Source organism: Oenanthe melanoleuca, chromosome 1, assembly GCF_029582105.1.
Source record: "Oenanthe melanoleuca isolate GR-GAL-2019-014 chromosome 1, OMel1.0, whole genome shotgun sequence".
Lineage (NCBI taxonomy): Eukaryota > Metazoa > Chordata > Aves > Passeriformes > Muscicapidae > Oenanthe > Oenanthe melanoleuca.
Genome location: NC_079333.1, coordinates 71,796,927 through 71,904,097, shown reverse-complemented (window position 1 = coordinate 71,904,097; position 107,171 = coordinate 71,796,927). Strand labels below are relative to the sequence as shown.

The window sequence follows — 107,171 nt, the reverse complement described above, 5'->3', positions numbered from 1 at the left end:
TAACCCAGCTCTCATTCAGGTTCCCTACAATAGGAATTCATCCTCCTGGCCTTAACAGCGAGGGAGGCTTTCTAGCACATCCCAGATTTTGTCTCGAGGAATTTGACTCGCCCTCTTTTGCTCAGGGGCTGAAGCCGGGCTCGGTGCACTTGTTGGGAGCTATTTTCTCATCGGCGGAGTCAGAGACCGAATTAGTCACCGATCCTTTGTTTTGATGTTACAGCCCTTCTTTCTCCTGTGCGACGCTGCAGAAGGACTCGCTGGGGTCTATGGGACAAGCCACCTGCACTTCCTTAGCTCCAGGGTGCTTTTGACACGCGTGGGCAGTAACTGCTGATCCCGAGAGCGAGAGAGCGCTGGTAGAGGCTGCTCGTTTATTTCGGACTGATGAAGAGCTTACCTCTCAGGGAAAAAAAAGGGTGTCTATTAACTGTTTATTAATGCGTCTTAATAACCGAAATTATCTCAATAGCATAGAGCTCGGGAGTAAGAACCATTAAATCTGTTCATGTTTTAAGAGGGATCAGCCTGAACAGAAATCAATTAGCACCGCAGACAAAACCAAGCCCTTCTAAAGACAAGTGTCACTGCATTTTCAGCATACTTCGGGAGTTAATCGCTAGTGCCGACCCCGTTCCGTCCCTACGCTGAAACATTTCAGCATGAGGAGGCGCTGACAGCTCTCAGCGGGATAACCTTGGGAAAAGTCCCCATCACCAGGAGGGAGTTATCCCTCCTTGGTCTCCCCGTCACACCAGCTGAGGGAGTCCCACGCAATCCCACGCCGCAGTTTGGGGCCAGCAGCGCAATTGGGCTGGGATGCAAACGTATCTCCTCTCCGCATCCGCCCCGTCTGCTCGGGTGGGCGTCCCGGGGGGAGACGGGCCCGCCCCGCCGGGGCTGGACACGGGCTCGGTGACCGCACCGTGTCCCTCGCCGCTGTCCGTGGCATCGTTTGCCCTGGAGCGGGTGGCACAGCACGGCAGCGCCGGGCGCTTCCCCCTCGGGCAGCCCGACGGGGCGGCTGCGGCTCGGTCCCGCACAATGCCCGGCCCCGGGAGCAGCGGCGGCCGTGCCTCCCCCCGAGGTGGCCGGTGCTCTGTCACCGCCCCCTCGTCCCCCCGTGCCTCCCCCCGCGGCTCCCGCCGCCTCCGTGCCAGCCCCGGCCCCGCCACGCCACCCCGGCGACAGACCGTGGCGACCCAGGAATGCCGGGGGGCGTCGGGGGAAGCCGAGGACAGAGATCCGCGTGTCTTTGCTGATCGCTGTGCGGTCGGCTGAGGGTCTCCGAGGGCATTCAGAGTCTCGGGGCTCGCCGTGCCGCGATGGTGACCCCCGCCCCGCCGCGGGGTGCCGCGCTGCACCTCACCCGTTCAGGGGCTGACACCCCTTGGATAGGCTTGGTTTGTTTCCTCAGAAATAAAAAAAACCCAAACCAAACAGGAAAACCGTAACCCAGCCCTGTAGAGGAGGGCACGTAACTTCGGGATTTCCCCTGTGGGACCTGTTGAGGATTTTTAATGGCTAAATTCAGCGTGGCAGTCTAAAACCATGGGAGCAGGTCAGGAGAGCCCCTGCTATGGCACCCTGGACGCGGATTCATGGATTCTTGGATTCTCCCCGTGACCTGATCTCTGCACTGTCAGCATCTAGCCTGCCTACAAGCACCCGAGACGCCAAACCAGGCAAGCCCCAGTTTTCCCCCTGCCCCCTGTTCCCCCGCTTTGCTCCTGCTAGGCAGAGTAGCTGTCACCCAGGAGACGTGTCTCCAGCTCTTGGCCGTGCCGCAGTAGGGAGAATTTCCAGCTACTGCCTCCCTTCTGCTCCACCTGGCCATGGGGTACTGGAGGTGAGGGCCTTCCCCTCATGGGGACACTTGGAGGGTGAGATCTAGCCACAGGAGATGGAAAAGCTTAGAGATGAAGAAAAGTGAATTTAAGGCGTTCCTGCTGCAGCCGTTCTGGGGTTCTGCTCCTCGGCTGTTTCACATCCATATCTCTTATTAGTTAGTCATGGGTTAAAATGCAGACATTGTTCCGAGTGCAGAACTCCAGTGGATGCTTCAGATCTGGGTCAAACGAGTGATTTCAGGCCCTGATGCTCAGCTTCAGAAAGATGCCTAGCTGCAGGAAATGGGCGTCAGAGGCGTGTGTTTCCCGGGAGCCTCCTTTGCAAATCCCGGTGTGGACTCCATCAGCAGCTTTGGCCCCCGCCTTTCCTGAGCCACCCTTCTGAATGCACGTTCTCGAGTATCGCCGGGCAAGAAGGTTTCATTAACACCTGCTGTTAATTGCCCAAGTCTGGCTGGTGGTTGGGCTATATGGTCATTTCTTGACGGGCCTTTCTTGACCTTGTTACTGTAATTACCAAAGAATAAAGGTATGTTTGAAATTTGTTTCTATGGCCTGAATATTCTGCATACAGGATAACTTATACTTGCTCCTGCATCTCATCATCAGCATAATTTAACAATTAGCAAGCCAGCATTAGAATTGTCCAGGAACCAGTATTGCTGGCCAATATTGACTGAAACATTCATATAAACAATGCCCATTCATACATACTTGCACAAATCAAATTCTATTATCACATGCAGAAAAACTGACTACACAAAGGCAATGTTAAGTCTGATATTTTCCTGTATTTTGAACATAACCTCATACACCTTACAATTTCCAAATGTAAAGGCAATCAGAATGCAACTGCATCAGGTTTATAATGGTCACAGATGAAAGAAAATGGGGCAAATTCAGACTACACTAAGGAAAATGACATCTCTTCCACAGATTTCACCAGGACCAGGCTTTTACCCAACTTTTTCCTTTCTTTATTTTTTTTTCTCCTTGTTTATGCCTTGTAATAAATTAATTCATTTCTGGGCTCCAAACTCTTCAGAGGGTCATAAATCCTGATGAAAACATGCTCCTTCTTGAAGTTGCACCTGGATCACTTTTAGAAACATTTTTTTAAGTTCATGTAGAAGCTCTTTACTGATTAATAAAGTAAAATGTTGAAGAGGGTACTGGATTAAATGAAAATTTAGTCTTTCATTTGCATCTCATAAGTATTCTTGAGAATGGTCTTTTTCTGACATGGATTAATGACAAATTTGGCTCCTGGATGACCAACTAGGACAAATTACTTAAAGATTACTGCTAGAAACAATTGCTGAAGACAAATTTACTTTTTTCCCCGCCCTCATTTATTTGCTCTGGAATCCTCAATAACAATTTATATTACATCAAATAAGATGTACCCAAGGCAAGTTATTTCTAAATTTTACCTCTAGCTTGTGAAGAAGAAAAAGATCTCTCATTTTTGAAGGGCTCAGGTATAAGATTGTGAGGTTTTAGGGAAAGCTTATTCTTTATGAGGCACTCTTTTTGAAGGTATTGCTCCCAAATGATGACTGAAATTTTTATCAGTTTCCAAAACTCACATTTAAAAGAAAACATTCGTTTCTCTTGTGCTTCTTTTCTAGAAGGGGAGTTAAGACTTCTACTGAAATATTTATTTATGATTGGCTGTGGAGCAGCAATGATAACCTCAGAGCAAGTCTGCCTTAGTCAGCTTTTATTATACTTCTGACAAACGTGCCCGTCCCCTGGGAACAGACCACAAAGAGCTGAGCATCTAGTACCAAACAAATACTAGTTACAGCTGCAAAGGAGCCAATATCCCACCTTGCTAAATACCTCCTCTTGATGGCAGAAGATATTCCAACCAACCTCCTCCCTGGGACATGCCACCTGTGCCTGCTCCTGAAGGCTTTCCAGCCAGCTTGTTCAATTTTTGGTTTTTTATCATCCTCTTCAGAGTCTCAGCTGCCCCTGACACCTGCAGCCACACTTTCCAGGCTTTATTTCTTTCAGGCTTTTTAGACTCACCTCTTTTACCCTCTTTCCTTTACCTATCCCTTCCCTGGTGACTCCAGAGAAGATGGCTTCATCTATCACCTTCACTGTGACAGCACAGAATATTACTCTTTACTCAGATTCTGTCTTTTACTTGCTTTCAAAATATTTTATGCTGGTTTTAACATACCAGCATTACTTCAGCATAGCTCAGAGCAAGCTCCTGCTTTCTCAGGCTTTGAGTATTTTCCTTCACTGCCCTCCATTGATTAATATTCCTACACACATCTGAATCTTGACCTGCCCTTATTGTCATTCAAACCAAACCCCAGTCAAGTTTTACATAATTTAGATTAATGAAAATTCCTTCAACAAATAGACTTTTTTTATTTTTCCTCAACCCTGGTATAGCAGTGCACACGTGTCCTTGACCCGTGACCATCTACTCTTGTGCTTTCCTTCTCTGCACCTCCTTTGCTCCACACAGCTATCAGCTGTTTCAACACAACTGCTCTGCTAGCATTGACAATTGTGTGTTTAACAGCATCTTTTACCTTAACTATAGTGTTGCTGTAGGAGCTTCTGCCTTTGCAGTACTTTTGATAACATCTTTGATGACTCATTGATTTAGTTTACCTCTCAAGCATCTACATCTTTGCCCAGTTCTCAGGTAAGGAGCATCCTGTGAGATTAGCTGTACAGTGTACTCCTCCTAATCTCTCCTTAAAATTGACTTCTCTGATTGCACCAGTGAAACCAACAGAATCAAGGCAGTTGATGGGTTGGATGGCTGTTCTTTGTGATAGGAATGATTATTTCCTCATCCTCTTTGCACAGGCCATCACACACCAGGCTTGTTCACTCTCCAGTGCCAGGAAAGTGTCTCAGGTTGCATGCCCAGTAGAGCCAGCACAGTTTTCAGACTCAAAATAAGCATAGATTCAAGCACGGACACAATTTATTTTATATATATTTATACATAACTTTCATCTTAGTAAAAAATGTTTTTCCACAGCCTGGGCATTTTTAGAGAAATAAATTCCCTTTAGAACACCAAAATATAGTGCTTCCTAGTAAAAAAGATATACCTTGCATCTTGAAATTGGTGAGGTAAATGCTGTTCTTTCATGGGCTTCATCAAGGCACTGTCCCCAGGCCTCTGTGGAAGCTCCCAGAACGTGTGGCTGAGAGACATTTCCTCCACCCAAACAAACCCTAAGGCATGACCCTAGAGCTTGGGCTCTGAATGCCAGCTCTGCAAGAGACAGTGGGGATGATCATAAAGATAGGGAGCCTAAGTTCAGATCAGTATTTTCAGGGCTGAATGCCAGGGATGGTGTTTTCCAGGATTTCACAATGGAAAAAGTCTTATCCAGGACACCACCACACATGAGCTTTATGGGGCATTACTCTTCTGCATTATGAAAAATGCTTGTGTCATGTTTAGACAAATGCTCCACAAATAGGATTCTGAGACACAGTGTTGGTCCCAGACCACTGAAGGTCCATTCCCATTTCCAAAGGTAACAGATCCTCCCTAACTTAAGATTATTTTGAATGTTTTCAAGGAATTCTGACAATGGACATAAGGGTGAGCTCAAGTCCAAATTTATTTTGCCTCTGGCTGGGGACAAGCATAGGCTTTAAGCAAACCCAAGAAAGCCATGAGACAGGAAGCTGAGGGTGCATGAGATTCTTCTGAGGACCAACAACACACAAGAGAAAATGATGCACTGAATGGGAAGCCATGCAGTCACACAGTTGTGACCCTCACAGAGTTTGGATGTACAGTATCAAAGGATGCAGGAGGGGAAGAGAACATAAAGCTCCCTTCACCCCTTTAAGAAATCCATACTCACAAAAGCTGAAGTTCCATCACTTTTACATTGTAATTCCACCTGCATTTTATCTGCAAGATAAATCTATTTCCTACCTGTAGATTTTTTTACAAATCCAAATGAAGACTTTCTCATCATCATGCTGTCATTCAAAGAAGCAACATTCCCATGGAAGGTAAGGGCCTCCAAGGAATCACACTCAACCATATATAAAAGTTGGATATATATATGTAAATTGTTATGTATATAAATTATTTTTATTAATATATTGATGTAAATAGTAACATCAAACCAAGATCTTGATCTTGTGCATTTCTAGGGTGTTTGAGTTAACAGCAATACAGAACAAAATACAAAATTGTTGACTTTACCAAAACGCCATATCTGAATATTGAGTAAGTTATGTTGCCTTTACTTAATCTTCTTTACTCTTATCTGTTTATTTGGCATTGCTTCTATTCCCTCCTATTTTTCTTTTTTATCACATTCATCACTGATATCAACAGGAGAGGGAAAGGTATAAGCAGGTGCAATATGCAGCACTCCTCTCAGGACTCCATCTAGATGATATGTCCATGTGCTCTATCTCCCCTGGGCATGCCGACATTTGTGTGGAGTTGTGGATTATGGCTGGAAATAGGTCTAATTTTTGGAACTATGTTCAAGATCTGTCCAAAACTTTTCCTTGGATTGGAAGACTCATCTCTATGTCTGATTCACAGGATTGGGGAATCTTTCCCTCTGGAATCGCCAGACTGGGTTTTCCTCCTTTACCCAACTACCCATTTCCATAATAAAGGACCGTGAGATCATCTTCCCTCAACCAGATTTTCCTGAATTTGTCCAAAGAGATAAGCTGTTTTCGGGAGGGGACCACCAGAGAGCCCTACATAAGCACACTGTCGGCGAGTGCAACCTCTTCTCCATTATGAAACCAGCCTGAAAATCACAATGTGTGTCCATGAGATGGAAAATCTGGCAGAGGTGGAAGAAGAAACATTCTATCAGCAGTGATCTGGCAGAATGTGATTTTTTTTTTTTTTTTTAATGGATTTTTTTTAGAGCAGGATCATTCTGACAGAACAGGCTAGGGATGAAATTTTCACCAAAACTAGTTTGGGGATGAGGTTCTCACGAGTTATCCGAGGAAATAAATGCGTGGGGATGTTGCCCCCGTGGGATGGCTGGCAGCAGCTGGGCAGCAGAAGGGCCACAGTGCCAGACTGTGTCTGCTCAGCCCTGAACCCCAGGAGCTGCCCGTGCTGCAGAGGGCACGCTGGAGTGCCTGGAGCTGGCAGCGCCGGGCAGACCACGGGCAGAGGGGCCAGCCCCGCAGGGGGAGCGCTCAGTGCGCTGCTCAGAGCTCAGCCCCACGGCTCAGAGGGGCTCAGCCCTTCCTGGCAGCAGCAGGGAGATGCCGAGGGTGGGGAGCGGCGGGGTCGGGTACAGCAGCCCGGCCGGGACCGCCCCGACGGGCGGGGAGCGCAGGGCGGCGGGGCGGGGGCAGCCTGCTCCGGGCTCACCCCGAGCATCCTCACAGCCCAAATGTGCGCTTCAGACCGCCTGGGGACGGGGCAGCCTGCTCCGGGCTCATCCTGAGCATCCTCACAGCCCAAATGTGCGCTTCAGGGCGTCTGGGGACGGGGCAGCCTGCTCCGGGCTCATCCTGAGCATCCTCACAGCCCAAATGTGCGCTTCAGGGCGTCTGGGGACGGGGCAGCCTGCTCCGGGCTCATCCTGAGCATCCTCACAGCCCAAATGTGCTCTTCAAGGCGTCTGGGGACGGGGCAGCCTGCTCCGGGCTCACCCCGAGCATCCTCACAGCCCAAATATGCGCTTCAGGGCGCCTGGGGACATGCTTTGAAAAGATGCCCGGGGTGCGTGGACACGGTCTGGGATGAGACATCTGCGCTGTCTCTCTCCCTTCCGCCCCTTCCCGAAGAGGCAGATCCGTGCGAGGGCTCGCTGGCCCAGCCCCTCTCCCCCGCCTCCCGGGCGATGTGCTGATAAGGCTGCGCGCCCCACCGCCTTCCTGCTGCTGCCCCAGCCCTGCCAGGGACACACAGCTTCCACGGGCAGAGAGGTTCACAGTGTAATGAACGGCTTTATCGTCGCTGGTATCTTTACAACTGCTTAGATGACTTTTTAATTGTGGCTTAATGCATTTAATTATGACAACTCTTCCCCATTTTCAAGTATGATGTATTAATATTACAGATCATTAACATTGCTAAATTACTGTAATGACACAGAGTCCTCAGTGTCCCAGTTAAACAGAAAAAAGACCCGCTCTTCTCATTTGGCTCTTTTGTTATTTGCCTTATAGGAAATTCATGCACGATTCTTGAGTCTCTAAAGCATGTACGAGAGGCTGCTGCTCCTGCTACTTGCACCCTCCTTACTAAATTATTGATAGAGAAAATCCCCCATGTAAAACTTCCTGAGCCCGAGACACAGCACAGGAGCTAATATTGTCTTTCTAATATCCACTTCATCAATGTAAAAGTTAGAAAGCCTCGGCTCTTGAGCGGGTCCCCCCCCTCCCCTCCTTCATAATTAGAGCAGACCGTATTTAACATCTGCAAAATAGTCATGCTTATAAGGAATGAGAAATGCGAGATGTTCCATTCTGTTTGCAATGGTTAGACCGTTTTAATCTCTTAACTTCAATATATGTCCTCTAGCAGGCTATACTTCTTGGATTTCATTTTTAGATCCTTAAGGCTGCATATATCTGTCAAACAGACATAATGAATTTAAAGTGCTAATGCCTAGAAGACCAGAAAAACATTGAAATATATCCTCGGATGATTAAATTACCACCTCTAGCTACTTTACCTTCTTATGTCCAAACAGATTTCCCTTTTTACTTACCAAGTACCGGATCTGGGAGATGTGGAAGATGTAATTTCATGGTAAAAAAAAAAAAAAAAAAAAAGGAAAATGAAAAAAAAAATAAAAATCAAACCAGCCCAACCCCAAACCAACCCATGTACGGATCTTTAGTTTAGACAAGCACTTTTTTTTTTTTTTTTTTTTTTTTTTTTTTTTTAACATGGTTTCAGATATGTGCCTATAAGATAGGACTTGCCACTGACTGGAGGTATTTTTCAATTACACCCGAGCTCCAGGGAAAGCCTGGGGTGGGAGCCCGTGACCGTGCAGCGCTCACCTCACCTACGGCTGGGGAAAGAGGGCATGAGGTGCAGGGATGCAGGCGCGCCCGACGGCGGGAGCGGAGCTCTCCCTGCCCTGCCCCTCCCGGGGCTGCCCTGCTCCCCCCGAGCGGGACAGCCCCGCCGGGTCCCCACAAGGGGTTTGCTGAGGGGATTCGGGGCGATCCCAGCCCCGAGGGTGCCGCGCATCCGCGAGGGACCGGCGAGTCTGGGGACAGCGGGGACAGGGAAGGCGAGCAGATTTGTCGCGCTTTGAAATGAAACGTTATAATCCCTCCAACAATCCTGTTGACTGTGAGCTGTAGCGCCGGGAGTACAACACGGTGGAGGGAAGGAAAAAAAAAAATAAAAAAGATACATTGTTGGATAAACAGCTCCTTATAGGTAAAAACTGAATGGGCCAAATAGATGAATAAGGCGACACAATGGAAGGGGGGGTGGTGAAAGGAAACGAGTCGGTGGCAGTGGAAGAAAAAGGTAAAAGTGAAAAGAGGAGACAAAAGGAGAGAAAAGAAAAAAATGTAGATGAGTGAGACAAAAAAGCAAAGAGAAAAAGAAAAGAGAACAAGAGGGGGAAAGAAGTAATATTTTCCTTGATAAAAATGCACAAAAGGGAAGATGAACTTTGTTCTTTTTCTCTTTCTACTCTCCTCTCTCTTTCTGCTTTTCGCCTCGCAGCACGCCAGCCTAAGCTGAGAGCTGTAATGTCATTAAATTGCAAATGCTTTTTCATTTCCGACACACACTGTTTACTTATCTGGCAAAAACATATGTTGGAAGGAATCCGTTAAATTCTGCCCATTGCCTTGGGTAAAAGTGCAATGGAAACGGACCCACTGAGCTTCTTCTTTCTTCTTCTTTTAGCACTTCCCTTATCTACAAGACTGCTTCGCAGAAAACTGGCTAGTTCAATGAAAAATGAAGATACAGCAGGAGATTAGAGAAGAACACTGAGCAAAAAATTCCTGGAGAGAGGGTCACTCCATTGCAAATGATTTCACTCCTCTAGATCTGCATAAATTACTATTTTTAAGGCATCTCCAAAGTCTGTATATTTTTCTCACTCTGTCAAACATTTAATTTCACGCCCCGTGTTCTGAATATGCTAAAATGCATATCTCTGATGCACCTTTAAGCCAGAAAAACGAATGCAAAATTGAAGATAAAATGATGTGATTTGCACTACAAGCCTATTACTTGAGGTATTTACATATAGTTTACCTCTGCAGTTCTGAGAATGATTTATTAAAAAAAAAAATCTGGATTAAGCTCGTATAAATATGTATAAATCTTTGTTTAGAAAATAGATTTTGCAGCTGTTGTGTCAAAAAGTTCTTTAAGATTCTGTGAAGAATTTTCCTTTCAGCCTGCTTTAAAAAAGAGGGGAAAAGGACAGTATTTGACATCCTGCTTTGGCAGGAAGGAAACCACACACACACACACAAACACACATACGTTCAGACATTCAGGATTTTTCTAAAGACTCGTTTTGTTTGTTGTTTGTTTTTGTTACTGGGGTTTTATTTTTTTTTTTCCTTATTTCACAGTTATCTTCCTAAACTTCTCTGCTCACACCCTCTCCCCCTCATCACTCGCTGGGACCGCGCTCTGGGTTTTCCCGAGCTCGTGAAACAGCGGGTCAGGTGTATGGAAATAATGGCAGGCTGGGAGAAAAAAAAAAAAAAAAAAAAAAAAAAAAAGGAAAAAAAGAAAAAAACATAGAAAGAAGAGAGATAAATCATGGCGGGAGGACGGCGGCAGGGTGCTCGGCAGCCCGGCCGTGCCGGTCCCGCGGGGCCGGGGCCGCTCCCCGCCGCTTCCCGGGGCTGCGGCCGCGGCACAAGGGCCCCCCCTGGCGGCACGGCCCGGCACGGCACGGCACGGCACGGCACGGGACGGCACGGCACGGCACGAACCGGCATGAACCGGCACGGCACGGACCAGCATGGCACGGCACGGGACGGCCCGGCCCGGCCCGGCCCGGCCCGGCCCGGCACGGCCCGGCACGGACCAGCACGGCACGGCACGGCACGGACCAGCATGGCACGGCCCGGCCCGGCCCGGCACGGCACGGCACGGCACGGCACGGCACGGCACGGCACGGCACGGCACGGACCAGCATGGCACTGACCGGCACGGCACGGCACTGACCGGCACGGCACGGACCGGCACGGCACGGCACGGCACTGCACGGCACGGCACGGCACGGCACGGACCGGCACGGCACGGCACGGCACGGCACGGCCCGGCACGGCACGGCACGGCCCGGCACGGCACGGCAAGGCACGGCACGGCACGGCACGGCACGGCACGGCACGGCACGGCACGGCACGGACCAGCATGGCACGGCACGGCCCGGCACGGCACGGCACTGACCGGCACGGCACGGCACGGCACGGCACGGCACTGACCGGACCGGCACGGCACGGCACGGCACGGTCCCGCTCCTTCCGAACCCCGCCGGGCCCCGGGCACTCCGCCCGCAGCCGCCTCCCCGGCAGAGACGCTTCCATTCGCGGGGACGTTCCTTCTCCGTGCATGCAGACCCGCGCGTTGAGGAGCGATGTGGCCCCTGCACGACCACAGCCGTGCCTCATGGAATTAACCGGGACAGACTTCCGAGCCAGCTTCTCAGTCACCACACCGCTTGTATTTCTTTCCCTCTGGAACACAACAGCCGTGGCTGGGGGTGAGGTGTGCGGGGAGCGAGGGCGTTTGCTTGGGAAAGCCTCATACTCGACAGGGACTTTTCAGATAACTCCAAGGTTAATTTAAGACCTGGCCACGAAATCTAGACCCTGAATAATACATGAATTGCAACAATTCCACCAGGACATGGTGACCGGGAAGCCGTTTCTTCCTGCCCTGGTTCTATCATCCTAGTTTGATCTCCAGAACAGAAACCCTAGGTTTGCTGCTTCCCCCATCACAGAACTTACCAAGTCACAACAGCAACATCTGCACACACGCACACCGCTGCACATTCTCTGGTAACAGACCTCAGAGATAAGAACCTGAAACTCACTGTCTACATATCTCAAACCCAGTAGCAGAAAAAGCCTTTTTTTTTTTTTTTTTTTTTTTTTCTTTGAAGGTGATCAACCCTTCTGGTAAGCTCATGGCCGTTCCCCCCTTGGAAATACGGCGGGATGATGGCAGTTCTCAGCTCCTCTCCTGTCATTGAGAAAAGGCTCCATGCTTTGTCCAGGGTCAGTGCTGGGATGACTCAGGCTACTGACTGTGCCACACAGGTTGCTGACCTGGAGAGATGGAGACCAGGTTTGAGCTCATCCCTTGCCCCCACAAAAGTAGAAAGGAAAGGAAACCCAAACATATTCAATTCCTGAGAAGCAGCAACAATCCTCATGTCCTGATCAGTGGCAATAGCATGGCAGTGAAGGGTCCTGAAGGCCACTGCTTCACATTTGAACAGGACAAAAGTAAAGGCAGGAGGGAAATTCAGGCTTTATTTTAGACAGTGAAGATCTGCTTCACAGATTTCTCAGAAACAGGTCTGTCAAATATCAGGTACATAGTACTCAAACTCAGTTACTTGTAAGTGGCAGAAAGATGAAACCAAGATGTAGAGGACAACCAAGTCTCACATGCCATGTAACCCTTTAAATACATCGAGGTGATAGAAGCAGGGTCCCCCTGCTGCAACAGCAGAACCCTCGTCCCTCTGCAATGGCCACTTGTGTGAAGGAAGATTGTGACCTCTCTTCAGGCAGGGCTGCTTTGCTGAAGGTCCACAGGCTCAGCAGTCCAGTGAAATCCTGTAGCCCATCACCTCCATTCCACACCACTCTTTCAAAAGGAATTTATTAATTTCTAACTCCCCAGCATATTCTGCTCTTTGTGTGTCAGGACTTTGGGTCTGTATCATCATTACTACACCAAGATTAGTCTTCTGAAGGTCTTAATCCTCACTGAAATAACTGGAAGAGCTACAGTTTGTCAGGGCAGTGATGGCACTAAGTCAGGTTTCTGTCACTTGAAGTTGAGGTTATTTTGGTGAAATCCCTCACAGTGGAAGCTGGCTTTGTGTGAAGGAACAGATACATACTGTGATGTTTGCACTGAGGGTACAGCTGCACGGGTACCTGTGGAGGAGCTATCAAGAACCCAAGCAGCTCTACAGAGCAGGGCAGGCAAATGATCAGATCATGGCACTGAACTAACATTTGTAAAAGTGTTGTATTTCTCAGAGACCTGGAAAGCCACAAATACCCTTAGAGGCTCCAAGGGACACATCAGTGATGGAGAGACAGATGGTTCATCTTCTCCTACCAGTTTGCAAATGGAAAGAGGGTGAGGGGAATAACAGGGGAATAATCCTGATGATATCCAGTTTAAGACACAGTACTACCCCATCCCTCACCATGTGGAGGATCAAAGCTTTGTTACTCCAGAGAGTTTGTCACCACTTGCTTGGTCTTCAGCGGTCAGCAGAGGCTTCCTACCCTTGGCATGAAGGCCAGAGATGAGCAGCTACCATGGCCCCAGAAGATGAAATGTTTCGAAAGTATCTGTTGATGCTGCTCATCTTTTCTACCTTGTAAAATATAAATTGTAACCCTTTTCCAAATTCCTCCTAACTTCCCGGCCTGGCACTAGCTCCAAATAATTTTAGTTCCTTTCCATGAAAAGGCAGCAAAGTAGCCCTGTCAGTGGGAACTTCCCACGTTTTACACCAAACTCACTACTCTGCTGTGCTTCAATACAGCACTATAGATATTAATATCCCTGATCCGACTGAATCCTGTGTAGTCTATCACAGGAATACGTATCTGAGCTCAGGGTAGTATTGCCATATGCAGCGTGAGGAACCTTCCATATGGTTTCTGAAAAGTGGTTACAGCACACGTGCACCAGGCACTTTTCAAAGTAAAACAGATCTGTTCATTTTTATTTTCAAAATACCAAAGCAGTAAAATCATGTAATTGAGTAATCACTTGCCAAATTTCCTTTTTTTAATCTAATCTATTTTGAGTTTCATCAGAGCCAAAATGCAAATTAAACTGGTAAGGTTCCAAGGTTTTTTTTCCCCCTTCCCTTTTAGAAAACACAATTTAAGGTAATCATAAGTAAAGAAATCTAAAAACCCCATTTGTTTTGTATGCTGTAAACTTTGGAAAACATGTTTCAGCCTGAAGTAAATTTTCATAGGTAATAGGTTACATAGAAGTCTTATGTAAATTTTGATCTCTTCTTAACAACTCCAATGTTCATTTTATAAAATTTGATTTGAAAATAATGCCATTGTTTTATAAGAGGCTGGAAGGGTGAGAAACTAAGCAAAAAAAAGTATACACTAACAAGGTGCACATACACTCTTACAGCTGCAGCTACTATTTTAAACAAGGAGAGATTCCTGAGATACCTTGTTTTCAGATCCATTCATTCATTTTTTGGAGGGGGCTGTTGCAAGAGCCTTAGAAGCCAAACTCGCTGACCAGGCTGGACAATCTCAGGAGCACTTGACCGCAGGGTGGGACCGATCCTCACCATCCCACCAGAGCCTCCCCAAGTCACGCATCTCAGCAGATTGACCGGCTGAGAGATAAAGGCAGCCTTCCAGAGTACTGCTGCTGGAACCTTTGCTCTCTGGGCTGCACATGTTTGGATTAAGTCTCTCCTCACCCACAGGCAGACCTTGTGAAAAGCCATGTGATGTCCTTAGTTGCCTTCTACCCACAGTGTTACTATCTGTTGAAAAAAATGGCACCCACTCCAGTCGTGTCTGTTTTCATGGTTTTTCTCTCCTCAAAAATACTTCCTTAAACTGAGGGCTGCTTGTGATGCCTCCCAGCTCCTTTTTAAGCCTGCAAAGGAACCACTTTAATTCAAGTTAAAATACTTTAAAACAGCTGAAGTTTGCCCTTTGCTGGAACCCCCCTACCCCTAACAATACACTCCTGTTTTAAGACAGGAGCTGAGGGCAGGGACAGTCCAACCCTGAGCATGAAAAATGCAGCAGAAGACAGAGAAGAGAGACATGGAGGAATTACAAGGCTGACAGCTTGTAAAAGACTGGTCAACCTTGCAGCTGGCTTTCTAAAGGAGCTCTGGCCTCTCTTCAGTGTACCTTTCCTACCCCAACCCCAGCAGTGTCACCAGCACCCCTCAAAATTTGATGAACTTGGTTTGGTGGGTTAAAACCACTGAGAACTAAATAGTTTCTTCTTTGGCTGCTGCTAAAGGCAGAATTTTTTTACCAGTTTAACTCCTTGACTCCTCTCTCAAACTGTGAGGTGACAGCCAGTACCAGTTCAAGGGAAGCGAAGCAGTGTGCAGCCAGGGGAACAGGGACTCTATTTTTAACAGCTAACAGCCCAAATTAGCTGCAATGTCAAACCACACCCTCAGGTCTCTGATGGCTATGGAGACTAGAAAGATGACACAGAGGGCAAAGGAGAGACAGGAAACGCGCAAAATCAAAACAGGCCGGGGATAAAGAGAGTACACACATAGTACATGCAAAGCAGGGGCTGGACTGCCAGTGTTGATCGTGGGAACAGATGGAGAGATAGAGAGAGAAATGACACCCATTACACTCAAAATCATATGTATGAGAGAGGGGGAGAGGGGAGGGCAGAGAGAGAGAGCACAGTGTGAGAGAGAATTCGCAAGGCAGGAAATAGATTTGCAGCAAATAGTGGTTTAAGGAAAACTAGAATCGGAACTCAGCATTCACTGAAAAACCACAGCCTGGTCAGATGAGTGCAGTTAGAAAAGGACCCTTTGAAAACCTAGTTAATAGTTTCTCTTTTAATGTTTGACATTGGCAAAAACCTGCTCTTTGTACATTGTGCAGTCACACAGAGTTAAAATGTACAGCCTAATACCAGTGTTGGCCAGCCCCGTAAACATTTATTCTATCATTTAAGAGGCAGAACATTGCACAGAATAAACTAAAGCCAAATCAAATAAAGCATTCTTCCAGTTCTGTAGAGGACTGAGATGCAAACAAAAAGATTTTGATACTTCCATGGCTTTCCACTGGCACAGGAATCATAAAGAAATATTCATTTAGATCTGGCTATAAACGTTTATCTTGTGTGGGAGGTCTTAGTATTGTAATATGTATTAGAAACTTGGTATTTTTCCAATCAAGTCTTTCCACTTCCATTTACATATATTTAATTGTAAATATTCATTTTCCTACCTGAAGCACTTTAAATAAATATACAATAAACACAGTCTACATGGAAAAGGAGTGAACAGCTGAGGAGACTTGTCATGAGCCCCAAAACTGCTCCAGCCTCCACATTGCTGCTCAAGAGCAATGCAGGATGATCCTTCCTAAGAGTTTGTGGGGGGTCTTGTAGATTGAGTTGGTGATCTCACCCTTTTGTCTACTGCACTGAGATCCTCCCTCCCAACCAACAAATCACAGCTGACACAAACTGCCATCTGTGCCAGCAAAAGAGGTGATGACTGGCCAGGTGAAGCCCTCTTTGCACAGAGAAGCAGATTTCTTCAGAGCACAACCAACTTCAGTTTGCAGTCTTGTCAATACACACTCCTATTTTGCAAGCACTGAAACACACAGGCAATAGACTGAGCAGAAACTGTAACCCCGACTTTATTTAAAACGGAACTGCACAATGCACAGAAACTCTCAGGTGAGATGTTGTCCTCTGGCCTCCACAGTGCTGCTCACCTTGGTCAGCAGGGGCAGGGGGACCCTGCTTCAGCCCCAGGCAGCAATGAGCTGTCAGGGAGCCTGGAACTGCGGCAGCTCTCCCCAAAAATTCCACAGGTGCGTGGCAGCTTTTGGCAGGCACAACCCCACACCTCGCACACACTGGAGCCATGGGGGCACTGGAGGAGTGCTTCTGTCCACTGCACTCACCTAATGCAGACCTGATTCATGCAAAACTCCCAGTTTGTGACAGAAAACAAGTTTGGTTTTTTTTTTTTTTTCTGGTGACAGCACATTTTACAAGTATAGTTTTCAAGCTGGGATGCATGGATTGAAGACAACTGGAAAAAAGCTGGAAGCTATTTTTTCAAGATGAAGTTATGAAATCAAATTGATAGAATGGGTAACAGTGTGGATAAGCATGAAAAAACAAGGTGTTATCAGCTGTTCTTCCAGGAGATGTAAGTTAGAAGGATGAGAGAGACTTTTACATACTTGAACCACTCCTCAGGCATGATCAGAGGCAGTAAGTTTCACAGAGTACAGGTTAAGTATGAAACTTTGTCCATTAGTAATACCTGAATACTTCCCCCCCTCCAAGAGATCTTGCACCAAATTTACTGAATATCACTGCAGTCGTGGTGATGTACTGCTAGAGTGTGCATTAACTTTTTAATAACACCAAACTGGTGAGTACTGGTTATCTGCTAAGAGATCTGGGAACCTGTGAAGAGACCCTTTGTACCACTTACCACGAGAAAGTGATACTTCATTGCTACAGTTACAGTAATAGCAAAATTAAAATCTATTTTCAAGTAACTGAATCCAATGCCAAACTAAGAAACTAATGTTACCTGTTGGGGCAGTGGGAATGTGGGTATTGGGGTATGGGGCAATGTGGGAAAGATGCAAGAGACAACACCTTACATTTCATGCTTACACTAATGATTCATGATTTGTTGTGAGGTATATTTATAAACTGAAAATAAGGTAAGTGGTATCATAATACTGACCAAGTCAAGTCAGAAGAACTACAGGAAGTAAGACAGTACTTCTGGAGAATAAAACAAATGGAGTGTCTCTTCTGAAAGTGACATAGACCTTTTTTTGCATAGATTAAAACTTCTATCATGACGGATCATAAACTGTAACATAGTACTTGTGTCTATCAGAAAATTCTATTTTATGTATGAATTTGAAGTCTTATACACGAGGACAGATAGAACTCTTTTACTACATTATTGGAGACTTATCAAAAACAGGATGCTTTTTTCCTGAGAAGATGAAAAGTACAGAGATAAGCAGGGAAATAAAGACTGAAGTTTTAACCAATAATATTTTTGTGTGGTTATCAGAGGAATGTAATAATTAATCTTTTAATCATTCTGAAGATTGTGTGAAATCATAATATCTCATCTCTTCCAGCCTCAACCTGCCATTCTTGATCTGAATTACAAACAATAAGAAAGGAGATGATTTAATGAGCAACTTTGTCATGTTGCCATTTTGCCTTAGTCAAAGGCAAATACCTAGTTTTGCCTCTGAACTAAAATGGAGCAGACTTATGTTTCAACTATGCTAAAAACTGAGGCAAAGATAAATGGAAAAGTTAGGGCTATTTTAAAGCTAGAATCAGTGTATTCACATTTGCACAGAGACATAATCAAATACACACTGTTAAAAAGAAGCAAACACTGATTTACTAGAAAATAAAATCCACTTTGTGAAGAAACACATGTATGAAACTAAGGTAAACCTAAAAAGAAAAATTTCACTCACAATGGCAATAGGTATGAACTTACTATAAAAGAAAAAAGTGTCAGCATGATTTAATCATACTCTATAAATAGGCACTTCAATAAAGTATATATTTACACTGGCTTTCTGAATGCTAGGGCATCACAAAGTAGAATGGCTTTATTACAATGGATGGAAGATGGCAACTACTTAGAACCCAGTGCCAACATGGATTATAACAAATCCAGTGAGTATTTTGTTTTTCAATTATTCATAGAAAATTTAATCCTGATTAAGTATCCTTGGGCAGGAATTCATGGGTAGTTGATGACTGAAACCAACATTTATTTGAAATGCTTCTGTTAATTTAATCTGTGTATATGGCTTAATTATGATTGAATCCTCAATGTAACAGAAATGAATTATATCAGGATTAAAATTCTAGTACCACATCGCCCATTCCATTTTCTTTGCCTTTTTTTTTTCCTCCTTTAAAAGATGCAAGGCTGCTGTTTTAATTACCTTTATGTTGCTATGTATTCTAAGCCTCAAAAACTGTTTAGACCTTGATTACTGGATGAAATTTTTAGTTACATTTACTTTTTTTTTTTTAAGAAGGAAGATATAAACCCTATTTACATTTCCATTAGAATTTTAACCAGTATAAACATTAGATGCAAAAAAGGCTTTTCTTTTACACCCATGATAAAGGAAAGTTCCTTGCAGTCAGTTGTGAACATTTTACATATGTTTTCTAGATTTTTCTCCCTCCTTTCTTTCCCCATCTTTTACACTGATACATGAAATGCATTTTCTCTAAGGGATGAAAATAAAAATTCCTTGTACTCATCGTTATGCATCACACCAATTTCACAACTGGCCTATTTGAAACTTGTTGGAGCATGTAGATATTTTACGAACTGCATTTATAAGACCTTCAAATCTAGTATTGACACAAAGTAAGGGCATTTTTGGTCTCCGTGAAAGGGAGAGAAAAGATTCATTGTACTCTTCTGTGATACAGCTCAGCATCATTTGTTAAACAGTATCTATAAAACTCTTCAGATTAGGAATTCTTACACTCCACAATATTTTTAACACATTAATCTAGGAATCTTGTCAGACCAAAGGTCTGTGAAGTGCTTTGATATATATTATCACTCAGTTTTCCAGTGAAACCAATGTATCATACACTTGTGACAAAAATACCTGTATATTCAAGTCATTATTGCACATTTATTACATAATATATTCTTCCCAAACATCTCAGAAGTGATGTCTATTTTTATGTCCAGAGGGTACTGTTAGTGGCAATGTCACTGATGACAGTGAAGATACTTCCCAATATAGACTATGAGATAGAAAAAGTCTGTAGAGGATAACCATGGAGATGCTCTGACAGAGGATAACACCTATGGTAATAATCTAGAGACAAGAAAAGAGAGAAAAAGAAATAGTAAGTGAAAAAAACCCTCTCACTAAACAAGACACAATAAATTTCTATCAGCATGAGTGCTGGAGGTTTAACTCCAAACCTTTTAATACTGCTGCAGTTAAAAAAGATTTGAACGTGCATTTTAAGTCCAGGAATCAGACTCTCACACCTGGGTGTTTTTAAATCAGTAGATAGCCCAGGGCAAGTCACATAACCCTTCTGGCAGTCTCTGTTCTGGGGAATTTCAGACTTGCAATTCACCACCCATGCAGTTTCACAAGCAGAGGTGATGTTTAGATATTCTATTCTTACAACAAACAGAGTGGGGGAAAAAAAAAAAAGAAAGCTTGGAAACACTTTGCACTAGCACAATCATGGAGCTGAGGATAGTGATTGATAAATCTCACTTAGCCAGATCTCTTTCAGTTCAAGTCTCTTCATCTCTAAAAGCTGTGTAAGGCTGTATTTATTGAATGGCTAAAGGTGTAACTTGTTTCTGAGAAAGCACAAGTCTTCAGTTTATGTACAGACAGTCCTTTAAAACATGCATTTTTCTTAAATATGATATTTATTGATTGTGCATTTTATTGTAATGAGGTGCATTTGAAGAAGCGAACACAGCTGAATTATCATCGTGTAGGAACTGCAGCTGCACATAATGGTTAAAAAGTTGCTCAAATGAAAGAGCAACTGTAGTCTTCCTTTAGTAAGTTCACAATCTAAAAAAACTGCAAAAATACTAGTTTACTGATCCCATCTCTAGAGACTGTCCTGCTGCCCTGAGGATGTTTTCATCAAGCAAAAAAAAAAAAGCCTCTTCATTGTAACTCTAGAGGAATCAATTTTTTTCTGCCTAGATTTCCTTTTTTTTAAAATCAAACAGTATTTAATTTGTTATTTATATTTAATAAAACATTTTTCTTTCCCTTACATATCCTCTACACCAATAAAAGCTCATTTTCTGAATATATTTGCATACAAATGCACAGATGGTTATAAGCATAAAGAAAAGAAGCAAACCCTGTGCTGGAATGAGGTAGTCAATCACCTGAGAATAGTGGTGCACTTCATCTGAACATGGCAGGCTCCACATACATGGAGTTCTCCAGCTCCCAATACATTTAAGCAACCGAGAAACTCAGTGAGTCCACCTTTGTTTTTAACTGTTTAGAGCTTACAAACCAAACAACATATTACACAGACTTCTTGATCTAGAGAATAGTTCAGCTACAGGTTCCCTGACCTATTTAGCCACACAAAGCTTTTAAAGGATGAAGACTAAAAAGCAAACAACAAAAAAAAATCCACTGATTTATCTTTCTACTCCCTTTGTTAAAAGGATCCCCAAGCTGTTTTTAATTAAAAGCAAACAAGCAAACAATAAAACAAAACACCCCCTCCACATTTTCCTTTGACTTAACAATCTCCCCCTCTCCCTCCCTTAACCTAGAAATGATTACCCTTAGATGATTTGAGCCCTGTATGCCTTTGTAAAATATGACTCACATTAGCATCAATGAGAGCTGTGTGACTAAGACTTTTCAAGTTGCTTTGGGGTCACAGGATTAACAGCCTAAGAGCATGAGTTTGCTAACAAACATTAAACATGAAGAACAACTACTATTCAAATTTCATCTCTTTTATCTTGCCTGTACATACCTTTTCTCTTTGATATTCTCTGAATATTACAGCAATGGTTGCAAGACATGGGTGGCACAGAAACCAGAGAATGCAGGCCTAAAAGAGAAGAGTATAAGTTGTAAAATGACTACATGCCAGCTTAGAAGAAAGAGATGACAGTTACAGGAACTACATTTACATTTTTGTCTATTTTATGAACCCATTGTTTAATTTTCAATCAACATAACGAAAACCACACAATGAAAGGTGGGATTTCTGTTTTAAAAAGCTCTATACTCGTTGTCAAATTAAAATGCCTACTCAGAATATGATGACAGGGTGCAATGTAATCAAATCAGACACTCTAACTTTCTTATGGAGGGAAAGAGTTTAGTGCTTCAGTCAACTGCATGCCACAATTATATTTACAGAAGAAGGGATCAGTTTGCTTGATGTAACCCATACTTTGGCAAAGGTGATATAGAACTCCCTTTTCAGCGTGCTTCTCTCCACTGTGATAATCTGGTAGAGCCCAGCAGCCAGGGACAGAGCGAGGCAGACTCTGAGGCCGATGAGCAGCCCGCTCGCCAAGCCGTGGTGTGAATGGTAGCTGTGGTGATTCGTATCTTCAAACTGCTCCCAAATTAATAAACAGCTCTGAAAAAGAACAGCAGCAAAGTGCACTTAGAGTAAACCAGGTTACACCAACTCTTAACTAACCTTCCCATCACAGATGAAGTTATCTGATAATGCTCCACTCCACTTGTTAGAGACTGCCATGCTAAGCTAAAAAAACCCAACAAATCCTAGTCTGAAATGCTTTTTGCCGTAACCTTCGACTCCAACTGCAACTGGCAGCAACAGTCTCACTTCTTGGATTCTGTAACTTTTAGAAAGCTGGACAAGTTAAAGTTTCCTCTAATCTGGATAGAGGGATTGTAGCACCTTAGAAAAAAATCTGAAATAAACACCTGCACACTTGTCCTACTCTGCAGGAAGACCACTGAAATTATTTCACAGAGATACAGGGAGGTGTCTCCTTTCACTTGTGATCCACAACCTGTAAAGCTTGTTTCAAAGGCAGGCGACTACGCCTTTCCTTTCAAAATCCTAACAGGATTCACTTTTCTTTTCAAAGATGGGGAAGTAAGAGGGTGGTGCTGCTGCCCCTTTTATACAATAGCCTTAAGGCTCAAGCATTCACCCAGGTTGAACTTGGATCTCCCATAATTCCCTTCTTTGCCTAAAGGATATCCAATTCACATCTCCCACCTCCTTGGAGAGTGCTGCAACTGCCAGGCTATAGGGTGTTCTTGGGTGGGCCACTCTCCACCCCTTCTATTGAAGCTGTGCCATTGTGGAGAAAAGAATTCAACATCAGCTAGGTCAGAAACTGTGAGCGAGCCTGACTCTGCAAGCACCTGGCTCAGAAACCTCCTAGGGTCTAGGAAAGGGAGTGTCACAGGTTCCAAATGCCATTCCAACATCTGGCTGAGCACTCTAGCCAACAGACAACAACATAAAAGATAGTAACCGCCTCATCTCTCAGCATTGTATCCATCTCCTGTAGAATCCAGTTTCCTGGGAGCACTGTGAGATACAATATTGATATTCTCCAAGGAAAAACAGACTAACAAGCGCCTAGTTTCTAAACCTTTGTTGTGAAGAAGGCAGGCGCCAACCAGTTGCATAAAAAAATGTGTCTTGCTGAAGAACACCTTTTCAAGACTTTGGGAATGTTAACATTATAAATTAGAATACACAAAGCTTAAACTCTCAGAGCATCATGTAGCAGCTGAATGGCATTTTAGAGCTTGAATATATACTGGAATACAATCCACCTACTGCACATATCTAACTTGCACTGAGGCTTCAGGTGCCTAATAAAGTAGGTTTTCTGAAGAAAGGTAGGCAAATTTGATTTATGAGTGAAGTAGCTCTGAAGGCCTTCAGAAGCAGACATTGTATGGCTCAATTTTGAAATATAAATTAGTCAGATTCCTTTCTGAATACATTCAAAGGCTTTCTCACTACATAAAGACAAAAAGATTACTAATATTAACTTCTTAAAAAATGTGTAATCCACCTGTGCCTTCCAAAGGTGGGTGGCCTTGAATCTCATCAGTTGAGCATTAGAATAACTTTTGCTTAAAATATCCTCAGAGTACTTTCCTGCATTCCCCCTCCCTTACCTAGGGGGGACAGAGCCCTGTAATTTCACAGCTGCTGTCACTTCAGTCACTCCTCAACCACCTGGATGGAAAATGGAACAATGGGAGAGGGACAGATGTAAAGTATGTGTGTCTTCAACATCACCGATTACTAGCACACAATCTGACTGACAGGCTCCAAATGCTCTCACCATAATACTCAGAAAAAGAGTAATTTCAAGCAAACATCTCCAAATGATGAAGTTAATTGACTGAGAATTCTGTCAAGGAGTAAGACTGAAATACGACTAAACTGCTCCCGAATCCCTGAGATACAGTACAGTGTTTGGTAATGTTGTGTCTACAGCACTAGTTTTGGCATGAAATTGATGAATTCCTGTCACAGAAGTTATTTCAATCCAGTTAGAACATGCTCAGACAATGAACAAGGGTTCTACCAGTTACAGAATCACTGCAGCCTTCTGAGCATTTTCCCTTTTGATATTTACATTTGGTAACAGCCAAAATATTTAACTTCCCTGGACTGTACATGTTCTGCTTGAGAAAATAAAAGACCCCCTGAACCTATGTACACAATCTTCCTGACTAAAGCAAGCATGTGGGGGGAAGCCATATAGGCTGATGGAGACAGAACTGTGATATTGCTCTAAGAAGAAAGTATCACTGGAATACACCTTACCTTAAAAATCAGAGCTCATGAAGGCCTAAATTTTTCTTAGTCGACACCAAGAGTAACAGCAAAGAAGGAAGTCACTTTCATGGCAAGATGACAAAGAACTGGAGTAAAGGAATCATGAGAACAAAGCCCAAATCCTCATAGGATAATAGTGTCTGACAGCAGAATGTGTTCTGGACCAGCCCTTTAAAGAGTGTAAACAACACAACATCAGTTGATCAAAGGCTGTGTATGGTGACAGGAATGTGAGATCAGAGAAGTCCAGTTTCCTTCAGCTTCATTAGATTATTCCAAAATAAGCAGAAGGCAAAGGCGTTTGAGACCGAGATGGAACTGTCAGTGCAACACAGTGTAAACCTGGACAAAGTAAATGTATCATTGCCCTAACTATGAGCTGGGGCTGTTCTCACTCACCTGAGAAAAGCAGGATCCTATAAAACAGAAATTTGTGTTATTGAATGTTTCTAGGTAAAAATGGATTAGCCAATCTGCTCTCTATGAAGAACTTTCATAGACAAGCATGATGTTGAAGTTAAAATCTATGTAGCAGTGAAATATAAAATTAAAAATTAAAATTTGAGAAATCAAGGTCAAGGAATACTAAAGTCCCCTACCTTGACCACAGAAGGGCAAGTATCAGCTCACTTAGCTGCAATGTCAGGAACAAACTTAAAAAGACCTGACATCAACCTGCTGAAGTAGACATCAGAAACATCTTTTGTTGGCAACAAGCAGAACTATGTTTGAGCTCTGAGAAGAAATTGGGGGGGGACAATTCTAATTGTTACCCAGAAGAAAAACTGTGCTTAGGCTGTAGACAAAAGAACTGGATGAGAGAAGAAGCTAAAGAGCTGACTCATACTATGCTATGACCAACTTTAAAGTCACAACTGATTCTTCGTAAGAGAATGACCATCTCCTTGTTTACATAATACACTGTTTAAAATGCCTGACTTTACCTCTGTATAATCCTGACCTATCCTGGCTCCCAGTGGACACCAACCACTGCCCAGTACTGGCCTTCATCTTCAAATGCTAGAGGAACGATGACCAAGGATATCATTCTGGTGTTCCAGATATACAAGCTGAACCTCCATATCCATATGAAGAAGAACCAGACACTCATCCTTTATGTCATGAGGAAACAATTATGGTAAACTCCTCCTCCCCTTCATGCCAAGACTGACTTTATGACAAGCCAAGATAACGTATCAATCTTCAGCAAAGACAGGTTCTCATGGTACAAGATCACCCCTGAGAGGCAAGGGGAAAGGGGAAGCAAAAGGGAAATGAGAAGGAGCAGCAAGGCAAACTAGCTGTTTCTAACCATATCTAGTACTCAAGTTATCTGATGTCACACAATGCCAGTACAGCAAAAAATGGTTTAGATCTAAGGTCAGAGGTAGAGTTCATTCTGAGCACATCTAAGAACCCTTGTGTGGGGTGATGTCTAACAGTAAGATTCTATGCCACCCTGATCAGGTTCAGAGCAATCAGCTATCTTTCCAGAATCATTGCCTCCAGTCTGGTCATCCCTGAAAGGTGAAACTGCTCAGGTCTATGTGATGGGAAGGGCCTGCCATTAGTTAAGTTCTGTACAAGGTTTGAGCCTCAGCAGCAGAAAGTAGAATTTTTTATGAATGCACAGCAGCCTGGGAGTCTTTTGTTCTGTGGCTGAAATAAAGAACAAGTTAAGGCGAAGGGAGATGCTAAATGATGCTAAAAGACTTGTCCCTCCTTTGAGATGTTACCTCTTTGCAGCTGCAAAGACCACAAGACATTTGCTGACTAGGAGGCTGTTTCCACCCGACACTGAAGGCAACCCACAAACATAGCCCAGGAAGCTGCTAGTGCTTCTGAAAGAACAAAAAGAAAAAAATCCATAGCATTGGTACAAAGAGGAGAAAACCCACTGAAAATTTGCTGAGTAATTTGAACTAGTAATAGGCAAGCAGGCTCAGACAGCTTGCCAGTTAAAACTGAATTTAAGCTGAAGAGTAACATGTTTTCTCAAGCTGTCCACTTTCTTGACTTCCCTGAAGATGAGATGAGGACAGGTATGGGAGAACATCAAAACTAGTATGGTGCAATCTCTATCTGCTGCATTAGGTTAATGCACATAGTTTCGAGCAGCCTCCTCAGCAAGTGCTTAGAACATCTCTGATTATCCACATAAAGTCTGTCCAATCTCTGGCATAGGAAGCTGGCTCTCCCATAAGAATCTCTGGGAAAGATCAGAAGAAGAAGGTTATTCTACATTTTTAGCCACTAAAAGCCATTGATTGCTTACAGCAGGGCAAACATCCATGCCAATCTACACAGACCAGTGAACAACTGACACTCTTGAACTCGCCACCTTTGATAGAGGTGATACAGTCTAAATCCTGTTTCCCTAGGCCCAACAGCTGCACTCTGTAATAAGAACAAATCTGTGAGAAGACGTATTTCATATGTCTTGAATCACAAGATGGAAAACATCCTCTCCAGAAGAAATATTCTTGGTGTGAGGGAAATTTTGCTGGAGACAGCAAACACCGATATGGGGTTACAAAACCACTTAGGCAATGACATATTCCAATATTCATATTGTGTTCCTACAAGACTCCTGCCAAACCTGACATTCCCAATGGTACCAGAAGGAGATGTGGCAGAGCTGTCCCTTACTGGTGATAAGATAGACAACTTTGTGCTAATGCTCCAATGCTGCTTCAAGAGCCAAAAGATGTGTAATGGACTAGTCTTGGGGGAAGCAGCTCACATATATGATGCCTGCCCCACTTTTACCATAAGTAACAACCAAAATAAGACCAAGCTGATTATACTGAGTATCGTTTCTATGTATAGCAAAAGGAAACAACAATGAAAAACTTTCCAGTCTCAAGTGGCAGAGTACTAACACACCCATACATATGCACAAGTACAGAGGCATGAATGAAATTACATACTTTAGAAGTCTTCTTTACTACCAGCATGTAAAACTTCTGGTGCTGGATAGGTTTATTCCACCTTACTTTGATAACCATCTTTAAATTTCAACAGTCCCATTGACCTTAACAGCCTTTGGTTTCTATTCTTAATTAGCAAGAAATGCCAGCTCCCAGCTATTCTTAATGTTCTAGAAGTCCACTTATTTAGTTTAGAAGCAGCACTAATTACAGATACTACCCAAATGGCACAAAAATCTTCTGTATAATCTCTTCCTCATTACTGTCTCCAGTTTCTCCCTGCTCTTCTCTTTCTCAATGGTTTTCAGATTCTCTTGTCTTTATGATGTGATTTAAAAAAATTTGTTTACAAAAGGCACCACCAGGGTTGAATGATTTCCATTACAATTTACTTTTAAGTTACTGGTTTACTTAACTTTCTAATTTATACTAATGAAAAATATTTGAATGAAATTATGTGTCAGACCATTTGTATATTTGCAAGACCAATCCTGCACATGAACCTTTCAAGAATTCCCTTCCTTATATTGATTGAAAGGACCATTAGACATTCTATTTCAGTGCTTCTAAATGGAGGGCACTGATGATTTCCTTTTTTTCATGACAAAGACTTTGTCACAGCAGCTTGTCTTTCCTCCCATGCTGCTGGTTGTTAATCTGCATAATGTAGTTCACAATGCCTCAGCTGTACTGATTACAACTATTTATAGGACCACGTTACAAATCAGATCAATAAAATGACTGCGCAAAAATTTTTTTGCTTCTTCTAGGTCTAGGTTGTTCCACTAATCTGGTTCACAGTATAATGCTACAAACAGTTGGCACAATCGGGAGTTTGGAAAACTGTGGGAACTTCTTAAGTGGTTTTACTGCTAGACAAAAACATACTGTGGAGCTACATCTTAAATTGTTAAAGTAAAGAGAAGGTGGTGTTACTTATTAGACATACTGGGTGCACATTATGCTGTGAGCTTTTTTCCAGTCTTGATACACCCTCCCTCATAAAATTAAAATATTGAAATTATTTGGTTCACAGTTCTGTCATACTTAATAGCAGCTGTATACTTCAGTGTAAGAATGAATATGAAATACAAACCTGTGTAACAACAACTACTACAGCAATGCCGGTAGATGCCGGACTGGAATCCCACTGAAGAGGTCTGCCATGAGATTTCTTCATTCTGCCCATTGTCCAACCCATGCACAGACTCAACAATAAATACAGCATTTGTATCTGTGAGATTATGTCACACACTATTGAAAACAAATGAAAAATTAATAAAATTACAACAAAAATAAAGTTTTGGTTTTTTTCCTATATCACAGAAAAGTTCTGTATACCTGCAAATGAAGGATGGATGCTTATGCCTCTGTATCACCTTTTAATTTTGGTGAGTTAATGAGGTTGCTTTGCCACAAAATGTGGCTATTTTGTGGAGTTTTCAGTGACCAAACAGATCAGCTTTCCTGCAGTTATGCTGCAGTTCTGCAAAAAACATGGGCACAGTGCCACGTCTTTCCAAATCCCATTCTTCTATCAGAGTAGTCTGGGCTCAGGAGCCCATCTACATAAATAGACTTATAAATGCTAAAGAAATAAAATCATATGTATGTTAATCATAGTGCAAATATGCAACATGATGAAATGAACTCCTTTCTTCGTTCTGAAGCACTTTTGTTCAAAAATCAGATAGTTACATTGTACTTTGAATTAATTGCACTTTGTCTTGAGGATGTAGTAGCTTCCAGAAGAAAGCACAAATATATAGGACAAATTCCACTCCGAGATACTTAAAGGGGAAAATATAATGAATAACTAACACAAACTTCATTTAGATCAACAACTTGCCTGTATTTCATTTTATTAAATGCAAAGTACCTTTGCCTCATTTTGCCATGTCCATGTTTACCTCTGTTTGGGAACAATAAATACGTACTCCATAAAGTTACATTCTTAATCAGTGTCTCAAACTTGTGTTTGAAGCTGCATCAGAATAAGTAAAACTTTAAGCTAGAATATATTAAAGCCTTTATTTGTAGCCTTGCTGCAGCATTACTGACAGTAGAAAAACCTGAAGATTTCTTTCTGACTGATTGTTAGCTTTAGATCTGGTATACTTTTGACTTAATGAACAATTTTAAAGTTGGTGTTGGGATCTGACTCATTGTACTGGAATAGCAGAGATGTAAAAGGAAAATTGATTCTTACACTATGTAAATTGCAAATTTGGTTCAGAATCTAGAGATTGGGCACTACATGCAGCAATGCTTTCTTTTTCACTTCATTAATATTTTAGTTCAATTAAATTTGTTTCTTATTTGTAATTTTCACTTACACCATAAGGTACAAGAATAATATTTCTGTCACAAAAAAGAAAGCTCTACTTTTATACAATTGGACTGTATTAAAAAAGGGAAATACCACATTTACTAAAAATACTGGCACAGAAAATGTTGCCACTGTACAGAAATTAATATGGATACAAGGGAAGTGAGTCAAAAGAAGATCATCTACAATATTTCCCTGACACTCAGCAATACTAGCAAAATAAGGGTATAAAACAGACTTCAAAATGTAATTCCTGGGATATGCTTGGCATTCTCAGAGTTTACATGCTTAAATGCTTCTTAATGTATTAAGACACATTTGCTGTTTAAAATCTCTTAAGAGCTTTTAGTAAATACAAACTTGATCATTCTTTAATCATATCAACCAATCCTGATTTTGGGCAAAAAGATGATCACGGAATTATTTTCCAATTCTACCTTATCAAGAGACAGTACTCACTAGAAAAAGAATTGTTACATGAATCAAAGGCATGCCAAACCAGTGCTACAAATCCAAACTCGAAAAATGACTGAATAATTCTGTGTGTTCTAGGGAGCATTTTCTTTTCTGTCATTCCTTAAGATAACCTGCCCTATAAGGTATAGCCAGACATCATCTCTCAATAATATCATGGATATAGATACTGCTCTGCTTCAGTGTGGTAACAATTCAAGTGGATTCCCACATAAATTAGTGTAAGACAAAATTCCACAACAAGCTTTAATCTTTGACATCCCATATACTTTGCTAGAAAGGAATAAAGGTGAGAAAAATTTTAAAGAGTACAATGATCCCACAATTTTCAGGGTCAGTGTAAAGTCACATTACTGAGCTGACACCATAATAGTCTAATTCCATCTTTTTTGACAATTCAACAGACATAAAAACAGTTTGACTTTTCACATTTTATTCTTATGAAAAGCAAAAAGGACACCATTTGCAATGCTTCTCAGTGCCAGAATTATTTGTGTGATTTATGTGATTAGATTGGGTGGTTAATTAAACTGAAGATCAGCTCTTTATACATGGTAAAGACTAAATCATACTTGGAAAAGAATAACTGCTTGAGATAGTATCTGAACAGGTTTTTAGATAAGATATTCTGGCCACATTGCAATTAATAGAAATTTTAACATTTATTTTTAACTCAGATTTCTATTGCCATATAGGAAAAATGGTATCATTTTTCCCTTTCCAACTATACCATTTTCCATAAGCTATTCTTCAGAACTGTAATTGTCACTGAAGCTTTCCACATTTCTATTACTTCAGCTCTTTTACTGTTTTGGAAACCACAAACTTTGGAGAGAGTAAGAAAAGGAAAACTTTCATAGCTGAATTTAAGAAAATCAGCTACTGAATTAAAAAAATAATATTCACTATAATGTTTGCTTATCTAAATAGAAGTGGGCTTTTTGACTACAACACATAAAAAAAAATAAATAAATCTAACATGAAGCTATTCTATCTGAAGTTCTGGCCAGTTAACACTGGGGTGGAGTTATGATTACCTCCATATTCTCCATTTTATTTCATGAGATGAGAAGGAATGTTTAATGACACAGTTACTGGAGTGGCTGCAAGGAGCTGCCAGCTCAAATAGTTAAAACAAGGAAGAGGCAATTATTGTGGTGCCAGGTGCCATCAAGAGGCTGATAATCCCAACTGCAGCCTTCTAAATGAACTAGGGAAATGTTTCTCTGTATAGGCTGTTACTCCCCAACACTATCACACTACTGCAGTACTACTGCAGTACTACTGCAGTACTACTTTGGGTACAAGCAAATTCCATTTGCTTGGAATAAACCCCCCAATTCTTCAAATGTGAACCACAGGAAAAAAAGCCCCCAAACTACCCAACAACAATGGAGAATGAAGAATGGAACAAGATTAAGTTAGTGGATTTTGGAAAGGTATGCTACAGGAATTTGGTTCCAGTAAGTGCTTAGAATATCTATACAGAGTGGAAAAAAATGCTGTTAGCATCAAACCTTCACATAAGCATTTTTTGCATCATGCTAATCATAAAATTTGTGCTGTAAAATACTTATCCATTTAATAATTGTTAAATTTGTTAGTGAAATGACATATTATATAAAACATTATTCATTTTCCTAAAAAGCTTGGCTTTCTAGATCTAATTCCACAAAACTCTTCTATCTATTGAATGACCTGCTCAGGTGATAGTCATGTCTTTAAGTGTTTGTAGCAAGGAATCTGGAGACAAAAAAACCCCTTGAAAAATTCTGAAGAATATAATAGATGCATAACCTCAAATATAGTTATTGTAAACACATGAAACAGTTTATTTTCTGAAGGAGCAATTTTTAGTATTTTATATTAAAAATCCAATTATATGATCCAAGATCATAGTATAGTCCAGCAAAAGCATTTGCTAAGGTATTATACATATTCACAGGTAGTAATATATAAGAAACGGGAGACAAGCCTACTCACATTCTGCCAGACTTCCCATAAAAGGAGCTCCTATCCCATCTCTAGAATAACTGAAAAAAGAATAAAAATATTGTATTTTTAAGTGGGTGTGTCTTAAATGGGTGCTCTCTCTCACAAATATATTTAGGCAATGATGCAGTTCAAAGTCAGTACTACATTTTGTCACCATCCTGCCCAGGCAAATAACGTAGTGATCTTTATAACATATTGTTCCTCAAGTCTAAAGACTAAAAGCAGAAAAGGAGCAAAAGTACCTTGAGAAATGCAGGTAGTTGGCAACAGCTGAACCAGCCTGCAACAGTAATGCAATTGTCAACACCTTTAATACACCATGCATAGGTCCACGCTTCCTAATTGTTTGCCACAGGGATTGTGCATATATGCAAGCAGTTATGAAGTATGCTAGGACAAGCAGGAAGAAGAATTCATGTAATCCTGTGGGGGGAAAAAGAAAAGAAATACATCTTAGTTTTACAAAGAAACATTGCTACTAGAAGCAAATAACTTAAAAAAAAAGCCCAAAACAGAGCGGGTTTTTTAATAAAATCATTGGGAAATACTTGGCAACTGTTACCCAAAAGTGATAGGACACATAAAATGTCTAAATCCTGGTCAATTTTATAAAAAAAAAAAATTAGAGAATTTTATCAGAGAACCAACTATTATTTGATTTTACCAAATGTTTTTAATCACCAATACCTTTTCAGAGCAGAGAGGTTCGCAGCAATTACCAGACTAGTATAAAGTGACACACAGCTTCTCGATACACACAAAACAATTGTAGCTCATTTGATCAGTCAGAAATATATTTGTTAAAGGACTCATTTTCAGCTCTTTTTGCTTATTTGTTTCATTCTGTAAAGGTCCAATCAGAGGTGAGAGAAACCCCACAGATTTCTATCTAATAATTTTAACCACTAGGTGTCACCCTTCCTCTGCATACAGCAGCCCAAGTACAGCTGATTAAGTCTGAAAGTTTATATATAAAGAAAAGTAGCACAGAAAACAGTAATTAGACCTTAGCATGTATTTTTTTTTTGCACTTGTCTAAAAAAAAAAAAAAATCCCCAAATTAATTTTATTTATTATTATATTTATTACTATGATTATTTATAAAACAGAACTCCTCTAGTTTTCAGTTTGGCAGCAGTCTGGTAAAATGCTCCCCTGAAGTTCTGGATCCTAGAAATATTTTCTGCTGTCCCTATACTTTGCAAACCATCAGGAGCTCCCAAAGGGTCAAAGCCAGTGAGATGTAAGCAAAAAGGTAAACAAGCATTTCTCACAGAAAACTTGTTTTCTTTCTCCAACCTTCCTTGAAATTTAGTCGTGGCTATAGAATCAGATTCTAAAAAAAAAAACTTTTTCTCCAGCAGCAAAATAACTCTGGTAAAGGCTTCCAGCCAGCTCCACCCAGAGATTGGGAAGAACAAGTATGCACATTTCAATATCTGAGCTGAAAAATATTAGAACTGCCTAAGTTCTGAATAGTAGCTAGCATTATAGCTTCTGTGACTGAAATTCAGCATTTTGAACATACACATAGGAAAATGGGAGATAAAGAGCATAAGGTAATAAAAAAATCTTTAAAATTCCAGGACACTCTGCTTCTCTTGTACACATTTTGTCAATGACAAAGGTATGTAGTTTAGATCAAATCTTTTTTTCTGCTTCAAAAGATACCCACTGGAGTTGGCAAGGACTTTGTAAGTAAAAGTTATGTCACCACGATGAGTGAGAGCCCTTGGAAAACTCTTTAGGAAAATCAACTAGCTTTTAGCAAACATTAAGCATTTATAATAGAATTTTCCTTCCAACCATAGACAGAGTGTAGGTTATTGGTGTGAGACCAAATGCAGTTAAGAGAAAGATGCACTGAAAACCAACTATAAAAATACAATTTTCAACCTGTCTCCTCTAAGTTTCCTGACTTTCAAGGAACCTAGCTGACAAAGTAAAACATTTGAAATATCTTACTTCAAAGCTCTTTAAAATGCTACCTGTTCAGCTGCCTTTAGAAATCCTAGATTCTAATTCTCTCAATTATCCTCAAGTTCTTTTCCTTATTATTCATTTAATTTTTGAGACATCCTGTGCCAGGCCACAGCCTAAAGTAACTCAAGTGAAAGAAGACCTAACTAAAACCTTCTGCAACTATGTAATTTTTAGTTGCCTGCATGAAATAAGCAAGAAATAAAGCTGGATCTTCTCTCTGATACCCTCTCATTCTAAGCTTCTATGGAAATATGGCAAAGATTATTTCCCAGAGATGCATTAAAAATTAAATTAAAAAAGAGAGAATAAGAGAGATGAAACACTCCTCAGCTCTTTGAAAGTAGACTAGTGCATGTAGCTTCAGGATTCATGGAGGTTTAATTCTGAATCAACAGAGGTGTTCCTCTGCAAAAGGCATGGCATGTACAGGTGACCTTGCTTCCTGCCTGTATGATCTAAATACATACATCCAGCACATTTATACACCTCCTTACCCAGCACATAAGCTGTTCAGAGTTCTGCTTCCAAGTGCTCAGTCTTCCTACAAAATTAATACAGAGCTGAGATGCCTCTGTAGGAAGTCTCTACATCACTTTAGTGGGCCATATGATGTTGTGTAGCTACATTGCCCCTCGATTTAGCAATTATTCCTTTAGCTATTGCTCCTCTTTGAGAGTAAATTAACCTAGAATTCATAAGACCGAACTCATAAATAAAAACTGGCAAGTTTGTAGAACTTAAGAAGTTAAAGAGTGAGATTAAGTCTGATTATGAGCCTTGAAAACCAGACCATAAATGTGCTACTTTCTAGCAGATTCTGCTAAATATTCCAGTGAGTATTTTCTTCCTTTCAAAAACTCAGCTGCCTTTGTTCCCACTATATGCCCTCGAGACCACGAGTGAGAGCAGGGCATTTGATTCCAAGCGCAGTAATCAGGCTCATCCTTGGTACATTCAGGTTCACACTGTATAGGAAGGCAGACTAAGCCTACAGGGCCCTTCCCTCATAAAAGACCCAGGTGAGTGACAGGTTCAGGAGGCCTCCCAGAGCAGTGATGCTGTTCACTGCAACTAAGGATACATTTTGCTGGATTGTCCAAAGTATACAATTTTATGTAGGTGTTTCTTTACCTGCTGTCTTCAGTTTTTCTTTGAATATTTGAAGATTTAAAATTACATTTCTTCATTATAACAAAATCAGGCCTGACAAACCTAACCTACAGCCTGTGACTAAGACACTTATAAAGATCTAAACACTGAACTGAAATTGTACTGGCAAAATGTTGCACAGAATCAAGTTTCACACAGCCAAGGAATTTCACTAATTAATTACAATCAGGTATTAAGTTTACATTCAAGTGGAAGATCACAATTTCAACATGTTCAAAATACCTATCAGCAGAGATTTTAACATTGACTTTCCTTGTGCATCTACACTTCTATTTAAGAAAGTTTTGGAAAGTCAGTCTAGGGAAAGGAAAGGATCTTTCTGTGATGACAGTAAACAAACTCACATTTACTCTTTGTAGGAAAACAGAATATGAAATATAAGAGGCTCTGCTATCCATTCCCCATACTTTTCCAAGCACAGTAAGTACTGATTTGAGTAATCAGATCCTTAACTTACAAATCTAAATTTAAAAAAAAAATCTTACCAGATTCCCCTGCGCTAAAGTGATCTAATGGATTCCCTTCTGCATCTGGGTTTAGTAAGACCATTTCAAACTGAACATCCTCGGATTCAGAATAATTCTCCTCGCAGGTAAACTTGTCTACATAAAACACATACCATGTTTCCGGATAAGGAATCTGGGACACTGTCAGATTTTGTTCTGTGTGGTTCAAAGTCACTTTGGAAGAAAACAAAAAACACAAAAATAGGAGTAAATACTTGATTAGTCTGGTTTTAGAAAGCACATCTTTAATTGAAGATAAAACTTAACTCCACAGCATCATATAGAAACAGACTGAGTTTTGAAAACTATCCATAACACCAGAGACCAGACCTCCAACTTCAGCCTTGGTTTCAAGCAGGCGTGGGCAAGGGTTGGTCAGGACACTGTATCTCACCCTTGAGCTCTGCTGGGAGGGCTCCTTTCTTCCAGAAGCCAGGAAGTGCAAGCTATCTCCTTTGCTTAGCACATTTCCATCCTCTAGTTCTGTACTGACAGGATTAGCTATTCTGTACTACCTACCAGGTATTTCTGCAGCATGAAAAATACCTTAGTGAAATTTATTTTACTCTGTTTTCAAAGAGATTTAGAGCACTGAACAGGAACAGCTGCATGCGAGCTCAGCAAAGAACACCATGCATGCTTTAAAGGTGCAAATCAGTATTATTTCACAGGATCTTCCCCAAAATACTGAATTTCAATTGTCAGTTAAGAGCTGAAACCATTGTGTAATCAAACTGCATATTTCAAATCAGATTACATTTAAAAACAACTATGTAAGATACTCATGCTTCATCTACTTGCTACCTTACCACTGTTTTTGCCTAAAAACAACAGTTAACCAAGCAATATCTCCAAAACAAACTGTTGATGCAAATGAAACCTGTGGCTCTCTATGTTTGGCTGAAACTGCAAGAAATACAAGCTAATCAGTTCAATCATTTCTCTGCAGAAGAAAAAAATAATAGAATAATTCACCTTAATAGATAAAGATGACAATGGCTAAGGATGAAGAAAAATTTCAATAAAAACCCCACAAAAAACATGTGTTGTTTTGTGAAAGCCCCTTCTAAATAAAAGAGCTGCAAACATACGAACTCATTTTCCCTAAATATTCTGTAGACAAGATTTAGAACAAATTTCTAACTTGAAGCCTACCTGTGAAAAACTTCTATGTAATTCCAATACATGTGTTTCAACTACAAGAAGTTATTCTCTGTTCTCTTACGGTATGAACTGAACCACATTGGACTCCAGAAAGAATTATACTGTATGTGTCCTTGCAGCAATTGCCATGAGGTACAGATTTGGATGACATGGAAACCAGTATTTCATATGGTGCTTCATCCAAATGAAAGGCAAACTACAGGTGATAGGAGTGGCTTTACTCCCCATGTCACCTCTCAGCTGGGTTCTGACACTGTTATTAGCACCAAGTGTAAGGGTCACAGTCACACAGAGTGTGTTTAATCAGTTCCCTCTCAAATCCATAAGCTGATTCAGAGGTACTGAAAAGTAACTGATTTTGCCAAGATCAGCAAAGAGAACCAACTCACCCTGTAGTCATACAAACCCTAATGGAGCAGAAAACAGTGAGTACACTGCTGGGACAGTCAGGAACAACAGACCAACTGTCTTTGGTTATTCCAAAGTTAATCCAGCAGCAATTTGTGCAGCTCTGATGAAGTATAAGGAAACCTCATCCCTAGATGTGACATCTGTGTAAGGTTTCATCATGACAAATGTTACAGGAGATCAATATGTTACTCTTGGGATTCTGACTGCACAAAAGAAATGTGTTTAAAAGAGAAGCTGTAGTCACTTAAAACAAATTTGAACGAAGCTTCTAATACTAATTTCATTTATTAGAGGAAAATTTGTGCTTTAAGTACAATTATGACCAACAAATGGTGCAAAAATTATTATTTCAGCCTGTTTCTAGTTACATAACTCAATGCTTCAGTATTTTGCAGATCTTTTAGATGGGTACTCAATTTAAGTTTTATCCTGATTAGCTCATCTTTGATACTGTATTAAAATTCTTCTAGCATGTTTTGTACATCAAAACATGACAGATCTGTGCTATCATGAAAACATAATTTTATTTCTGTTTTCTCCACTTCAAAAAATGCCATTTCCATGGAACTGGAGCCTCCTGACAAGTGAGAAATGTTCCTTTGTAAACAACAGACAAAAAAACCAATCTTCATATTCTATACTGGTATAACTCTTAGCTCAAATATTAAAAACAGCTGAATGTGAGATTCAGTGACAAATATCAAGTTATAAAAGTAAAGGGTGAAATAGCATTAAGTTATAATAGAGGCAAGTTATAAAGTAAGGCAGCATGATGCAGATTAATTTTTGCAGAGAAGAAAGACTTATTATGAGTAGTGAAAGAGAGGTTTCAGGTACAAAACTACCCTTTTACTTTGTGTTTGGGCTACACACCCCCAGCTTACAAGCATCTGCTTCTGAAGTTTAGAGGCAACTGCAGCAGGTTCCATCACTTCACCTCTAATTTATTTGTCATTCCACTGCAATGAAAGTCACAACTCTAACAAGTCAAACATTTGATTGTTCCAAACAAGCAGATTCTTTAGTTCTTCATATTCTCAGTACAATGGTATTCTTTGTAAATTCTCTCACGTACCCAAGATAATCTATTTTACAGAAAATGTGAGATTAAAAAAAAAAAACAAAACAAAAACAAAAGAAATTTACTCCACAGAGAGCTAAAAAAAATAAAATCTCTGTCCTGAATTATTAAATGAAAACTTCAGCTAAGAATGTACCCTTTATGAGTTGTGAACATATGAAAGATTGAACTGGAACTGGTCATAAAGTTTGGCTGTTTCCACTAAAGCCATTGTTTGTCATGGATTTCATTTTCCAGCAGCACATTAAATCATAACTTGCAAACAAAGTCTTCTGAAGTGATACAAAGAAAGAAATGTTATTTCCTTGTAGTATTTTTAATTGCAGAAGGCCAAAGTCACAGTCAATGCAAAGCCCAAATTCACTATAATGGATATTCTAAAGATAGATAACAGAGCTATAAATACACCAGTAACTCTGTAAGGAGAAAAAAAATGCAGTAACTCACTTGTCAGCTGAGCTTTAGAGAACTTCTCTGTACAGCTGTGATCTTGGACACTGTTCTCCAGCTTCTGCCATTCCTGTGCTTGAAAGAGGTGAAGTCTAGCTGCTTTTGCCACAGCTGCTGCTACATTCTTGATTCTTACACACAGAACAGCACGGTCACCTTGATATTTAAAAAACAGAATCAACTATTCTGTCTTGATGCCAGTAACAAGCCAAAAAAAACAGTGTAGCACAGATATTTTTTATAAGTAGCTGAAATACAGCTTCTCATTATCTTTAATTTTTTACTACTACCTCCAAATAAAAGTATTGATGGTCTTTCAGAAACAATTTCTATGTCTCTCATTAAGAAATCAGTGGATGCACAATTCTCTGTGATGGTACTTAAACCTATACCATAGCCCAAGTGTCATTAATCTTCTCTACTACAAACAGCCTTCCTTCCCCTCTCTTTTTTAAAACTGACTTCCAGTTAACATTTTTCCTTTCCCCCCTCCCAGCCCAAATTTTATTGTTTTCAAGTTAAAGACAGTGCTTCAATAACTAGTTCAAAATCTAGTATTTTATGACCTCTGTGGCATGACTATGACCATCACAGGGTAGCTCTTAAGTCTAACACCAGAAGAACTCATGTGAATGGACTTTCACGTTAGGGATGGATTAGAGCTAAAATAATCATAGATGACAGATGCCAAATTGATGCAAAGAAAAACAAACTTCAAAAGTGTTCTCTAATGTGTCAGTCTGCCTGTAGAATCATAGAGTGGCAGAATGGCCTAGGTAGAAAGGGACTTGAAAGACCATCTAGCTTCCAACCCCCCTGCTGTGGACATGGACACTTTCCACTAGACCAGGCTGCTCAAAGCTCGTTGCAGCCTGTCCTTAAAAACTTCCAGGGATGGGGCGTCCACAACATCTCTAGGCAACCTGTTCTAGTGCCTCACCACCCTCACTATAAATACTTTTTTCCTAATATCTAATCTAAACCTACTTTCTTTCAGTCTGAAACCATTCCCCCTTGTCCTGATACTATAGGCTGTACCTTTACACACAGAAGTATTTTAGTCGTTTTAGAACTAGCTCATTTAACAAAATTTGTCTTGCCAGAGTAATTCCACAATCCTCAAATTTGTTTTCATAATTTCTTTCACACATTGCCACAGACTTCTTTAACCTAGGAGTATCCTAAATTAAAAGGCAGAATTTAGTAGAGAAAAAAAAATCAGAAAAATGTGATATGAACTACAGTTTAGGTAAGACTTTTAAATATTAACAGAAGGCTCTAAAGAAAGCATCACTAAGACCCCAAAATAGTTGTTGGTATTGATGCAGAAAGAGAAGTACTTCTATGCAAAATATGCAACATCACTTTATAGAATTATATCTGAACACCTACACCACTCATCCTGAATTTGTATAGTCTTTTCTCAGAATTAAACAGTGCACTTTCCCCCTTCAGATCTATTTAGAGCACTTCTACAATTAACTTCTAGGACAGTGATAATTAACTGCCTTCAAGTCACTCCATAAGCTAACTCCACCCTATCATTTCTCATCAGTGCTGGAACTGGAGCTCCAACTTCATATTTTGCTTATGTCACGTTTTCCTGCATCCCGTTAGATTTTGAAGCACTCTGCAGAACTGTTCTGCCATGAAGCTCAATGGGAAAGAAAAACAACCAAAGCTACTGAAATGCTGAGCACATAGAAAAAGCAGGGTGAGCAGCACAGCCTTGCTGGACATGGTACATGTCATGGTTACACACGGCTTTTTCTGCAAAGTAAAACTTCCCGAGCAAGCACAGTGGGCCACTGCTCGGGTCTCTTCCAGCAGGATAGCAGCCAGGAATTATTACTAAGTAACTACTAACAGTCAGAAATTATTACTAACAAGGAGCGTAACACAGGGAAGAAAACCCACTGGGAATAACCAGGTGAGAATGTTACATCCCGATGCGCGGTGTCACCAAGGACCACGCAGAGACGGGGCACGGCGACGGAAAGCACCGCTGCCATTTATTTGGTGGAGTTCCTAGAGGGAAGGAGCGATGCGTGTCGCAGTGAGAACGTCCCCGCTCACCCGGACACTCGGCCGGGAGTGTCCGCAGGGCGCTGAGGGGGCACCGAGGGAGCCCGGCCCTGGTACCCCGTGTGCCCCACAGCGCAGGGTGCTGCCAGCTCCTGCACCCAGCGCGGCCCGGACAGCGGGTCAGACCTGTCACACATCCCGGCGGAGGAGAGAGGAGGAAAAGAGGGGAGAGTGCAAGTACGATAGGACGGGCTGCAGGGCTGACCGCGCTCCCCCCGCGGCCCCTCCGGCCGCCAGCGGTCCCCCCGCGCTCCAGCGGCTCCTCACAGCCGCCCCTTCCCCGCCAGCCCCGTTCCAGGACGCCACAGCCGCTGTCCCGCTCTCCTGCCCTCGGGGAACCCACCGTAAAACTGGAAGCGCGCCACGGGCCGCCACGGCTCCCGGCGGGCGGCGGCGCTGGCGAAGCCGCCCCGCAGCGTCTTGCCCGCGGCGAGGCCCCAGCAGCAGCAGGCGGCGGCGGCGCTGAGCAGCCACAGCAGCCGCCACCGCATCGCCGGGAGCCGCCGGACACCGGGACCCTCCTGCCCTCCTCCCGGGCTGCCCTGTCACGTGACGCGCCCCGCCGCGTTAGGCGCGAGCGGGAGGGCGAGAGCGGCGAGACAGCCAATGAGGGAGCGCGCCCGCCCCTGGGGGCGTGACCGAGCGGCCAGGCCCCGCCCCTGCGGCAACGTGTCCCGTTGCCGGGTCCGGCCGTAAGTTGAGAGACCCAGCGTCGTAAAAGAGACGGCCTCCAGTCGCCGCTGAATGCGGAGGTGAAGCACTGGTCCTTTTCACACGCCGCGCCCGCCCTGCTGTCGGTGATCTCTGAGACGCTCTCGCGACCGCGCGGGGAGCGAGGAAGGCGATCTTTCAATGAGCCTCTTGCAGGCGCTGCGTCTCTGCCCGTGAAACACACGGGCCCGTGCCGCGCAGACGCAGCCGAGGGGGAGAGGGAGTGAGGGGCCGGTGCCGTAAAGCGCGGACGATGTCGGGGCGGGCGGACCCCGCGGCGCCGCCGGTGTTCGAGAAGCGGGTCCTGGTGACGGGCGGCGCCGGCTTCATGTGAGTGAGCCCCGCGGGGCCGGAGCGGGCCGCCGGCTGCTGTCCGGGGGCGCGGTGAGACGTGGGGTCCCGCGGTGCCGCCTCCCTTGTGCCCGTCCCGGGCCGGCTCCTTGGCGCCGCTGGCACGGGCCGCGCTGTCTCAGGGGCTGCCGGTGACTCTCCCTTGTCGTGGGTTCTGCGGTGATGAGTGCTGGGGAGCGAGCTGGGAGGCTGCCCCGGCAATCTTCGCCTGCGGCCGGCGAGAAGGTGAAGGAGGGACCCGCAGTCGGTGCTCGGCCTCAGCCAGAGGAGGGCAGCGGAGCTGGTGAAGGGCCTGGAGCACCAGCCTGACGAGGAGCGGCTGAAGGAGCTGGAGTTTGCCTTTAGGCGAAACAGCCTTATCGCTCTCTTCACCTCCCTGAAAGGGGGATGTAGTCAGGTGGGGTTCAGCCTCATCTCCCAGGCAGCAAATGAGAGGATGCAGTCCTGAGGTGCGCTGGCGGAGGTTTATGTTGGGCATTAGGAAGATTTTTTTCATAGAAAGGATGTTTAGATACTGGACTGGGCTGCCCAGGGAGGTCAGGAGTCACTGTCGCTGCAAATGTTCAGGAGACGACTAGGCGTGGCGCTTAGTGCCACGGTCTAGTTAACAAGGTTGTGTTTGGTCCTAAGTTGGACTCGGTGATCTCAGGTCTTTTCCAGCCTAATGGATTTTTTTGGGCTAAAGGTGGCAGGGCTTCGAGCCAGCAGTTTGAGTCAGAGAAAGGTCTGGTCCGTCTTAAGCTTGAGCCCCTCAGTGTACTGGGAGTCGGAAGCTGTGAGAGGGTTAAATTTCTGTGTGCATAACCCCTGAACTAAACTGAACTCTCAGAATGAACTTCGTGTACGCTAGACCGTGTCAAAGGGGCGTGCCACCTGGTTGTCACTTCTTACACCTAGCAGCAGTGTCACAGACTTGAGTGATAGGAATCACTGTTGTGGATTAGGAGTGTTGACTGGTTCTCCCTGATACCTGATATGTAAACTTCAGAGTGCAAAAGTATTTTACACAGGTAATTGAAGATACCATATCTTCAATTTTTTTTTAATGTAGATAGTGCTGATTTCTTTCATTACAGGATGGACTTTTATTCTGATTTTTAGTTTCTTAACCATATGCATTATATATAGAAAATTTTAGGATAATGTAAAGAATATGTATTAGAATAATGTTGACATGTTAAAATATCTTTGAATTTATATTATTGAATATATCCCCTGTCTTGAATATATCCCCTGTCTTGAATATATCCCCTTCTTCCCCCGAAGACTTCAAAAAATGCCGAATTTATTTGGAATTCGTCATCTCTCTATTACCTTCAAGCCAAATATATAATTGTAAAATACGTTTTTCTTCTTTCCTGCAGTGCTTCACATGTAGTCGTCTCTCTTGTGAAGAACTATCCAAACTATCTGATTATAAATCTGGACAAGGTAATAGCTTGTTTTCTTTCTTGATATTGACAACTATTTTAGGTGATTTATAATGCAATCTATAGTATGTTGAAATTTATATGGTTTATTGTTAGTTACTAATTTTTATTTTTTTGGTTTTCCATGCAAAAAAAAAACAACAACTGGTGTTCAGAAAAAGAACAAAGCTTTTCAAGTTCTAAAGATCTGTTTAAGAATTTTTGCAGTTAGGGTATCTTTTGGAGATTTGTACTTTTAAAGCTTCACATCTGCTTGCGAAGTAGGTTTGTTTAGTTTTTTTTGAGATAAGTTTTTACTTTATTCTCAGACTTTCTAGTGGTTAGGTTGAGTTTCAGTTAGCCTTTTTGCTTCTATGAAGCCCACTTACTGATGTTGTGTGGTATTTCTCTTTAGCTCGACTACTGCGCAAGCTTGAAGAATCTTGAAACTGTCTCTGGGAAGGAAAACTACAAGTTTATCCAGGTGACAGAGCCTTTTCTTCCACAAAACGTGACTTTTAATGGATTTTTGGTGTACTGCTTCAGATAGGAGATGGATTTTGATTTATTGGTCACATCAATATTTGGACTTGCTGGGCTTGTATGCTGAGGTTCCTCCTGTCTACAAAAGGCAGTGCTGATGCTCTTCTCTCTGTCTTGGGGTCTGCCCAAGATTGCAGGACATCTGAGAAATGCATATAGTTCCATTTGCAGCACCTTTCTCAGAGGCAGTAGATGTAAACTTGCCTTTTTTCTGAGATTCAGGTGAGGCTGAAAGCTCAACCTGCCCTCACCTGTTGGTGACCCCTGTGCCTGTTTATGTTTTTGTGAACCACCTCTTTATTTCAGTAAGGGATTATATCTGAGCTTTTGGGCTAAAAGTTGCATTAGAGGAAAGGGATGTGAAAATTTACATCAGTATAAATAATCCCAACTTTTTGCTGTGGGATTTTTTTTTTTTTTTTTTTGGTGGTTGTGTTATTTGTTTGTTTCTAGTTCTGTTTTTTAGGGACAGTTGATCACAGCTTAACATCCAGTTGGTATGCAACCAAGCAGTTTATGCTGACAGGAAAAAACGTGCTGGAAAAGATAACCTCTGATATGCAACCCTTACCATTAGAACTGTAACATTGGTACTGACTTTAGGAGACAGCAAGAAGGATGTACTCTCTAGTGGTACTGTGGAACGGAAGTCTGGTTTGGAAAGTAGAACAGCAAGTCTAGAACATTTGACTCTGGGGCTGTATGAAAGATACATTTTAATTGCAATTGCTGCTGTTCAGTATAGATGTACTAAGCTTGAATTTCAGTTTAAAAAAATTCAGTAACTAGCCATTTAGTTCAAAATGAGGTCTCTTTTCAAAAAATACGTCAATTAAAAAACAAATCGCCAGAATAAACAGCAAGCAGCAAAACCCTTGCAAGACATAATCTAATCCCCCTTAGTGGGAATCCACTTCTTTTGCAGTGCCACTAGATGTCCCTGCCTGCTCACCAGACTGGGAGCTCCTACTTGCTCTGGGAACTTGGCATTTCAGCCTCAGTGTTGGAGCTCAGTGCTGTACTTTTATTGTGTGTATTTTTGGACACATCGTTGTTTCTAATGTTAATAGTTATATAAATTCTGAAATAAGTTTCATTGAGGATTTTTTAAAAAATGGGTGAAATTTTATGTGTGGTCTTATTTTAGACATGGCACTGATAAATTGCCAAGAGCTCGGTTGATAGTGCTGTTTGTATCCTGTGTTCCCTTTGTAATGTTTTTTTATGTGACACTTGGTATAAAGGAAAGCTGACTATTTTCTATCAAAAATAATTTGTCTCTTTTTTTTTTTTTCCTGTTTAGGGAGATATTTGTGAACCTGATTTTATAAAGCAGCTCTTTGAAACTGAGAAAATAGATATAGTCCTTCATTTTGCAGCCCAAACACATGTAGGTGAGCATTGCTGCATGTTATGGTATTGTTTTTCATGCTTGAAATATATGCCAGTATATACTTTTTGTCTTTTCCCTTCATATAAGCCAAGGATCCAGTTTGTCTTTACAAATCACATGACTGAGTGTCTGATGATTTTTTTAACTCAGAGGGATTCACTGCCTTGATTTAAAAAGTGCTTCATCTAACTGTTGTCTTGTTTTCATTGCACATAAATGGTAACGTACCTTTTGATCCGCATTGCATTTTGAAATTCTGTCAACTCACACATAGCTGACAGTGTACTGAGGGAGTCATAAAGGCAGTGGAGAGGGGTTTTCTTCATAGTCTGAAGTTTTTACTTAATTGGCTCCAATGTCATGAAAAAACAGTGTGAAAGCTGAAGGATTAGGTATAAGTTGCATTGGAATCTTGTCTCCGTGCTAAAAAGAGAGAATGAATTATAAAGTGCCTGTTTCAAATGGCTGCTTTTCAGTATCATTGTTAGTTAGAACAATCCTTACCACACTGCATCTATCATGAGAAGAAATCCTCAAAGAATTGTCCAGGAGAATACTTTTTGAAATTGTCTGATGTGATAGGCACAGTCAGTAGGTCAAGGGAACAGTTGTAAGAATCAAAACAGCTGCTGATGAATTAATCACTGTGGATCCATATTGCATCTTACAATTAGTGCATGTAAGCATCTTGCAACTGTCTTTGAATGACACTTTTTTTTACTGTACTTAGCCTTTCCTACTGAGATGGGAAGTAATTATACTGCCACTTAAATAAAGTTAGATAATGCTATTTTAGATTAAAAGGTCCATAGCCGACAAGCTTTTGCTCATGAATCCATCCTCTTGTTGAGAACAAGGATTTTTGTCTTCAAGTAAGTGTAGAAGGTGTCTTCTTTTAATAAGGACCTTGCTATTTGACAGGTCTGTATTGCAGCCTCCAAGTGGAACCTATAGCCCTGTCTTGCCTAAATTTAATCAGAATTGTCTGATTTTTTTTAATCTAGATCTTTCATTTTGGCATGCCCTGGAATTCACCTATGTGAATGTTTATGGCACCAATGTGCTGGTTGCTGCTGCACATGAAGCCAATGTGGAGAAGTTTGTCTATGTTAGTACAGATGAAGTATATGGAGGTAGCACTGATGAGGTGAGTTTGAAAATGCATGAGGATTTTTCTAGTTTACCTGCTTTTAATAGTGAAAAATAGTTGAGTTAACTTTCCTTGGCTTCTGTAAATGTTTGACTTCAAGTAAACACTGGCTGCTTTTGGAAAGCTGAATATCAAAATTGTCCTTTTTTTTTTTTTTTTTTTCCATAGCTTGTTTTATATTGAATGTTTGTTGTCTAAAGCAGTGAGATTTGGGTCATTAATGGTGTCACTACTCCTCAGAGATAGTATCAAAGCAGTGTATTATACTGGTTTTGTCCTGGAGCATTTATGAGACTTCAGTAATATGCACAGCATGACAGGCAGGGAACTGCTTTCTATTCTAGCTAAAATACTAACAGGTAGTGACAATTCAAACAGGAAACAATTTCTGTATTATTGTAATAAATATTCAGATGTTTCTTGTTGTTGTATGCAGATCTTTGATTTTTGAGAATTTATATCTGACCTTAATTCAGGAAATGTAATTTAGCTCACTAAAAAGGCAAATTATGCATGTTCATATTTTTAAAGGCATAAATAAAATCAAGGAGCCTTTTGCCATAGTCCCTGGAAATATTAATGTACTTCAGAATTGTTCTATGCACTTTTTTATTATCACAGTGTCTTTATCAGTTCCTTCCACACAACTTCCATCTGAAGGCTTTTATCATACTCAAGGATGATGTTTTCTTGTGTGTAGACCCGTGGTTTTGCTGATACCTTCAAGTGAAATTTTTTTGTCTCTGGGCCTTGAAAAGAGGACTTTAATCTGTTTTTTTCTTCTCTTTGTGAATCACACTAGAAGTTCTTGTAGAGATTGTTTTAAGGGGAGGAATGCCTTTTACTTTCAGAGGCAAAGGTCAGACAAGAACAGTGAGTGTTTTAATCATGTTAAAGTGATTGTTACAAATCACACCTTATGTAGTATCCCTCCTTCTTTTGGTTTGTTTTTTTCTCCCTTCAAGTGAGAAGTAGATTAAAGTGTCAGGATAGCCTGGAAGATACCTGTTCTGGAACTGGTCAGAATTGCTGAAGCCTTTCTTTGGAAGCTTTTGAGTTGCAATTCTACATTTTTTACAGAAATAAAGTTACAGAAAAATTTAAGGAAAGGCCCCTTTTATTTAGGACTGAAAAGTGAATTTGCTAGTGGTGGCCCAATTGCTCTCTGAGGCAATATGAACCAGAGAAGTATTAAGCCTCCCTGTAGCAACAGTGATTATTTAATAAGATAAAAATCTAAGGACCTGCTGCTGTAAGATAACTCTGTTAAAAGTGTAAAAATATTACTGCTGGTAATCTGGCTGCCTTCTATGTTCAATGTCTTTTGTTATGATCTTCTTTTGTAAGGGGACATTTGTCAGACTGGTGTTATTGGATATTTAGGGATTTTTATTTCTTTTGTAACTTTTAAGGCTTCTCTGGGCAAAAGGAATTGAGTAATGCAAATTTTTCTTTTCATTTTAGGAATTTGATGAGTCCTCACCAAAACGTCCAACAAATCCCTATGCCTCCTCTAAAGCAGCTGCAGAGTGTTTTGTTCAGTCTTATTGGGAAAGGTACCAAGTAAGTTCATGGAAGTTTAAAAAACTCTGAAGCCTGTAATTAAGTGTCTGTATTATGTATGTAAGAGTATAAAAGAAAAATCAGTACTAGTCCACACAGTGCCACCTCTCTCCTTATTGTTAGTCTTGTAATTTGAAGTGCTAGAGAATCTCTACCAGTAAGTTGTGAAGATACACTGCAAGACAGTGGGGACAGGTCAGATGTTTTTAATTTTTGATTTTTAAATCAACTAAAAATGTGCTTTGATAAAATGGTCAAAGAGAACATTAGGAATTTAAAAAGTGGTGTTAAGCTTGCAGGAAGTACAAAAGTATTTCATAGAAGTAGAACATGCATAATTCAAATTATATTAAGGCTAGGCTTATAGTTAAAGAAAAAAAAAGCCCTGCTAGTCAGATTTGTTTAAGAAAACACATTTAATATTTTGGATACTTTAGTCTTCTGTTCTTGATATATGATGTTTTTGCTGTAAAGTGAACAAGAATAGGATGTTGATGATGTGTGAAACGTATTGGAATAAGTAGGAGTAGGTCAGTCTTCAGTCAACCAGATACACATATGCCATGTCCTGTGGTGGTTCAAGAGCAAGAGAGATTTCAAACATTTGTCATTTGTGGTGCTCCGAACAGGCTGAGAAGGCTGGAGGCTCTTGCCTGTTGAAAAGAAATACAGAGAGCTTAGTTCAGTAACGTTTGTAAGGGCTTGCAGATTTTTGAGTAAGCACTGTGCATGTGTTGGTTTGTTTATTGATCAGCAGCAAACCTACAGATTTTTGCTGGTATACACTTTCTTATGTAATCACATGCATGTTTAATTCTCTCCAGTTTCCAGTTGTCATCACACGGAGCAGTAATGTTTATGGACCACATCAGTATCCAGAAAAAGTAAGTTAAACTGTGCAGAATTCAGGGCTGCAGTACTGCTACTTTTTTCTCATGTGCATGGGATGACTGTCAAAAAAAGCACTCTTGCAATTAATATGTAATTATATATTTTGAACTTACACTAACATGTCTTACCCTGAACATATATTTTTTGATTGTTGATAAAACTTCAATGAGAGACTTGTAGTTTAAATTAATTTTATGACAACAACTTTGTTTTGTAATTTTTCTGTCAGTTCCCCTACAAATTACATTAACTCAGGTCATGTTCTGTAATTGTGAGTGTTTAATAACTAAGGGAAACATTTCAAAAAGTAAATCAAGAATAAAATGTCTGGTATGGAAGGGGATTTTCCAACCTGTACAGAAAATAAGTAAGATGGAGCTATAGCATTCATATATAAGGTGAGAAGTAGTGTAAAGTGACTTGTCTTTGCATGTGTTCACACAGACCTTGCAGGGTAACTATTTAGAACAGTTATTTGTGAGAAGGAGTTGCTTTTTTAAGTCAATACAAGAATCTGCTTGGTTAGTGAATGGAAATACACTGGTGAAATGGAAGTGATAATCACACGTACTCTTTGGAGTTTGGAACTGGTGGGAAATGTAGCTATATTTTACAGTTCTGTGGAGGTGTTTTTTAATTTAAGTAACTTTTCACCTTTTGTGGGTTTTTTCCCCCAAATAAATTTATTTGCACCTGCATTATTGCAGGTGGATAAGCAGTAGCTTTTAGAGTACATTTTTCATTGATCTGTGTTGCTACAGGTTGCATGATTGTTGGGTTGTATATTTAAGGGATATATTTGCTTGCTTTTGACTTGCATGTATTCTTCACATACCAAATTTTAGTTACTGCTGAAAACACAGCACTAGGTGACATGAATCTTTAGTTTTATCTAGTATTCTGCTCCTGTGTTTAGAGTAAGAAGTTAAATTTAAGTAATTTGAGTAGTTTTGTAATGGCTTCACTTTAAGGACTTTAATAGTGGGAGCAACTGTTAAGAGGTACCTGGGCATTAAGAATGGATTTAAGCTTTTGGATGAACATAATGTGAATCTTTGTGCAGAAAGCACACTGTCACTTGATCTGGCTTTATCCCATTATTTTAAAATTCTTTGTTGTTTCTCTTCCAAATTTAACTATTTGGTTCTAGATTTACTGCAGTTTGCTGGATGTTTAAACCTTGTTCGGAACTGTTGGCAATAATTATTTTCAGTCAGACTCTGATGCACTGATGTGTGCAAAAGTAATGGGAACTTCTTTTATTTTTGTAAAAATGTTACATTTGTAACAGCCAGAAAGATAACTTTTATGATACAATAGAGGCATCTACTCTTACAAACCAGAATCCTTGCAGTTTCTAGGCTTGATACATTTCTTTCATTAGACTTAATAAACCTTAGAAGTACTTAAAGTATCTTATTAAAATATTTAATGCTGCATAACTGTTGAGGTTCCTCATGCTTTGTAGAATAATAGCTTCTAAAATAGTGGAGTAATTTTTTTTGTTGTTGCTCAATTCCTTAGGTTATTCCGAAGTTTATATCTTTGTTGCAACAGAACAGAAAATGGTAGGTAGCTCACATTTTTTTGGTAGTATTCGTGCTATAAAACTGTAATTGCAGTTATAAATATGTGCTAGATTGTAAAATGATAATTACATAACTAACTGCTGAATCATTTATTTTAATAACAGAATTTCCTTAAAGTAAAGGATTGTCAGATACTTAGAGTACCTTCAGGCAACCATCTTACAGCAAAACTACTTAAAACACAGTCCAGTTAATTGAATGCATCTATTTGAGGACTAATAAAATTTTTGTCTTTTTATTGTTTTAAGCTGTATTCATGGTTCTGGACTTCAGAGAAGGAATTTCCTTTATGCAACTGATGTGGTAGAAGCATTCCTTACTGTCCTGAAGGAGGGAAAACCAGGTGAAATTTATAACATTGGAACTAACTTTGAGATGTCCATTGCCCAGCTTGCAAAGGAGCTAATCCATTTAGTGAGTAAATAGTTCTGATGCTTTTCTGTACTGGTTTTTCATTGCACATATTAATAATTCAACAGACCTTCTGTAGCTCTGAATGAGCTTGGACTTGTGGTGGGTATTGGAAGATCCTTGCAGCAGAATGATGTGCTACCGTTTCTGTGGCAGCTGGACTGTCTAAGTTTGCAGTGTGGGCTATCCTGCATGGGGTTGCATCAGTTGTCCTGAGTGGGACACATCCTGACTGGCATCATGATTAATTATCATTTTTTTTCCATGCTCACTGCTTTAGTTTTGGTCTGAGAATGTGGCACCGTTGAAAACTAACAGTTTGATTATGGATGTTCTGGCAGTGCTCCAGGTGAAGTAGACAGGTTGGAGTTGTTCTAGATAATTTGGTAATTTCGGTGGTTTGAAGCGTCAGTATGCAACAGACCATTTCTGTTTGTGGTTTATATTTTTTATTTCGTGATTTTTTTTTTCTTTCCAAACTTACATCTTGTTTAAAACCCCCTGTTTTTTAAATATATGATTAGACTGCCCAAAGTATATGGAAGTGATGCTTGTTTTTCTTCTTGACAGATAAAGAAGACCAGTTCAGAGTCTGAAATGGAGCACTGGATGGATTATGTCAAAGACAGGTGAAGAATGTGGAGGACATGCAGGGTGTGCTGCACATGCAGGATAGTTTTGTCCTGAAGGTTTTCTGAGACTGTTAACCAAATAGTTTTTTTGTGGAAGTGTTTCTGCTCTAAAGGAGGGAACACTTTTGAGGGCGTAAGAGCTGTTCTGCTTCCTTAATTTTTTATTTTTTTGCTAGTGGATTTGACATCTATGATCAGGGTTCTGTATAGAAAACAGGATTTTCCTTCATTATTTAGATCTGTTGGTCAGCATGAATGTCTTGAAGGGGAACATCTAATGCTACTCTCTCTTCAAGCTTTCTTCATACTTCTCATTACTGAAGTCTGCTCTGGGAAGAGGACAGGTTTTACAGAGCTAAAAACTAAACCTTTCCTTCACAGCTGTTTGTACAGTTTATTCAGTGTACTTTGTATTCAGCATCACTGAGCAAGATGAATCCCATCGTCTCTCGCTTAGCTTTAGTATTTTGGTGTTAATGTGACTAATTCAGACTTAGATGTACTTTGTAGTAGGACCCAGTATCCACAGGCAGGAATATGTGCCTGTGGAGTATAGTTAGCTTTAGATTTCCATCTTAAGCTGAAGCTGCTATCTCAAAAGTAGATGTAAAGCTCTAAGGTACCAAAGTCAGGGCAGTGGTAAAAATGGGTAGCTTTTGTAGATATGCTTTTGCTGTGTGTTTCCATCCTTAATTTCAGGCTTGATTTGGCTCTGCTCTTTTATATCCATTTTTTTTCTGCAGCAACAGTGAGTCTCTGCTTACTTTAGATATCACTCTCTCCTGAGTGATTAGAAATGATGTGTCTGCTGATAGCGGTTAAGTATTACAGCCTTTAGAATTCTCACTTTCTGTTCTCATTTAGATTGTTATCATGGCAACTGAAGTGTCTTTAAAAATGTGCTAACTTTTGTTTTTAAGAGGAAATGTTCTTCAGAATCCTATCAGTGTATTATAGGACTTTGAAGAAAATGCCTTTGGCTCACATGATGTGAGTGTTTAGGAGTTCTCGGTGTAATTCAGTTTGAGATGTTTCGTGGTGTGTATTGGGCCCTGTCTGCTAATGCTTAAACATAAATGGACTCGGGAAAACTAACTACAGAGAAATACGTGTTTCAGGGAGTGTTGGGATCTCATAAAAGATTGTTAGTATACCTAATTTATGGCTATATCATTCTATAATGAGTGACTTAAAGATCATGAGGATTACTTCCTATGGAAAAAGTTCTGCTTCTGCTTGAGATTAGCATGTTACAGTAACTGTGATAAGTGTCGGTTTGTGCCTGCACATGTACCTTGACTATTCAATATGCCAGTGCCACTAGTGCAGGAGTGGTAGACTAGGCTACCTATCTGCCAGACTGTGGAAGTGAAAATTTCTGCCATGTTTAAATATCACATGTACCTTTCTGTGTTGAATCTTGCAACTTGGGATTCTACTTATTCAGTATTACTAAGTTTATCTACCTAATGAGCCACTGCAGTGATGCCCCTTTGGAAGCCTGTGTGTTTTAAATCTGAAGTACTTGTAAATTTGTGGGTTTTCAAGATGAAAAACATAAATGCTAATATTAGAAAACACTGGCTTTGAGTTTCAAATGCACTGATTTGCACAAGTGCGTTGGCAGTGATTTGAGTTTTGTGTTCGTTTTTGTGCCAGTAGAATACTAATTAATATTTATTCTAGTCAATTTCAAGTTGTTGGCTGTACAAACTAAATGATGTTGTTGTCGCTGCACTCAGCTGCCACCTATTTTTTGAAGGCAATGCAACCTGTTCACGTTGATGGGAATTTTCAAAATTGAAGCATGTGTAATGTTCTTTGGAAAACAGTGTGAGGTACTGCATCTCTAATTAATGAAGTAGTATAATCAAATTGTTTTCCATGTGCATTTTATACTTAATCAGGCCTACAAATGACCTCAGATATCCAATGAGTTCAGAAAAAATGCACAACTTAGGATGGAGACCTAAAGTGCCTTGGAAAGAAGGAATAACGAAAACAAGTAAGACTGATGACTTTAACACTGATTTAGGAGTGATGGAGGGAGGGAGAGGGAGAGAGGGAGATGGGTATATAGGTTAGTTAAAGAGAAGCTGAAGAGATTGAATGTAACTCTTGAATTTTACATAAAGTTGCTTTTACATAAAGGCTGCTTTCTAAATAGTGAATTTACATGACATAAAAGAAAAAAGATAATCACTTTTTAGTTGCATAAAGAACTTACAAAGTTTAAACTAGATGTTTGTAATATTATGGGTTAAGATCTTCCATAAAGATCAATTAGCATGTTAGTCTTATGTCTGTGGAGTATTTGGATTTCCCTGTTATCTCTGGTCAGCTTGACTCATCAACATTCTTTCCATATTAGTTGAATGGTACAGAGAAAATTTCCACAACTGGAAAAACTCGGAGAAAGCTTTGGAGCCCTTTCCTGTGACAGCCCCATTTGCCCAGCTCAGTGGTCCATAGCGTGGCACAGAACCTGAAGGAGTTTTTTCTACCTCATACGGTCTTTTCTTCAAAGTCTGCAATCAAATGGCCATGCTGGACTCATAATGTATTCAAGATACAAGAACCATGATGAGTAAAGAACTACAGTATGGCACAGCTTTGGAATGGTTTCAGCACTTTATAAGTTGAACCTCCTAGTTTCAGCTTTCGGTGCAATACTCTATTCTCACTAGGTATTGATTTTATAAAACTGTATGGAGTGAAGAATATTTATAATGTTATAAATTAGTGTACTGAAGAAAAATTTGCCTTATTAAGAATAATTAACTGTGATTGCAGCTTTTGGGACTTGGAGTTAAATTTGTTTTAGTTCTGCAATTATTCATCTGTATTAGTTTGTTTTACAGTGGAATACATATAATTTTTTTGTCACTTCAAAGAGTTGGGTTTTATTTTTAATCAAAGGGAGAAGTTATATATTTTTTGGAGACTATGAATTGATTGACAAAAGCTGGATACAGCACCTGTATGGTTCCGTCCATTTCTCTGCTGGTGCACTATTAGCTTTTGTTGATGGCTGATTAAACTTACCATTTAAAGTTACTCTATAACTTTAAATACCCCTTTTCAAGGGGAACAAGGCGGGGGAAGGATGTTCAAAAGTAGCAGGTGCTGTCACTGAGATTTCCAGAAGCATTTCCTTACATTTTGTCCTTTTTTTACTGTATTACTGTCTATTACATGTTAATTCATTTTTCTTAGCTGCAATTGTAACAAATCTTATTTTCTGTGATATGAAGGCTACTGATGGAGAAAATTTTTTAAAATTCTTTTTCTGTGAATTGTGGATTGGCAGACCTTAATCAATGCAGTGTTTCACTATTTTTTCTGTAATAAACATTTTAAAGATAAATAAACAATATTTGAGTTTTAATATAAAATTCTGAAAAACTCTTTAATTCTAGAAATATGTCAATGAATCTTGTTTGAGGTATGATTTAATAATAAATATTACGGTGTAACTGGTTTCTCTTAATTAAAGAAAACATGCTGGAAAAGTAGATGGTAGGTTTTTTTAAGAAAATGTTTCTTAGCTCTTCCTTTATCCTGAAAAAATTATCTTCACTTTTTTTCCTTTGAGGTGATGTGGCAAATATAAAAAGGACCACTGTTCTTGGTTTTATCACTTTAGTATCTGCAGTTGACACAGCCCCTGATCCTCTGTGGGCTCTGGGCAGAGCTGCAAGTGGCACAGGACTGGGATGCTGTGGTGTACTCAGAAAAAGCTGTTACTTCCAAAGGAAACTAGGAGTTAGCTCTTGAAAAACAAGTGTTCCCATCTTCATCACAGCTCTTGTGTGGTGCATGGTGCTGTTGAAAAAGTGCCACTTGTGGTTGGCAAGAGTCACTCTAAAAGGAGTCTAACCAGGAAGTTTTTAGGCTTACTGCAGTGCCAAGTATGGGTTTTAAAGTCTTGTAGCCTGTTATTGAAGGTGAGTTTTCTGTGACAAAGTGGGATAATAATACTGTACTTGAATTGTGTGACAGTTACGTTTTTTGGGTTTCTGATACTTGATGTAATGGAAGTAAAAGCCTCTATTTGGGACAGATAGAGGACTTCCTGTGTAATGATCTGTCACACACTTGGCTTATCAGATGTGCTTCAATGGAATAATCACTGAAATGCCATTGTCAGATACACGTTGCTGATTACATTCAAATATTTCCTTAATTTTTTTACTTTTCTTGATATATAACTTCCTTACAATGTGCATCCTTCCTTATGATATCCATTTTATTGTTCTGTATTTTGTAAAAGTCAGTACCAGAAATAGCTAAAGTGCTGGCAAGATCTGTCTTAGCTGTATTTGTGATTGCTGTGACAGCTGCTTAGAATGGGTTGCATGAAAATATGTGTCTTTCACATCTCCTTATACTGGAATACTGTCCGTGTTGTATTTTTAAGAGTAGAAATTACAGATAACTAAAATCTTACTATTTTAAACATGCATAAACCTTAATTTAAAAATATTTTAAACCTTTGAAAATAGGTGCAGTGTCTTTGGAACACTAAAAAGAGTGTTATCAGAAATACACAAAAGAAAGCAGTAGGGGGTGATTTGTTTATTGAACAGAAATTTTGAAAGTTGTTCTTAATGTAGAGATACTGAAGATGCAGGCTTTGATGTTTATGTGATGATCCAAAGAAATTATATTACCTGACTTTCAATAGGATTTATTAATTTTTGGTAGAAGCTGTTCTAGTTTATTTAAATGTTTGAAGATTTAATTAATCCAAATGTTAGAAGTTTTTGTCTTTTTGTTATTACTTGTATATATACATGGAAATTTTAAAATATTGAAAAATATATATTTAAAAATGTAGGAGGCTTTTGCTTTGAGCTACTTTGGTGTAGATCAGATTTTCTTAGGTGAGTGATCTGGTAGGAGTATTTCTTTCACAGGGAAAAGTATTTTCTGTTAAAGAAAACAGCTTATTTTGCCATTAGCCTTCTGACTTCTGTAGGAAGGAAAGGACAAAGGATCAACTACTAAAGTGTCAATGTGGAGAAGTTCGATGCTTTCAGGTTTTATTTCTCACTTTTTATTTTATTGGGAAGCATTTTTGCAGAAGGCAGAGGTAGTGATGTAAAATACTGTGAAGACACTAATCTTTCAGTCCATTCTTTCAAGAAGACATTGAAGTGGGCAGCTGAGGCAGGGCTGTCTGCAGTCACAGAATCAGAGTGGTTTGGCTGGGAAAGATCACCTTAAAGATCACCTAGTTCAAGCCCCCTGCCTTGTGCAGGAGGACAGAGCCCCATCCAAGCTGGCCTTGAGCACTGCCAGGGACGGGGCAGCCACAGCTTACCCTGCGAGCTCTGCCAGTGAGGCATTTGTGGTGTGTGCACAAACCAGCTCCAGCTGGTGCAACAGAGGGAACCCTTTCTCCAAGGCTTTCTCTGGTCTGACCTCGGCACCTGCTGAAATTGGTGTGCTGCTTGCATTAAGGGGTGTCAGCTGTGGTTGAGGCTGGTTTACACTAAGATGACGGACTAGAAAATACCTTTTACTTGTCCACTCTGAACTTTCTTTGATGTAGCAGAAAGATTGTGGGTGAAAAATTTTGTGGGTTTTTTTTTTTGTGGTTTTTGGTTTGTGGTTTTTTGGACTCAGAATTTTGCTGAAACTGTGTTCTTGTGCTCATTAGGCAGGCACAAAATACAAGTATCTTTCTACAGAAGGAAGAACCTTTAGCACAAACCCACTTGCCAAATTCTGTTAGGGGAAAAACTGATTATTTTATTAAATGTGCTATGTCTGAGACTAAATTGTTCTTCACTTTTATTTAATTTTGTTTTGCATTACCTTTAGTTTTTTGTTTTTATTCCCATTGCCATTTCCATTTCACCTAGAAAAAGAAGATTTCTAAAAATAAGAATCGGAATAACCCATTGTTCTATAGTACCACTGATTGCTGTGGTAATGTATGAAAACTCTCATGTCAATAGTGTTTCGTGCATGCCATGACACATTCAGAGTTTATCTGCACCAAAGATCACAGACTGTGTTAGCTGCATACGCAACACACTTGTTAAGGGATTACATTCATAATTTCTCAGCAAAACAACCATTGCCAGTGGCAATGGAAAATCATGAGAAGATGAGATTTTGTATCAGTATGTTGTTCATATATCTTTTAAGCACAAGTGTGGGTGGGTTTTTTTAACCCCTCCCTAACTGATTTTTTTTTTTTTTATGAAGAGTTTTTGTTTTCAGTCACTAAACTGCTGGCTTAGTCCTTGGCCTTTGTACTTCTGAAAACAGGTATTTGACTCCTGAAAACATATCAGCTCCTGAAGAACCCACAAATGTGGGACAACGTGGGGAAAAACACACTCTGAAAAGGAAACAGGGTGATTTATATTACCAAATATTCACATGGCTGGCTTGGGCTGAGGCTGCTTTTTCCCCACTCGAAAAAGGAGGAATTTGTTAAATTCCTCCAGTACTATGGAAGAGAGTATTGTTTTTTGTTTTTACTAACAGGAGGGAGCAGCAGTGGACAATTTTGCAAAGCAGCCTCTCTTCCCTCACAGTGTGCAGAAAGTGTGAATAGGAGATGCCCTCACAGGTGGCTTTTCCTAGACCATGGCCTGCTCAGATCAACACAAACTTGAGGTGTCAGTGCCCGCCACAGGTGCTAACGTGGGTGCTCTGAGGCATCCTCTACTTTTCCCTGTAGCCACAGGAGTGTGCAATCAGTTGCCTATTGCAATCAATGCCTAATCAACCACGTGAATGTAAAATATTTTTCTTATTACACTGCTTAGTCAGGGTCTGTGATTTATGTGGACACAGGGAGCTTGACCAACGGAAGACATATTCATGTCTTTTTGTGACACCATCATTTCTGCACATCCTTTGTCAGGCTTTAAAATAAAATCCCTGAAAGCTGAAGCTATGATACTGCCCGTTTAATGCTCCTTAGTCCCACATAATGTTCTAGCCCGTGTTACCTCCCGCAGTAATCCAGGGAGCAGCTGCTAAAACACCTTTATTTCATCCTGATGTGTGTTTTGTGCGTAGATGTTTGTATATGCATAATTTTGTGTTATTGCTGATTTGTCTTTGGCTTATGGCATAATTTTGTTTGTGAGGACCCATCATTGACTCATTTGTGGCATCCGGCGCCGTAGGGCTAATAATGAATTAGCTAATAACTAATTAAATAATTTATTTAACTTAGACACCGGGTGTGGGCAGCCGTGTGACGGGTACGGAAGAACAGATTAGTGCTATCTCACGACAAATACGGCAGCACGGCAGCCGAAATAGCTCAGTTGGGAGAGCGTTAGACTGAAGATCTAAAGGTCCCTGGTTCGATCCCGGGTTTCGGCAGAGCCTTTTCCTCGTTTTGCTCGCCCTGCCCGGGAGGTGGCGAGCGGCTCCTGCGCCGGGCTGGCCCGCGGGCTCCGGGCGCCTGCAGCAGGAGCCGGGAAGGGCTGGGACCGCCTTGCCGGGCTCGCACCGGCCGTGTCCCTGCTGCCCTGCCTTCCCGCTTCCCTTCTCGCCTTTTTATCTAGGATGGAGGAAATAAATGAAAGCAGCCAGCTTCATTCCCGGTCCCTCCTCTGCCCTTCGCTATCTCACGGTGGCAGGGACGAGAGAAGAGAAAGTGAAACTGAGCGAGGAGCGGGATAACTGGGAGGGGAGGGACAGAGCGGCTCTAGGGGTCTGGCACGGGGACAGAACCATTAGAAGCTGCTTCTTCGTCAAAATTTCCCGGACCTCACTATTCTTCTACTGTCAATAGATGGCTGAAACTATTTTACTTTGCAGAAAGGCCAGGAAATCGGGTTCATTGATGTCACCTAGTCTTTATCGTTCACCCCCGTTTTTTCCTTTTCTTTTGTTTACTTGTAAGTTGAGAAACATAATTTGGGTTTTCTGAAGCATATTTTTAAGGAGGCTGTCTGGTTTTGATTTGAAGATATGAAAAGGAAGACAGTTCATTGGTTGTCTTTGGTAATTTGTTACAATTTCTTCAAATATTTACCTTTAATCTGGACCTATCCTCTGTTAAACCTTTTCTCTGTCAGATCAGAGATCTTTCTCGGTGCCTGGCATTTGGTCATCACAAAACTATCAAGTCAGCTTTCACCTTTGTTTTGGTAAGCTAAAGAAATTAAATTCTTTGAGTCTTCAAGACATTTTCTCCTGCTTCCGGGTAATTTTTTTGGTAACCTTTTTAATACACTGACAGCAGAACAATGCACAGAAAAACAATTTTCAGTATTGATGTCACCAGTGCAAAACACAGCAGTAAAGAATCTCCCTTACTTCTCTGTCCAGCCTCTTTCACCTATCCAGGAAAAGGTGTCACTGGTCCTTTTCTAAACACAGCATCACAACAAGAATTGATATTGAATTACTTGTCCCATACAAGGAACGCTCACCACAGATGAATATCTTAGTAGTACAAAGCAAGGGTAGTGTTGCTTGGATCCTTACTGATTAGACAGATAAGTAGTATAACTGCTTATATTACTATTTTTCCTAAAGATTTTTTAAGGTTTTGAAAAAACATTGAGACTGCACACTTGAGTACTCAGGGACAGAAGGAAATAATAAAATGATCACTTACAGCTGAGTGTGTGATATCATTTTTTCCCCAAAAGTGTTCAATTATTAATCAAAGACTTTTGTGGTGCCTTGGAGAAGAATTAGGGAGGTGTTAATTTCCTGCAGGTACGTGATCAAAGAAGCAAAACCAGAGAGTGGCTGTTTACTTTTTGACATTTCCGCACTGCTGAATAAAAGAGAGTCACTGTGCAAGCCTGGGTGTCGGACCTGTGGCTCTCACCTGAGAGAGCTCTGCCCAAGCTCTTTGCTATGGGGGAAGAGCAGGACACAGTGGGGACAGCTGCCAGCTGGTGCTGCTCAGATGGAGGGGCCTGGATTAAAAAAAAACAAATCCCCAAGACTGCTTTTATGCAGTGGTCTGGTTATACCCTCCAGTGCTGCTCTGAAGGTTTGGTCTCCTCTGCTGCTGAGTTCTTCAAGGACCAGAAGGGTGTGGATTTTTAGTGTCTGATTTTTAGCAGGAGTACCCAGGCACGTGGATCTATGCCTGAAACGTCTGTTTTATAGATAAAGATAATATTACCTGTAATGGCAGTTCTGTTCCCAGAGCTTTTGTGACATTAAACAGAAATTTTGTGGAGCACCGAAATACTAATGGTGATAGCCGTGGGGACAGTGAGAAGAAAAATATCTTTTTTTTTTTTTTTTTGGTGTGGGATTTAGGTTGCACACACTGGAGTCTTATGTGGAAAAAGAGGATAAAATTAAGAGATAACCTCAATTCTGGAATTTTTAAACTCCTGTCTGTTTGATTTTGCAGGCCTGATGAACATTTCTAATGTGATTTGGCAGGTTCTGTGAAAATAACCTCAAGTGTTGCTGCTTTATTGCTTGTTACAGAATATTCAGGCATTTCTTCATTCAGCTGTACCTTCTTTACACAATCTGTGCTGCACTCCAGGCCTCTTCTTGCCAGCAAATATTTCCATTTATTTTTATATCAGCTTCTTCCCTCAAGATGAACCCCCTGCTAGGACACAAATACAGGCTGTCTAACTAGGCCTTTATGATTTAGTCACAAAGTTCCTTCTCTGCAGCTGGGAAGCTTCTCTGCTACCATAGATATACTTCCATATGCTTTTTTAAATGTCCATCAAATACTGAAGTTGATACCTTGCAGGGATTCAGAGAGAAAAAACCTTATCATGTGTTTTCAGCCTCAGGCAAAGATTCAAAATCTGGTGGATTTGGTTCACATGCTTTTTCCATGGCCATCCTTGGCTCCTGTTTTAAGTGAATGAAATAGGAGGAGAGGATCAGAGAGAGGCATAGCCCATCCTAGCTCTGCTGCAGGCTGCAACAACTTGCAGTGCAGAACATGACAAATAGTGAGGAAGCTTAAAGCTTTCTTAAAGGTTAAATACCTCTATTTGGAATTTCTGACAGTGGTGGGACAAAGTTGCTGTTCAAGTAGGCTCAAGTTCAGTTGCTCCTCAAGCAAAATGCTCCTTTTTTCCTAAATATCCCTCAAGATGCACATCTACCAAATTTAAAAAGTCTCCTCCTTGTCCCTGAAGGAATTTCTGCACTTGATTTTTTTACAGTCTTGTCTACCTCTCAGCAATAAAATTTCATTCTCTTTGGATTAAAAATTGGGTTTGTTTGATAGAAAATATTTGTTTTTGTTTCCTGGCTGAAAGATTTCTGACTTTGTCTCTTTCACTGTTTACAGACATCTGGTAAATCTCATTTGGTTATGTAGTGTGACAGATATAAGGGGTTTAGAAAACGTGAGTCAAGAGTCACACTTAGGTTTTTTATGTTTTTAAAAACAAATCTTAGTTATAGTCTTTTTGGTTTCTGATCCTATAGAAGAACTAGAATGGTGTTTTACAATTTCCTGGGAAATAAATGCAGTTAAAAAGACAACAAAAATTTTCAGCTGATGATGCATTTCTAGAATACAATAGTTTACATTAAAGTCTTTTATTTCCCCTGCCCCCTGTGTGAGTGAACAGTTTAGGAGAGCTTTACCCTGTTTGAGTTCTGCTCAGGAGCCTCATTTAAAGGAACCTTTTTCTGATCCCATTCGTTGGGAGTTTTGGGATGTGGTTGTTTTTTTTACCTCCTCCTTTTTTATTTTTTTCCCCAGTGATTTATTCTAGACTTCCTACTTTATGCTTTTCTAGGGATATAGGACTCATTGTAATGTAGAACTAGAGAATTTATGGTACAGTTACCAAGGCAAATTTGGGGCACTTTAGTGAAACCTTAGCCTTGCTATGGTCATCAATTCTATCTTTATTCTTCAGTGGACTCCAGGGGAAACATTATATATTTTTTAAAATGTACATACATCCTCTTGCTTCAAGCAAGGGATCATTCATTACTTTGTCCAATTCTTGGAATTTAGATCACATGACATGAGGGATGAGTACATTTGAGTATATTTTGTTCCATTTTATATGTTCTATTGGGATAAGTAATAGCATTAGTCTTTTGAATAAAAATTGTGAGAGAAGAATGTCTTCTGGAACAGGCTTTGGAAAGTTGAATGTAAGGTTCTAACCCAAATTACAGTGTGACTCTATAATTTCAGATATTATTTCAAATATTTGTCCTGTCTTTCAGATTTTTTTTTTTAATGTGGTACACAGCCATATTTGGATTTTCTTCTTCATATTTCTTCATCTGTGACAAGGGCAATTTGTTTCCTGGCTGAATCGTTGAGATGTGAGACTCTGTCCTACCTATTTCACTTCACATTTTCAAACTGGCATAAATCTATTCTATGTAGATCAGGCCCTCCCTACCACAGCCATTTAGGGACATTCATTTGGTATCAGTGACATTTAGAGTTTCAGTGTCTGTCTGAAGTTAAACTAGCCACCCTCACCTCCTTTTAAGATCAAGGTAGAGGAATGAGGACAGAAGAGCTTGCCAAGATGCCTTTCTGAGAATGGGGTGTGTTGTTCCCTGGAGGTGCTCCTTTCCTTTCATAGATACTGGTGAACATCAGGGTAACTGAGATTTAGTTCTCTTACCTTCCAGATTCTGGCTTCCTTAAGTGGATCATACTTTATGGTCTATGACTGCCTTTATAGTAAGCCTGGGCTAGAAGCTGATGAAATAATTCTGTCTTTGGGTAGGTGGTCACCACAGCAGTCAGCATTTTGCTTATCTAAATTATAAATGGCTTGAGCTTATATCCATGTTCCTTCATAATATGGACACTGGAAAAAGTGTGCTGCTTTTTTAGTTAGAAAGTACTGAGTCTCATAAACCAAATGATGATACTCAGTCATGATCACTGAAGAAGTTTCTCAGACATCTTGAATGAGGGAGCAGGATGAAAGAAAGATCTTAAAGATCTTACAAAAGAAATGGAAGTGCTCAATCATTATCTCAGACAGAGGGAATAAAATCACAGAAAGGCAACACTTGACTTAAAAGTGTAAAAATGTGTCTGCAAATAATGCTTCTTTAAGGCTGTGGAAAGATCTGGCAGAGCTGACACAGCAGTGTGCTGTACCAAAGCAGTGCATGAGTGTGGGTGCAGAGTGTGTGCTTCAGTCTGTGTCCTTGGGGAGGGGAGAAGCAAAGTGCCAGCAAATTCAGAGCTTTGGGAGTGTGTGTGTGTCTGTAGTAATGAGGAATTCCCACTGCAGTCAGCTCCATGATTCTGGGAGGCAAGTTCAGCTGGACCACAAGGCCTGGTGAGGAATCCACGAAGAATCTGCGGGGATCCATCTGTCTAAATGTAAACCATGAAACTGTCCTTAACTTAGGTTTAATTCCTGGCTGCATTCATCAGGTCTATTTTCCATGAGACCTGAGCAGATTGCTCTTCTCTGAGTTGCTCTTCTCTTCTAACAATGTGTGAACATGTTGTAGCATAAAATTGGTCTTCAGGAAAATAATTCCATGCATTAGAAAAGGACTGGATAAATAACTTAGAGATGAGAATCCAGGAGATGATGAGACTGTTCATATGAAGAGGGTTTCTGTGCAGGATCCTGAGATCTTCAGAGCTGCTCTGGCATTCCCAGATTTTGGCCTCATTCTCCCACATACTGGACAGGGAGACATAGGGTAAGGTGGTGACAGGGCAGTAGCTTGTATTCAGATATCCCAAAGACATAAATTTGCTAGGAGATTCAGGAAATTTAGAACATGCACAAGTGTCTGAAAACCTCTACTGCAGGTTTCCTCATAAAATAATCTTTCTTCTTGTTATCTCTAGAGTCATGATGAGTTATCATGTAATTTATTTATTCTTCTGTTGATATATTGGTTTCTACATCAGTTTATATGTAGGATGTTTTATTTTGACCAAAATTCTTTCTAAAATTCCAAAGGCTAAATACTTTTCTGGCTTGATACTAATCTGTGCTTGAGTACAGTAGAAGGAGCCTGAGAAACAATAGTGTCATTGAGAAAAAAAATGTGTACTTGCTGCCTACTTACTACTCAGGAATTCTGTATTACTTGTGTGAATTGTGTTTAGTGATTTCTTTGCCTGTACCTTTGAGTATTCTTTTTCTTTATTTCATCTCTTGCCTCAAAAATATACAAATGTATTTATCCCAAAAATGTGTTGGCATATGGCTATACTTCTTTGTCAGCCTTCGATGACAGGCTGAGAAGTCTTCTGGGTGGGTGGGGGGGTCACTCTATGCATGAATTCAGACTACAAGGTAGCTGAAATACTGTTTTCCTGTAGTTTCAGCATAAATCCTAAATATTGTAATTAAAAATGGAGCACAGTTTCAGGTGTGGTAGCCTGATCCAGTAGCTCAGATGTGTGGTGTGCTGGGTTGACCATTTCTGGATGCAGGACACCCTCCAAAGCCACTCTGTCACTGCCCTCCTCAGGACAGAGAGAATATAGAGAAAGGCTTGTGGGTTGGGATAAGGGAAGGGGGAGAACATTCACCAATTACCATCATGGGCACAACAGACTCAGGGAAATTAGTACAATTTATTACCAGTCAAATCAGACTGGGGCAATGAGAAATAAAATAAACTATTGAAAACACCTTCCCCTCATATCTCCCCCCTTCCTGGGCTTAACTTCCCTCCCAGTTTCTCAGCCTTCTCCCCACCAGCAGTGCAGGGTGACAGTGAATGGGTGCTGTGGTCAGCCTACCATGCCTCTTCTGTTCCTTCCTCCTCAGAGGGAGGACTCCTCACAGTCTGCCCCTGCTTCTGCCTGGGGTGCCTCCCAAGGAGACAGTCCTCCATGAATTTCTCCATATGAGTCCTTCCCCCAGGTGCAGTCATGGAGCAGGCTGCTCCAGTGTGGGTCCCTGCAGGGTCACAGCAGCCCTGCCTCAGCACAAGCTCCTCTCTCCACAGGACCTTGCTTCCCAAAGGGTCACAGCCTCCTGTGGGCATCCACCTGCTCTGGTGTGGAGCTCTCCCCAGGCTGCTGGTGGGTCTCTGGTCCCCTGTAGACCTCCATGGGCTGCAGGGTCCCTGCTGCCTCACCATGGGCTGCATGGGAATCTCTGCTCCTGTATCTGAAGCATGTCCTGCCCCACCTTCTTCTCTGACCTTGGTGTCTGCAGGGCTGTCCCTCTCACATATTTTCTCTCCTCTCTGTGTCTGCAGTTGCCATTATGCAGTAATTTCTTTTCCCCTTTTAAATCTGTTATCCCCAAAGTGCTACCACCTTACTGATGGGCTTGGCCTTGGCCAGTGGTGGGTCCATCTTGGAGCCAGCTGGCTTTGGCTCTCTTGGACATGGGGAAAATTTCTAGCAGCTTCTCAGAGAAGCCACCCCTGTATCTCCCCATCTGCCAGACTGTGGCATGCAAGCCCAGTGCGTGTGGATAAGGCAGTGCAATCACAGTTTGGGTCATTGGCATGGCTCATGTGCTCAGATTTGCTGCCTCAAAAGTCCTTTGATGGTTCAGGACACAGTACTACCTGTTTTCCAAGACATAGTAAAACTCTGTAGTAAATAGAAAGTCATTCAGGATGCTAGTTTGTAAACTGGTATAGTGCTGATTCTGTGCAGCCCCAACAACAGCTCCTTTATTTGAGCGTGATTGCATGGGAAAAACAGAGGAACTTCTCAGCAGTGACACACTAAGGAATGGACAGTTCCTGCTGTTTTCCCAATGGCTAATTGAAAGACAACTGTGTTTTTGTAGTTTTGTTCAGAGCATTCCTCATGACGTGTCATGCAGCAGCAGACACCCACCATTGCTGGCAACACAGTGACGCCAGGATGTGGGATCTGTGTGTCCTTCTGCTTGTCTGGGGGTTCCCCCTCACCCAGGGAAGGCACTCCTAAAATGCCAGTGCATTACTGAAGACAAGAGACTAGTGCTACATCTGTGCCAGGACTGCATGCTGTGCCGTGCTCCCAGTGTTGTAGAATTATGTAGTTGTGATGGAGGGAAGTAATAGTAATAAAAGCTACATGTGTGCCACTCTTCTACTCACAGTTTTATTTTCCCTGCACAGTAAGTAATTTCCATGTCATCCTCTACCTGCTATTCCTTTTCTCCACATTCCAGCTTCTCTGAAAACAGCAGGTTTCTCCTTCCTCATGTACTAAATTAGAAGCCAATTTTCTTGCCTTACCTTGTCTTGCCTGCCTCAGTACCTCACCTTCTCTGTGCTTACTTCTTCTGTCTCATATAAGGTTTCAAATAGCTGTAGGAACCTTCCTATCAGTGTCTGAATTGAGCCAGCATTGATTAAAATGGCTGCTTGGACACATATTTTGCATACAGACCCATCAGTGCAGGGTTTGATTAGTTATCTCAATCCTGTCTGTATATTTTGATTTCATTTTGGTGATGCTGATAAGTGAGTGTTCACTTTAATTGCTTTCAGATATTATGTGGGTAGCTTTGGTACAAGACACTGTCTGACATAGATTCAAAGATAGGTCCCTCACACACCAGAGAGATGCATTTGGGTGCTCAGCAGGATGGGGAGGAGTGTTTTTCAGAGGGTTTTTGAGCCAGTGCTTCCATTTATAACTTCTGAGCTTCTTCAACATATTTTTTCAGCAGCTGTTCACACTCTCTGTCTTTTTCATATGTTGTGTCAGGAGCAGCAGACAAAAGCCAATTCCAGGTAAATTGAATCCAAAGTGAGGTGAGCTGAAACCCATTTCAGAATACATGGTATTGCAAATATGCTTTAGGCCTCCATAAATGAAGTAGAATCATATTTCAGTTTGTCTGTCAAACAGGTTTTTGATATAAAAATCTGAGAACCTGAAAGTGCTGATGATAATGTCCACAGTGTGGATGAACTCTTCAGCTACAATAATTTGCTGCATAGATCAAAAACTTTTTGTGGCAGGATGGTGAGGTTGAACATCCATGGAAGTATTGAATAGCACAGACACAACCATGGCTTTGTTCATTATACATATTTATAAAACTGGATGAACAACAGAGCTGGGGAAAGTGGAGGGTGGAAGGTAGTGAAAGCTGTCAGTGAAGCAGGGGGAGTTGCCAGTTTTTATTTAGTATGGTGGACCTGAACCAATAGCTATTGCTTCAGACTCACAGAATCACTTATCACTACTTTATTTTTGTTTATTAATTTTATTGCTCTAGGAGTTGCATTGAGGGCAAGAACTGCTGCATACTAGGAGCTTTTAAAGATATTTTTGTCGGTGTACTGAACAGAACCACTTGAGTGCATGTCTGGTGTGTGTATTGATCTCATAGACTGTCTCCTGCCAGGTGGGTAATAAATGCTCAGCTGTGACAGCTCTGAAAGTCTAACAGCCAGACCACCTCTACAACAACCTCTGGTGTAATGAGGGGGAAAGGATTACAGAGCAAATAAGGATCATTCACTCTTTAAAAACAATTAAATAATTTATTTTGCATGCAAAAAGGCTATTAGGAAGGAAACCCTTTCCCACTTGCCACTCAGATGTTTTGAGTGCAAGCACTGAAGTTCAGCAGTTGGCTGGTGGAATCTCCATCCCAAATTTATAGTACCACATTTATTAATTTTGTTAATGGTGCATCTCTATCCTCCGGGTTTCCAGTTTTCCACTGCTACTGCTTTAATGGAAAGTATTATCTTGCTGTGAATGAACTAAAAGAGGAGAAGAGGTTTTCTCTTCTATTTATCATCTGTTTACAGGGTTTTGATTAAAAGAATAAATGCATTTCTCCAGCCAGCTCAGCTAAAACAAGACCATCAATTCCTCAAAGCTCATAAAAGACTTGGAGAAATAAATCTGAGGCATTCACTCTCCTGACAAGCTGCCAGAGCCTGCAGAACTCGCTTTCACACTGGCATCTTTTCTGCCCTTGATGTCATGTGCAAAACACGAGGATTTGTACCGTGCTAATCCCTCTAATGAGGGCTTCTCCCAGCCTCTATATAAACCCTGCTCAAAGCTGTGGCTGCTGGGCAGGCACCACAGAGTCAAAGCACCCGTCTTTTGAGCTGCATTCGAGGCAATTAGAGGCTGGGATTAAACAAACACCCAACACCAGCATCCTCAGCAGCAAGGGTCATTATCCTGGTTGGCTGGGGCATGGAGCTGTGGTGAGGCCAGGGTGTCCCGCAGCATACAGCTCCCTGCTCTTTGCAGCCAGGTCCTGCAGGGAGGCACAGCCTGCACCCAGCTGCAATGGGAGCCCTCAGGTGGCTCTTGTGGGCCGGGCTGGGCTGCCTGAGCTGCTGCTGTCCCCCTCTGGCACAGGCACAGTTTCCCCGTGCCTGCATGACGGTGCAAGCCCTCCGCCTGAAGCGCTGCTGCCCAGCCCTGGGGACAGAGCCAGGCAATATCTGCGGGGCCCTGCAGGGCAGGGGACAGTGTGAGGGGGTGCAGGCAGACACTCAGCCCTGGAGTGGCCCCTACACTCTCCAAAATGTGGATGACCGGGAACGCTGGCCCCTCAAGTTCTTCAACCAGAGCTGTCGGTGCACAGGTGAGACGGGTGCTGGGGGAGGGCACGGGGATGGAGGGGTCTGCTTGCTCCAAAGGCCAGAGACTTTCCTGGTGGTATGAGGCATCAAGAAGGCTTCAAATATTACCATTATCCTAAAAGGTCTTCCATATTCACGATACTGTTGGTACTTTCTCGGAGCAGAAGTGTCAAAGAAGTGTTTTCTCTTATGTGAACTTTTGTGTTTTCCTCTTTTCCCATGAAGTTGTCCCCATAGCCAGAGATCCCCTTCCTCCACAGGTTTTTGGACCTTTCAGTGCTGCTTTCAAACCTCTATCACTGCTACTCAGGTGCACTGGAGCCTGTTTGAAGATTTATTCCTCATGGACTAGCACTCTGCATAGACATAGCTCTTTGCACCCAAAGTCTCCCAATATCAGGCCAGGGTGTTTCCCAGGTTTGTTAACTAAATTTACATCTTACATTGGTCCAAACTGTGTCTGTAAGACCACCAAAGAGGCCATCCCATCCTCTTCCTCCTTATCTCTGGCTACACCTTCTCACTGTGACTTTACAAGGGCTCCTGAGTTTGCATGCTGGGAGGAGATGTGCTTGAAGGCTAACCTGGCCAAAGGGATAAGGTTCTAATGAGACCACTTCCCTAGTGCTGGCAGGAGGCAGTGAGAAGGAAGGTGAGCTAAGGGCAGAATTAAGTGACAGGACCCTTTCTCAGCAGCAGCCCCAGCTGAAGGGGGGTAAAATGAGCAAGAGCTGCAGCCTCAGCCCAGACTTCTGTGCAGGGCTGGCAGGAGATGGCACCACTAGTAGGGCAAAAGGCTCATCCCAGGAACTGAAGTCTCTTTCTAGGCACATTTCAAATGAAACCTGAGATTTCTTGTTGAAAACATCAAGTTGTTTGAATTTTCTGACATGAGAAGGATAAACTGCTTTGCTGCATCCTGATTCTTAGAACGAGCTGAACTGTTTTGTCTAAAATGTATACCTTGGCTCTCACTGCCAAGAAAGCCCAGATCAATCTGGGAAGGCAGCCCTGCAGAAAATTTCAGTCAAAGAGGTTGAATTTTCCAGTGCGGTTATCAACTGGAAACAGAGAGGTAGAGGCAGATGACTTAAATGGATACATGGTGTTACCCAAACTCCTCAAAATAATAGCCATAGATTTTATAATATACATCAAATTTTATCTCTTCCTTTGACTGGATTTCAAAGCTTGTGTGAAAGGACTTTTCCAGATTGTCTGCAAAGAAAAGAAATTGGATGCACACTTTTATTCTTAAAGTTTCTTATATACCTCCAAAACTTAAGTCAGCTATTGCATACAGATCCTGGGCCAGAAGAACTCTGGAGCACATGGACATGCACCAGTATTTACACAGTTAAAGTAATTAGAGGATCAAAACCTGGGACTAAATTGACATGTTCTGCATAGGCAGACATCCATTTACTTGTCCAAGTAGAGATAAGCACTGGTATTTGATATTTGCAGGACTGGATCCCAAGTTACATGAGCAGAATGTAGTGTCCTTTCCTTCAGCTTTACTTCTGAGCTGGCTGCTCCCCTCATCTCTTTAAATCCCTTGGATTCCTCTTTCTCCTTGCAGCTTTTTTAATCTAAATACACCAATGATAAAACAGTAAGCGAAATGTATCCTTAAGCATGATTTTCAGAAAGTTTTCCTGGGCTGTACTCTGCTTGATACTGTATGCAAAACCATTTCTGGGTGAATGCTAAGAAGTTCACAGCTGTGTGGGATTTGAATTAGATCTGATGCTTTTACAATGCTGGTGATGGTGGATCCGTGTTTATTAGGGTTTTTTGTGGTTTTTTTCCACTTGATTTAATCCACTGGTTGGTTGTCTCCACACCTGCTGTAAGTGGTGTGATGTGGTATTTATTTGGCATCTAGAGCTATGCTACCTGTGTGACATAACGGTAGGTAACATGCAGTAACAGAAATTAAATATCCTCATTCAAAGGGACATCTCTGCTTTAAGGTGTCTTATTTTCCAAGTGAATGTTATGTGCAAACTGCCTGTTTGGAATGGTTCCTGGATTGTGCAAATTCCAACACCATCAAGGCTCTTTCTAGCACTTCAACAATATAAACTCTTGGCATTGTTTATTTTTTAATTTAGTGATGGTGTGAATGATAAGCTATGGGAACTCCAGCAACCTGATGATTTGGTTAGGCAGTGCCAACCAAACATGTCACATTGCTGATGGCAATATGGTAGGAAACTGGAGGAACTGTGAGGAGCAGGAAAGAGATTTTCCAAAGGTGGGATTCTGGAGTTTTACACAATAAATTTAGCTTTTTGCTAAAAAGTCTGTATCTAAGGATAAAAGAAAGTCTGAATTTTTTTTCCATTTGTTGATGCCATTCACTGAGGAAAAGTACCTTAAAATCATATCTATCCAGGTCTGGGTCCTGAATATTTATGGAGGCCCCTCCCCCCCCAACCTAACCTAACCTAACCTAACCAAAAAGAAAAAAAAATCCCAAATGCAAATATGGGTGAATGGCTATAATGGGATCAGATTAATTTTTCCATTTCTAGGTTTCAGCAGATAATATGCGTTAGTTTTTCTTTAACTTAGGGCAAATAGAACAAGATTAGAACAAAAGATGGATCCAGCTTCCCACTTTTTGTACCAAGGTCAATAAGCAATTTCAGGTTTGTAGTCAGAATGCTGCACATTTCACTCAATGTGTTCGTTGCAGCAAAAAGATAATCTCTGTAAAAAAATATGGGGTTATGGCATGGCAGTTGGAAGAGTTTTTAGTGCTTGACTAATTTCAGTTTTGAATCTGTTGAATGTTTGGGCGTATCTGAACCAAATACAATTGGTTTGGGTGCCCCTCATATTATTCAATTTATATAAATTCTTAAACTGAAACTACCTGATGAAAGATCCTGACAGTGTGCAGCACTTGTGAAGGAGAATGTGCTAATTTGTTTTTCAAGAAGGTCTGAGTGTTATATTAGACCAAGTGATGGATATGTGAGTCCAGCCTTGAATATTGAAGCTTGTAGCTGTTTACACAACAAAGCAGTATTTCAGTGAGATTGTTAAATTCAGTTTAGAAGAAAACTATTTTATAAGACTTGTGAACTAAATGCTATTTTGAGTTCTACACGATAACGTTGTACTGCTGGGATACAGATCTGATATAGCATTTAAAAAACTCAGTACAGACGACTATTGTGAAAAACCACTGCAGTCAGTCATGTGGTTGCCAGTACAGATTGTGACAGTGATTAAACAGTGACGTAGTTTGAGTTCACTGAGGAGTTAAACATAATTATAATCCTTTTTTTCTGCTTTCATTTTCTAAGGTTTACGTTTGGGCGTATGCCAAACATTATTTTTTAATAGAAGTTTCTTGAGAAAAAAAAAATTAAATCCTTTCTAATTCCTGTGCAATATATTCAAGTTGGGGACAGATGATTTAACATCTATTCTTTAGCTATAATCAAATTGTCAGTTAAGCCATGTAGCTTATATGATGGCTACCCCATGAGCTAAAAATTGGGCCACTGAAGTGGTTATAAAATACACTTCATTTACTTGTTGTAGGGTAATGTGTCTGTGGGAAAATACTGACCCTATGAAATCCAGTGTAGGTACAGATCTTCCACATCCTACAGCCTGTAAGCATGTCCAAATGAAGAGCTAGAAAAGAGAGAAGAGCTAATAATTTGTCCCATATGGTAGCAGTCCTGATACCAGCCTTGAGAAATTGCAGTATGCAGGTGTTTCAAATCTAATGTAACTCCTGCTTCAATGCAATAGCTGAAGAAATCTGAAAAGAAGTCCTTCTCCCCATCTGAAAAATGATGGGCATTAAACTGGTCTCTATAGAAGGAAGAGGGATGGCAGCTGCTTGGGTTTCATCTTGGTACACTAAAACAGGGCAGAAGATGGTAAGCGTTGAGCGGGTTCATTTTTACTGAAGAAAAGACACTAAGTTGATGAGTTATTAATTTGTGTTATGTTTGGTGACTGATGACTAAGCACATGTTTCCACCACTAAGAGGTAGAATATCCATGAGCTCAGGCAACCCCTAGGCTTGAGAAGCAGCTACAGTGGTGTGTGATGGCTGGTGTTAGCTACACCATGAGTATGAGCACATATTGAGTGTCAGGTCATGAGAAGTGTATTTGCCATGGATTGATCCACTGGGAGAAGTAGCATGGCCATAGTGCCTACAGAAACAGCCAGATTCACCCAGCTTGACTGAGAAAAAGCTCCTTAAGTGTTGGTGAGATTGGGTACAGAAGAAGCCAGCTCCCAAGGCATGTGATCCCATCTCCAGACAAAAGGGTTAATGGAGAATGGTTAATGGAGATGATTTTTTTGACCAGCGGCAGTGCAATGGACATTCCTGGAAACAGTGGAACAAGCAGGGAACATCCAACAGTGATATGATCTCCTTCCTGTGCACCAGAATGACCTCCCACACTATATTCTCTGGAAACCACAAGAGATGATAATCTCTGTTGTCCCTGGCAGAGCCTCAGGAAGGTTGTACACTGAGTTCCTTTGTGTTATTTATTCACTGAAGGTGAAAAAATGCTAAGGCATGAATCCTTGCATATTCCTAGGGTTCCTGTGTGCAAAAGGATCTTGAAAGGGTCTCACTGCCTTACTGAAAATATCTACTGTGCACTACATCCTGCTATCACGAGATTATTTTCCCTGCTCTTGTAGAGTTGTACCATTGAGGTCCAGATCACTAGCATAGCAGACAGGGAAGTTAAATTGTAAGAAACCAGCATTTCACAATGCTGTCATGTGGGAAGTGCACACGGCCATAAATGAACTTTCTGGGAACAGTAATGTATAATTTCCAGATCAGTGTCCTGGTAGAGTGCTTTAGAAACAAGTGCTGAAAGAATGGTTTGGGTGGGTCATAAAAAAACTGGGTCTGATTACTGCAGTAATTCCTTTTAGAATTATGCAAAATCCCACAGACCGCCATCATTTTCTTGCCATTATAGCTGCTGCATAACATCAGTTTTGTGATGCATGGAGTCTGTTGAAAGAAAATGACAAAAAGCAATTTTTGATATCATGAAGCGTTGTTGTTTTGCGGGTTTCTGACAATGGAACATTGCCAAATAGAGGATGTGACAAAAATGTTCAGCACAATCAGCAGAAATATTGCAGTGTGAAATACCACTTTTCCTGGAAATTGTCTCTGGTTTGCAGGTCTCCACTGCAGTCCTCCTGACTTAGTAAGAGCTCATGCCCTGTTGAAAAGTGACGGGGGAAGCAATGGAAAGAATGGAGCCCTTCGATTCCTTCATAGATAGGGTGGTTAAGGGAGAAAATCCTGCAGAGCCCCAGTTGGATATAATTAGCTCCTGCCCAAGGGAAATGGGTTACAAGTCATTGGTTCACCTGGCTCCAGATAAATACAGCTGGAGAAAAGCTTTCTTCCCATGAAAATAACTTATTTCAGGCGTTTTCAAATTTCTCCTCAGAGCCTGAGGAGGTGCATAGAGTATGCACCTAAAATACATATATTGTCTGATAAAATTATTTCAGGCATCAAGACCTGCAGATTCAAAGGGCCCTTCCTGAGAGAGGGCTAGGCACCATCAGAGCCTCAACAAGTGACTGAGAGCGTCTTGTTTTGGTACCAACCCAGACAAACCTGGTTCTGCATTACTTTGGTTCTGTTAGTGCTGTATTTCAATGTGATGCTCATCCAGCTCTGTGAGCAGATGGGTCCCTTAAATGAGTGGAGGAATTTGTTGACAGAACTTTTCACGGTTAATTCCTGCTTTTTCTGCCTTCTCTTAAGGATTGAATTGTACCCAAGTGTGAGAAGCCAACAGATGCTTTTCAGAAGTTTGGGGTCCATGACTGAAACTTGAGCAGTATACATGGCAATGTTGCAAGATATTCTTGATATTTGTCATCTGGTCAGTTCAGGCAGGAGTATATGATGGGCCCTAATAACTAAGCTGAGTCATGAAGAAGAAAAAAGACACAGATAGTGGAGTACTGATAACAGTACTGATAACAGTAATTGTGCTGTTCTGATGGGAACCTGAGGATACTGTGATCAATAAATCTTCCATGCTGTTTACCCCCCAATACCCATACAATCCACACAATCTGCTTTGTTTTCATGTAACTTGCTTTTTTGTTTCATGTACTTGATTTTTCTGGTGTATGTCTACATCCCCTTCAGCCAGTGCAGACCCCTGGCTTTGGGTGCCTTCCCTCATAGCTGGAACATGGCAGCTGAACCCAGCTGCTCCTACCTGCATCATGACAGAATGCAAGCCATATATCTGGAAATTGTCCTCATGGGTTGCCATCAGGGTGTGCATGATCCAAAACCTTGTTGGAATCTTCATGCCTATTGTCCCTAAACTTATCACTGATCCCCAGCTTCACAACAACATGTAAACTTGGAGATCTCTGAAGCAATTGTGACCAACCTACAGTTGGTCCAAACTCTGCAGTAAGTCCTCATATCTTCTTGGCAGGTGTCATAGGAGTCTGCCACAGATGTTTACCATTCAGCAGCCCTTACCCTAAAAGCTAGACATAAGCTTCAGGGCCTTGCTGGTAACAGCCCTTGTAACCTTGGGGGTCTTTCAATTTGGTAATAAGTCTTGTAGCCCCTGACAATCTGAGATCTTGCTTTAATATTAATTGTTGTTCTGGTCATAGGCTCAAGCCTACAGCCTAGGGACATGCACCCATCTGGGAACATTTCATAAGGCACTTCCTCATCCCCACGTTAATCCTGGCTCTAGCAGCACCAGTATGTGTGGTGAGCAGTGAGGTTTGTGGCATTTTGGAAAACAGTTGTCATGGCTGCTGCGGAAGGAGTGTGTGGGGAGTTGGAGGGGAGGTTGAGGATGGGTTACGGAGTCGGTGCAGGTTTTTGATAGCAGCATGGAGATCCCAGAGGACCCCTGGTTGCCATTCTGCTCCCCCCTGCCCCTGGGAGCACTTCCCCATGTCCTACAGAGCTGCAGCCTGCCAGCACACAGGCAGGGAGCAGGTGTGTACTGTGGGAATGGCTGGTTGTTCCCTGGCTCCCCCAAAAACGGGGGAGCAAATCCAGCAGGGCTTTCTGCTGCTCCAGCTGTCAGCCACAGCCTGCAAGAGACCACACTTAAAGCAGGCTCTGCTTTCCTGGGCTCTTCCATCTCATCAGGGACTCTGGGCTAATATCCTAGAGCAGACCTGGTTACTTGTCTCAGGAGTGATGCCAGCAGGGAACCACAGTGCTGCAGTGTTTCTCAGGCTGCTATTGCAGCACTACTTAATAATGCTTAGAGCGTGACTAGCACAACCCCAGTGCTTGTCCTGCTCTGTGTTGGGCCCCAGATACACCATTAAGAGGCACTATTTTCACACAACTTTTGTCCTTAAGAGAGCTGTTTTGTTTAGGGATTTTTTTTTTTGTGCTTAAGGATCCATGTGAAGTGACCCTGTTTTGAGTTTGATCCTGGAAGTAGAGGAGTACTTGAAAGCCATTCGAGCAAAGCACTTCATCAGCGGCTTAACCTCAATTTCTCAGCTCTCTCAGTGAGAGTCCTCACGTGCCTGAGGACTCTGCAGAGCTCTGAGCACCTCGGGGCGTCAAGCCCATTGCCCAGCACTTCCCCAACTGGCTGAGTGTGATTCTTGGCCCTGCTGTGGCTCTGGGAATTGAGCCAGCCATCCTTCTGGTTAGCCAATTGGCAAAGCTGCCAGTCTGCTCAGCTGCTGTCCTTTCCAGGAACTGGCATCTCTGGGGAAGAAGAGCATTTCACTGTTGTTTTCCCTGATTCATAGTGTGACTGATTGTTCTCTCTTGATCCAGGAAACTTTGGTGGCTACAACTGTGGCGAATGCAAGTTTGGCTGGACCGGCCCTGAGTGCGACAGGAGGAAGCCAGCAGTTGTCAGGAAGGACATCCACTCCCTGACAGCAGAGGAGAGAGAGCAGTTCTTTGATGCTCTAGACCGTGCCAAGACAACCATTCACCCAGACTATGTCATTGCTACTCAGCACTGGAGAAGTCTGCTTGGTCCAAGTGGAGAGGAGCCCCAGATTGCCAACTGCAGCATTTATAACTACTTTGTTTGGCTTCATTACTACTCAGTCAGAGACACACTCCTGGGTTAGTGCTATTCTTTTCCAGGGGGCTCTGCAGGTAAAGAAAAGGGTGGAAGTTTGGGACCAGAGTGCTACTGCTTTTGTGGCTTTCAGTGGGTCACCAAGGATAGGATTTGCCTGACTAACCATGGTCACTTTTTAAAACCAAACTAGCTTAGAAGTTTGGGTATCTAACCCTATGCTTTCTCCCAAATTCAGATTCCTTGGCCTCATGGCTTTTCTAGACAGAAGTGCCTATACCAGCCCCTTTTCACAAAGCCTACTTCTTGTAATTGGTGCACCTCAGCATGGCTTTTCCACCTGGCATCCCCGTGTGCAAGCTGCACAGCCCATATCTGTCTCCTTGCTGGAATCTGTCTGCTACTCTGCACTGGGTATCATGCAGTTTGCCCCTCTGCCACAGTTCCATTTAGCAGGGCTGGAAGAAGCAGCCTCTGGCCTAGTGAGACCAAAGATTCTTCAGGGGGCAGGGCAGTCAATGTGGAAAGGGGAAACTTCTAGTGCTGCTGCAATGGTAAATAAATACATATGTGGGTTCAAGGTTTCTACAGTGATAAACAAACCCATATGTGGTTTGAAGCCTCTCACCTCTCACCCAGCAAATCACAATACAAGAAATAACAAGCACAATTTGAAGAAAATTGGCAAAGGATTCTGGATTTCTATTGGCATGGAAAATGCTGAGGTTCTCTTGATAGATACATGGTGCAAATCTTGCAGCTGAGCAAGAGAATGAGATAATGCACATATCAACAAGGAGATAGGGTTTTAGAAAGTAAAATGACTTTTTAAAATCAAAATCCACAAAAGTGAGAAGAAATCTTTACAATATCCAACTTTTTAGGGAATGAGAAGTTTTGATAAACATTGAAGTAAATATCCACAGAGGAGTTTGTTTCACTTGTCCTAAGTAAGGGATGTAGCTTCTGATGTGTGCACACTTTTTAAAGATGCAGAGCTGAAGGTTTTCGTTTAACTCCACTCCAGGTAATAAAAGGATGTGCTGTCTTTCTCTCCAGCCTTGTTTGACACCTAAATGCTTGTTTTATTGTCCCTTTGTAGGTCCTGGCCGCCCCTTCAAAGGTATTGATTTCTCCCACCAAGGACCTGCCTTCGTTACTTGGCACAGGTACCACTTACTGTGGCTGGAGAGGGAGCTGCAGGTTAGTTGAACAGCCTTTCCTTTCCCTTGCACAGCTTCTCCCTTTTGCTCTGTCGCTTTGTTGAGCCAGCCAAGGGTAAGCTACCTCCTAGGATAGATTCTCCCAGGTGTATTTGCTCTTTGATAATTTTTTTTTGTTTTTGTTTTAAGTGAAATTAGTGCTTTCTGAGTGCTGAGCACTGAATGGTTTCTCACTATGAACAATGATGTGGAGGTTATCATGGAGATTTTTTTCCCTTCATCTCCTCAACAGAGGATAGAAGATGTGAAGTATTTATTAATAAAACTGAAGCAATGCCTTCATGTAAAACTTGGTAACAAATATGGTTGGCTGATGTTGAAGATACTGTTCCTATGAAACCAGCTCTAAATATTACTCCCTTTAAATATGACATATTGTACATTTAATACATACATATATTTAGCAATATGCCTCTTAAACAAATATATGTTAACATGCCTGAGAGTCAGCTGCAGAAGCAGACTAATTTCCATTTGCATGACTTCTATACTGGCAATGTTGCTGTATTTCAGCCTTACAGATCTCTAATGAAAATGGTTGCTTATCAAAATAGCTGCAGGACCTTGCTTGTGTGAAATCGTATCTGGCAAGCAAGCACAATCAAATGCACTGTACTCCCCTATTAACACAAGTTCTGATTCCTCCCCAGGGCCAGTTTTCTGGAACGAAAGCCAACCACACGCACAATTTTACCCATTACCCACTTACATCACTCAAAGCCTCTTACTTGCTTAAGGCTCAATTCATCTGTGCTCCTGCTCTCCTGCCTGGCTCTGAGTTGGCAGGCAGCCTAACACAGCCAGAAGTGCAGTCCCACAGTAGGGAGACTAGTGACAATGTCTTTGCTTAGACTGATTTAATGCCACAGTCTTGTGGAAGGAGCTGGAGCGGCACTGTGAAACGCAGGGAGTTGAAATGCAGAATGAAAAGCTGAATATTCAGTGAAACATCCAGTCAAACAGCTTGAAGGAGCCCCTTTCCTTCTCTTCCCTTTGGAGCTGATTCCCAACCACTGCATTTCTGTGTTTCAGCGCCTGCTGGGCAACGAGTCCTTTGCGCTGCCCTACTGGAACTTCGCCACGGGCAGGAATGAGTGTGACATCTGCACAGACCAGCTCTTTGGGGCACCACAGCCCGATGGCCTGATCAACCCCAGCTCCAGGTTCTCCCGCTGGCAAGTAGTTTGTAACAGGTAGGGGAGTGTCCAGGGCAAGCTCACATATGGAAACAACCTTTCTGTCACTCAGCATTGACAGCATGGGCTGCTCTCTCAGTGTGAGTGGGCATCAAATGCCCATCAGTTTATGTGTAGATGGTTCTGTGTAAACTTTCTCCTATCGTGGAAGTGTATTTTTTAAAGGTGATTCCTCTACACAGGATTTTAGTTGATTTAGCCAATTTTTGGCTGCCAAAAGTCGGAAGAGTTTCCCTATTGGCAAGTATCTTTCTAAAAAAGAAGTGCTTGTGTATTGGTTCTCTATAGCATACACCCAACTGATCTCAGCAGCAGAAAAAGAAAATTGTTTTGGCACATAGGAAGCTAGAGATAGGCTGGAAAGCCTGCTACCTTGTTTTGGATGAGACTTTAACCTTGATATATTTAAGGCAGTTTGGGGATTGACTTTGAAATATCTGAGATTTCACATGAAAAACAGCACAGAGCCAGCCAGGAGCTTGCTGCCAGCTCCATGTGGGAATGTGCTGACTTGTGTGAGAACAGGGCTTTGACAGGGGATTCAGATGTAGGATCAGGATGCTGTGACATAAAATGCTGGTGGTTACAGATACCCATACATCATTCTTCTCTCAAGGGCAGTGTACAGCTAGTCAGACAGAGGTGCTGAAAGCTCAGGGTTTTCAAAAGAGTCTCTTTTTCTGTATACCTAAAGAGATACTTGAGATTCCAGCTTTAGGCACCAGCTGGCTTTAAGTCTTGCCCCTACTTTTTTTCCTCAAAGATAAATATGTTTTTTTTCTTGAAAACTAGAGTGACTGAACTTTTGCATTACCAAGGGTAAACTGAGAAGAGCTTTTGTTTACTTCAAAAGTTTCTGAAAATGCTGTTTCATTTCACACTGAATAGAAAAGATTTATTTTCTTTCACAAGTGTTACACTGTTTTTCTCCTTCTCCTTCCCTCTTTCTCTCTCTGATATAAAGGATTTTCTCCCCATTAGTTACTGAATAACCCCTACAACAGCAGGTTGTTCTTGAAGGCCCTGAAAAAAGAGGATGCAATGCAATGCTCTTGCTGTTCTAAAGGGGATGAGAGATGGCAAGTGAAAACCTGTTTTCTGTAATTCCTTGCCTTTTCTTAGCTCACATTTCCCTTCATTTTCCCTCTTTTTGTTGAGTTAAAAAAATAGTCCTTACTCAGGAGTGAAAGTTTCTCAATTCAAAATTGAAAACTCTGCTTTACATTGCCTGACAAAAACTTCTTCCAAAGCCCTTGGGAGGGGAGAAGGCACGGTGGGAGTCGTGCTTGCCTTTGCTAAAGCATCCTCTCTCTGTGGACAATGAACGTGGTGCAATGAACTCTCGGCCTACATGACTGCTGCTCCACAGAGGATGCAGGGCCACAGAAAGCCATGCCATGGGGACAGTCCTGCACTAAATTAATCTCCCAGGAGGTGTCCACCCCAAACCTCTGCTCTCTCCCACCAATAGCCGAGACCTCCTTGCACCACACGAGAAAAAGCCAACAGCCATCGCCCGTGTCCCGCTGACTGTGCCTCTCTGTCGCATGCCCAGCTTGGACGACTACAACCGGCTGGTGACGCTGTGCAATGGCTCGGCCGAGGGCCCGCTGCGCCGCCGGCTGCCCCAGCGCCCCGGCCGGCCGCTGCCCAGCGCGGAGGATGTCCGCAGCTGCCTTTCCCTGCAGGACTTCGACAGGCCCCCCTTCTTCCGCAATTCCAGCCTCAGCTTCAGGTCTGTCCTGCCCCTCCTCTGGAGCCGCGCTGCTGTTGTCCGTGAGCGCGTTTGTCAGCCGAGCGTGGCCGCGTTTAACTCCGGGTGCTGTGCCCGCCCGCAGGAACGCGCTGGAGGGCTTCGATCAGCCCGATGGAGCCCTGGACTCGCCCATGCTGAGCCTTCACAATCTGGTGCACTCTTTCCTCAACGGGACCAGTGCTCTGCCCCACGCAGCTGCCAACGACCCCATCTTTGTGGTACGTCTTTCACCCCCTGCAAGGTTGACCATGGCTGAGCCCCAAAGGCTCCTTCATCACAAGAGATTTGCAGAACAAATAAAGTGCATTCCCTGAAAAATAGTTATTTAAATAGAAAAGGAGGAATCCTTTATCTTGAACACTGCCACACCTGCATAAATGTTGAAAACGTAGTCTGTAAAATAAAAAATAAGATTCTAGGGAGAAGAGCTGCCATTCCAAATCATGCTGCCTTGAATTACTTAATTAGGTAGTATCTAAATCTAATGGCTTACATCACTCAATTTTACAGCAACAAGGTGGGATAGTTATTTTAAAGCAGTAGATTGAGTGGTTTGTTTCTCTGTTTCAAAATTTACAAGCTGAAAGGAAGTCCATCTAATGTCAGGGTGTTTCTTGGGAAATATAAAAAATGTGATCTCACTGGTGCATTGGAATAGTACTGCACTGCCATGAGCAGCATAAACAGCTTTGTGCAAATAAAAAGCCAGTAGATGACTCTGCTTAAATATCTTTCTCCCCTAGTAAATTCATGCAAATTTATTCTCCTCTTTTTTACATTAAACCACAGTGTTTACATTACATATATAAATTCTTTATATATTATATTTATATATTATGTAGATACATTTCTTTCTTATTTTTAAGTTTTCAACCTTTTTTTAAAAGAAATTAGTCTAAATACTTATGTAGTGGTTCTTCAGATTGTTTCCTTTGTAATTCTTTAATGTCTGCATTAGTTTCTTACTTACACAGTGAAATTAATTTGTAATTTTCATTGAATTTTCATTCATTTTCAATGAATTCATGAAATTCATTGTAATTTTGTCCAAAAGATTATTTTCTATAGGATATTTTCCAAGTTGTTTCCAGAGTTGTAGTTAAAAAACATGAGTACATCAGAAATTAGTTTCAGACATTTGTAATAGTTGTCCGTAACAACTTTCCTGCATTAGTTAATTTTAGATCTATAAGCTGACCTGATCAAAGTCATGAGCACCTGGAGCTGTGGAGCTGGTGGCAAATGCTCTAAAATGAGCATGGTGGAGTCAAATTTCCTTCAACTTTCCATACTTGTTCAGAGCCGAGAAGGATTAAAATAATTCACATGAATGAGCTCAGTGGCTCCTCACCTGTGATGACTCACCTGCCCATTTGTTGTCAGCTGATGTTAAACTGTCTGCAGAGAGATCTTATTGTGAACAAGCAGCAACAAGGCTGTATAAAGCAAAATGTCCCACGCAGAAGATCAGCTTAGTCTTCTCATGAGCTTTCCTGATTTCCCATTCTGTAAATCCCATCTAAATTAGATTACCCTCTTCTCTTTCAAAAGCTCCAGCCACCTCATGCGTTTGCCGAGTGTTTTAGAGGTGGCTGAGCTCTGAAGGAGCTCAACACATGTGGGTGGCCATGCCTGGATTTGCAGGTTCTTCACTCCTTCACCGATGCCATCTTTGACGAGTGGCTGAAGCGTTTCAAGCCGCCTGCCAGCGCCTGGCCGCAGGAGCTGGCCCCCATCGGGCACAACCGGCTGTACAACATGGTCCCGTTCTTCCCGCCGGTGGCCAACGACCAGCTCTTCCACACTGCCGAGCAGCTGGGCTACACCTACGCCATCCGCCTGCCAGGTGTGTCCGGGGGGTGCTTGGCCAGGGCGGGAGGCAGCTCCACTGCCCGCGCCACAGGCGTACATAAAATAGTTAACCTTTCACAGAATGCTCAGGTCTGTTCACCTGCCCGCTTCCCAGCGTGAATATTTGGGTACCTGAGAGATGTGTTTTGTTGTAAATCCCCAATTTTAATGATTTTCCGTATCCATAGCTGGGATGTTCCTTAGTGTTTGTCTATTCATTTGTGATTAACTTTGACACGAATCAGACAAAGACAAAATAGCAAGAAAGCAAAGCAATTATGTAGAAAATCCAAATTTTGCGAAAAAGATATTGAAGTATCTGTAAAAGGCAGAAGAGTAAATCTGCATGAACACCATGCTTCAGCTTCTTTTCCAAAGATTAAATCTTAGTAGTTTCCTTCTCCATTTAAGTTTTACTTCGAGAGGCATAAGGTACTTATCTAACCTGTGGGGGCAGGAATTTCTTCTAAATGTTTACCATATATCTCTCATTTTAATCTATGGAGATTGTTTAAAGGTCTATAGACTGCAAAAGATTGAAACCCTTGTCCTCAGGCTTCATTCATGCAGGGGAGCCCTGATTTGTGGATTTGCTAGCTGCTTCTGCAGTGTTTTCTCAGGGGCATCCTCAGAATTTTCCCTGACAATTTAAACTTCCCTTCTTATGAATTTTAAGTTTTTCTCCCTTTGGATTACTGTCCCTCTTTCCTGCTTTGCAAATGTGGATGCTCCTTTGGCATGAGGCACCCAGAGAGGAACACGGGTAGCTTGTGATTCTGTTGCTTCTGACTCACACCTAAATAAATTGTCAGCTCTCCATGAAGGAGTGGATCTATCCCTGTCTGCATGGCCTGTGTCCAGACAACACAGCTTTTATATCCAAACCCTTCTCTCTCAGCTAAAAGAATAACTTGCTAATTGTACTTCAGGTAATCACATTAGAAATAAACATATATTAATACATTGCTGGTTCTTATTTGAAAGGTGATAAAACAGTAAACAATTCATTTTGGGACTTTTCTTATTTTTGAAATGATTGCATGCAACCTTTTTGAAGACTGCAGATTGGGGCACAAGACTTTTAATTGCTTTTATAGTCAGTGTGACATCTCCCTTAGCTGTCTGTCCCCTCTAACCCATATATCCAGATAACTTTTGAATATGTGCAGCCCTTTTGTGAGTTTTTTTTTATTATTGCCATCTCAGTATATGCAGCATTCTTCAGAAAAGGAGAGCAGGCAATTTTTGCTTCTGAAAGCACAGATGTAAACAAAAAAATTCAGAGGAGCAATGTTATTATAGGAATGAGCAATATTATCTTAGAAGACAGTGGTTCTTCAGAAGTGGTTCAAAATCAGCAGATGCCATCTCAAGCTGGTCAGCAGAACCACACCAAGTAGGGTTTTCAGTTAAAAGTTTGACAATAGGCTGCTTTGTGGTCTTTAGGAAAATTTGAGGGCTTTCTGTTGACCAAAATAGCTTGGAAGCAGCTTTCTTTAAATGTCACTATAGAAAGAGTTCCTTATAATTGCTTATTCATAATTTTGGCCAAACGAGATGAAAGAATGGTCTGTTTGTCTTGTCAACTTTAATATTTTCTAATCCCAACGCTTAAATTTGTACAAATTGTTGAAGTTAAAATTCAGCTGTAGACTTCTCTGGCAGGAAGCATCTCCAGCTCTGGTCTGTGTCTCAGTCACGTGGTGTGTTATGAATTTTGCCTGTGGTCACTAAGCTGCACAAATAATCATAATTATCAGCATGTAGGAAATATTATGTCTTCTGTGTAAATTGAAAAATTGAATTACGGGCTGTGCTTACTTCAGTTGTTTCATATTTCCAGGCTCCCTTGAGGAAACCCAAGCATGGGCTGTCATGGTTGGATCCACAATTGCAGGAGCACTTATAGCTCTGGCTGTGCTTGTTCTGCTGCTTGTACTTTTCCAGCACCGAAGGCACAGAAGAGGTTTTGAACCCCTGATGAATGTGAGCTTCAGCCCCAAAAAGTACATGGGAGAGGCCTAGTGCCCTCAATCCTTCCTTTGCTTGCTCTTGTAGGGACTGACCTTGATTGCCTTACTGCTATCTTAGCTGAGACTTTATTACACACTCCTTTGGCAGCTCACTAAACTGTTCTCATTCAGGTTTTTCCTGTTATCTTATGTGAAGTCTCTGGATACATATGAGCAAAGCCCAATTCAGGCTAGATTTTTCTCATTATTAAACGTTATCTGGAGTGTGTGACACCTGTAAATCATCCTCTATAGATTTAGTTCAAGACAGCTGAGAATCCAAGTAGGAGAAAACCAACTTGAATAACCAAGATAAATTTTTACCTCAATGTGTTCTTGATTTCATTTAGCAGCATTAAGATGTGCTTAAAGTTATTAACTGTAAGTGTATATTTGAATAATGTATTATTTTACAGTTATCAATAAATATTCTGAATAGCATAGTCTTGTTTTAAGTTTCAAAATGTTTCACGCTGTTTGACAAAATACTATAGAAACTCCCTGGTTACAGTTTATTTCAGAATCATGATCAATTCTGTATGTTATTTCCAATAAAGTTGATGAAAGCAACAGGAAAACTCCAAAACTCCAGCTCCTAAAATTTAAGATCAGGAGCTCCCTAACACCTTGATATACACAGGTGTTTTACCTCTGTGTTAGGGACTTTGGGCAGAAATTGAAAGTGGGACTAAACTTTTTTGTCTTTGATGTGCTGCTCTATGAAGCTAGGCTTAAACTTCCAAATTTCCAAAATCTAGGAACCCATTTGTGTGGTTCACCTGTGTTATCTTGGAACAGTTTTTTACATAGAAATGACATCTTGAACAGATCCTGTCAGCTTTGGTGCTTGATATATGACACTAATGGAGTATTCAGACTTCGTGTATTGTGAGGTCTCAAGTCTTATAAAACCTTTACTTTTGTCGCCTTGAATAAAAAAATTCAGTTAGTAACAGTTTCTGGCATTTCTTTTAGGGCAGCTCAATACCACCTATGGAGAAAGAAGATGGATTTCACACATACTTACCTTTGAATATGTGTAACTCTCAAAACTTACCTCTAAAATGAGGACTTTTTGAGTCAAACAAAGTTGTGATTTGCTCACCACACACTCAGCCTTTGCTCCATCAGGTGGACAGCAGTCTGCTGCCATTTCTGTTTTGTGGTGTTTTTGGGGAATCCCAGTGCAAAGATGTCAAAAGTTGAAGCACTTTTTGTACAGCAGCTCAGCTCAGTACCTTAGTTCCCGACCCAGGCTGCCTTTTGGGGTTTTGTTATTCAGTGTGACCTGGTGCTGAAGACAGAAGGAGGTCTCCAGAGATCGAGGTTACATGTGCCACATTAGTTGACCCTGATCTGTGTCAGAAGGCAGCTAGGTCTGAGACCTCCATGTGTCTTTCTCAAGGAGTTTTCAGCTGTCTTCCAGCACTACAAGGTCTCCCTGGAGCCTTCTCTTCTCCAGGCTGAAAAGCCTAGAACATGGACCAGTTCATGCTAAACACTAATTTAGAGACCTGGTGTTGGATGGAGATTGACACATTTTTGTCCTTCATGGGATCTGGATGCAGAAATTTAGGAGGCACTCTAGATTGCTATTTGCAAGGGTTGGTGAGAATTTTCCTTGTCACAGGGTGCCTATCCAGCTTCATCAGCTTGGAGGTTTGGATGCTGCTGTCTATTTTGCAATCTGGCCTGGTTATGGGCAAGTAACAGTGGCAGGGGATAGAAGAAGGAAACAAAGAGGGAGAAATGTAAAAAATGCAGCACAGCAGCTAACTTGTTAGAACAGATTAGCCTAAGAGTCTGTGGGTAAAGCAAAGGAGAGTTTTTCGTCTTAAATGTAAGCTAGGTGGAAAGGTATTTTCCTTTGCAGAGGAAAAGCAATGAGGGCACATAAGTACTAGGGTCAGAGACCTATGCATTCCTCTTTTCACTGGCTGGAGCTTAGTTTGGTAGGGCTTTAAAACTGTAAGTGAACTTAACAGCTGCTTATAAAAATCTGCAGCTGTATGGAGAGCACAACCTGCCCTCTCGTGGCTTGCTGGAATATTACTGGTGACCCCAGAAAGCTCTTTTTCTCCCTCTTAAAAAATAAGTATTGTTCTAGCAACCAAGATAGTTGTGTCTTTGGTGAAGAAGCACAGGTCAACTTTGTAGGAAATGCTTAAAAATAAAGGAAACCAAGCACAGGCATTGAAAGAATGGACGGAGGAAATCCTGCAACACGTCTGATTGTAAAGGTTGGTTTTACATGTTCTGATATTCTATTCATCCCAAGCAACACAAGATGCATTATTTGTTGCTGGTTTATACGGGTGTTATTAGATATTTACTGTCTCTTGTTTCATAAGTCATCCTGAGACTGCTGGGGTGGGATGAAGAGGGATGCTCAAAGTTTCCCACAGATGCCTAAACTGAGGGAAAGAATGCTGAAAACATAGTATCCCCAGTCTCTACATAACGCAGAACACCCTGTAGGATTTTCATCCTACAGATCAGTGCAAGGCACAACCTCAGCTGGTGCCCATGGACCACCTCTGCCCTTCACTTTTCCCCTTCACATTCATAATTAAGCAGTCACCCAGCCCAGCCCAGCCCAGCCCAGGGAGGAAAGATGAAGGATCAGCACATCTGGCTTTGTGTGCTTTTTACTCAAGGCACTTTACTAACAGATGGGAGGTGCACTGCTGTGTGGCTTCAAGCTGAGAGGGGTGTAACCATCACTACCACAGCCCTCCTTTAAAATAGTTCCTACTGAATATCGGCTTTCTTCTGAGAAAATGCACACAGGATCTACAAAGGAGATGCTTGAGCTCTGGAGAAGAAATACTCAGAAACACCCCTACCTCAGCCTTTTTTGTTAGCTGGACACATGCAGCTTTCAGCTTTGCATGTAGGGCTTTTGAGTGGATCATCTTTCTGAGGAGTTTAATGCTCTCTGGTCACTAGTTAATTCTCTCTCACCTGGCTGTACTGTGGGCACCTAATGCCTCTTTCTGAGTCACTCAGTAGATGAGGTGCCTAAATTTTGACACTGCAGTAAACTGATGAAAGCCAGATCATCTCTGTCAGTCATGGTCTGTGCTTTTGTGAAAATGATTATCATGAAAATATTCTTCAGGAATTAGTGAGAACCTGTTTTCTGAATTAAATTAAATCTCGTTCCTGTCTGTTTAGCAAAATGCTTGAAAAGGAATTTGTTCCAATTTTTCCCTGATTTAGTAAAGAAGTGACATAAAGCTACCATGTCTCGTGGCTATTACTGTACAATTTTAAGTTGCAATATCATTACTGACTTTCTTTTGGGGCAGACATATGCTTATGCTTGTGATGACAGAAAAGTGAAATAAAAGAAGCAGATTGAAAGACTGTCAGCTAAATTTAGTAGGGAAGGTATCTGCTTACAGAACTAGGCATGTAGGCTGATAGGAAAGGAGACTTTTTCCCCTGAAATACTGGCTGTGCCCAGCTGTGCAGTGCATGCAGCCAGTGATGTGCCCTGCACACAGGTATCTGCACTAAGTCAGGTTATGAACAAACTGCATCTGTGATCCCATTCTGCTTCAGTGCTCCTGCAGCTGAGAGAGAGCAGATATTCATTATCCAGGGCTTTTTACTGAAACTAGGCTTTCCAAGGCCTGGGTGGCCAGACAAAATGGTATCAATGCTGCCCAGGTTTTTTTACATACCAGCTTCTTCTTGTGAAGGGGCATTCACCTTAACTTCCATGGACAGCAAATGTACCTCTACACTGGCCTTCAAATTAAGACAACATATAAACCATTGCACAGTGTAGATCAAAAACAATGCTCCAAGACCAGCAGGGTATGGATGAAACATGAGAAGAAAGCTCCAGGTATTCACCTAACTGCAGAATCTGCAGGTTATTTTGCCTGTCCTCATCTTCATTGCCATGTGCTCCCACTGCAGGGCTCTCATTTGTCCTTGGGCCAGGAGAGGTGGGTTTTGTAGGATAGTAACAAAGCTAGTAAATCTGACTGTGAGAGAAACCTCAACACACCAAGCTTTTCAGTAGAGACCAAATAAGCAGTCAGGTCTCTTCCACGTCACATAATCCATCCCTGTTTGTCTCTCCTTCCTTTATGCCTTGCTCTCTCTGGCCTGTTGACAAAACTGATGAACCCTGGGGCAACTTCAACAGGCAGAAGGGAAAGAAAGAATGGGAGGACTGCAGCCATTGCCCTTGGCAGCACTTCCAGGTGCCTGAATAAAGGAGGCAGTCATGGGGTCTCCAGCCCTTATCTCTGTCCTCAGGCTTTCTCACAGACCAGATTAAAAAGATCCTTTCCAGCACCATTGTTTTGCCTGTCATGGATCTCCTTCTGTGGCTCCTGATTTTCTGTGCTAGTGTAGCAGAGAGCTCAGCTGTCTGTTCTGGAAATGGTGAGTTGTGTTATGTGGATTTATGACTGGGAGGCAAATACTTAAATATTCAGTGGTGAAGCCACAAAATCTCCCTTGCAGCTTCCTTCACTGGGTGATTTCATTGCTGCACCCAGGCTGCTTCCAGGCCTGTTTCCCTGCCATCCATCTCTGTTTGGTCTATTCTGTCTCTTACCAGATTTTTTTTTATTTCTGACTTAGAAGGAGGTCTCCTGAGGTTTATTTCAATTTTCCCTCTCTCTGCATGCCTTCTATTTGAAAATATCTTTCAGTGGCTTCATATTTATGTGGAGGCATTATTGTTCAAGTGTCTGTAAGAGTTTTACACTTGCCTCCTCTGCTTGGGTTAAATGAAAAGCTGCTAAACAAGTTCAGTGCTCAGAAGGTGTTCTTGTCAGCCGTAAGGCTGATGACTGGCTTTGTTTGGGCTAGTTGCCATCAATAGATAGATAGATATGGTCTGAATAAATATAAATAGATAAATATATAGATAAATAGATAAACCTTGAAGTGCTTGTTAAGCCTTCTTCACTGGGCTTCTTTCTCATTTTTACCAGACACTTCCAAACTCCAGCCCAGCTTGTGTAAGCATGATTTTTCCACTCTCTTTCATGCTGCCATCCCGTGGTCACTAGCTGCTCAGGATGGTCAGGACCTTGCCAGAGAGCTGCAGAGGGCTGTGCAGGGCCAGGGCATTGCCAGGAGAAGGGATGTGCTCAGCCCTGTGGATGCACATCAAACCTACTCATAGGAATCAGGACTGAACAAGAACCAGATCATGGCTCACACGTGCAGCCCTGCTCAGCACACTGTGCTGGTCCCCACTCACTGTGCCAAGCCCTGTGCACTTAGAATCAGCTCAGAGCTTTGAAACATGCCACTTGTGAAGGCAAAGCACAATCCTTCCCGAGGAAAGAAAAAAACTGTGTTTTTTTATCAGAAGGAAGAGCCCTTCTTTGTTTTCCTCCAGCATTTTCAGAGTGTAATCTTAAGATAAGTAGATTTTGCAAAAGCAATGACAGCATTTGTTTTAATATAGAATTTGTTGCTTTTGAATCAACCCCCCAAATAAAAATACTTGATCAGGGACATGACACATATAGAAAGAGACTACAGAGCTCACTGCTCATTTACACTATGTCTGCCTGCTGGTAAGAAAGAACTATACCCTGGTGGCTGTGCTGGGACAGACAAACATAAAGATAAAAGGTGTATTTCTACTTAAAATTGAAAAGGGAGAGAAAAAGTGGTACTTTTTGTTTCAGTCTTGCCTATATCTAAATTTTTTAGCTTAGTCTGGGGATTGCTAGGTGTGTTTTTGTGATGTATACTTAATTGTGCTGTTCAGACATGAATTTGTGTCAGCTCACCACAACAGCCTGTCTCGTGCTCATTTTTGCTGTAGTTGCTGTCAGTCTCTCAATATTGGTATGGTTTTTATCTGGAAAACCCATCTCTAGTAGCACTCCACAAAATTGCTCTCTCTTCTTTTCTCTAATATTCCATGATTTATTTCATTTGGAAGCAAGGTAGGGGCAGGTTTTACAGAGCAAAGTGAATGGGAATGGGAATTTATTGAGCAACAAAATGACTACTTGGAATATTGCCTTTGCCTGAAAAGTGTCAGTAAATTCAATTTGCAGCCAGGGAATGTCAGACTTTTTCCTTACACATTTCATGGAATGTGTAGTGGAGCTGCTTGCCCTAGAATAGAATCCCTTAGTTTTCAGTTGTGCCTGTGGCGTGGTTAAAGATCTTTAAAATTGTTTCAGGGAGGAGTCCCTCAAATGTTTCAGTGTTTCAGGGAACAACAGTTGGGGGAAAACAAAAATCCAGTCTGAATTTTTTGGCATGTTTGCATTGCAGTGCAGGATTGTCCCAGTTCTGTTTTCTGTAGCGGGTGCCCAGAGATTTCACTTCTGTTCCTCTAGAGACTTCTCCAGCCTCTCTTCTCTCTTCCATATTGTTTGCCTTGTCCTTTTGGCTCTTTTAGCCTTGCTTGCTAATATATATATCTATTTCACCCTCCTCTAACTTTATTAATATTCATTCCAGTGGGAAAAAGTAGAATGATGTTTAAACCTAGGCTGTATTTTAAAGAAAAGTCCAAAACTGAGTTGCACAAATAGTTGTTTCCCATGTACTAACCATTTGTGTCATGTATACTCTGCTGTTTTAAGTATAGTCAGGGTTACAGTTGGAAGATGGAAGATTTTAACATCTGATAAAGAGTGTGTGAAAAGTTTCTGTATTTATAATTTTATTGATTATTTTGGATTAATTAATATCTCTATCAAAACAGAATAAATGCATCATTGAAGAAAATCATTAACAGAAAAGAGAGACTCTTCATCATAAAAGATAAAATCAGGAGCCAGACTAAGCATCCTAATCTGTTTTGCTATAAGGAGATTTTTACTGATACTCAGCTCAAATCTTTCCTTTTAATTCCATTATTCTGTAGCTCTTGGACTTCTTTCATTTTGCTCTCTCTTTCTCCCACGCTCCTTATCTCATAAAACAATTTATTTGAAGTAGCTGTAGGTATCAAAGATGTCTCATTGCAGTAGGCTGGTCTCTTCTCCAGCTCCTCTATCCCTCATGCTCCCCCACTGCCCTGTCCCCACAGCTCCTGCTGCATGGCTGCCTGCCCTGTGCTCAGAACTGAGCACCATCCATCACACAAATGGCTCAAAAATGGGCCATCATCCCTCTCTTTGTGAGGCAACATAATTCCTCATGCAGGTCCAAATCCCAGGGCAGGTTTTTTGCATTTACCTCGTACTGCAAGAACTCAACACCTGCACATTCTTTCTATTAGCTGGGAATCTGTATCTGATGGCTCACTGGTGTGCCTGAGCTTAGCAATGCATCAGAAGACATTTACTTAGGCCACTGTTTTCCCTGGATTAATGTCAACAGTCATTTGGATTTATTAATATTTCCCATAGACACTACCTGAACATTCAGGTAAATGGATATGCATTTCACAGATGCAAATGTAATATTAGGTTCAATAGTGCATTAAACCAAGAGAGTGCTAATAAATTCACCAAAGCCTCAGAATTTAGTATATCAATATAATTTCAGTGCTAAGGCTGGTATTCAAATATCATCTCTATCTTGTAAAAGAACCGACCAGAACCTTTACTTGTCATTCAAATAAAAGCATCTGTTGTTTTCAAACAGTTAGGTGGTTTTATTTTCCCTTTTTAAAATACTTTCTCACATTCCATTCTCCTTGAATTTTATTTGCATTCTGATGAGACAAAGAATCAAAATAGAATTGCAATGTTTCATGCAGTCATGAAACAAATATCAGAAGTTTGGCAGAGAAAATAGTTGTGGTAGTATTTTTAGACTAAAGGATTCAGTGATGTTTGAATAGGTAGATAAATTTTTGACACTTGACTGAATCAAATCCCTAGCAATTCAGATTTTTGTTCTATTCCAGCAGGACTTAAAGCAAGGCATTATTACTTAACAGAATCTTCTCATAGGTGCACAGGAAAGTAATAATAATTAAAATAAGTTATTAGTTGTCAGATAGACTTTTCATGATTCACAGAAGACTCTATGCACTGCTTCAGGTAATGCCTCTTCAAGGAAGTACCAGAATTTTAAATTGTTGATTTCACTAAATTCTTCTATGACAAACAATTGTTTTCACCTCATCAGGGAACAGGCACAGCAAGGTTTTCTTGTGTTAATAAAATAAAGAATACTTCAAAATTATTAGAAGCTGGAAATCACTCTTCAGCTTTCTTCAGAGGCTGAACACCATAAAATATTTCTTTTCCTCCTTGAGAATTCAGTGTTTTGGTCCAGGATGGGGCACTCTAAGGGAAGGAGTACATTTCCCAGCCCTACCCAATTTCTCCACAGAATCATTTTTAGAATGAGCTGTTCTCTCAGCTCAGTGATAGACATGCCCAGAAGGTGTCAGGCTTCCCCTGTCTTGGGGAGCTGGTGTGGGTATCCAGAGGCAGGTGATGTGGAGATGCTTAGGGTGTGCCATGCACTGGCTCCAGCTGCCATCCCAGGAAACCATGGATTTCCTGCTGCTCTGCAGGTTTGCCAGCTGCACACAGATAGCTTGAATGCAAAGCAAGCTATGACTCAATGAGCCTCACAAAAGTGTCCAGGCTCTTTGAGATATCCTAGAAAATCCAAGGCAGTGGGACTAGATGTAAACACAGGCAGCTGAACCAAACCTTGCCACACCCAGAATGGCAATGCTGCTTTTATTTAGGCAGCTAAGCCCCTTCTCAGGGTGAGATGTAGTTCACCCAAATCTAGGTTTGTGCCAGGGTAAAGTGGCATTCAGCTCACCTGAATTTAGGAAATGGGTTCTCTTGCCTAAACTTAGAACTTTAGTTTCATTCAAGGCTCTTGAGACCATCTGGGGCTCTGCAGGTCCTGTGTCATGTCTGCTGGCTCTGGGCACATGCCTTGGCTAATTTAACTGTTTTAAGTGATGCCAGTCAGCATGTAGGCATCTGAACCAACCCCTTGAACCTGAAACCTAATCAACAGAAGAATTTTAAAGAGGCTGCACTGACAGTTTGAAACCTAGTATGAAATCTTAGACTCCACTGAAGGAATTGGTATAAGCCAAACTAAAAAGGAGAAAGAGACTCCTCTAATTTGCCAGGTCCCAAATTTCTCAAAGACCAATATTGATTTATGTTTTAAGACTCCTGGATCATGGGCAGTCTTATGAAAAAACAAACAAACCTCAAAAAATCAAACAAGCAAAAAAAGGTGTTCAACAATTTCAGTAAAATACTACCATTAAATCAGCTTCTAATATGATGATGACTTAGACCTAATAAGTAAGTAAAAATGACAATCAAGTATAATTTTTAGAAGTATTTTATATATAGACATAGAAAGATCTCAGCTTTTGCAGAAGAATAAATAAAGGACTCCTGCCTGAAATTTATCCTTAGATGTCATGATTTTGGACAGTTCCACAATGTTTTTTACTTCTCTGGCAGATTTTAGGGGAATATGGCTGGCACATAAATATAGCTCAAAAAAGAATGCTGTAGAATGGGGTCCTCATAAGTTATTTTAAAGATTCATTTTACCTCATGATTCTCCAGTAGCTGACAATCATAGGATTAACACTGCTGGTCTGCAGAGAGCACTTTTGGTTCTGCAGACAAGAAACCACAAGACATGAGGCAGGTACTTACTTCAGATATTTATTGTAGTCCATCAGAGAATATCAAATACCTGTTTTTAAACCACCAATATACATTGCCTTCCTAGTGAAGGGTGATGGGAATGAGAAGAACAGATGAACACGATTTAGATTTAACAAAATTTGGATAAAAATGAATTGGACAATTTTAAGTCAGAACAGTTATAGTTTTATTCTTTATATGGGAAAGCAATTAACAAAACAAATACCATAAAAATAACTAGAATGAATAAGGCATGTCAAAGTCTTCACTGAGGTGTCAAGTAGATATATACATACAGTACTGAATATTAAGTAACAGTGTAAAAGATAGTCCCACACTTTATTTCTGTTGTAATTTTGAACTAGTAAGTCTCACCAGTGTTGCTTGAGAGATACACAGAGGATATAAACACAGATTTAAATGGTTAGTATCAAACTTGCTAGATGTGATTTTCCTGGTACTGGAGCCAATGGCAAGCTCTCACTAGCTTCACTGGGAGGAGGACCAGAGAGGCTGGGGAAGGTGTTTCTGATCCTCCATTGCATAGTCCTCACACAGCATAAGTTACAATGTCCAGCTTGCTGGAACACTTCTAAGCCTTGAATTTAAATGAGTTACATTGGGAATTCTTCACCCATACACTTAGTTACCTCACCAGAAATAACTCCTTCTGATCACCTGTTTCTAATACTTGGATTAATGGGCCAAGTGCAAACCACCTACTGTGGCATTGTGCATGTGTTTAAAGGTTTCTAGGCTGAAGATGGTAATGAGTCATTGACATTGTCATGCCATGATGCCAGACCAAGAATACTCTTTACTGTCAACAGAGAAAGGTCAGAGCAACATACAGTATATGAAAGAATGTGTTTCCCTGTTTCTGTTGATTGAAATCTCATGGCACTGGGAAGCAGAGTTTGATTCTCTCTTTGCTTTCTTGCTGTCACATCTCACAGCAGTTGCTGCAACTGGATACCTATAGTAGATGGTCTGCAAATGACTTTGTGTGTTGCATCAATAAGACTTCCCTGACGAGCAATCTGGTATCTTTTAGCAGAGCTATTGCTCTCTCTGCACAGAGAGAATTGTGGGTTCTATATTCTAATGCTTTGCCAGTTATGGCAAGATTCATATAAAGGTCAATACATCTTCTTGTTTAACTTAGAAAATCTATTTATTTCTTATTATGAAGATAACTGGAAAAACTGTGTTTTCCAACATTTTTAACATAATGTTTTTGTTGAGATTCATTGATAAGGATTTTGCTGTGATTTTGAAAAGAATATAATTTAGATCTAACAATCAGAAGTGAACTCTCATGTAATGATCAGAATTTCATGTAATGGTGTCTTAACAAAAGAAAATGCTGGCTAGTAGTCAGTGACAATCAATTAGACTTTCCAACAAGCCATTGCAAATTTAAAATATGCACATGAATAAACAGTAGAATAACACTATGAGAGAAATAACTTGCCTTACACTGTTGTCAATGGAAATACATATTCATTAATATATGTGTACTATGAAGCAGGGAAACTAACAAGGTACAATCTGTCTGAAAAGCATTACGTGGATAACTTTTGCAGGCAAAGGCAAATAAAACTAATCTTTAAGAATGCCAGTTATTGTTTCAGTCTGTTACTGAATATTACCATCCTATTCTAGCTCTCAGATAAGTTGTAAGCACTAAAAAAGGATTTTTCAGTAGGCAGCAAAAGAAGTATTGATTTAGAAAATAAAATGTATGGCTTTTTCAAATGCCTTTGCCTAATAACATAATATTGCACCAGGCTAAATTGTCTTGGCTGAGCAGCAAAGTCTGCTAATGTCTATATTTCAGGAAGATGCAATACAGAAAAAAGGTTTAATAGGAGGACATTCATTATCTGGTATTTAAGGTATATGAAAGAAGCAGGTGCAGCTCTACACATATATAAATACATATATGTGCATGTAAATGACTGTTAATACAACCCTGCCAACAAAATATCCCTGCAGTCAAACTTTTCTTACTAATGAACAGAAACACAGTGGCTTATGTTTTAACTGTTCTGTGATTTCCAAATATCATCTTTAACATGAAAAACTGTGAGAGAAACAAGCTTAAAAAACACAGAATTAATTTTAAATCTTGAGGGAAGAAATGGTATTTACATTACTGATCATTGTTTTGTGAAAAACTGCATTAGCTGTTGTGCACTGGACTTAGTAAAGACTCAGGGGGAAATTGAAAAGCAATGGGCTGAGCAGTACTGTCTGAGATTGCCTGGAAAATGTCAAACACTTCCCTTCTTTTTATCCACAGGGAAATCTGAATGCATTTCTACTAATCAAAACTTCCTGAAGTAAAGTATGTGGAGAAGAAAGAAATGAAAAAGACCCAATTGCTGCAGGGGTAATCTGTTGGGTATTGTGTCATGTCATTCTTGGGTGATGGACAGTGGAATTATGATTATAAATCTGTGATTCAGTTAAGGGGGGCAAATGATTTCATTAGAAGTAAGAGCCACTTCTCCTGCATTATGAATTCACTTTTTAAAAAAACCCACGAACTAGGATGACAGTTTTGATCACCAGTGTTCTACCCAACTCATTTTTAAAGAATTTACTTCCATAAATGTAAGAAAGTCATCATTTAACAATTATTGTAGCCTGAAAGGAAGGAAGTGGGGGTCCCAAAACGCTTGGTGAGCTTCCCTAGGAGGTTTTGTGCACAAATCAAAACCAAGGAATAATGAAGTTTGTACCAGTAAAGCCCCAAAATACCATCTAGGTTGCTGGTTTTATCTGTAAAATTGTGGATTTTATCTGTTCCTTACTAGTAGCAGCAGATGTTGCCAAATTAAGTTCTTCAGGCTCACTCTTTTCCAGTTATTTCAGAAAATTTCAACATCACTTATAGAGACACACGGTATAAACATATTTAAAGCATAAGCCCCAGGCAGGGACTCTTCTGGTTAGGTCTGTGTCAAGTATTGTGGTAAATGGAGCCTTTCCAATACTCTCTTACAGCATATGTGCTTGAAATTTACTGGTCTGTGGTTGTAGAGATACATAGATGTGTGCATATGCATACTTAAATGTGCATACAGGGAGAGAGATGCATCCTCACATGTGCAGTGTGCATATGCCATTCTCAGAAATGCAAAAGGAAAACAAAGTGGAAGAGCAGGAGACCCTGAATATTGGACTGAAATAGGTGTTTTATAGCTAGGGCTTTTGGTTTCTGTCACATTTCAAGTACCAACCCCCCAGGAAGAATTCTGAAGAATGAAAAAGATTTTCCTCCTTTTGGAGTCTCAAGAGATGGAGGGGGATACAGGTGAAGCTGTGTTGATTATTGTTCAGCTTTTAACAAATTATTTCTGTCATACCACTCAGCTATTTTTAAGACATGTGTTAGTGGTTTGTCAGCATTAACCTGTAGGTATTAACCTTGCTTTCTCTACTGACCTCTTAGATGTGTATCTTCCTTTCACTGATGCAGTGAAGGCTGAGACTGACAAACAACTAAGTGCATTAATGATTAAACCCAAAGGGTATCTTTATTGCAGTTCCTCCCTCTTTGAGGCACTGCATTAATTTGTTTTCTGTCCTTTGGCCATGTGCATCATTATCCTTGCCAACTGTCTGAGCTGTCTTTAGCCCCATGCATTGCTTTTAACAGCCTTGCAAAGATGTGGGATTTCAGGAAAGACCTGTTTGAGCTCCATCCTCCATGCATCTGTCCATTGAAGGCAGCCTCCTCTCCTGTTTGAAACCAGGATATTTGACTGGTTTCAATGTCTTGTAAGTGAGAATACAAACACAGCAGCACCAGGCAGCATTCAGAACAATGAATGCATATTGGTTGTACATCTGGTTACACCAGGGTTGGTTTGACCCAGGAACAAAGTCATTGTACTGTGACTTCTCTGGGTGGAATTCCTCCCCAGGCTCCTCACTCCAGCCCTGGCATGAGAAGAGGTATCACTAGGCCAACAAAAAAAAGCACAGGAGAGAGTCTGGGTGAAGTTCAGACCTCTTGTCTCACTGGTGGCATCTACCTCCAGGCACTTAAGTGAGATTTCTACATGAGAAGCCTTGTCATCCCAGGCAGCCTGTGCTGGGAAGGGAGGAAAGCCCCTTCCCAGGTATGGAGGTGCCCATCTCTGCTGACTGACTGTAGGGATCCACAAAGACCATGAGCTCCCTGAAGTGCTTGGTGGGATGATCTGAGGCCCTAAGTCACAGCTGATTTTCATGAAGACGGTGTGAGGGGAAAAAGAAAGTTGCAAAGGGCTGAGAGAATGCAGGCATTGCCCATCAGGAAGGTCTTGGTGCTCTTGGCACTGTCACCACTTCTTGCTTCTGAGCTCCCAGCCTACAAGTGCACTGACAGTGCATTCACAGCTGATGAAGCAGAGCTCTCATTGTCTCTCTGTTGTAGTTAGTAATCATAAGGCTGTATATGATTGCAGTGGAAAGAAAAGTTTAGTGTTGCATCCGAAGTATTTACTATAAAAGGCTATATACAGAAATAAATTCAATTGCATTAGCCCTACATAAAGTGATTTAAGGCATTTTGCACAAAAAAAATCAGGTTCTGTGAAACCTATTTCACAAATGTATCAAAACGATTGTATATATTTTTCTATTTCTGGGGTACAATACCTCTCTGAAGTTACAAAGCCATAAAGAATTTTTCCCTTAAAAGTCCAAATTCTGCCATGATATACTGCTATATATATATATACACACATACTGCCATATGCTGCTAAATATTCTATCTTTGTAAGTAGTGCTTGGAGATGGGAGAACTTTGGATTTTTCTCTAACTTTCATTTTGATTGGAAGCACCCATATTTGAAACTACCATTTAGTTTCAGGTATGAGCTATAAACTGGTTTTGGGTTTTTATTGTGCCAGATTAAGCTGAAATGTTAGGACCAGATCAGTAGAAAAGCAGGTTTAAAGTTTAATAGTATTTTTTCAACCTAAGCCTGTTTCTGTCTAAAATTAATTCTATTCTAAACTTGATTTGCATTTAAATATCATCCCTATAAATCCACATTTAGCTGTGTTAAATACTAATCTAGAAATATAGCATAAAAACCAGAGCTAACAATTTGCATGCTTTCAAGCAATGCTCATATGTCTGGAGTCATAAAAGTTTAACAAACATGTATAAATATCAATTGATACCCAAATCAAGAAATCTGACCTACTTAAACAACACCCTTTCTTTGAATTTGATGAATGTAACAAAATTGCTAGTGGAAATTAAATGATGTTGCTTATCAACAAAAAAAAAAAGCAACCTGGGGGGAGTCTGTCTATAAATGTCCATAAATTGATTTTGTTTGATTTCCCTGAACATCTGAATGTGAATTCCTCATTTGTAGATTTGTATTCAGATTAGGCAGAAGTTGAAAAGAAGCATCAGGATATTTCAGAGATGCAAATGCTCCTTTCTCCCCCCTCAAGTACACACACATATTCACAAATTATTTACAAAATATTCTTGGAGTCTCAATTAAGAGCACGAAACTGAAATCTGAAGTCCTCTGACTACTCTTTGGGAAAATTTTTGAGACTGATCATCCCTCTGTAGTTCTTAAAAAAAACCCCTAAGACCAACCAACGGCTTAAAAACCTTCTGTGTGATCTAAAGACTGAAAGAATTTGTCTGTAGTTACCTTACATGTGTGCAATGTAATATACATGTGGTTGATGTGTCAACTAAATGAAATGAAGCCCACAATGTTAAAATGAAATAAAATGAAATAAAAAATACCCAACACCTGACCTCAAAATAATCAATTACAGAAGCAATATAAATTGTTTCCAGAAGTTGTTGCCCATTCAGTTAATCTTGCTGTAGAAAATCCACAAATTCTTTGGCATTGGCCTTGCTGGCTCATCAGCATACCAGACAATAACAAAACACAAATTTCAGGCCACAGTTATAAGAAAGAAGTAGAAATTTGCTACAGCTGAATGAATTACCCAAGACATAGTCTTTAAGCTCTAATTATAGATGGAAAAAAGAGTCAGCAGGATTTATGTCAGATAATCAAGAACATACACCCAGATAAGCATGGTTAGAATAGAGAATAAAAGCTAAAGGTGGGGTTTGATAAAGCCCAATAGAAACCTCCCAAATAAGCGAACCAAATCTCCCTGTTGTTACTTCCTCTGTCTGAAAATAGAAGCTTTACTTTCTACCAAAGGCACAGAAATCTGGTGAAAGGAGATAGAAAATCCAGTGAGCCAAAAATGACAGAAAAGACAGTTCAGGCTGGAGAAGAAAATTGTCATAGCCACAGTAGATAGACAGGACATGTGGCATACAGGAAGCATTAGTTAGAATTATTTATCATCAGGAAACACAGATATGGAAAAAAAAATTACTGGCTGAAATGATGAAATACTTATTTTGAAAGATTTCCAAGGCCAGGATGTTACTTTGAGGTGAGGAGTGAGGAGAGGAGGGATGAGGAGCACTGTCCACCTGTAACCTGGTATTTGGGGTATTTAGTGGAACATGGGAGACCTCTAAGAAATTTAGAGGGTTAATGGAGTTTGGGGTTTTTTCCAAAGCCTCCTCTGAGTGTCATTTTCAGGCTGGAGAAGAAAATTCACTAGATATATAGCAAAATTGAGTAATTTTTATGAGACATGTGAACAACTTTTGTGCCTAAATAACACTTTTTAAAAATGAAAAACAGCCTATTGACATACAGAAATCTCTTTTATATAAAAAGCTCTTCCTCAGACTCTGAAAGATACAGAATTAGTCTACCAGGAAAATGATAAGAGAGAGAGAAACTTTGCAGCAGACTTGTGAAGCAATATTTCTGCCTTTGCTATGTCCATGAGTTGGTTATAATCAGACTACATTGAAAATTCAGAGGCAGTAGGTTGAAAAGTTGGATGTGAGAAAAGAAGAAAAGAAGAGCTAAGATGTGAGGAGCTCCAGCTGCCCCTCACCTGATTTTATTGTTAATCCCCCACAGTCATACATTCAGGGTCTCACTGCTGAAGCCACTCTGCCCTGACTCATTCCTCAGCTGTTTTCTATCCACCTTAGAAAAATAAACTCCACTGTTGGCAGGGGTAACTTGCTTTCCCAGGAGGCTCCTTGCTTCAGACAACCTGTGTGGGGGCTCAGGAGAGCCCTGGAGAGCTACAAAAGAGCTGCAGGAGATGGGAGAAGGAGAGTTGTCTAAATGGCTGGCTTCCCACTTGGAGAAGTCAAATTTCTTTCTAACTTCCTCAATGCTTGGAACTGAAAGCCACATATTCTGTATTATTTTCATGGAAGAAAGTCATGCTGATTTATGCTTCAGTGGGAGTAGATTTGTCTTCCCTGGAAATTTGACTTTAAAACATCTTCAGAAATGCTGACAGATGGACCTCTGCTGTATCCAAGATAAATAGTCAACATTCTGTACATCTTTTTTGCTAATGATAAATGGACACACTCTTTCCCTATTCCCTCTCAAGAAAAAGACAACTCCTCTTAGTAATGCAGCTGTTCTGAGTTTAATAAACAAACTACACACCAGATGCTGCCAACTGCTTTAAGTATTGAGCCACACAGATTTCCTGGTGCCAGAATAAAGGAAAAAAAGGAAGAAGATTTTTTTTCCATTGATGTGAAACAAAAGCCTTTCAGGTGTGTTATATTGTTAATTATCAATGCTACATAATTAAATAGAAAGGTGAAATAAGAGCTGAAATACCAACCCATTTTCTTGAAATTATTTGATTTAACTATGTAGACTTTAAGCTATGGACAAACACATGACTTTCTTGAACTCCTGGACAGTCCAGAGACCCTGGCTGTGAATACAACTGCTTTGGAGTAAAGGTTAAAAACTTGCAGGTGACAATGGTAATATCACCTCTTTTATGCACACTGTTGTTGTTCTATTAAGAGTCAGAAATAAACCACATATGAACAGCTTCCAAAAGAAAAGGGACTTATTTTCTTCTCCCTGATTATAGTCAAAACCCTTTTTAATGACAAAGCTCCCATTTGCTTTGTCATGGCACCAGGATTTCACACAGGTGCAATGCACAAGTCTGTTTACAGCCTCCTATGATGCACAGTCAAAATCATAAACCATATACTCAGCTTAGAAAAAATAAGTAGATACTGTAAGTGAACACCTCAAGTTACATTGGCAAATTACCCTCAAGGGATTGGTTGGTTGTATTGGTCAGGAGATTTGAATAGGACAGACTGTTGCAAAATGTTCTGACTAAATTGAGACCATCACTCTTGCCTGATCTTAGAACGTTATTTTAAAAATCAAAGTTTTTCATTCTCCATTATGTCTCCTATACTGTTTAACAGAGGAGGAAATTGTTGCTATCATAACATTTATCCTTCACATACCATGGTACTCTGGTCTTTATCATTATTTTATCCAAAAAGGGTCAAAATGACACATATTAATATGATCCTCACAGTCCATCTGAGTAGTTGTAATGAAAACATTGCCATGCTCAGTGCATCACCTGCCCTATTTTCCTTGAGAGTAGGCATTGTTGAGTCTATTATGTTTTGACAACATAATCTCAGTACTGACACTAAGACTTAGCCTTTGACTGCTGAATTCCTTTTAAAATTATGGCTTTTTTCAATTTTATGTAACATCCCACTGCTGTTAACTCTATCCATTCTCCTCTAGCAGGTTTGAGCATTTGTGGGTGAATACAGTAAACATAGTTTTGTGGTCTTTGAAATGTATATTTCTTCTTAATATCCACAATGAAATTTATAGAAACCTGCATAATCATTCTAAAATTTTCTGTATTCAATTTTAATGGGTTATCTTTGGAAGCAAATTAAAAACAAAAACCACAACTTGCATCAGTACTGTAATTTATTTTTTATGCTGAAGTAATAAAAGTTTCAGTGAGTAAGTATAGTTACATTTGATAATGATTCAGAATCAGTGAGTAAACTGAAGTCAACTGCTGCCTGCTGAGACACTGCACATAGAGTCCACCTCCCAAGAACAGCTCCAGCTCACAGAATCACAGAATCACACAATGGGTCAGGCTGGCAGGGACCACAGAGGGTCATCTGTCCAACCTCCCTGCTCAACAGGGTCATCCTAGAGCACATGGCACAGGACTGTGCCCAGATGGTTCTTGGGTATCTCCAGTGAGGGAAGCTTCACAACCTCTCTGAGCAATCTTTGCCAGTGCTCAGTCACAGAAAAGCCATTTTGCATGGAAGCAGCTCAAAGTGGTTCACACATCTGTGGGAATCATTCTTCCTAAAAATCCCACAGAACTGGGATGATTTATGCATCTGAGACTCAGATTTTTGGAGCTTTCCATGGACTATGGAAAGGCATCTATGGTGCCTCTCAGGGAACTGGGATCAACCCTTACAGCACACCATGGCACAGTTTCCTTTCCTCTTCCTCTTTTGCAGGAAATCTCTATCCTCTTTTTAATTTTTTTTCTGATTGTCTTTTTTTGAAATACCTAAGTTTGGCCAGAGTCCAGGTAGACTGCACTGTATATACAGTTCTATGTATTGAGTCATCAGTAGAAAAATCTGCAATACAATGAACACAAAAAGTTTGGGCATGATGCAAAAGCTACAATGAACATGAAAAGTTTGGGGATGATGCAAAAGCAATTCAGTTAATATTGAAAAGATAAAACCTTACAGGGGTCTATAGCAATGGTTATGTAATTAATTGCATCCAATTTTTTATTAGTCTCCTCTTTAAAAGAACATTTTATGTGAAGAACTTCTAGATTGCACAGCATAGAGGGTTTACACAATCAAAGGACTTTTCCTTAGGACCTAGCTCCTTTTTCTTGAACGTGTAATTGTCTTCTTTATAATTTCTTACTTTATCTGCTGCTAACAGAAGAGAAATATTTAAACTGTGGCACACTAAAAAATTACCTTAGAAGAAGAGCTATTGGATGCAAAGGATGTGCAAATAGAATAATTGGAAATTATGTAGATTCTTACATTTATGGACATGAATGCTTTTTATTTTCTCTCCTTCATTCCCAATTTCATTTTCTCTGTAGATTTAATAGCTCTCTTAATCTCAGAAAAATGCAATGTATGAAGAGTGTATTCAACCTTTAGGGACTATTAAAGAAATGTACACCCAGTACTTCATGCAAAGGCATCTCAGTCTCCTGAAAAAATATCACCATGCCTGCTAGGAAAATAAGAGGAGAAATAATATCGTGGAAGACATAAATCCCTGGCAGAAATCCCTCAAGAATCACATTTTGTCAAAGGTTTAGCTGGTGTGCTGTTTGAGCTGCAGTTTATAAGATCCAATTAAAAAAGAGCAGGGCAAGTTCCTCCAGTGATGAGCGCCTTCAGTGAGCTCCTAGTTCTTAGAGATCCCTCTTTCCCTCTTACTTTTCCACAAGTTCATGGAGGTCTGCAAATAGGTGAGACCACCCTGGACACACACTTTGGTGGCACCAGCTGAAAACAGTTGTTGGATCACCTACATGAGGCTGAGGCTAACACAAAAACCTGATGAGTCTGTCAGCTCCTTCACTGGCAGTGTGGAGCAAGTACAACAGAGCACTTGCATCAGAGGGCTTGGACATTTTTGCCTGTCAATAAGCTTTCAGACCCAGAATAATCAGATGGAAATGAAATCAGTTACCAGAGAATAAGCACACAACCAGAGAAATCAAAATCACACTAAACTTCTCCTGAAACAAAGCTGCTGAGGATGTAGAGAGGATGTGGAGATGGGTAGAAAGAGATGGATCAGGGGAGATTTTTAAAGGGATCTCCTTCTTGAAAGCTGCATATGCAAGTTCAGGAAAAAAATTAAAAAGCAAAGATCTTCTGCTTGATACCTGCTGTGCCAGGGCAAAAGAAAAACTTGTGAGAATTGGCTTAAACTTCCTATAAACAGTAAATGCTCAATCAGCAGACCTGCTCCAGGGGGAACCTCTGGAGAAGTGGGAAGCATTGCTATGGCCATGTAAGACCTGTGTGATCTAGGCAGTGACATACTAATCCCAGATGAACAGACCACCTGTCAGGGCCAGGCTGGATGGGGCCCTGAGCAACTTTCTCTGGTGAATGGCAGGGGGATGGAACTAGGTGACTTTTAAGGTCCATTTCAACCCAGACCATTCCATGCTTCTATGATTCTATGATGCTATCTATCATTATATTTCAAAGTAAAAAAATGGGGAAGAAAAGGAATTGAATACAAGTGGCTCAAAACTTATGGTTTTTGTTATGAGACATACTATATAAATAGATTGTAAATACTTTTTGGTAAAAGTGCTTAAGTATACTTTGTTCTAACGTGCTGTGTGTTTTCTATTTTAATTTCATGCCTAAATCGATAGCTAATTATAATTTGACAGGAAAAAGCAATTGCAATGGATGTGATCTACCTGCTCTGCTGTTAAATTGGAATGTGGTTGGCTGGCTTTGCAGTGTCACCACAATTTGTGTATACCATTTCCAGAGTCAAGGTAAGAATCGGGAAATAAATTTCTGGCAAATCATTTCAACACCAGGCTGAATCACCCCAAAAGTCCTTTGTCTGTGGTTGGTAGGAGAAGGAAGATTTTGATGTCTAATTGTTGACACACATTTGTCCAGGATTTAAACAGCTTCCATCTTGGATTTTATGACCAGATGCAAATTGGGAAACTCTGTCCCAGACCATAACCATTTAGACAATGATTATTAAAGCAATGCATCCTTGGAGAATCTGAAGTACAATTACCATCACAATTAACATCCATGTCCTTCTCTGGGTCTATCATACAAACTCACATGCCCCAACCCTCCACCTCCAGCAAATACACACATATGAGAGAGGTTTTCTCCACCAACCTGCAAACTTGTTTGGAAATGGACAACTGGATATGTAAAAAATTCTCTTCTTTGATTTTCATGCTCACCAGTCATTAAAGGGTTACTTTTCAGAGCAGCAAAAAAAAGAAGAGTTGGTTGACCAAACATTTTTTTCCTTACAAAGAAGTGTCAACCCTGAGCTTGTAATTAAGAAGTTAAAATCTGTGATTTATATATATTTATATATATAAAAATAGATGATCATACTAAGACTAAAAAAGTGAAAGAAATCTCCATGTCAGTACTATATATTTGTTTGATCTGAAATTCTGTAGAAGAAATCCTTGTGACACTGAAACTAACTGATATGAAAGATGTAGCTAGGTGTGAAACACTCTATTGATCTGGTTGCTCTTAGTCTATTAGAGAATTGCTGTCTTGGTAGGGTAATGGGCACAGTAGCAAAAAGTTCTAATCGATGTCAGAACAGTAACAAAAGGAAAAAGATTACATCACAAGGGATTATTTTCTGTCTGAACCCGTGAGGGGTCAGGGGCGTTGTTTAACATTGCCATCATGGCTGGTGAGCTCACAGTGGTGAGCTAAGTGGAAAACTGTGACAATTCCATAACATGGATAAATCCTAAAAGAAACTAGGTGAAATCGTGCTACTACTCATATTTTTACTGGGCATTAAGATTTAAATCCTAAGCAACTGTAACATGACATTCTGAAGCTAGTGGAGCTACTACCATACTAAAAGATAAACTTATTTTTAGCTTCTCTGCCTT

At 41.0% G+C, this 107,171-nt stretch overlaps 3 protein-coding genes and 1 non-coding gene across 5 annotated transcripts; 3 read left to right on the top strand and 1 right to left on the bottom strand.

Annotated features, from left to right (window-relative positions):
* Positions 1 to 19,222: 19,222 nt before the first annotated feature.
* Positions 19,223 to 41,701, bottom strand: GPR180 (G protein-coupled receptor 180). The gene is made up of 9 exons (XM_056487476.1): positions 41,093 to 41,701; positions 38,662 to 38,820; positions 35,538 to 35,732; positions 32,142 to 32,322; positions 31,888 to 31,937; positions 28,198 to 28,355; positions 21,775 to 21,966; positions 21,349 to 21,426; positions 19,223 to 19,679 (listed from the first exon to the last, which is right to left on the bottom strand). Exons 1-9 carry the CDS (start codon positions 41,238 to 41,240, stop codon positions 19,521 to 19,523), a joined length of 1,320 nt encoding a protein of 439 aa, XP_056343451.1. The 5' UTR covers positions 41,241 to 41,701; the 3' UTR covers positions 19,223 to 19,520.
* A 6-nt stretch (positions 41,702 to 41,707) lies between these two features.
* On the top strand, positions 41,708 to 54,766 carry TGDS (TDP-glucose 4,6-dehydratase). Its single transcript, XM_056487599.1, has 12 exons — positions 41,708 to 41,790; positions 43,176 to 43,242; positions 43,636 to 43,704; positions 45,067 to 45,157; positions 46,161 to 46,303; positions 47,771 to 47,869; positions 48,694 to 48,753; positions 50,285 to 50,328; positions 50,598 to 50,763; positions 51,331 to 51,389; positions 53,300 to 53,397; positions 53,764 to 54,766. The coding sequence occupies exons 1-12, from the start codon at positions 41,714 to 41,716 to the stop codon at positions 53,862 to 53,864; spliced, it is 1,074 nt and encodes a 357-aa protein (XP_056343574.1). The 5' UTR covers positions 41,708 to 41,713; the 3' UTR covers positions 53,865 to 54,766.
* Positions 54,767 to 58,675: 3,909 nt separating this feature from the next.
* TRNAF-GAA (transfer RNA phenylalanine (anticodon GAA)) lies at positions 58,676 to 58,748 on the top strand. Its single transcript has one exon. It is a non-coding gene; the product is annotated as a tRNA-Phe (tRNA).
* Positions 58,749 to 63,586: 4,838 nt separating this feature from the next.
* DCT (dopachrome tautomerase) lies at positions 63,587 to 85,924 on the top strand. Of its 2 annotated transcripts, none has more exons than XM_056487350.1 (8): positions 63,587 to 63,649; positions 76,676 to 76,975; positions 78,034 to 78,134; positions 79,187 to 79,347; positions 80,906 to 81,085; positions 81,189 to 81,324; positions 82,751 to 82,952; positions 84,801 to 85,924. In XM_056487350.1, the coding sequence occupies exons 1-8, from the start codon at positions 63,610 to 63,612 to the stop codon at positions 84,980 to 84,982; spliced, it is 1,302 nt and encodes a 433-aa protein (XP_056343325.1). In that variant the 5' UTR covers positions 63,587 to 63,609; the 3' UTR covers positions 84,983 to 85,924. The 2 variants fall into 2 exon arrangements, with proteins under 2 accessions (XP_056343325.1, XP_056343234.1); XM_056487259.1 differs by lacking the exon at positions 63,587 to 63,649 and adding an exon at positions 68,553 to 68,857.
* The last annotated feature ends 21,247 nt before the right edge of the window (positions 85,925 to 107,171 follow it).

What these genes read in the sequence shown, in the direction of transcription:
- TGDS (XM_056487599.1), top strand. Translation starts at nt 41,714, where the DNA reads ATGTCGGGGCGGGCGGACCCCGCGGCGCCGCCGGTGTTCGAGAAGCGG. An exon ending in TGATTATAAATCTGGACAAG is followed by an intron (nt 43,243 to 43,635) that starts GTAATAGCTTGT and finishes ATTTCTCTTTAG; the next exon opens with CTCGACTACTGCGCAAGCTT. An exon ending in ATGGAGGTAGCACTGATGAG is followed by an intron (nt 46,304 to 47,770) that starts GTGAGTTTGAAA and finishes TTTTCATTTTAG; the next exon opens with GAATTTGATGAGTCCTCACC.
- DCT (XM_056487259.1), top strand. Translation starts at nt 68,557, where the DNA reads ATGGGAGCCCTCAGGTGGCTCTTGTGGGCCGGGCTGGGCTGCCTGAGC. An exon ending in CCAGAGCTGTCGGTGCACAG is followed by an intron (nt 68,858 to 76,675) that starts GTGAGACGGGTG and finishes CTCTTGATCCAG; the next exon opens with GAAACTTTGGTGGCTACAAC. An exon ending in GGCTGGAGAGGGAGCTGCAG is followed by an intron (nt 78,135 to 79,186) that starts GTTAGTTGAACA and finishes TCTGTGTTTCAG; the next exon opens with CGCCTGCTGGGCAACGAGTC.
- GPR180 (XM_056487476.1), bottom strand. Translation starts at nt 41,240, where the DNA reads ATGCGGTGGCGGCTGCTGTGGCTGCTCAGCGCCGCCGCCGCCTGCTGC. An exon ending in GGCGCGCTTCCAGTTTTACG is followed by an intron (nt 38,821 to 41,092) that starts GTGGGTTCCCCG and finishes TTAAATATCAAG; the next exon opens with GTGACCGTGCTGTTCTGTGT. An exon ending in TAGTAGTTGTTGTTACACAG is followed by an intron (nt 21,967 to 28,197) that starts GTTTGTATTTCA and finishes GTTCTTTTTCAG; the next exon opens with AGCTGTTTATTAATTTGGGA.